Below are 101,362 nucleotides of genomic sequence, written 5' to 3' on the forward strand. Positions count from 1 at the left end.
GAGTTGAGTACGGTGCTTCACCAGCCCATTGTCTCCCAACTGCTCAACATTCACATGTCCTGCCTCACTTAACGATTCCTCCACAATTCCCCCATTTTTATTTTGCAGCAACTATAATCAATATAACTATAAGTAGAAAACGAAGTTCCTCTTTGACGAAGAAAAAACCATCCACCCATGTTCCCAAAAAGAGATTTAAACCAACCTTCAAACCAACTATCTTGTACTACAATTTTTTGCGTATGATCCCTTAACCATTTCAAACATAATCAACTCATCAACGAAAGGATCAGACGCAGAAGCGAGGAATAGGCAAAATGAACTTTGTCCGGTTTGATTTGATATTGGTTTGAGGATCGATTTTGACTTTTCTTCAATGGCTGGTTTAACACATCGACTAGGAACCCAGGTTGGCCCTGTAGGGGAAGAGATACACACATAACCTCGCCCCATATAAATCACATCAGCAGGCCCCAGCCATTGTCCCGTTTTCGTATCTCGGTACAGTACTCTCATAATACATTTATTATCATTTTCAGACTTAATGTAATGACGTGTCGTGGGTGGTTCCTCATCATCCCCATGCTATGAACCCCTAAACCCTGCTTAGCAGCGTCATTGTAATCACAGGTGTTATTTGTATTTTTGTACCGGTATGGCCTTTTCCAGGTTCCTGTAGCAGGAATCATCTGATACCCAAGGCTATGTTCACATTTGTAGCCACCTTTCAGGTTGATACATATTTGACTACAGATACCAGGGTTTTGACATTTATCAAAATCTCCACAGTTTCTCTTGTCTACAAACTCAAACCCAGCTGGACAGTCACATTCATTTATGTTGCATTCCTTCAGGGGCTCATCACCCCAGTCCTTGCAGACTCTCTGCTAGTTACACACTTTATTGATATCTGTGCATTCTCCACTTCTGCACTTGAATTTGCCAGGTCCAGAGCACTGAATAACATCGTTACAGTTTGCTTCATCAGTGCCATCCAGACAGTCTCTCACACCACTGCACTGCCTACTCCTATGAACACAGTTCCCATCTTCACATCTGAACTGGTCTGGCCTGCAAGTCTGAGAAGGGCAGTTAATTTCATCACTTCCATCCTTGCAATCAGGATCTCTGTCATAGTCTTTTTCACCTGAGCCGCACTGCACCTCACTCACATAACACTTCACCAGAGGTGCAGGCTGGCGGCCACACTGCTCCAAAGATACATCCAAGTGGTCGGAGCAGTCACCTTGACCATTGCAGACAAAGCTTTTGGAAATACATTGCCCACTACTGCATGTAAATTCTGCTGCACTACAAGTCACAATGCCGCAATTCTCTTCATCTTCTGCACTGTCACAGTCCTTTTCACCATCACATTTCCAGGACACTGGTGCCCGCCGCCCCACACCTGTGTCACTTATACTACTGCTATTACCCGTGCCGTCAGTGTCAGTGGCATCCTCCTGGTACCGTTTCTGTCTTTGCCGCCCCTTACTCTCCCCCTTTTCTTTTTGCCACTGACCATTCACCACAAATGGATGAGACACATGATTACTAGTTAGGAAAGAGCGTGTAACATCTGCTATACAGCTGCAGGCGATCTGCTGGTTTTGGTAATACTCTAGCTGCCTCTCTGCCAGGTCCATGCACTGCAGCAGGTTCTCAATGAAGTGCTGGAGCCTGGCTTTTCCCTGCAATTCTTTTTCTGTCTCCTCCTCGAACTTGCTGAGGCGCTGCTTTAAGGCCGTGATCATGTCCACTGCCATGTCCACCTGCCTGCTGAGCACCCGCTCCCTCCGCTGCACCTCCTGCTGCTTCTGCGAGAGCTGCACAAAGGCCTCCCGCACCTCCAGCAGCTCCGCGGTCTTCTGGGCCAGCTCCCCGGTCAGCCTGTCGAGCCGCTTCTCCTTCGTCTTGTCCACGGCCTCCACCATCCTGCTGAACTTCACCCTGACACGCGCGCCGCAGTCGAACCGTCCGCGCTCCCCACGGCGCGGGCGGCGGAACGGCAGCACCGGGCCGCCCACGGGCAGCGGCTCCGGCCACGGGAAGCCGCCCCGCTCCGCGCTGTCCTGCTGCATCCTCCGCCTCGGCGGGGCGGGCTTGGGAAACTTCGGGCACAGGGACCGGGACCGGCCCTGTGGCCGCCCGCGGCCGCGCTGCCCCGGCCGGTGCTGGGGCTGGGAGCGGAGCGGCCACGGGAGGCGTTTGCGACTCTTGCCGCTGTTCCGGCCGTTTCCCAGCATGTTGCGTCGACATGCCGCTTCCTTGTGATTGTTCGACTGACAATTTGAGCACCATACTGCCCCAGCTTTGCAGTGTCGTCTCACGTGTCCAAAAGCACCACAACGATAACATTGGCAGCGGTGTGGTAATTGGTTACTAGGGGGTGGTACTGGACCACCGGCGGTTTGCAAAGGAGCAAGAGCTGCAAGGACCTGACTCTGTGTAGACTGAACATGCTCTTTCACAGCCTGTGCCTGTTCTCGCATGCTGTCACCTAATTGCTTTACTGCCTCTACTAACATAGCCTGTGGGCCTACTGGTACCTGAGCCATTCTTTCCAACCCTTCCTCGATTGTCCAAGTTCCCGGTAGCGTAGCTAATATACTACGAGTTGAAGGGTTGCAGTTTTGAATTGCACACTGCTTTAGAATAGTGCCCTTTAGATAATCAGGTACCCCAGCCGCTTGTATTGCGTTTGCTACTCGATCAATAAACAACCCAAATGGTTCCTCCCTTCCTTGCTTGATGCCCATATAGGATGGTATCCCCCCTGGCTCTCTAATTTGGTCCAAGGCTCTTCGAGCCAATCTCATTGATTCTTTAGCTTTGTCTGGACCCAGCAACGCTTGTGTCTCTAATCTATAATATGGTCCGAGTCCCATCAATTCCTCCAACGTGACACCATACAACGGATCTCCAGGTGCCCTTATCACAGCTACTGCCTCTTGACAAACACTTTGCCAATGCGCATTAAAAAGAAGCTGTTGATGTTGTGTTAGGATCAGCTTCATTATACCACGTATGTCCCCGGGGAGCAATATATTAGTTCCCCAAATATAATCTAACATTTGCCGAGTAGGTTCCCCCTTTAAACCAGAATCATTTACGGTAGATCCCAATTGAGTTAATAGTTTCCAGTCTAAATTTGTCATATAGTATACTACCGGAAAAGCTTGTGTTAACTGTGCTGCCGTTTCATAATTCCCTTCACGCAGTGCCTCATTTGCTATTTGCCTCCATCGCTCCTTTCCAAGGCCAATAGGGCCTGGGTCAAAAGGCACGTTCAGGTCAACAGGGGGCGTAACAGCAAAGGCCTTCGATGGCTGCAGACCTTCTCTTCCCTGCGCCCCTGTTGTGAAGGGATTTATATTTGATAGAAATGAGTTAGCACTGGTCCTTTCACTTGCTCCTTTCTCACTTTCTATTGGAGCAGTTGGAGCTGTTGGTAGTGAGAGCTCCTCCTTTGCTACAGAGGACATTGTCACAGGCACCCCCGAAATTCCCGAGGCCCCCTGTGTAATAGTAAAAGTTCTAACGGAAGGTGGCAACGGGCAATCTGTTCCTTCCATATTTATTTGCTGTGGATTAACATTATTAACCCTTCTTGGTGGTCCTGACCACTCTGTTGCAGCAGCGGCAACTCTTTGTTCATCTTTATGTGTGGCTAATGCATTAGCCACTACTCTCCATGGCCTCATCAAATCTCCCAGTAAACTTAACATCATTCCTAACATCATCAAACAATTTATTTCCAAATTTACGCCACTCTGTTTGTTCAAAAAACTGTATCAGGACTTGTAAAACAACCCTTAGCTATCCCATATACTAATAACCTTGGCAATCTTTTTCTACAAGCTGTATCTAAAATGCTCCGCTTTTCTAAAAAGCATTTGAGCAAATAATACGCCGCTTATCTTTTCATACCTTTATATACGTCGGTTGCAGCCTTTGCAAAGACCTCGGCGGCGCTTTTCCGGCGGGACCCTAAATAGGCTCATCCCGGGTGCGGGGACTCCCTTTCACCTTCCGAGCTGCAGATCTCGGCGACGCACGACCGGCGGGATCCACTCCCGGGTGCGGGGGACTCCACGTCCTTTTCACCTTCCCGGCGCGGGTGCAGGGATTCTTGTCCTTTTCACCTCCTGGGCTGCGTTGCAGGACCGGCTTCTCCTTTATTCCGTCCAACCGTGGCCCTGGATCACTGCCAGCAGTGTCCAAATCCCGTTCAGACCTGTCCCTGCTCGGGCGCCAATTTGTTGCCGACGGAAGGAAGACCCAGCACATCAATATGAGTGAACAGTGAACTTCAACTTTAATGGATAGCTCAGTCGTCTTTTATCTAGTTTGAACATAATCAACTCATACATATTGCAGAAACTAAGCTCAGGACTGGCTGACACTTCCCGGGCTTTTCAGTCTGGTCCTCCTTCTTTTGGCTACCTGTCCCACCTTAGGGACTTTCCCGATGGCCCAAGGGCATCGTGTCCTTGAGCCTGATTGGCTCTCAGCCAGCTGCATACGTGCCAAGGCTCATGTGAGTTGAGTACGGTGCTTCACCAGCCCATTGTCTCCCAACTGCTCAACATTCACATGTCCTGCCTCACTTAACGATTCCTCCACATAACCCCTACCTGCTTCTTTAAGAAATAAATGTATTTGGTTGGATGTATATTAATTTTAGGCACAGAGACAGATTGAAGAGTTCTTACAAATGGGAGCAAGTCCCAGTTTATATAAATCAATTTACAAGTTGATTGAAAACCTCTCTATTTTCACACTGGGAGTGAGAATGACAAATGTGGTCTTTTTTTTTTTTTCATATAGCTGTATTGACTTAAATGATTACAGTCATGTAACCCTGATTACTGTAGAGAAATTAAACATTCTATGTTCACAATACCAAAAAGAACTAGTGTAGTGAGATCTTTACTAAAAGTTTTCCTAGAAATTACTGCACAGCCTTCTTAAAAATCAATATTTTTTTTTCTTATCAAGTGAGAAGATTATTTATGCATCATATCAGGGATTATCTCAAACACTTCAAAAGGCCAAAACAGGAAGGAAGGAAAGAGGAGGGAAATGTCTAGAAAATAAATCTGTTTGACTCCTGCTGAGTTTCTGGAGTGTCAACTATTTTTAGCTATGTTTTGTATTGTTTGTCTCATAGACTCCACTATGCCACATACCAAAAGGAAAATGTGCTTCCTGTCCCAGTAAGTTTCAGGCTGGTTTTAGATTTTAGATCAGTGGGAACACACAAGAAGAAGCCAAAGCAGAAAGGCTAACATTCTAGAGGAATATGTCACAAAGAAACATTTCTATCTCAGTTTTATTATAACATCAAAAATCAATCAATCAATCAGTCAATCAAAGATTAGAACTAACAATGTAGGTTGTTGGAGTTTTTAACTCATCTTTAGGATCAGAAGAGTTAATAAACCCAAGCAGGAATCATGTTTTCATGTTTCTGTACAACTTATTTCAGAGGGACTGAGCACTGAAGGAGCTTGCATTATAAAAGACTACTGCTTAGTTTGGTTCAAGTGTTATTGTCTACATTAATACCAATTAAATGGATATTATAATGACAAGGAAGAAAATTAAAGAAATGTAAAGCCCAAAGGCCTGTCCTTTAAATTGCCAGTCTGCTTGTGTTTGTCCCCTTACAGTGGTGCTGCATGGCATCCTATGGCAGCAGTTTTACTGCTACATTACAGGAGCTATTGCAGATTCTGTTGAATTGCTTATTACTTTTAGAAAGAGAGAGAGAGAGAGAGAGAGACGAATACAAAGATGATGGTGGATTAAGCTAAAAAATAATACTCAACAATGACATCCATAGGACATGGAAAGTTCCAGTCTGTTCTTGGTATTTAAATCCCCATCATCCAACAGATTTTCCTTCAGCATAAAGTCACGGGCCTCTCTTAGTTGCTTTTGTGCTATAATGTATTTGCAAACTTCTCAGATGAAGGACCAGAAGAAATTTCTTACCTGTACAGTGTCTCACCCATCAGCCATAGGGCTCTGATGGGTGAGACCTCTGATTTTTTCTAACCTTTTTTTCCCTCTTTTTAATGAATTGTGCAGCACTTCCTACACAATAACTGAGACAAAGATTGAGACAAAGAAATCCGTTTATCCAGTGCTGGATTTTTGCAGCCACATTGAAGAAATCTACTAAGTGTTTAATGTCATGAAACAGAAATTTGGTTTAAAGAAGGTTAATTTGGTTTGGAAGAGGAATGCCATTGGTCTGCAAAAAGAAGAAAAGGGAGTTGTCATGATCACCTTCTATTGATATGCTCATCTGCCCACTCTCTCTTGATTTTGTCACACTGTACTTACCAGCTTCAAGCTTCAGACATTTTCTCTCTCTCTGCATAAACTTGCAAGCTCCCTCCCCTCATGTTGTCTCCTGAGAGATGAGCCCTGCTAGACCAGACAAAAGCAGCGAGTGCTCATTCCCTGTGGTGAATGCCTGCTCTCCCCTGTTCTCTGGCATCCTGACACTTCTCCAGGAACTGCCCAAGCTGAAAGTGCTCCAACAAACATTCAGCTCATCAAGAGACATAGGTCAGCAGAAACACAAAATTTTTCTGGGCAACCTGGAAATTCATGCACTTTGTGCTTTGTTTCTCCACCTGTAAAACATGACTAATAATCCTTTTTTTCTACTTTTTTTTTTTAATCTGCTTTTCCTAATGTTTCAGTCATACTATAAGATGTAAATATTAGGAAACCTCTATACAGAAATAAAAAGTCCTCTTAGCTTTAGAGCATCTTGGTTTTGCCTGGCCCTGAAAAGAACCCTTCCTATAAGTAAGCCTCACCCTCTGTACCAAAGGTCTGTGTATTTATTTGTATACAAGTACAGTGTCGACCAGTGTAGCCACAGTCTTGGCTTAGGATCCTGCAAATCTGCTATAATACCACTGTGAGATGCTGTGTAACACTTTCTTCTATTGCCTTTCAAAACGTGTATTAACAGAGACATACCCAAAACTACACCCCTAGGAACAAAGAACACTGGCCATGCTCTCAGGTAAAAAGGCTGTATGACGGAGAGTCACGAGTGAAGAGCATAGCATTAACAAAAGCAGTCTAAAAGTAAATAAATAAATAAATAAATAAATAATGTCTCCAGACAGTGCAGTTAAACCACCTTTTCATTGCTCTTCTTGTTCTGGTGGATTTTTTGTTTGTTTGTTTGTTTGTTTGTTTTGTCTCAAGTTAAAAGGATGATCAACTCTGACATAGGATCAAAAATCATTTAGACAAATTTTTGGAGCAATATGTGAAAGAATTCATTGCTAAAGACAAAGACACTATGTCAAACTACAGAAGCCCCTGATTGGCTGGGAGAATGTTCTGAAATTTATCACAGGGTAATATCCTGTTAATATACTTTCCTTAGGTTTTTCTATGACATCATACTGAAATGAAAGGCTGCTATTGAGGTGAGATTAAGATATTCAAGTGCTTTTACAGAAGAATCAGTGTGTCTAGAGATCAATCTAAACAATCAATTAAACAATCTAGGGCAAAGACAGCTAGTACCATCTTTGGATCATCAGTTAAGCCTCAGTCAGGCATCTGAGCTATGCTGTGAAGGGGAGAAAGATGAGGGTCTTCACAGTTCTCTTAGCTGCTGTAATGCTGACCTTGACCTCACTGGGTGGTAACTGGGCACAGAAAGCTGGACCTAAGGTGTTTCTGGGGCAGGAGACCATCATGTAATGGCTACATCTTCTACTTTACATCTTTCCTGCCACCCCAGTACTCCAGGTGTTTATCCCCAGTACTCCTATGCTGTTTATTCCCTTAATAATGTGTTGTCCTCACAAACAGAACCATAGATCCATGGGAATGTGCTTGTCTGCATGTGTGCACACAGGTATACACCTGCACGTTTAAGGATGTCACATCTGAACACCATCAGGAGCCAGTGTGTGACTCTGATACCACTTCAGAAACCCACAGACCCTGTCACACCAAGGCGGCAACAAGCTGGGACCCCAATACAGCATGCTATGTGGGCATTTGTTTGTCATTCTCCCATGATAACTGCATGCTCACAGCCTCTCTGCATCTATTTATTTATTTATTTTATTGGCATTGCTCATGAAGGCTTTAAATCAACCTAAATGAAACATTTGAATAAAAACGCCTGAGAACTGTCAGCGTGCAATCCCACTCCATGTTCTTTTCTGAGCTTTGCATCCAGGCTTCACAGTACAGATGCTTGCAGTCTGGTGTGTTATAACTTGCTTTTATTTTCAAATAGTGCATTTGTCAACATTTCAGAGCCATCCAACCTCCATCAGGACACTATGACAGCTGATCACAGATTTTAAATAGCTGCCTGGTATTTGGGAATACAGCTTTTTAAGTATCCATGATTATCTCCATGATTCATTCAAAGTTGAAAGAAGGAAGGCAGTTACTCTCCTCTGATGCACTATGGTTATAAAGATGATCTATTTTTAAAAATATCTGACTAGTCAAATTGTAAAGAAAGGAAAAACTGCTAGTGTGCTAGTGAGTGACCACTGCATAATTATAAAGGAGTGTCCCTTACTGACATACATCCAGTGAGACACAAAGACGTCCTTCACCACCGTTCACTGTAAGCTGAGACTGAATTACCTCTAAAGCCTTCAAAAAACATCAGCAACAAAACAAACCCCAGCAAATCTCTTCTTCTTCTCCATTCTTCAGTACAGAACCAAGAAAGAAGTGGAGCTGTGCAGGCCTGCAGCAGCAAGACCTGATTCTAGCAGAGCCCACAGGACATGTCAGTAGTTTATCAGGGCACTCAGTGCAGAGCTGACCCTAGTGGCTAGGAGAGCCCAAGTAGTGTAGTGATGGTTGAGCATCTCTGGGCCTAAGCTAGAAGCAGAATTAGTTTAGGATCAGAGCAAAACTCACAACATTATATTGTTCCTATGACCGAGACATCTTTGTGTCTAGTGTTGCATTACCCTTTGTAGACACATCTTTCACTCAGAGACAGCTTAGAGCTCTCTTGAGCATGCACCATGGCAAAATATAGCCTTGCCTCAGTGGTGGCAGGCTAAAACACAAGATCAGAAATGAAATGCTGACTGTTATGTTTAACTTACTCCTTCATCTGCTCAATGTTCACCACCAAATATACGGTACAACTACTTGCTTTAGTACCACGGTATTTTTTTTTTTTTACTTCTGCAGTATTTTTATGCACTTAGACACGTTTTTTATAGAGTGGAAAAAATGCAGACTCTGAAATCCAACATTGTAGGAAGCTTTGAAAACTGAGGTAACATTCCAGAAGGAAATATAATGCTTCTTTGCATTGAGCTATTGGCAAATTGTATGCAATTGTATGCAAAAATTGTATGCAAAAAAATGCAATTATTTTTGAGAATTGACTACTAAAGAAACAGTCATTGGATGCTACTTGATATGAGTACAAATCAAGTCCGTTCTAAAAGTCAGCAGTTCAGGATGATTGATCTGATATTTTGACAGAGGTACAGTAACTAGTATCAAATGTGGTGGTAAGGGAAAGTCTTGTTTATATAACCTTCTTAAACAAACAACCCCCTTTACTCTTTATGCAAATGTTGGCCAATGACATGTCTCAATGTTTCATAACATTTCAGCTTCAAGTTTGTTATTTAGTAGAGTTTTCAATGCTTGTCAGAATGATCCATTATCATATTGCTGTATCAGGCTTTGGTGACCACCAAAAGAAAGGCTTTGGTGACGACCAACCAGGAAGAAAATGGTTTAAATTTTATTTACCCAGTCAGTGGTAGTTTGGAGATAAAAGCATTCTAGTCATCATATACATCCCTTCCCTTAATCTCCAGATTTCAAAATTCTGCCCTCATTTGCACACATTTGTACAACACATTTGTAGATTGTAAAAAAATACCTCTCACTGAACTTAAATGTCTTTGTAATATCTTTCCTCTGAAAGTGCCTATAATGCTAAGAAAAGCGTTTTATGCCACTGTGATCATAGATAATAAATGATAGCTGATTATAACTCAAGGCACTGCCAAAATTCTTCATTGAAGTCTCCTATTCTTGCAAACAATATTACCCTGTATAAAGAGAAACACCAGCACACCCTGCACTATTCTCTAATGTAATGGGACAACATTTATTTAAAATATTTGGCAAGATGCTTTAGGTATTATTTTTCTACTAGAGAAGGATCCTAGCTATTTGATTGACTGACTGAGAGACTGATTTGCTTTGTTTTGTGCCTCAAACATCCTGTTCTCTGCTAGCCTGGAGCTGTAAAGAATGACCTGGGTTTCTGAAGTTTTCAAATCTGACTTAAAAGAAATAAGAATTAACTTTTAAAGTTCTAGAATACCTCTCCTGTCCCAGTGATGAAGAAAAACAAACATGAAGAAGAAAGAATAGGACACTCAATAAATTCATACTGTATCACACATTCCCTCAGGTTTCTTAACAGAGCCCATGGAGTAGAACACAACTAGCACCATGAGTTTGATTTTTTATGAAAACAACTCATTTAAATAGTCTGTCTTAATTTCTGAAATACCTTCAAATATTTTGAGGATTAACATCCATTTTAAAGAAGCTTTAGATATGTTAGGATGCAGACAGGTCCAAGGAAACTCCTCCTATCTGGAAGTGAAAAGGTCTTTGAGTTCAGGCAGAGCATCAGGCTTTACTTGCTGAAAATCACTCCAGTTGTGCTCACCCACCACCTGCCCCACTTGTAAAGGAGGTCACCTGCAAGTCACCGCCACCAGAATGAAGCTTCTCTCATACTCTGGAAATCAAAGTGGCTATGCCTGGGCAAGGGGTCCCAGAGCCAAGCAGAAGCCTCTGTGGTGAGTTCTAAGAAGACTCCAGAGCTGGGGTAGCAGCATGATGGCCAGATCCTTCCCTCTTCACATGACCTAACACTAGGGGATGAGAGCAGAAGTACTACCATTATATGTCCCAGCCTAGGAAGCAAGCAATGGTCATTTAGAATGGCATATACAGTGAACAAAAGAAAAAAGATTTTTCTGTTCAGAAATCTGCAAAGATGGCTATTGTCATTTCTCACTTAAACAAGGAAAAATGACACCAATTCTCCATTATGCAGTTCTTCACATTGGCACAGCTCACTGCAAACACCCTTCATGACAGAGCTCCTTCCTGGCTTTCATTTCTTATTTGTCCTGTGCCACAACTGGCAGCAATGGGGTTGTCTGCCTGCATGCTCAGCAGCTGCTTTCATGCCAAGCAATTTGCGAACCTATCACCCTCAACCCATTCATAAGACTTTAAACTTCCACCTGCTGCCATTTTCTCTGTGAAAAGGGGCTACTGGCAATATTTTAGCAGCAATCACCAGCACTGAGTCATGGTGACTATAGATTTAAAATTCTACACTGTGCCATGATTGCGTCATACAGCATAAAACCCCTATCAAGGTTTTCTCTTTGGCAAGAATCTACCTATAAATAGTAGATCACAGAATTAATTTTTTTCTTGCTGTGCTCCCATCAATTTTGCATTTTGCCTGTGGAGTAGATGGCCATCACCACATGCTTGTTTGTAGACTGCCAAAGAGTACAGTCCCTGGGAAAGACAATCTGAATCTTCCTGAGACAACCAAAATATTAGCCCAGATCTCCCCATTTTTTATTAACATCTCTAATCTTGATACAAAATGTTGTGCAGTACGTAACACTTTCTTCATTAGTTGTGGTCTGGCAATGACTGTTTTGCTTTGCAGTGAACTCGATACCTTCAGTATCTGTTAGGCAGGTGTAATTTGCTCCTAGATTGACCTAGGTATAAGACAGATCCAGACACTGGACCAGACAGCTCCACTACCTGTGACTCCAGTGCCTTGAGGCACAAGCCACAGAGCCTTGGCCACCTCTGCATGTGCAAGGAGGGTGGTGTTGCCAAGCACATCAGTGTCACCTGGAGGCATCCAGGCATACTCTGACCAACCTGTCCCAGGTTCTGCAGCCCATGCAGTTTTCCTGGATGAACTGGCATTGCTCCTCATTAGCCAGGACTGATACACACATTAGCAGAGCTATTCAGCTACGTAGCTATTGGTATGACTGCTTACGGAGTCGTATAGATGTATTGTTACTGGATATTTCCTGTCCCCTCAGCAGGGAGGGCTGAGGAGCACAGCACATAGGTCTGAGCCACAACAGCTTGTGTGCTGGAATAAATTCAGGAACAAGTTCATATGGTCAAGTTCAGTGCAGTGGCCTTTATGAAGCAATGCTTTGAACTCTCTCCCAGTTTTCTCTCTGCAAAATGAGGACAGAGGTATTTTCTCCTTATTAGGGATGTTATGAGAGAAAACACTAAATGTTGTGAAGCTCACAGACGTGTTTAATGGAACTATGCAGCTACCTTAAATGCATTGCTAGAAATCATATAATGCGCTTGTGAGTTTTTTAGGAACTGCTGCTTTCTGATTGCTACATCTATATATTTACAAAGCTATAGAGGAGTTAAACCCTTTGCATTTTCCAATAGGCTAGATTTTTCCTGTCTACAGTCTGTCCCAAGGTGAAATATTTTTGAGGAAATTTCAGTAAGTTATTCCATTCACCCCTAACTTCTGTCAAGGTCAAAAACAGTTCTGTTTTGTTTTGTTTTGTTTTCCCTCCCTTTTACAAAATTAGAGGTGTAGTTTATCCATCACAACAATAAATCAGGAACATTTGAGAGGAAGAAACAGACTGCCTCCTACAAAACACACAAAGCAAAATAAAAATGCATATCCTGTCCTTCATAGCTACTTCTACTTTGCACGTGTGAAACATATTCTCCAAGTTAAGGGGTTAATTCCATATAAGCAATTATGTCAGTTACTACACACTAAATTAAAATGGTAAAATCAAGCTATGAAATGTTCTCACATAAGTCTAAATACTGGTGCGAAATACTCCTTCAGCAGTTTATCTGGTTGGATTAGCGGATAACAAATTGGTTAAAGTGTGGTTGCTCCCAGGTGACAGGTCTACTCTGTTGAGGTTGGGTGACTGCTTGTGTACATAGATGGGAGCCATCTCCAGAAACCAGTCACTGTACACAAACTGCAATCAGTTACCTGACACTATCCAGGTGAAACCCAAGACAACAGAAGGTATGAGTGATAAAGACAGAAAACTCCTCTCATGTCAAAGGCTTTGAGTATCAAGGTTCAAATAATGCAGTAGAAACTAGTTATGGCTTCACTAATACCTTGAAGCATATTTCTTGTGCAGTGCCATACAGTGCCCAAAAGAGATTCTATGACATTCAGTGGTGATGTATAGGTGAGAAGTAGCACAACATTTATGAACAAATTAAATTACTTAGATCATATTTGGCTCAAGCTTAAAATTGCTATGGTAAGCAAAGTAATAAAATGAACTCCAGCGGCTGTATTCCTGTTTGGGGAACAGAAGGTGCTTAGGTGCTTTTCTCCTTTGTACTTTCTGGTGGGAAGCAAGCCCTTTTCCCTGCCCCAGACTCCTGTGTCTGAGAGGTTCTGTGACATACTAAATTTTACAGCAAATCATTACAAAATGTGTCAGTAGAAAATGATCATCTGACAGTAAGATGAATAAGGATATTGTAGCTGCTTGCAGGGTATTGGACTGTACTACATGACATTCGCACAAAATCATGAAATAGTGTCTGGCATGAAAACTCATCATCTTGATTAAGGTCAGAAGCAGAAAACATGAAATAACACAAACAGCAGTGCAGAAAAACTAACCAAATGCTCTTCCACACCTAGGGTTGCTAGAAACAGGGTGCCATTGTTCTGGAGGAAGAATTCTTTTTTTGAAAATTTGTTAAAGGAAAGAAAGAAGAGGAAGAATAGAGAGAAAAAAAAATAGGAAAAAATAGGAAAAAAAATGCTTAAGTATCATTTATGGAATGTAGAAGATACTGGATCTTCCCCAGGTATGGATGGTGGAACTAGTTGTATTTAGTACCTTCATCAGTGACCCAGATAAGCAAGTGTGCATGTGAGAGAATGCATCAGGGAAAGTTACCTGAGCCATGCCAACATGTTTTTGGATTTTTAGCTGGATGATGGAGACAGGATACAGCCTTACAAATTCACAGGTGACGCAAAACTGAGAGGAGTGGCTGTTACACTCCAGGTTGTGTTGTCATTTGAAAAGGCCTTGACAGAATGGATACAGGGGTTGATAGGAACCTCATGAAGTACAACAAAGGGAAATGCCAAGTCCTGTACCTGGGAAGGAACAACCCCATACACCAGTACATGCTGGGGGACAGTCGGATGGAAAGCAGCTTTGCAGAGAAAGACCTGGGTGTCTTAATGGACACCAAAATGAACATGAGACAGCAGTGTGTCAATGGGGAAGGAACAGCCCCCTGGGCTGTAACAGGTATAGCATATCCAGCAGGTGAAGGGAGGTAACCCTTCCTCTCTGTTCAGCACTGATGAGACATATCAGGAGTGCTGTGTCCAGTTCTGGTCTCCCTGTTATAAAAGAGAGAGGGACATATTGAAGTAAGCCTAGCAAAGAGCAACTGAGATGATTAGGAGATTAGAACCAATCCTGACATGCAAGGAGAGGCAGTGAGAACTGAGATTTTTTTGTCTGGAGAAGAATCACTGTATAGAAATACTAAATGGGAGGCAAAGAAGATGGAGTCAGATGCTACTGAGTGGTTCTCAATGAATCAAGAGTCAATGGGAACAAACTGGGATACAGAAAAGTCCATGTTAATATAAGGAAAAACTTATCTGCCGTGAGGGTGGCCAAACACTGGAATGTTTCCCATAGAGATCATGGCATCTCCATCCTTGGAGGTATTCAAAATATATCCATCTGAACGCTAACCTGAGCACTTTTCTCTAGGGGATTCCATTTTGAACAGAGGGGCTGGGCCAGATAGTCTCCTAGGTCCCTTCCATCCTCAGCCATTCTGAGATTTTGTGATTTCTTCCTTCCATAGAGTCTCCTGGTATTTGGCCTAGTGATTTTCATGCTTAATATCTTGACTAGTAGCTTCCCATCATGGCAAACCAGATGAGAGCACCCAGCAGATTTTTAAAGGTATGGTTGAGACTATTTTTTGTAATTTTTTTCCCCATGTCCACAAACAAGAAGTAGAGAAAGGGACTCCCATTTGCACCAACTTCACCAGACACTAGAAAATCTAAATTTCCACAGTAGTTTCTGCTTATTGAAATCATAAAGTCTATGCCACTCTCACATCCTTGAAGTGCTGGTGAAATATCTAGCATAAGTGTAGCTGTGACAAGAGAGTTTTTATCAGATTACTTTGTGTCATTTAAGGGAATAGTAAACTATATTTTCAGAATATGCCACACCCATGCTAGTGTGCTTTGCTGACATACCAGAGTAGGAGATGACTTCTTGTACAGTAAAGGCTTTATTCCTTCTTGTGTGGTCATTATGTGTGAGATCTTAACAGCAGATGGTCTTCATTCCCAGGGGTGAATCTCAAACTTCATTTCACTAACAATCGCAAATTGCTGTATTTCAGAACAAACTTGAGGCTCAAGGAGACCTTGCAGCATAAATGGATGAAATGTTGCATTGCATAAATAAAACAGAAAGAACCACAGTAACATCTCTATCTCCAGACTGGATTCAGCAACTGATGACAGCTTATTATGTGTGAGAATACTTAGAGTTGTTCCATTCATCATTATTCATAAAGCAATATTTTTTACTTTCGAAATTTGAAAAGTTGTGACACTCTTTTGTTCCTGAGCCATGCATGGAAGGACAGATCAGATTCCTTCCTATTTGCAAAGAATAATAATTAGGTCTGCTGTCTCTCATCTTAGTCTAAATCTGTTAATCCTCTCCAAAGCCTATATCATTACTAAATCTGTGTGATACTGATCTTCTAGTTACTAATGTGAGCATACTGCTGGACCTTTGCAACGCTGATATTCTGAGGTCTGTTGGTTGGAACTGATATCAGTGAGTTTTAGAAGTGGGATTTAGCAGTAAATTAAGAACAACGAGGCTTTGGTGTCTTGTGCTACTTTAAGTACTTAGGTACTCCAAGCCATCAAGGTATCCTCCTCACAGGGCTAGCATATAAAAGTGAATTTGCAAAAGACTTGAAATATTTTTGGAACAGCAGTTAGAGACCAAGTGGGATGTACCACAGCATATAAAATGACACTTAGGCATCTATATTTAGGTAGCAAAAAACAGAGGCATGTGATTCTAACCTAGGATTAATTAAAATTGAACTTTGACTTCTTCGGTTTAAGTAACTAGGGTTTTGAACAACTTCCGTAAGATGAACTTTGTTCCTACCACTTTCGTTCATGTTATGAATATGTGTTTTTTCCACATTTTCTTCTCAACTTGTACTCATTACACATATCTGTTTTTAACTATCAGTGATACCCTGTTCCCAAATGATCAGGCAGTGTGCAAGATCATAGCCATAAGATCCACAGGCACACACTCCATGTGTGCCTTCAACAAGAATAGGAGGTGAATGTCCAAGTCCTCATATCAGCCACTATGCTTTGAAAAATGGACAGCAATGTTGTCTTGGCTCTGGGCTGTGCACAAGATCATCCCAGCTGCTCTCCATCATCATGGCCTTCCTTCTACTCGGTGATCACTCCACAAATGTGCAGGATCAGGTTGACCAGTGGCAGCTGGCATTGTACTTACAGACCAGAAGGGAGACTGCTACTAAGATTTAAAATACATGTTTTACAGCATGCCACTTTTATCAGCTTTGGCTGATATAACTATCCTCAGTGTTTTAGGGAACTAAAAATTAAACAGTGCCAAATATGCAAATTCAAATCACTCTATTCGATACACACATTTTGCTAGTATGATATTGTCTGACATTTATTTTCTCAGCTAACTCTGTATCTGATTCATTCCTCATCCCCCAGCCCAGCACTTCACAATTACCAGTTAGAGTAATAGGGCTTTGAAATTCCCCTAGAAAATTATTAATTTGGGCTTTGATTATCAATGTCTGCATAACTCATCAGAGGTCATTTGGAGAGACATGAGAACCAAGTGATCCCTTGTCTCCACAGTGATATGATCTGGCTGCGACATTGCAATGTTGCTCAGAAATTGACATTTATATCTAAAGAATAAAATTTGTGTTGAATTTGATCTTTCTTGAACCATTGCACTATGAAATGTTTATACAGAAGAATTAATTTACACTTATTTTTTATTTTTATTTTTATTTCTTATATATTTTTGATTTTCAATCTGCTAAAAACCCTGCTGTAAAAAATTCTTGGGCTCCTACATTTTTCACTACTCTGTGCCCTCAGTAATACCGTTAAGTGAAGTTTTTCATACCCTTGTCTAAACCAAAGGGCACATTTACTGAAGCATACTTATGAAGAATGTTTGAATAAAAAGCATCCTTCCCAGTAAGTCTGAAACCCACTTCAACCAGGCATGCTTTAGCAGGTTGGTATTTGACTGACGGATGGGAGAGGAATGTTGTGTGACATCCAAGGTCATGAAGCACCTTACAGGCAGCAATCAAAAGTGAGCACAATTAAATCCAAACTAACCATATGAGCAGGAGAGCAGCAGGCATTCAATATCAATCTCCATTTACTGGTAGAGTTTGGCTGTGAAAGAGTCCATTGTGTGTTTATGTGTGCATATGTGTCTCTGTGCAGATACACGTGATGGCTGGCCCTTCATGGCAGACCGAAGTCAAACAGTAAGTGAAAATGAGGACATTAAAAACAACCTGCTCTGCAATCAGTTTGGTTCTTTCTTATATTCATTTGGATTTATTTATTTATTTGTTTGCTTTTATTTTAAATCAATGAGATCAGTCAGGCCAAACAAGCAAGAAACCATTCAAAGCAATTATTCACAGTCCGGAACAAATCTGTAACCAAGCAGCAGAGAAAACACACCAATAAAAACTTGCAAAGATAAATAAGTGAAAAATGGGAAATAGTACATGTTGCTTAGTGTTGATATGAGTCAGATAGGGTCTGGTGTGTATACCACAGGCTATAAAGCACTTAATCACCTGTTCAAAGCTAGTGGCTGAAACCTTTTTTAACATATCCTGGTTACTCAGAAGCCTTTTTGTAGTATAGGTTGTTACAATTTTAAAGTCAGCACCACACCTGATGCCTTTCACTGTTGGAGAAGAGAAAAGGGCAATATCTATGACTCTCTGAAATGAGTAACACATTTCCAGCTGGCTTCAAGAGCCCTGGACATAGTCTATGTGACTGTGGAGTTTTCATTCTCTCCCTACCTGGGGTGATTGACCTAAATCACAACCAGTGTTTAAGATGTCAAGTCACTTCTCAGAACCCCACGGTTAACACAGAAAGACACAAAAGCCCTATTTCTCACTGCAGCTGAACTACAGTGCCTGCTTCCTCCCTCCTGACACTTCCTTATAAATTGGAACTCAGGGGATTCCCTCTCCCATTGCTTTTAAAAGGGCTGTTTCCAGGCTGTCCTCATTTTCCCTTCCTGGACGCACTGCTGCCTGTAATGATGGTATACTTTTGACCTGCAGTTGCCTTCTTTTTTTTTTTTTTTTTTTTTTTTTAAAGGATTTCCAGCTCATTTTCTTATATCATCTGGTTTCTGAGAAACTACTAAATCTTGATGATTTCTCTCATTTTTCTTCTTTGCTCCTCTGAGTATCTCAGAGTGCAGAGTACCATGGAGATGCACAAATCAGACAAAATGAGTACCACTGCTGGTGGACTCCTTTCCCCTGCTGAGAGGCTCCTGTATGCCATCAGGCATGTCCAGCTCCAGGCTGGCAATCACTAACTTGGCACTGCATTACACCATGTCCTCCCATGGGTATACCAGATGCTTTGAAAGCTTCACTGTCTGACACCTTGTCCGTCACATGGACCAAAGGCAGCAGAAGCTCAGATGAAGAAGACTTCAGGTTGATTTTTAAAAGTAAACAAATCTTCAGCGTGCTCTGAGAGTACAGAGGGTGCTTTAGGAGCTAGCTCTTGGCTAGCTGAGACTTTGAGAATCAAGTGCCACATGCTCAGGCATTTACATACATTAAAGCTACTTTAGTGACAACACATGATGGTTTACACAGCTGGAAGCTTATTCCAAGCTAATTAACATGCTTCTCCATCTCACAAGTACTGAAAAGCATAAGATAAAGATCACAATTTATAGAGCAGGAGGGAAGCTTTACCCAAATTAACAGAAGTTAGTGAAATATTTCTAAATGGCTCCACTGACTGCACAAACTGGACTACCCAAAAAGTTTTCAAGGCATTTTAGAGTTTTGAGAAGCTTCAAGGGAACAATATATCATGAAGGTGCAGTAAAGCAAGATGGGACCTGGCACAGCACTCAGACGTGACAAGGAATGATGCAAGAGAAGAAGATGTTATTATTTATGCTCAATAGAAATGGATACGGTATTAGTATCATTACTACAGGATCACTGAGCTCAGCGGCGTTCTCTTTGTCCCAAAGGACACACATGGGTTTCTTCTTTGAAGCCATCACGGCTATGTAATGAACTTTAGGGATGTAGAAACAACAGTAGACATGAATTAGGTGTCTCAACTCTATCAGAACATCTACTGTCCCGGCATACTTCATCATGTGACTGTTTCTGAATAAAGATCAGAAGTTACTTATAACTGTACAAAGTATTGCTATATCACCAACATCATGTATACCTATGTGTGTACTCACACATATTTTAAGCTTTCTGCTTTCCATTAGAAAACTAAATATATTTATGATCTACAAAAGTATTACTGAATGGGCTTCTTGTGCAGCCAAACTTGCATACACTTCTATCTTGGTTATTGAATTGGGGCTCAGAGATATTAAGGAAATAAATTTTTCCCTGACCAGATTTCATTTTCTTCTGTGAATTCCTACCAGGATTCCTGGTGAAACCAGTAGTCTCATACCAAATACATCAATTGAGTACATGTAAATATCTAGAGTAAGGTGTCCACAGGGGTCAATAGAGGATTTGGGGCCACCGTTGCCCTCCTGAAAGCTTGGTCAGGTGTTGACATGACTGTAGCAGCCTCCCTCCATCCAGCCTCGCACACGCAGTGAGGCTGCCAACACCATCCCTCCTCCCACAGCTTCCAACTGGGTGAAAGGGAAAGCTCCAGGCACAACCTACCTCTCTGCTGTGTTAGACTTATCACAGACACGGACCAGACCTGGCAACGAAGCATTAAACAAACGTATTAGGAACAGAAAGTCCGTGCTCAAAAGCCCCTAAATCCGGCTTCTCCAGCACAGAGTCACAGTCCCCCCTAGTGGCTATCTGACATCATGGAAACCCCACCAACACTAACAGGATCGAAGGTCTGGTTGGTTTACACAGGTCTATGCAACTCAGTGAAATCGACAGGCAAACACACACATACACATTGTACAGAAATAGGTTAGGATGTATGTGCACAATATATTTTCAGTTATGAATGTAAACATTTTAGGCCAGAAAGACAGGCTTTTTAGGACCAAACACACCATATTTAATGCCTTTAGATGTACATATGTGTTTATTCATATTTTGTAGTCTTGTTCACTTTGTGTTGGATTTTAAATTAGCACCTTGATAGATAGCTTTTCTCTTCTTATTTAGACACTTGCTGCTCATAAACAAAACATCATATTCCCGGACATTTTTCACTCCATGAAGGGAAGAGGAAAAGCATTCCAATAACAGGATGTAGATTTCTTTCAACGGAAAATACCAGGGAAACTCCCAGCTTCTCTCGGTAAATCCGAGCAGTTTTCTAGCCAAAAGCTAAAAATGACCTGATGAGCCAGTGGTACTTTTAGTAAGGAAAAGGGCACTCGGGCTTGCTGGACTTGGCCCACAGCAAGTATTTTAAGCATGTGTTTGTGCATTATGTGAAAGTGGTGCCAGGGAAAGTCATTGGCTTGGAATCCATGTCCTTAGCGGACACCGCTGGTCCCTAATACACAGTCACCAAAACATGCAGAGGACAATATGTGACAGTAGGTTTTCCGGCACTGCTCTCAGTGAGCAGTCTTAAAGTCAAAACCACATAGGTTTAAAGGAGTAAGGTAAGGACATGTAGATACTCGCTATCTGCATAGCTGAGTAAAGAAAAGAAACATCATGAAATTTCGCTGGGAAACTGAGAAGTCAAAAATAAGATTTGTGCCTGTGCCGTGACTTTGCATAAAAATAATGAGTTTAGAAGGTGGACTTCACCCATGAAGGAGAAAAATGTGTCGGTGTTTTCCATTTCTGTTTGCTTGCACTTAAACAGGTTTCACGCCTCGTTGTGTACAACCTAGGAGGTTGCTGCATTTCACATTATTTGTAAGTTCTATACTTTTCATATCACCAAATGAAATATGTTCTGCAGAATTCCTCTCTGTCTCTGTAATAGGATTCATTGCTCACATCTATTGCATTACACAACAGAAATAAAGCTCACAGCTACAACCCACATTCTGAGTATATCACACAAAAGAGGCACAATAGAGAAGACAGACAGAAATAGAAATCATGGGTAACGTCTTAGGATATTAAGTAGAAATGCTTCCATCTAGTCATGGAAAAGCGTCTTTTAGAAGAGCACAATTAGGGGTGATTTGAAATGTCAAAATGCACTCCTATAAAGGATTAGTCTGATTCAGACTTCTGTAAAAGCATCAGCATTGTCTTTCCTTACATGATTTCTTCTTATTTTTGGTAAGAACCATAAGAACCATAACTCATGTAGTGCTCTCAGGTCAAATGGGGGAGATGGGTGGGAAAAAGTGTGTTTTTTTTGTTTTGTTTTGTTTTCCAAAATGGTTGTAATATTTCAAAGAAAAGGTATCTTTCTGGACTGAATTGAACCCTAACATTTTATAGAAGCTAATTGTTTTCATAGTGGTTCGTTCGGTTTTTGGTTTTAATTATAGATCCTAACCAGTTAATTTCACGAAAAAGAGAGAGAGGCTTCCACAATCTCAAAAAGGAACAGGACATTTTGCCAGTTTGCTCCATTAAAAGTATCAAGTGTGGATGAAAGTGAAGGTCAGGAGTATGGTCATATACTGAACAGTATGTTTTTATTAGTCAATAATTCTCACACATTTTCCAAGACTCTCTCTCCCTTCAGGCTGACCTCAGTCTTTTCTTTTCCCCTCCCCTGTCCCTGCAAGCTTGCTCCTCCCCATGCCAGGCCTGCTTCCCATGCCCTGGACCGCTCATGCAGCCTGGGTCCCATCTCACTTGCATCCTGTCACTTCTCCCTACCCTAAGGTCTTGATCACAGGAGCTCAGAGTTCTCATTTCTCCTTCAAACTCCTCAGCCAGTGCAATGGCCTTGCCCCAGGCACCTCAGTTCCACTGCTGGGGATCATGTCCAGATGGCATTTGAATATCTGCAAGGAGGGAGATATCGCCAAGCTCCTTGCTAGCTCTGCCGTCTCTGTTCTCTGTCCAACTTTATCTTGTAGGTTCCTTTTCTCCAGTTTCTTTGCTTCCTTAACAATCTATCAGTCTTTACACCGTGCACTGCTTCCTTTCTCCCTTTACAGTCCCAATTTCCTTATCTAACAAGTCTCAGGCAATGTGGTCAAGATATTCAGTTATCATAGGGAACTTTATCCAAGCTTCTAAAGTCCAAAAAAAAAGTTATGGAAGGAATGCCAAAGGAAAGGCTCACAGAGATCCATCAGACCCCTTAGTTTGTTGCATTAAATTCTTAGGAGTGAGCTGGATATGTCTCAGAGGAGCATGCCGAAGAAACCCCCAGGAACAGGAATCCCTCTCTGTGCTGTCCCAGAGCAGAGTTGTGGAAGAATGAGTCATTTTGCAGATCAAAAGGTCTGGGAATGGTTCTTGTTTACAGGAGATGTGGATTCAAGATCTAAGCTGAAAACACACTGATTACACAGGAGATCAAAGTAAGAACATCAAATACATCTGACCCAGATGTAACATGGACACAAGGGCCTTTATGGTTTTGTCATGTTATGCCAAGCCATATTTCCATTTAAAAACAAACAGCACCTTATCTGAATAGGATGGAACATCACAGACAAATACAAGTTTCACCGTTTTGCTTTGTCAAAATAATATATGTAGTTTCGGGTTTTTATTTCTTTATCCAGGTGCTTGAATGCATAACATCTGTTGCTTTCATCCCTAATTCCCAAATGATCCACTGCCAAGCCATTAAGGATGGAAGTTTTACAGATGCCATGTGCTCCTAGTTCAAGCATATGTCATTTCACTATTTTTCCTGAACCACTTTGTCCCCCCTGGGAAACCTGAACAGCACAAAGAGACACCAAGCAAACATGCTTTGCATAGCTGCACTGGCTCCCAGCACTGGCAAGTCACCTTTGTGTCGCTGGAGGGCTGAAGGGAAACTGGCTCTGAGGAACCGAATCACAAAGACATCCCATCATCCAGCACAACAAGCTCCTACATCTTCACTCCAGGCCAGTGCTGCAACAATGAGGCAGGCTGGATAACTGTGGTTTTTCAAGCAGATATTAAAACCAGACTTTGTAACATTAATGCTTATTTAACCATGCATGCTGCAGAGTGAGTGTTGACAACATAAATGTCAATCACAGGAATGTCGTAATTGCAGCTAACAAGAAGTGCTAATGTGTAATATACTTAATGATATCTGAATTACTAACAGTGCTTTCTGATGATCAATTAGCTGCTATTGTGCAGCAAACCATTATATATAATGTGTATAGCATACAGCCATCTCAGAGGCAATTTCTCAAGAGTCTGAATGCCTCACCCCAAAAACTGATGCAATTTTGCTGTTTTGACAGCTAAGGAAAATTTTCTTCCCCCCCCCGCCCCCCTTTTTTTTTTATTTGTTTTACTTATTTCATTAATTTAAGTAAAATAACAGAAATAAAAGATAAAGGGCCTAAGCAATGAGTTCCCGATGTTTGGAGACATAGTGGTTTCAAATATTAGTGCAACAATCAGTTGCAGTTAGGAGCACACTAGTACAAAGAACACAAAGCAAAGGCTGTATGTGATTGGAAACAAGAACACCTGGCATTTCTGAGAACAAGTGTTTGGACTGTCCTTATAAAGGCAGTAGTGTTAGAGAGAGCTACCTATTCCATACCCTAAAAATGCTTTTATGGGGTTTTGAGCAATGCAGGGAGAGTGAAGTCCCAAAACATTTCCTCAGTACTGGCCAGCAACAGAAGAGACCACACAGAAGGAATGCATCATCTGCTGGCCACGGTTACAAATTACATAGTGAGCATACAGATGAAGTCAACAAGAACTGGCAGGGCACTCACAGGATAAAGCACCACTTAACATCAGTATTAGATTTGTATCTAAGCAGGAGACCATAAGAAATGGAAGCTATTGTTATGGTAGCTTTCACTACCTCCAGCTGGAGTGAGAATAAAATGTATTTTGTGCACTGCAGTGAGAACATCCAATGTTTTTCATCCTTAGATTCCAAACTAAACTCAACTCATTTAATATAAAGCCTGGAAAGAATCCTACATCTTACACAGCACAGACAATTTGAGGCCAAATTTCTAGTAGGTGAGGTTTATGGTCAAGTAAACTGAAACTATACAAAAGACACTGAATACAAACGCTTGGATTTAAAGTGGAAAAGAAGGGGACATGCCACTCCCCCGGTAAATAAGTTCTGTGCAGGTCTTTTAGCCATGATTCCTCTTCAGGACATTCACCGCTCTGTGCTTTATATGTTGTGGTACTCTTTTCTAGGGAGGAAGTGGAAACAGGTGGTTTCAGTTATTTTTGTGGCCTATGTTTTAAGATTTATAAATTGTTATATTCTGCAAGAATTTATTTATTTATTTATTAAGAACACCTGGCAGAGACTGGGTTATAAAAATATGGACAGCACTTTCCCACCATAGTTTAACTCTTCTAAAGTCTAAGAGAACTAAGAATCTATTTTTCTCCTTCCAGATTTCACCAAATTATTGTCTCACAGAGAGGGCCTCAGTGGCTGAGGCTGGCAGGGCCCTCTGGAGCCAGCTGCTCCAACCCCTGCCCACACAGGGCCACCCAGAGCAGGCTGCCCAGGACCACGTCCAGGCGGCTTCTGAAGGTCTACAAGGGGGACACCCCACAGCCTTCCTGGGCAGCTTGTGCCAAGGTTTAGTCACCCACATAGCACATAAGTGCTGCCTGGTGTTTAGATGATAGTTTTGCTTAGTTGTAAGTTGAGGGGAGGAATATATCCTAAGAAGAAAGTAATTTCCTGTTCTGATTGGGTGTAACCAGTGAGTGTCTAGTATTTCACAGATGGTTTACATTCCTTAACCTATTCCTAACCTTAACCTCTAAAACAGCTCCATAAACACAGAGATCTATCTCAGAATCACAGAACTGTAGGGGTTGGAAGGGACCTCGAAAGATCATCAGGTCCAACCCCCCCGCCAAAGCAGGTTCCTCAGAGCAGGCTGCCCAGGTAGGCGTCCAGACAGGCCTTGAATATCTCCAGAGAAGGAGACTCCACAACCTCCCTAGGCAGCCTGTTCCAATGCTCCATCACTCTCACTATGAAGAAGTTCTTTCGCATGTCAGTGGGGAACTTCCTGTGCTCTAACTTGCAGCCATTGCCCCTTGTCCTATCCCCACAAACTGCTGAGAAGAGGTTGGCTACATCCTTCTGTCCCCCACCCCTCAGATATTTATATACACTGAGGAGATCCCCTCTCAGTCTTCTTTTCTCCAGGTTGAACAGACCCAGGTCTCTCAGCCTTTCTTCATAGGGAAGATGCTCCAGGCTCCGTATCATCTTTGTGGCCCTCTGCTGGACTCTTTCCAGGAGATCCCTGTCTTGGTGCTGGGGAGCCCAGAACTGGACACAGTACTCCAGGTGAGGCCTGACCAGGGCAGAGGAGAGGGGGAGGGTCACCTCCCTTGACCTGCTGGCCACACTCCTTTTAATGCATGCCGGGATCCCGTTAGCTCTCTTGACCACAAGGGCATAGTGCTGGCTCATGGTCAACCTGTCGTCCACCAAGACCACCAGGTCCTTCTCCTCAGAGCTCCCCTCCAGCAGGTCATCCCCCAGCCTGTACTGATACATGTGGTTGTTCCTTCCCAGGTGCAGGACTCTACACTTGCTCTTATTAAACCTCATTTGATTTCTTCCTGCCCATCTTTCCAGCCTGTTCAGGTCTTGCCGAATGGCAGCACAGCCTTCTGGCGTGTCAGCCACTCCTCCCAGCTTTGTGTCATCGGTGTACTTGCTGAGGGCAGACACTATTCCCTCATCAAGGTCGTCATTGAAGATGTTGAACAAGACCGGACCCAGCACCGACCCCTGGGGAACACCGCTAGTCACAGGCCTCCAACCAAATGAAGGTGCTCATGCAGGTTGTGCATAGCAGCCCCTTATCGAGTTTGTCTGACATGTTTAGCATCAGGGGCCTTGTAATGAGAAGTCTATCTTGCCACAAATTAAGGAGGGGGCAGCCTTCCCACGCTGGGGAGCACATGGGAAATAGGGATGTACTTTTCTATTTGATAACCTTCAGCCCAATGTGAGACCAAAGTTGCTCCTGTAGGGGTTTACAAAGGTTACTTCAAAGTTAGCAGCCTAAGATCTGCTACTGAGAGCTATGTTTCTAATTAGGATACAGATCTGTCCTGCTGCTGTGTTGTTTTAAATCCATTCTGGCAACTTCTGTGCAAAGGGAATCCTTGGCTGGCCAGCTGGGCAAATCACCACACATTGTGCAACACAGGAGTGCACAAGAACCTGTCGCTGTGTGCACAAAACTTCCTGGCTACAACCTGTGAATCTGGAAGTTTTGTTCTACTCTTAGACATCTGGATGAGGATTTCTTAAACTTGACTGCTGCCTGCAGACAAAGCTGAGCAAGGGTCCCCATGCTTCCTCTCTGAAGCGAGTCCAGAGCCAGGGGGTCAATGCTGGACATGAACACAGATGCAGAGCCAACACATCTACATCAAGGAGCCCCTGAGGACCTCATGTTCAGCATCTCTTGACTTTTAAACAGCCCTGGCAGTATGGCTAGCTCCATACAGGCAATCTATGGCACAGTGCACCCTAGGTATTATAGAATAAACTATATATGATGTGCATAGTTAGGGGAAAAAAATAAATAAATAAGAGAAGTTTGACAGAGGAGCAAATAATTCCTAAGTAGCCCTAAAGCTGCCACTATTGGTCACCATGAATTTTATATTCACAAAGCTGGACACAGAAAATTTGTGTGTTATCACAAATACCAAACAATTTAATTACAACATACACGTCAGGTCCTAAATGCTACCTAAGGCATATGATGACTTACCACAAACTGTTCCATATAATTAAATTTTTAGTCAATTCTGGAGACATTGTGAAATTCATACAGAAAACAGATTTTCACAGGCAGTTGTTACCAACTGAAAGACACAATCAAATAGCAAATTATTTCATGAATGATAAAGGGTAATTAGGTTGAGAAATATATTTTATTGAATTTGTAAGCATACTCAAGCAGCGTAACAGTAGCCTTACATTGCAAATATACTCCTTGCATGAAAAGCCTCACCCTCAGAGAAACAGCTTGCTATTTAATAGTAACATATAGTAGCACTTAAGCTACTAAACAACTAATGGGATTTAGGATTAATTATCATTCCTCTCTCCCATGACACTTCTGCAGGCATAAATTGTTACTGATTTGAAAAAATACACTATAAAATACATTTATCTGTTGACATAGGGGTGTTTAATCTGCCAAAAGAAATATTTCCAATAAAAAAGGACATATCTTTCTGTTCTTTTCCTTGGTGAAACTGCAATGCAGATCTACCTTGAAAAATAATGCTGATGCTGAAGTCTTAGTGCTTTTGCATCCAAGCCTCGTTTGTACCTTTGGTGCGCAATAGCATGCATTCAAAGTGGCGCAGTACTCCACAGGCAGGCTGGATTTTCATCACTGTACACCCATTACAATGACATCTCTGCTAATTCAAACCAAATTAAGCCTCCCTGCAAGACAAAAGACTATAAATTTCTAAAAAAGGGAGGGACTGATTTTGTCTGCTGAGTACTACTTACTCCGTTTTCTCAGCTTCATTGGGATATAATAGTCAGGTTTCATATTAAGCCACAGACACATCCAAAATAAGCAATTAATCATCAAGATAACAGCATTTTATTCACTGATGGGTAATAGTCTTTGTGTTCAAAAATATTATCTATGTTTTACTTGGAGGACAATTTCATAAATATTTTTATTTGCAATTTTACTCCGCAGACTATCAGGCTGTTGGTTAAGGCATACAGACACGCTGCCAACTCTCCTCATTACTGCTTAACCCGTGTGGAGAAAGCCTGCAGTCATAACAAACAACTCACCATATCTCCGTGAGCACCTACTGTGGGCTGGCACCGTCCCAAGAGATCTCCAGCCACCCCAGCCCTGCCCTTCAGGAGAAGAATGTTTTTTTGAGGCGTTTGGCACCTGCAGGCCCCGAGATGCCGCTACCAGTATCATCCAAATTCCTGGCATTGGTCACATTTCATCCTTCTTATTTGCAAGAACTTCCCATGTGAAGGTTTGGTATGCAAAGCTACTGGGCTTTTTCTTATACATAGGCAAGGGAAACCTTCTGCTATTCAATAGTTGGTATCTATTCCTTTGTTTCTGGCATTTCTTTGGAGCTCAAGATTTTTCTTTGTGAGAAGATCAGACTAAATAAAGCACTCCCAATTATTTTGTAAAACTCCAAGTGGAGTATTCAGATAAAATTTATTTTTCTTCTCTCCTTTTTAAGTTTTTGTCCATTTTTGAAAGTTCATTCACTACAATACAGAGGAGTCTCCAGTGACAGAGGTATTCTCCTTGTGACAGACCTCTTTAAAATACTGGCAGAAAGATTGCTGCGTTTTCTCATTCATTTTCACTGCTCTACGGTCTCAGACATGGTCCTGTTCAAAGCTCTGGGCAAAACTCCCACTGATCACAGCTACGGTCAGACCTTACTTGCAGCTATATCTTAAAATGGTGGGGTTGGCTGCACAATTCAGGCTAGTTACATGCTGATTAGCCTCTTCCCTTCTGCAGTGTTGAATCCCCAGGAATCATCAAGGGTTTTACTGGGGAGGGAAAGCAGCTGATGCATCTCTTTAGATTCCAACAGAAGGGAGGTAAGCTGAGACAGAGAATGGAAAAAATGTAAGCAGCAAGCAGAGGACAGCTGTGGTCTGAGAGGAAGGAGGGAGGCTGAGATAAAAGCAAGGAGGGAGTGGGGAGGAATGCAGCAGGTGGGGAAGGGAGGGGTTAGCCAGAAAGAATGATCTCCAGCACTGCTTAATCACTATCACCAGTCATTTTGAAAATCAGTTTGGTGTCCAGAAGTATTCTTCAGCTTCTCTCCTGCATGCATGCAAGTTCAACTTTGCTAATCAGCTAAATGCTTGGGCATAACTTTGAAGTTGTAGAAGGTCATCCAAGTAAAATAACTTTAGCTGCATTTGCAGCTGGAAAATAATAAGAATTCCTTTTGTCCAGTTTCAATAATTTTCACTACAATAAAGACTCTGAAAATCACTTTCTACTTTAAACATGAATCGCTGTATCTAAGAATGTTTTTTTTTCCCCCCTCTGGTATGTCCAGACTCCTGCTAGCAGAAACAAGCATTCGACAAAACCATTCATCATTTGTCACCAGGACATCCATCACTTGCTGTAAAAGTATGAGAGGTTAAAGAAGTTTCATGAAGTTTAGTATTTCTTGACACATCTCCTCTTAAGGGAGAGTTGGTTTTACTAAGAAGAAACAACAATTTGTCCTGCTGCTAATGCCATCTTCTAACAAGCTTTGTTTTTATTAGAACTGCTACTTTTTTTTTTTTTTTTTCCTTGGGGGGGGGAGGGGATGGAGGGGGATTTCATAAGTTTTCATTTCCAGAAGAGAAGATATGCAGTCACCATGTTACATTTTGTCATTTTCTCTGTACAGCTATTTAATTATTGCTGTGGGAACGCAGCAAAGCGGAGATTCCCTGAACAAGACGCTGTGTAAATTCCAGTTATGAACACACGACCAAACCTTGTATAATCAAAAGCAACTTTTTCTCCATGCTTGTATTTTGCTTGAGTTCTTGCCAAAAATTGCAGCCGCCTGTCCTTAAAAAATCTCCATTAATCCTCAGTTTTGTTTGAACTGCTATGAGATACACCCCACAGTCCAAAATCTTGTAGTTATTTCATCATTTTAGACACTTCTCATTGGGGCATCTGAGTGCATTATCACACTTTGATGGTAATACGGACTTCACAAAACCGCCAGGAAGCACATACACTTTTTGATCCCTGTGTTCACCAGGGGTGTTCTGTTTGCACCAGATGCCACTGTGTTCATCTAAGGCCCAGGGTGCCACAGGCCTGTCAGGTTCTCCAGAGCAGCCCTGAGGATGCTCTCAGTAACGCTGGCTATGGGCCACCCTGCCAACTGAGTTTTGTTGTTGTGCCAGCTTAAGGCCAAAGCTTTCCATTTCTGAGTCTGGCTTCCAAAATTCAATGGAAGGTGCTGCATATTCCCTGTGTATTAAGAGAGATGATACATTAAGATCTTATCTCACACTAGGATAACACTCCCCAAGCTAGCCAGGCTACTGAGTCTATCATGTAGAGGCCTGCCCAACAAATAAAGTACACAGCAGTGAAGCAAAGGATCCCAAAATCACACAGGTAACTTACATCAAAACTGGACCTACATCTCAGAAATCTCCTCCCTGGCAGCACACTTCAAGACTGTCCTTTCCCACAGATTTGTCTGAGGGAACATCCACTATCAGAACATCCTGTGCTTTCAGGAAGGTGCCTCAAAGGTGTCCCTGGAAAAAATCGCAGCAATTGTTGCTGTTATCTTGCACGATGCAGCTAATTGATGCCTTGGTGTGCTACCATTACACCGTCTTAGTTCATAAGTCATGTGTCCTTGCTGTTGTCATACCAGCACAAGACAAAAAGCTTTGGAGATGTGCTACTCCTTTAGAAGACCGAAAGCAAAATGTTGCTGTGCCATTTAAATAATTTCCATGGCAAGGGTCTGCTCATTCCACTTACAATTAACTTCATTGTAAATTCAGGATTATTCTAGTTTTCATAAGATTCTATGCTGTATTCTACATGTCATCACATCTGCTTTTTCCATTTGTCTAAAAATAATAATACTGGAATGAAACTTATCAATAGTTTGGATGCTGTGGTAAAAATCTTATGTTTACTGTGTCTTTAGAGGACAATGGCATTAGATTTGCAAGTCTCAACATTGATAGATTCCCACAACTGCTTATTTTTATGAGTCTCCATTATCTCCTTAATCCTGCTACTAAGAATTGTAAGGTTTTTAAATGCTTTCCTGGGATCTTAAATACAACTGCCAAGCTTAGTTTGCAGAACTATGATTTTTTTTTTCTCTTTTTTTTTTGTATTTGTAAACAAAAGGACTCAAGATAAAAAACATAGCATTTCCATTCTTTCACTGGAAAACTCAGAGCGCTATGATCCCAGGATAAAATCCCCCTTCTACCCCAGAGAATAGTGAAACTTTGTCAAAGCACGAATATTTCCTGGAACCATTTTAAAGTTCAGAAATAAACAAATTTCCCATGGAAGTTTATTCAACTGCTATTCAAGGAACATTAACTCATATAGTCGCTCCTTTCCAGTACTGCGCTTCTAACTCATGTAAACATTGTGTTCTTACTTCATATTATGGGAAGCCCAAATATTATTACAATAAAGAATGCAAGCCAATAGGGAGCTTGTACTACAACTGGTGATGACTTCCCTGGTAAATATCATACTATTCTCAGACAGATAACTCTTCAGAAGAACTACATTTTCTTGTTTATAGAATACTATGAAAACTGGCAGGTTTTTAAATTGCTGTTAACAGACACATAAATTCACAGGATTTGGAACACATGCTCTGATATAGCTAAATTCAACAACCATGGATGTTTCTCATGGAAGTGTGAGATGTAGAACAAGGGTCAGCATCTTTTCAAGTGCAGTGTGCCAGACTACTTTTTCTTCCAAACAAGAAGCACTGGAAGAAACTCAGTGGGAGTTAGGAAATATGGCTTCTGAAAAGAATGATGCAGCCAATTGTTTCACCTCTACATGAATCTTGTACTTCCAAGCTCTGAACTCAGAAAGAAGTCAGAGGAGCCACCAAATATCTTATCAGGACTCAGTAGCTCCTGCCCCTTATTATTATTATGTTACCTGAGTAACACTCAGGTGAGCTCTCCCCATTCTTTGGCACTTATGCCATATGTTGCTGATCCTTGTTATAGACTGAAACAATTCAACCACCATGTAGATCTCTCTGTTTTCAATATTGTAATGTACTTGAACTCTTCAAGCCAATGACAAATCCTCTTAAACATATTAAATTTTAATTGCATTAGTCACACTGAAGACAGTGAGATTATTCATAACCTTATAATGATGCATGTTATTGTTCATACAGCATTGAGCACACATCCATGCTGATGTGCTTGATTCAGCAAATTGGTTAAACCTATGCTTAAATACCACAGGTTTTACGGGAAGAGGGCTATGTATAAGTTTGGCATTGAGTATTTTCTACTTAAACTTTACATGTTCCTTGATAAGGATGGATGTATATAGTTCTTTGGATTTACATTCTTCTGAATAGTACCTATACCAGGTGAGATATAAAGACTTATGCAGGTATAGGTATATGAAATACATATACAAGGATTTTATGCTTGAAGCAATGCATATCCCTCATGCCAACCTGAAATTACATTTGCAATTATAATATTTGGCATTTCTATACCATTCAAATGGTCTTCATCATAGCAAAAAGAAGAGTTAAAGCATTTAATTCTTTAAATTTAATTTAAATTTAAATCTGCAAATTTAAAGTGATAATGGTTGAAAAAATAAAATAGCTTTAAGGTGCAAAAGACTGACCTCACCTCCATCCTTCTTCAGAAACAAGAATGCTAACTGTCTGGTCTATACATATTCCACTACCTAATTCCCTCCTTGCTTTTTTTTTTTTCTTCCTAAAAATCCAATCATAAAAAGAAATACTAGGGGTAGTACACCAGACTATGACCTTTACAAAGCCATACTTTTACTGCCCGAGTATGTTTCCACAAAGTTTTTGGAAGAAAGAGGTAGAATTTAATTGGCTGTAGCGTCAAGAATCTACAAAACAGTACTATTCTGCTCCTAATAAGTAATCAGGTTTCATTAAAGCACATCTGGTTCAGGGGGTGCCAGGTTGCAAATTGATCATAAAAGTGGTCCCATTACTCCTAGTGCTCTGATGAATCTGGGAGCTCCAGATGTGGCGGCAAAAAAATCCTGAAGAGGTTCCAGGTGTTTCTGGCTACCTCATTGCTCTGTTTCTAATCTGCGGAAAATATTCAGCTGTAGGCAATAGGAACAACTGGTGATATAACTGACTGGCAGAAGAAAAGACTGAAAAGCAGTAAGGGAGCAAGTTATGCTCTTATCTGAATAAACTGTATTTGTACAGGTGAGTAACGGCATGAATCTATGTTTTATAGATAAAGATCATGAGCCTTTAAAAATGAAGACTGTACTTATTATGCAGTTTATATTATATTGTCAGGTGTAGTGAACTGTGCATTTGTGCCTTGTACCTTGACTATCACATCACACAAGAAATATATGGGACTATTTTTTTTTTATTTAAGAAAAGATAAAACTCTGTTCTTATTTACTGAGTAGGTTATAAATCCATAAACTAATTTACAGCTTTATTTGTAGTAGTTTTATGTATAAATCTGTATGCACATTTCTGCACTTGATAAGGAAGGGCTCCTTGCAACAAGTCAGGCTGGGGACTGCAGGCTGGGAAGCAGCTCTGTGGAAAAAGCCCTAGGGGTCCTGGTGGGCAGCAAAACAATCACAAGCCAGCAGTGTCTTGGCAGCAGAGACGGCCACCAGCCAAGCCTCCTGGGCTGTACCAACAGGAGCAGAGCCAGCAGATCAAGTGCAAGGATTCACAACAGCGCACACGAGCACAGTAAGAGACACCCAGCATAAGATGGAATAAGACAGGCTGAGACTGAATGTAGAGGAAAAACACTTTGATCATGAAAACAGTTGTCAAAAGAGATTGCACAGCCTACAGCCTTAGACTTTCAAAAGCAGATGAGGCATCTCTTGATGGTCACACCTCATGGCTGCCCCCACTTCAGCAGACAGTTGAACAAGAGACATCCTGAAGACTCCTCCAAGCTGAAGTTTCCTGTTTTTAAAATCATGTTTTAATATGACTGAGAATATATTGTTTGTGCTCATGGAAATAACATAGTGTAGAAAACTTACTAAGTATATGAACTATTCATCAGTTTTACTTAAATGCAATCGTGCCTATATATTGTCATTGAAGAGAAGACATTTCTGTTTTCTCCCCTTGGTACTGCAAATCATTTTGACATACTGGCCTCCTGAAGCAGCATAACATTGTGGAAGCTTAAGAGTACCCTCTACTGGCTTAACATGAAAATTGTAAAAATCTGTAGCATGATCTAATGAAATAGCATTGTAAAGATATACTTCTTTCCTGGTGCAGCACAGCTGTGCATCTCTGCATGGGGCAAACAGCTGTGCAGTAACATTTATCATCTACAAAGGGAATGCCTAAAGCAACATTGAACTGTGCCTGCTGTATAGTTCTCTTTCCCAAGCAACAGGAATTCCGGAGCTGTCATCCCATTAGGATGCCTGTCTTGTCAAATAGCCTGTCAAACGCCATCTGTGTGAAGAGCTTGAACATAAAGTAAGACTTATTCTGGGGACACTGTTTGTTTTGAACATGAACAGTGTGTAATGAATTGATAGGAGAAAAATGTCCTGAAAGACAGAACAGCTTGTGTCCTAATGACTCATCTTTCTCCCTTAGAATCACAGAATGGTTGGAAGGGACCTTAAAGATCGTCTAGTTCCAACTCCCTCGCCATAGGCATGCACATCTCCCACCAGACCACATTGCTCAAAGTCTCATTCAACCTGGCCATGAATACTTCCAGGGACGAGGAATCAACCACAACTTCTCTGGGCAACCTGGTCCAGTGTCTCACTGCCCTCTGAGTAAAGAATTTCTTCCTAATATCTAATCTAAATCTACACTCTTTTAGTTTAAAGCCATTATCCCTTGTCCTATCAATACACTCTTTGACAAAGACTCTGTGCCCAGCTTTACAGTAGACCCCCTTTAGGTACTGGAGGCCCTTGTGAGCTAACAGGAAATTCTTCTACCTCCTGCAGCCCGCACTGCAATTGAACTTCTTGTTGCATCTTTGACATCAGATAGGAAGAATTTCTGCTAATCTCACTAGAGAAAAAATAGAAAACTACATATATCATAATGTTTAATTATAACAGATAACAAAATATAATTATGAAGTACTGCAATCGGAAGGTGCTTATTAATCTACAATATGGCTCAATTTGTGCATATATCTATATATACCTACGTATGAAAATATTTATTTAAACACATACATGTAAGCAGTTAGATTTAGACTCAAAATAAAACTGAAAATGGAGTTGAGACATAATTCTGTGTTTCTTAAACAATTACTAAGAAGCTGCTGCTTCAGTCCAGACTCCTGGACTGCAGAATTAGAGTTCCATGATACTGCCATTGATGGTGGATACCTCAACATTCCATTTTGGAGGCTGTTACACCTGGTAACTTCTGACTTGCCCTCTTCTGTATTCTCAGTGATGTGAGATCTGTTTACGACAGCTGAGCAGCCAAAGCTAAACTCACTATCATATGATAATGAAATAATAATATTAAAATATGATATGAAGACACTAGGGGATGCACTTGCACAGCAAGAATTCTGAATGAATTTTCCAAGAGCAAGTTGAAGTGAGCCTCTGAGCCAAAACTGTACATTTCATCGCTGCTAAGGCTTATGGTTAGCCCTTTCATTTAGGAAATGTTTTTATATGAAAATTCCAGCTGTTATGATTTTCTAAATGGTAATTTCTAGCTTTCTTTTCTTAAGTGCTTGAAAATGTGATAATGTGACATTGCCCAGCCCAGGAACAAGGAAGGAAGGAAGGAAGGAAGGGCTTCACATTATTTACATTAGATGTCAAAGATGAGCCTCAGTTCTCTGAAACACTTGCTCTTCCACTTATGCAAGGCAAATATCTTACAGAGGCAAATATCTTACTATCTCCTCTGTAAGATTACTACCTTAAACAAATGAGGCAGGGATCACAGCTGCATGCAGACTGTTCTTATTTTGCTGCTCATTAAAAAACTACTATCAAATACATACTTGACAATATGTTCTGATAGATCAAATTATAGGGAATGATGGAAAAGACATTGCCTCAGCAATTCTGGAATTAAATATTGCATTTCCAAGTGTTACAAAAAAGAAAAATCCCACTTGGCTCTATCTTAGGGATGAACAAGATGACCCACAAGATCTCTTCTGTTAGAAGACCAAACTGTTTATTCACACATCCTTTCTTTGGGCAGCCTTGTTTTCTTACTATAGAAGAATACATATAGGTCTTGTTATTTTTTGGTTTTAAGGTGTGTGTTCCTCCTCCTCACAATCATTAACTTTAATTTTTATTATTATTCTTATTTTTTACCTTAGAAATACTGAAGAAAAACAATGCAAATAATTTTGGAACTGGAAATAACTTCTTCTGTGCATAAACAGCAGGCAAGAGTAACAAGACCCATATTGGATTCCTAGAAGATACTGAAAAATCAATGTGAAGCAATTTAATGTTCCTTTTCTTCTTTACTCAAGCAAGATAAATAGTCTTAGTTCGGGTATGATCTCTCAAAACCCAAGAATTGAGTTTAAAATTATTGTATAGAAACTTTACCAAAATGGAAAGACTATACTGAACCAGCATCACTGATTTGCAGAACATAAAGCATCACCACCAAATGGTTTCTTAAATATGTTTAGTAATAACTAGAAATAGCAGTCCCAAGATGCATTTAAAGACAAATGTCCCAACACTAACAAACTTAGCTTGAGCATTTGTCTTACAGCTACTATGATCCATTCCTGCCCTAGATGTTCTGCCCTGTGAGTACAGATGAATTGAGCAGTAGAAGAATGTTTCTCCTAGATGCACAACTTCTAGCTACTATTCAAGAAATTTCTGCACTAGTGGATGTAGCAGTGGATGTAGATCCCACAAATGAAACGCTATGATGCAATATGAGGGAATCAATCGCAATTCTATTTAACAAAATCAGACCAAAAATGTGACCCTCAGTCCCAGAGAGACTATAGTCTACCTACTGAGCAAAGATAAACTGGAAGGGTCATATACAATAAAAGAGCACCATTAAGAAGAAAGATATTTGTAATTCAAACAGACCAAGTTCTGTAAATAGCACTTTGCAGCAAGGCAAATAGCCAGATCGTAATACTCAACTTTAGGAAATTAGACATTGGCCTTCTCCAGGATCTGCTTGGAAGGGATAGCTGAGGCAGACAGTCCTAGACAGATAGGTCCAGGATTTTCACCAATTGCCTTCTCCAATTCTGATGGATAGGAAATCAAGTAAAGCAGGAGAAAGCCTACATGAACAAATACAGAGCTCCTGACTAAACTCAAAACATAAATACGAGATGTGGAAACAGAGTTGGGTGACCCAGAAGGAACACAGAGGCATTGTCTTAGCATGAGGGGATGTGGTCAAGAAAGCCAAAGCCCACTTGGGAGTAGAACCTGGAAGGGGACTTGAAGAGCAACAAGGGCTGCTACAGGCATGTCTACAGTAAGTGGAAGATGACAGAAAATAGCCTACTGCTGAACAGGGCAGGAGACTGGATGGCAAAGGACACAGAAAAGGCCAAGGTATTCAATGCTTTCTTTGATTTGGTCTTTACTAATAAGATTTGCTTTCAGGATTCCCAGGTCCACGTCAACATCTAGTATAACAAAGATCTGTCTGAAGGAGGATCAGATTAGGAAATGTTTAAACAAACTGGTGAGACACTAGTCCACAGGCTCTGATGGGATACACCCATGAGCTGTGTAGGCTAGGCAATGTTATTGCAAAGCCATTCTTGGACATCTTTGAAAAGTTAAAATGATTGAGAAAGATTCCAAAGGACCTGCAGAAGGCAAATGTCACTTCTGTTTTGAGAAGAAGGATCTAAGAAACCATAGGACAACCAACCACCCTCACCTCAGTCCCTAAGAAAGTGATGGTAAGAAAATAATGGAAAAAATATTCCAGGAAGCCTCTTCCAGATATACAAGCAACACAAAGTTGTTTGAGCTCAGGTCAACACAGGTTTACAGCACACTTGAGAAAGCTGACAGCCTTCTACAATAAAATGACAAGCTTGATATATGTGGGCAGAACACACTTGACTTTAGTAAGGCCTTTGACACTGTCTCTCGTAACATCTTCATTGATAATGTCATCAAGTATAGGTAGACAGTGATGTGGACTGAAAACTGGCCAAGCTGTCTGGCTCAAGCAGTTGTGATCAAAGGCATGACACATAGCTACAGGCCCACAATGGTGGTATTCCCTAGGGGTCAATCCTGAGGGCAATATTGTTTAATATCTTCATTAATGACATGGAAGATAGGACAGGATGCACTTTCAGCAAAATTACATGATACAAAAACAGGAGCAGTAGCTGATAGACCAGGTGGTTGTGCTGCCATTCAGAGGGACATTCAGAAAGCTGAAGAAATGGGCCAACGGAAACCTCCTGCAGTTCAACAAAAGGAAACGTCAAATCCTGGAGACAAATAACCCAGGACAGGCTGTGAGACAAGAGAACAGTTTTGCCAAGAATCTGGGGATCCTGGAAGACATTAAGCTGACCAGGAGACAGCAATGTTCCCTTGAGGCACGGAACCAAAAGCCTCTTGGGCTGCATTAGAGGTATTGCCAGCTGACTGAGGGAGGTGATCCTTCCTACCTACTCAGCACTGGTGAGGCACATCAGGAGGGCTGTACTCCCCAGGAGAAGAGACATGCAAGTCTAGCTGTGGTCCACAAAGATGAGTAGGGGATTGGAGTACCTATTACACAAGAAACTAAGAGATACAATTGTTCAGCCTGGAGAAGGCTTAGGGTAGATTTTAGCAGTGTGCATAAAAAACAGGGTAAAGAAGGTAGAGCCAGGTCCTTCTCAATGGTACCCAGTAACAGAACAAAAACCAACGTGTACAAACAGGATGAAATGGACTTTCTTGTATTTTTAAGAAAAATCTTTTCACTGTGAGGGCAGTTAAAAAATTGGCATAGATTGCCTAGACATGTTGTAAAGTCTCCATCTTTAGTCTTATTCAACACCCACATAAACAAAGCCCTGATAAGCCTGCTTTAGCTGACCCTGTTTTGAGCAGGGCTGTTGGACTAGATAGCATCTAAAAGCACATTCTACCCTCAACCAGTCCGTGATTTTCTCATCTCAGAAATCCTTTTGGCTTCTATTCTTGGCAGTGGCAAAGTTCAATTCTGTTGAGTGGCAGACTGAGTTCTGGCTGCAGCAAGGGTAAGTGCAGAAGAAAAATCAAGACAATATAGACTAGGGAAAAAAAATCTAATACAACTAATACAACTTCAAAGCTACTTTCAAGAAAGAAAGAAAATTTAGTATGCTGGTTTACACTAGGAAAGACTACTACTGTAGCACTTACTAAAATCTTATAGAAATCATAGAAAAAAGAGTATCTTTGCAGACACGTTTGAGATCTATCCACTGATCATACTTGGATTAACAGAGCTGAAGCCAGAAAGCTAGTCGTGGTGTGAAGTAGCTGAAAGAGATGGGTAGAATTTCATTTTGATCCAAAGAAGGGAAAAAAAAAAAAAAAAAAGAGACAGGCAGCTGCTCTGAATAACTCTAGAAGCTTTACTTCAGAACACATACAGTGTAATCTCAGAAAACAACCCATGAGAGACTGATGGAAGAAGGAAAGAAACAGCAAGGGTGTTAACAAGCCAGCTGGGACCATTACAGAGCACTGTCATTCATGTTATTGCTACACCTGATCCAGGACTGCTTGGGGTTTTTAAATCTTTCCTTTGACACCTTCTTTTCAACTAGTCACTTGTTAATACGGCACAAGATTAGGTGTACACATCTTTAAAGCTTGCATTAAAAGAATGGTCTGAATGTAACTTCAAGGGAAGGGTGCACCGTGTTTCTCAGGGCTAATTGTCTTATATGTATATGCTGAGCACTTAATAACCAGTGTGAGTTGGAAGTTTTCACAAATTTTGGTGCTTTTTCAACTTGCAGATGTCAGTTGAAAGGTTGGAAGGACAACTGCCTGAAAAGAACCTCTTCCCAGGTCATTATATGTTATATAATCAATCCTTGTCAACAATATATTGTACAAACCCAGTACTATTTCTCCATTTATCCTACATATTTTACAGCGACCTGTATCCTGATCTCATCTATAACCTATGGGCTTTGGCATAAGAGAGAAATAAGAGAAATAAGATAGTGATTTGAATCCTGTCAGATCTCTGCCTTACTGAATGAACTAACTAAATTATCAGATTATTCAGCAAAAGAGGCTTCTTTTATTGTATTTATGAATGGATGATACATTTTGCAGAGAACTCAGTGGCTACAATAGTTATGGTAGGAACACACATCAAAGAAAAAATTTAGTAGTGAGATTATGTTCTAATACTCAGATGAAAACATTACTGTACACGCTTAGATGCCTAAGTTTAGGTACTGCAAAAGTACCATGGTATATATGGTGCACAGGTACGATGACTTTCTTGGCCTTGTTTAGAGTTTTAATTGAAGTAGACTGGTTTGTAGGGTTTTTGTTTTTGTTCCTAGAAAACACCCCTATTTGAGTACAAACTAGACCTTCTGTGATGTTCAACTATAACCTGACAGAGGTCTTTTCCTGTACTGACAAGATGATACTGAGTGGTTTATCTCCCACTGCAAAAAAGGGCTTACTCTTTGGCCAAGAAACCCCAGAGAACTAGCAAGACAAACTAACAAAAGGGATATAATTTTTAGTTTGATAGTCCACAGCATTAACTTTTTAAGATAATAGACAAGAATCTGAAGTTCAAGGTTCACCAATAACTTTAGCCTGCAGTATTTACAATAAAGGTACCTAACCAACACCTAAGGGACATCATGTCTGTTGGATATCTCAGATCACTTCAACGTGTTCATATAGTTTGATATGAAGTTCATTTGAGACCTGTAATTCCAACCAACTGTAAGAACAAAGCCTTGTACTATATAAACAGATCTTCCTGCAAAAGGAAGAAAGTAAGCTGTTGCTCTTACATTTTAACCCTTTGGTGATAAAAACATATAACATTCATACCTTAGAATGGCTTGGTTAACACAAAGCCCTTGACCTTAATTGCCAATGCCTTCCCACCCAATTCAATGCTCAGTTTGATGAGGATTGTCCTATTTTTAGGAGACATTTCTTCTCAGGAAGAGTTGTCAGGCATTAGAATGGGTTTCCTAGGGAGGTGGTGGGGTCACTGTCCCTGGGGGTGTTCAAGGAAAGGTTGGACTTGATGCTTAGGGACATGGTTTAGTGGGTGATACTGGTAGTAAGGTGATGGTTGGACCAGGTGATCTTGAAGGTCTCTTCCAACCTCAATGATTCTGTGATTCTATTCCCATTCTAGGCAGGTCAGAGAGCCAAAAAGGAATGAATTCAGTCAGAACAATTTTTAGTTCTTGACCTTTAAAACAGAGCACAGTTACAGTCACAGCCTGAAGTAGTAAAATGAGGATACAGAACAAAAGAGGACCAACTCTATAATGTTAGCAGTCAGAGGGCTTGAGGCAGTAGCATACTTATTGTTAAATATGTATCAAATACATACCTCAGTAAAGTTCCCTTACAGAAAGCTCTAAATACTTAAATTCACTTTTACAGATCCTAAACAGTTCAAGTTTATCCACAATAATTTAAGAAAGCAACAGGAGCTAATCATCTGGAGTAGGGGTAGAGGGAGTGACAGGATTATGCAGAAAGATAATAGCGACTTGTAATATGCAGGTACAGTGTTATGCTTCCTAGGGCAAAAGTGATAGTTTTACTGTGGTAATGGAGAGCTGAAAGCATGCTCCAGAACCCAAACAACAATTTGAATATATCATATATTATCATTATATTCTCATTATTTAAAGTTTGATGCATTTTGTGGTTCATCATAGGAAGAGTTTCTCTTCTCTATCACCAGAGAAAAAAAAAATCTTGAAGTTTTTTCATCCCATAGGCGAGCTTAACTAGGATCAAGTCAGCTCAGATTTTTTTGTCCTAAAAAATAGAAAAAAAAAAAAGGAAAGCAATGCTTCCACATTGAGGTGTGCTGTAGTAAAGCACCTTGTCAGATACCCCCTAAAATGCCAAGTCAGCTTGAAGGGAAATTAGAACAAATTCCTCTTCATGAGGGAGCACGAAACATAAATGAAAGTTTATAATGGAGAATAAATTCTATTGAGTAGCACTTTACAGTAGTTCCTAGATAGCATTGACATTTCATTTCACTGTTAACAAGGAGCATTTATACCATCATCTATAACACCTGGGAGTTAAGTGTCAATGACTGAGCAGCAGAGACAAGCTATACTCCTTTATGATCCTTAATGTTTGATATTATTACCATGATTGGCTATGCCAACACTAAAAAAAAAAAAAAAAAAAAATTGAAGTCTCCAAGTTGTATTTCTTGTGTTCCCAGAACTGTCTACTTTTTACTCTCTATTTTAGCACTTATTAAATAAAACATCTACACAACAACTCTAAAGATATGCAGTATACAGGTCTACCTCTGATATCTAGAGTAGGTAAAGCACTAAACTAAAAGATTTATTTCTCACTGTCAAACTAAGAAACATCTAGCTGAAGGAAAATAACTTGTCTTACAGAAAACTGTCACATTTTAATACCATTGGGTATTTAAACTACATCTCACAAAATCAGCTTAGACAGGTTTTAACGTAAGAATCCAACAGAATCCTCGTTTGTGCAAGTATCTATTGCACATATAAATCCTACATGCACTGCTCACAAACTGAACTGTGATGAAGACATTTTGAATACAGAAGTCTTCAGAAGTATACAGAAAGTGTTTGGATTTCCTTGCTCAACAAGTCTGTCCTTTCTATTTCCACTTACCTCAGGGTACTGTTGATGGCTTCCAGACTATAGCTTCTTCATAGTTGAGCCTAAACTATGTTCTTTTCACCTATATTCTATACTACTTTGTTATGCTCCCTGTATCCATCACCTTAATGTATGTCAGACTTCCCTTACTTCCGTAAGAGCTTTAAACACTGCAGCAGGATGGTCCTTGCCTTATTTACAGTGACGGTTCTGCAGAATATACCCATTTTAACACTTACACTTGCCTTTAAGCTTAGGAACAAATGTAGGAAGTGGTGTCTATGCTAAGCTTATTTGCTTTACCTCCAAAACAGCACAAGAAACAACAAAATTGATTGTAGTATGCTTGCTTTGAAAAAAGACAAGAAACTATTACATGCAGCAGTAGATTCTAATGAAAAATAAGTATTCATCAATTCCAGAGGCCACTCATAACAGCGTTGAGTGACTGAGCGCGGCTATTAACTTACTTGTATTTAGTGTGTAAACTAGTTTATACAGCGATGGGAAATATCTGGAAGAAAGATTTGTCTGCCAGCCTCTGGAAATAAGTTTAACATAAATCTTCCTTTAGAAAAAAGTGATATTTCCCCCCCCACAACTGCAGCACAACTTAAGAAGTGCTCAGTGCTGAACTGAAATACAGTGCTTATAGGTGTCTGGAATTTTTTTTCCCCACTGTCCAAATGAAAAATAGACGTGACAACACAGCAAGGTATTAACATCTTAAAAATTTTAAGGCACATTCCAACAAAATAAACTTTTATTGAATGCAGTGTTAGGCATTCTGTTTTGTTTAAGGGAACAGTTTCTCCTTCCCCCCCCAAAGATATTCCCTTTGACAATTTCTAAAAGCTGTATTTCAGTTACAGAAATATTTCTCATGTCAAGGAACACCAAGCTTCAGTTTAGATTTTTTCTTGAATTATGAAGTGCAACTAAGTCCTTCCTAAAAAGGATGATAATTACCAGTAGGCACTAGAATGAGAGATCTTCAGTTTGTTTACAGTTGTTGGGTACAATGTTATGTTAATTCAAATTTTATACTTACCCATCTAGACCGTTGTTCTTAAAGAACTATAAAAAAGTGGTATTTAAGAATAAAGAAATGCAGCTTAAAGAGCAGTTTATCACCATTTAAAAAAATCTTAATGGCAACCTGCATGTTTAATACCATTCCCACAGTAAGTCAGCTAGCAGAGACTTAGTCCAATAATTTAAAACTTGAGATAGGAATGTCTTTTGGTTCTGGATGCACATCATAAGTCCTCATGTCCAGTATGTGAAGGCTCAGTTGTTTCAGTCTCGACTTCCCCTCCTGTGAAATTAAGCATCATTACTATTAGAATGCAAAACTGAATGTGTCAAAGATTATATGATATAATTAACAATACATTAGGAATTTTTAATAGACAAACCCAAATCAACATATTTTGCAAGACCACACAGAGAATGAAAGTATAGACGGAGCTACTTGCGTCCGTGTCAGGGTCCAAGCTTACGAAATTTATATCAGAAAAAAAAATAAAATTCAAATAAACTGGTTTGATACTGGTAGTTGGAGATAAAAGCAGTACGGCTATTTCTATTCCAAGTTTTTGTTTTCAGCTATTCACAATGAATTTTCTCTTTTCCGTATCACCTGTCAGAAGACACTCAGACTATTTGAACACAAAAAGCAAGTATTATTCAGAATTACTTTCTATATTGCAAACTGCTTGCTTCAGATGTTAAAAGAGCCTTTAAAAAGCAGAACAATCTAAGAAAAAAGTTAGGTCAATTTGTAAATTGTTAATTTTGCTTTTATTCTCATGAAGTGTCAGACTACACTGAAACTGCAGTTATGTAGTTTTCCTGTGCAGTTATGCAGGAGACCTGTTACCGTGTGCTTTTTTTTTTTTTTTTTTTTTAAATAGACTAATAACACCACGTATTGAAAGTAAAGGTCTGAATTGAATAACCTTAATGAGCAGTACTACATAGACCATCACAACTTAGTAATGCAAGATGAAAAAGTAGACCACAGGGCTTCAGGGAAAAAAAACAACACTAAGAAGTAGAAAGAAAGTACAAGTTACAATAATGAGTCTCATATATCCTCCTACACTATTTTTTGAAAAATAACCTTGTTTTTTTGAAAAATAACCTTGTTTTCACTTTGGAATTGTACAGTTTAAGTCAAGCCAAACAGTTCTCTACTACTGAAAGATGTATCATCTTCTCATTCACCAGTTCTGGCACTTGTGTTATCACAAAATAAACAAAATCTGGCTCACTCAGCCAACAAGAAAGAATTCTGCTTAGTTTTCTGAAATTTCAACAAGTTGAAGCAGCTTGAATGCAATTGGATAAACCCCTAAATCATGAGAATAAAGAAAAAGTGGGAAGGAAGATGACCTCCTTTTTATGACAGCAGTAGTCTGCTAGTTCACTTTAATTATGTAGTGAAACCAAACATCTTATACAACCTTAAGAAAAAAAAAAAAAATCAACACAACAACATTTAAAACACAAATACTCATCTTTGAACAAGAAAAGATGCATGCCAGAATACATGGCCAACCACAAAAACTTTGGAAAGACTAATTTTAGGAAGATGAGAAATTATACAGATTAATTCACAAGTGACTAGACCCTTAGGCAGAAATACACCTCCAAGTTGAAGATTTTATGTGTGTGTGTACATATATATAATTTTAAAACATCATTAAAAAGCTACTTACCTGGTTTTACAGTTTGAACACATGTTCCATCCTTATCTTCAAACCCTTCTGAACATACACACTTGTAACTACCTGAAGTATTAACACAGTCTTCATTCTCTTTAATGCATACCTTTTCAGGAAGGTTACATTCATCTATATCTAGAGACAGGAAAAGAAAGAGTCCACTGCTATTATTTTGTTATATAACTTACTTATGCTCAGTCAAACGAGATTCTATCTCAGCCACTTCCAATGCAGGAATTAATTGCTTAGTAAAAGCACTGAAGAGCAGAATGCTGCTGCAACAGATTTGACTTCTGTTAAAATAAACTGCTACAGTTCTTCATCTTTCAGATTGTGTATCAAACTTGCTTAGATAGAAGGCTATTTTTTTGTTTTGCAGGTCCAATGTGCGGAAATTAATTAAGCTACGTCATTTGTCTTAACCTAGTGAAGATTTCCCATGGTCGTTTTCTGTTGATGCCACTAAGGTAAAACAAAAGGGAAGAGAGCCTGTAAATACTACATCATCACAGTTAAGAGCTATTTAAGATTGTATACCTTCTCCTCTCCCACACAGAGAAACTCTGATTTCACTCTTTTACTGTTGTTTTATGTGTTAAAATTCACTACAAATTTGTATCATTAGAATTTGGAGATTAATGGATCAACAGAAAGACTCCGTACTGCATACCTTCCTTTTTGCTGCAAAATGAATATAGATGCACACTTTTAATGAAACGATAGGTAACCGACAAGGCTTGCATATTTGGTTCACGAATCAACTATAAAATACTCTGATTCTTTTGTTGGAGTGTTTCACCGTTAAGCTTTGTCATGCATATTAACATAATAAAATAAGTAAAATATTATGAAGTCTTTACTGCTAATGCCACAACAACAGGGATTATTTTGATAGGCTTTAAAACTCAACCAGACTAAAGTGAAAGCACTTTAAGAGCTGCTCAGCATGGCTATCTTGAGTGAGCTAACTGGCACTCTGCCATATATAGTTAAATCCACCAACCTGTACACTTTTCATCTTCCTTCATGTATCCAGATGCGCAGGTCTTACATTTGTCAGAACCTTCCCCTGTGCAACCTACACAGCTAGCATGACATGCTAAAGAAAATATTTTAAACATAAGAATAAGAATACCTCAGGTTTAAAATACCACCCCTTAAAGTCAGCCAGCTTACACCCACAAGAAATAGCCAGAAATCTCTCACCTTCCTCATATTATCATATGTCTAAAGCCTCATCCTTCCCCAGCCCAGTCAGGATCAGAACACATTGTACTAAATGCCTTCTCTAGTGTTATCTCTAGCATTAGATTAGGATTCTAGATGATACAGAATACAAGCAGATTAAAAAGAAACCTTTGCATGAGAAAGATCCTTCTGTGTTCAAACAATACTGCTCATCTTTGCAAGGAGAAGAAGCACACTCATCTAAATCTGAAAAATAAAAAGTGACAAGTTACCTAAAATAGTAGTCATGGTTAAATAGACAGATTAATATTTGAATGCTACACTTAGATAAGAACTGGCCCACAAAAACTGTAAACAAACTGCCTTGAGAGTAACCATTACAATGAGTTTATGCTCAGATATGCCATGTTGCTAATACACGTAACATGGTAACTTATTTACTGTTTTGTTCAGCATAAGGTTATATTAACAAACTAAAACTGTGATCCACAGAAGCTGTTCTATGATGATAACAGACATATCAGAAGAGATCGAGTTAAATAAAGTTTCCAGAATACCTGCCATTCTTGTAATTTCCAAGTCAGTGTTATGCTATTTGCATAAAAAGCATAAATACATGCAAAACAGACAGACAGAGTACTCTTCTGGGATATTGTTGATTTTCTATTCTATATTACCAAACCATGGAACTTTCTAAAGTATAATACAAACAAAAAATCCATTCAAATGCACACACAGAAACTACATAGTTTTCTACAAAAAGCATACTGAAAAAAGCCAAGTTATGGTTAGGACCAGCCAAGTTGAAGAACGGTTTTACCTAGGAAGTTAAAATACTCTAGTCCTGTGAATTCAAGGAAAGGGCACAACAGTATTCATACTAAAATATTTGGACAAAGAAAAGCTATTTCAGTCATCGTTGTTGCTGTTATCACTCCTACCAGCTCCTCAAGTAACTTGCACTTGATCAGTTGCAATGACTATTTGGAAAAAACAGCTGTACAGAAGACAATACTAGACTATCTAAAAACCCTCTTACTATGTTTTACAGTTGTCTAAGCAGGTGTCGCAGTAGCTGTAATTTAAATCTTCATTCTCATCAACACTTTTCTCAAGAAGCCACATTCGCATAAGTTTTAAGATATTGTTTCCAGACACTATGTTAAGGGTCTTTTGCTGGTTTGATTTGACCAGTTAGATACGGGATATTGCATCTACTGATCCCTGTTACAGAATTTAAGTAGAATATGTTACTCTCAGATTAGTCCAGTTCTGCACTGGGAGCGTACTCATTATTAGCATTTTTCCTTAAGTGTCCGTATGTATCTCCTCATAAACCAATTGAAATGTGAAGATAGGAATAGATGAGTGCGGAAGAAATACTGCTTTCCTACAGTGTGAAAGAAGTCTGGAAAAGAGAAACTGCAGACTGCAGAAATCTCAGCAGATTTCTTTCATAAAACACTTCCATAAAATATTATAAAACTTGACGTAATCTAATCTTATTATCCAATGTTGCTGCAAAACCTGTTTGAAGTGTACTAAATATTACTCACCCACACAAGCTGCTTCTTCATTTTTGATCCAGCCTTCTTTACAGTCTTGGCAGTCCTTATTACTTGAACCAGTACAAGTTTTACAAGCAGCATGACAGGCTGAAATGAGAGAAAGCTACACTGTGAGCTATGCTGACAGATTCCAAGACAAGTTAATGCTCACAAATTCTCAAAGAAAATCTTATTTAGGATTCACTAGAAACCATCACCTTTTAGTATTTTGAGCCTTGCATTCACAGGATTAAATCTTGACTATACAGAGACATCATTTACAAAAACGCAGTTCTGTCCTAACAAAAGTACAGGAAGCCAAACCTGGCAATTAACAGACTTCTGCACCACTTAAAACTGAGTGCTGGGAAATTCTACTGCCTAAAAGTGGCAGGTCCAGTTTCTGAAATATTTGAGAAGAGAGCAAGAAGGTAAACTGCTCAGCCTCTCAGGGCTGGGACAACAGCTTAAGCACTATAGGATTCAATACTCCTTCCTACCAAATGTGTGAAGTGATACCAGTCTTCAGAAAACAAGGAAACATACTAGAAATCTAGCTGACTGAATGCTTGTTATGTTGCAATATAAAACAAATCATATGGAAGAATTACTACACTTCCAGGTTAAAAAAAAAAAAAAAAAGATAATATCAGAAAAAAAATCATTAAATCCCACAGTCAGGATTTAGTTGCTACAGAATCTTATTCAAAATGTACAAACAGATGAAAAATCTGGACAACTGAAAAAAGATGAAATTTATTCCTAGAGCCTGATGGACTTTGTTTCTTAATTGAAATTAGATATATTTAACTGGAATCTGTAATACACCTTTAAGTAGAACCTGTGTAATTTACAGTACAGCTCTGCTGTTCCCACACCTACTTATTCCAGTTAATTTATCTGAAACATGAGGTAAAACTAGCTTTAAAATAGTCCACTATATGGAAATCTAGAACTGAAGTGACCGTATGGGACCTTATAAAACAAACAAAAAAAAAAAAGCACAAAGCTTGCTCGCCCTTCTCATCTCCCTCACAATATACATGAATTCTGCTTCTTAATTTAAAGAAAGGAAGTGGAAGGAATGGGGGAAAAAATCAAGGGCAGTCTGGGAAGGTGACTTACCAAATTCTTAGAATTCCACCAAAATGACTGGCATGTCCTTTATGGACAAAGCTGAGCAATCAGATTATTTTCCTGTAACTACTTTCTGTTATTAATTTGTCTGTTAGAATTGTTTCTACTTTTGTTTACAAAAACTAAAATTAGAAGACAAAGATCTTTGCATATATCTAAGATTTTATTACCTGTACAAACAGAATGTGTGTCATTTCTCAAGGTACTATAGTAACCACTAGTACAGTCCAAACAAAATTCTCCTGTATACTCCTTGTTGCAGCTACAGGAGCCATCTCCACCACGGGTTCCATCCCCATCACAGTGGCCATTTCCATGACAGGGTCTTTCTGATCCACCACGACAAGCTTGAAAGGATGAAAAACACTTTTTAAAAAATTAGATGTTACAAGAAATAACTTCCTATTCTCAGCCACAACCACCCTAAGTGCCTCCTTCTGCATAGACAGTACGATGTAAAAGTATATACCCTTAACAGTAACCAATTTTCAAAATCTTTTTCTCTTGAGAGCAACCAGAAGGCATGGAACACGAAATGCTAATATATCCAAGTATAAGGACACTCAAAACAATCTCCAGGGAAGTTTAGTTATAAAATTTGTTATGGCTAACGACCGTAACTTCTAGTTTTATCTATTTTTGCTGGCTAAAGTTGGTGTCTTTATTACAGATATCTAAGGATGGTCGCACTGCTGTCGAAAGAATCTACTAGCAAACAGTAACTTAGGATTGTTGGATTGATGTCAGGAAATAACACTTCATTTTCAGTAACTGTCAGTGTAAGAGGACAAAACTGACCTGCAACAAGTGCAAGGGTTTACAGATTTATAAATTATACAAACCTCAGTGGCCAAAACTCCTTTTTTTTTTTTTTTTTTAAAGTGATTACTTTTGCATCATAGACCTTACTTTTAATACAACTGTCCCCCACCTATTTCTCCCACTCTCTTTTTAACTCATTCTCAGTTGTGAATTTCTTCCTTTAATCCCCAAGAGCGTTTTGTCTGATTTAGTCTTGAAACCACTCAAGGACTGTTGCCTGTATACCTTCTGAAAAGTCACCTAAACAACTGACTTCACCACAGAGAAACTTGAAGCAGAGGTCAAGAGTAGATGTAAACGTTAATCAGATGGATTCTGCACGAGTACCATACAGCTTTATACATTACTTCATGCCTTAAATACCTTTCTTCAGGCAGGAAGCTCACAAGGCAGCTAAGCACCATGCAGCAGGCAGGTACATACTACACAGCAGCTACTCTCTCAAGCAAAATATCATACTTCATATCCTTGTTATGAAAGACTGAGACAAACAAACGGTTGAAGAAGAACACATCTGTGACTATATTTTTTAAAAGAAAAATTACCAAGGCAATCTGGTCCATAAGTTCCAGCTGGGCAACAAACTTCTATTGTTTCTATGCAAAACCACTTAAACAAATCAGGATACTTCTTCTTTCTGTGTATGAAAGACATTCATTTACAAATTAAAAGAATTACATTTTTTAAAAGTCAACTAACAAAAATGAACCTGCACACTGTCATCCAAAAAATCTGTTGTATATGACATGAGATTAGAAACCTATGTTTTCTCTTCTGAAATTATGACTACCTTATTTCAGGAACCAACTACTACGAGTCCTCCTAGTAACTGGAAGACTTTTTAATGTAAGTTTTTTGTTTGTTTGTTTGTTTTTTAATTTACTATTTGTTACTAGACTCTACCTAAATTTTATATTTATGAAAAAGTGAAATATGACCAACAAAATGACTTCAATGTCACCTTGACCCCCCTCCTTTTTTTTTTTTTTAAGCACCTTACTTTAAGGGAAAATTCGTATATAGTTTAAACAGTCATATTTATATATTCCTCTTAAAGATAACAGTTGTGTGCTTACCTCAACTACATGGAAGAGAACACAGGACAGATATTAACATTTGTTCAACTTATAGCCAACCTGACTTCATGGTAAGGTGCACATTAAAATTCGTCTTCCTATTTTTACATTTTTTAGCACGAATCAAGTAATATTTCAGAAAGATTTTTTATATTAAGATATTATAGTTATGTGATACTCTAGCACTAGAGTATACACCTGATTAATAATAAAATCACTAAGTATTATTTTGCAAGCAAGCACAAGGACTGCTGCAGTTTCAAATGACAAACAAAAGATCTCGGTATCACACAGACACTAAATTCCAGAAACTTAACAAAGGAAAGCCATAAGGAAGGTTTAGAAATTATGAAGTCTGAAAGAAGTTATGTCTTCAGCAACTCCTGTGGCATGTACACCTTCTCCTTCTAAACTATTAGAGCTGATTGTATTCACTCCAAGGCCCAGACCCTGAAAAGTAAACCTACTGAGACCTTGTTAAAAAAGATTTAAGGTATCCATAGCCAAAGAAACTGTCTTTGGAAACTCACAATCTGAATGACATTTTTAGATTAAAGGACAGAAGGCAAAATTGATCAACTGCACTCAACAGATCTCTTAAATAAGGAAGCTTTCCAAAAAACAATGTTTTTTTGTTGTTGTTGTTGTTTTTTTTGTTTAGATTTTAGGAAGTCTACTTGGTCAAATTCTCTATTTAAGATCAGTTTCTTTCAGTCCCGCAAATTTTAGAGCATTCTCTGAAGCGGTCTTGTTTGATCTGGCTTGCTTAACTCCCCTTTCCTTAGTTTGACTGTTAAATGTATACTCAGTACTGCACAGCAAGGTAGAAGTATGAAGCAATAAAGCAAACATTAAAAAAAATGGATTATCAAAAATCCTTATCCAGTGATGAAGTAATTCATGATAGTTCACCCTATTGAATTACACCTGACTGGAGGTTGTCCACCTCTGCAGGGGACACAGAAAAAGTAGATGAGCTACTCTCTACATGAATTTCCAGCTCCTTCATCCACATTGTATGATCCTCAACACAAACCACTCAGTATCACTACCTGATAGTCACGTATTCCAATACCAAAAGCATTCCTATACCATGAAAACAATACAGGGACTGGAAAAATCTTGGTCTAGTACCTTATCAACTCAAGGTAATAAAAAGAACACCCACTTAATGATTTTGTTATCTCTGAATAAGAGAATGAGTATTACTCACTTTGAGTAAACAAAATATCCTATCAAGCTTTCTTTTTCATCCAAAATGTGTATAGATGTTCTCTTAACTTTCTGCTGTTGTATAGCTGAACACTACTTTCATTCAGAAGTGGCTGCAATTAGCAGCACTGAATTAAATTTGGAATGCACAGCTCCGAGTTGCCTCGTGATGACTCTTGGAACCTCCACAGCTACCTGTACTCTGCAATTGACAGGAGAATAAAGTGGACTTATAATTATACACTTTCCATCTCTGTGCTACAACGAATATATTCCTATTGACCAGGCACCAAATATACCGTTAATATTTCATCCTCTTTGATGTTTATCAGCACAGAGATCTACACAGAAAAATTGATACTTACAGTTTGAACCACCATTTCTCTATATGTTCCTCATGCTCCTCTACCATGTTGTTACATTCAAAGTTACTGCTGTCACAGAGATTCTCTATGATCTCTACAAGACGAATTTCACTACAAGCAGAGAAGAAAAGTCATGATTTTAATTTTAAAATATTACTTGGCACCACACAAAACATGTTACAGAAGCTAGACTTCAGCCTAAGATACTTTATTGGTTTAGAGTGTGTTCTGAACTAGTTCCAAGACAAAGCAAATATAGTAAAGTTCATTAGTTCTTTATTCTGGTAACTAAGAAGATTAGGACAACCACAAGAAAAGCTTCAGCTTACTTGCACTTATGCTTGCAAACTGTACGTTGGTAAGAGTTTTCTAACAAGCTCAACAGTAAAATTTAGGTATTGCTAATATACGATAAAAGCCCATGTAGCTGGACAGTAACTGAGGTTCAGAAATCCCACCCTTGTTTTTCAGTATTCCAATTAAGAATAAAAACTGAATTTGAGATACTGCTCAGTCATCAAACATACATGAAAAGGAGTACAGTAATCTTAGCCTGAACAGTTTCCTATTCAGTGCTAAAATACTGAATACGGAGCTGTTACTGCTTTAATTCTAAACCAAGTACTGCAGTACACTAAGATATGTACATCCCTTTTAAGACAAACAATTAACTATGGACCATTATTTAAAACTGTCACTTTAGGACTCCACTGGGTAAATAAAAAATACCATGACCAACAATGGTATTCACTTTTATTGTTTTCAGAAGCAATACAAATCAAAGTGTTAACAAGGGATGTCAATCTTCATTTTAAACTGCAGATACAATGTAATCTGCTACATTTTAGTCAAAATGAATTCAGAATTTGGACATATGAAACATTAGCTGCTACATTCAATATTCAGGTACCAGATGAACACCAGTTCTGCAAAGTTACATGCAGCAGACATGAAACGCTACTGAAGCTGAAGCGCTGAGACAGTTTACCTGGACTCATACTTCGACAACGTCTTCTCTTCCCAGGCAGTATTTCCACCACCAAAGTTCTTCTTTGCAGTATCTGCTAATCCCTGGTAAGCGAAAAGCACCAAAAGAATTTAAGTAATATAGTTTGTTTCTAACAAAAGTGAACAGCAGCATTAAACACTTCTATGTCATTGCAGAAACTTCAGTAAAACTCTGAAGCTGATGATCAAATTGTTCAATAAAAAAAAAACAAACATCTTGCGCTATAACACATAGACATGACTATGGGAGAGTCTTAACTTCTTAGGAACTTTATTAAAAAGTCAAATGGGCCCTCTGCTTCATTCCATTTTGATAGTATTTAGCCCAAACTTTGCTATGTTGTAACTTTAATATGTAGAAAGGCAACAATAATTCGGTGTGACCTGCACACCTTCCTGAGTTACAGCCAGTACTCCTCTAAATATGCCTTGTAAAAAAAAAAAAAACAACAAAAAAAACAGAAGTTCAAGCATACAACAGCGAATACAAGCACAAAAAGTATTAAGTATCTGTCCCAAGCTACAGAGGTCCCTTGCTGCCTCTGCCACAATGCAAGACTGTTGCAGGTGACAACATGCAGAGAATTGTTGAACCATTAGAGTTGGAAAAGGCCTCCAAGACCATCTGGTCTAACCATCCCCCAAGCACCACTACTGCCCACTAAACCATGTAACTAAGCACCATGTCTAACCTTTTCTTAAACACCCCCAGGGACGGTGACTCCAACACCTCCCTGGGCAACCCGTCCCAGTGCCTGACTGCTCTTTCTGAGCAGAAATGGTTCCTCATTGCCAGCCTGAACCTCCCCTGGAGCAACTTGAGGCCATTCCCTCTGGCCCTGTCACTATGTCCCTGTGAGAAGAGGCCGACCCCCAGCTCCCCACACCTTCCCTTCAGGTACCTGTTGAGAGCAATGAGGTCTGCCCTGAGCCTCCTTTTCTCCAGACCAAACACCCCCAGCTCCCTCAGCCGCTCCTCACAGGACCTGTGCCCCAGGCCCCTCACCAGCTCCGCAGCCCTTCTGTGGCCACACTCCAGGGCCTCGATGTCCTTCTGGCAGCGAGGGGCCCAACTTTTAGGGCACGGTGCCCTCCACCAACACCCTACCCCACACCCCACACAACGAGCCCCTCCCTCCCCATTAAAACACCAAAACCACCCCGCGGCTGGAACCCCACCTCGGCACCACCCCCACCCCGCACCTGGTTGAACCTGTCCACGATGCCCCGGCAGGTGGAGCACGCCAGGCGGCGCCGCTCACCGGCGGCAGGGAGCGGCGGCAGCAGCACCACCAGGGCCAGCAGCAGCAGCAGCAGGGCCGGGCGCGGCGCGGGGCCGGACCCCATGGCGGGGCCGGGGGGAGCCCGCAGCCGCCTCAGCGCCTCAGCGAGCGCCAAGCGCCTCAGCCCGGCCCGCCCGGCGCGGCTTGGCCCCGCCCCGGCCACCGTAGCAACCGGGGAGGCAGCGGCCCGCGAGCCCCATTCGGATTTCCGCGTCAGCCGCCCGCACGCTCGGCCCGCCGGCGCCCATTGGTGGAGGCAGCGGAGAGGAGGGACGTGGTCCAACCGGCGCCCGCCACGCTGCGGGCCAATCGGAGCCCCCCGCGTGCGCTGGGAGCCGGGGGTGGCGGGGTGGCGCCCAGCGGCTGAGCGCCGCGTCGCCATGGTGGGTGAGGGCAGCCGCGCTCCCCGCGCCGGCTTCAGAGCTGGCCGCCATTTCTCCTTGGCGGCTGCTTCAGAATAGAGGGGATGCGTGTGGGGCTGGGGGGGGGGGGCGGCGGAACGTGCTGTGCCCTCACCTAACATGGCCGCCGGGGGGGCGGGTCACGTGGGCGCGGCGTCCCTCATCCCCGTTCCGGCGGCGCCCGCTGTGAGGCGGCGGCAGCGAGTGAGGGACGGGGCCGGGACATGGGGGGGCGGACGGGGGAGGGGAGGCAGCGGCCGGCCCCGCCCCGGGCTCAGAGCGGGCTCCTGCAAGCGGGTCCCTGAGGTGGGCCGGGGTGGGGGGGCGGCCCCCGAGGCGTTCCCCGGCTGTGCGGGGCGCGGCGGGGGGGGGGGGAGGTGAAGGCGCGGAGAGAGGCCTGGGGGCTTGGGGCTGCGGTCTCAGCTTCGCGATTAGCGCTGGGGGCGCACGGACCGGCTGCAGGCGTCCGCTGTGTGGCTGCTGAGCAAGGCAGAGGGCCTCCAGCACAGAAGGAAGGTGTTAATTGCTAATTAGCGCTGTCACGTGTGGCACGCAGCGCCCTTCATTAAGGGTTTGCTCTGTTCACAGCTCAGTAGCCGCGACGTCGCTGCACCTCGGTCACTGACGGCTGAAGGAAGGAGGAGAGAGCCGGGCGGCTGCAGGTGGCCCGGCCCCGCGCGCTGCTCCCCCCCGGCTGACACAGAGGTAGGCTGGTGCCCGCCGCCGCCGCTAGAGGGGGGCCGCAGGCTGTGTGGATGGCCTCGGTGGTCACCCAGCGGCCGGGCGGGTGGGGGGCGGGGGGGTGGGTTGGTTTTTGCTGGTTGGTTTTGGAATCTGTAGCATTCTGGGTCATCTCCTCAGTCCCAAGAGTTAACATCTTCTGCATAACTGCGTAGTGCCTTCGTGGCTGGTACTGTCACAGTCTTCGTTTCTTGGCTGAAATTTCTCATCTCCGTTGCTTTTTCTTCCTAAGTCCCCAGACTTGTGAGGATACGTATATAAAATAGCAACGGTCATCTTCCTTTTTATAAAAGAAGAAAAAGCGATCCCAGCAACTACAAGGCTTAAATCTGACTTCTTTTGGAGGTCAGCTTTAAAGCAAAGTTGAAACAGCTATGAAAGCATGGCAATAACATAAAAATTATTGATAATACTGTGTACATTCTACACAAGCTAGATCAAGCCAAAAGGGGAGGACCTCATGTTGGGATGCTCTTGGTGGTTCTGCCTGGATGCTCCCAGACAGAGCATGTGAGGGGGTGAGTCTCTGCAGATAGGTTCAGCATTCGGGTTGGCTGCCAAGCTCTTAACATAATTATCCCAAAGCGTGTCCAAAACACATAAGTGAGCCAAATATAATAGATTGTTCATGAGAAGATTAAAAAGTCCATTCTTGGAACTAATGACGCTTCCACAGAAAAAGTATTGAAAAAGTCTGCTTGGGGAAAAAATGTTCTAGGCTTTTCTAATGAGGAAAAAAAATGTTGACACTCAATTCCAGGAAGGGGTGAATTCCTCGCATTGAAAATCTCTGCCTTACAAGATTCAGTCTTGAGGCAGACCTTTGGGAGGCGAGGGGGGGGAGGGGGAAGATATAAGTACTGCTGTGTTGTGTAGCTCTGATTAAGATTCTTCGAAAGTTGTCAGAAAGTTAATGATGTGAAAATATTTGTATTTGCTTACTATATTCCTCTATCGGTCATTATTTAAAATTCTTTATTAAGTGAAATTATGTTTTTGTGCTTTTAAAAATAAAAGCTGTAAATCGCATGCATTTTGTGTTTATGTAGCAAATTTATTCTAAACATCAAATTCGGCGTCTAGTTGTCTGATAAATTCCACTTGAATCTTAAGCTTTGCCAACATCAGTTTGACAGAGCTGGTTATCTTGAGACTTGACATGATCACTAAATTTGTTAGACTTTATCTCAGAAACCTAGGTGTTGTCTTCATGCTCTTTTTTTTTAATCTTCTAGTGTGTTTCCCTTTAGGGAATTTTAGTATGTATAATGCATACAGTTATCTTGAAAATCTATGAGTATGCTGGCAAGCTTGCTTACTTCAGGCGTATGCTAGGACTGGAGTCAACAAGATTCGGGGGGAGTATTGTGATAAACTGTGTTTGGGATATGCAGCTTCACTGCAATTTAGAAGGGGTTATGTGCTGATCAGTTAAAGATAGCAGTAGCAGTCTATACTAGTAACTTTTTTCTTAGGCAGATGATGTAATTAAGAATGAAAACATAAAGCTGTTTGACACCTAGGACCCAAAAATCCTTGTAAAAGAACCCAAAATATCTGAAATGTTGAGCTGAGAATTGTCATTGAGGAAAACCCAACCTGCTGCTGTGCTACATCTGCTTCATGTGAAAGTCAAGTTGTTCAAATGCCTGTTTTGCTGTATAGCCTGAGCTAGACTGATCCTTCAGTGTCCGTTTTTCTCTTGGGTGGATTTGGCCAGAAATGTGAGATGTCTCTGTACCTAATGGAAGAATTCAACAAGAGAGCTTTCCAGAGGCAAGAATGTGCACGAGATGCACTGCACAGAGGCTTAATTCCTACCAAGCACTTCTCTAAGTGCTGCTGGTGGTAGTCCAATATTTCTTTTACTGCTGCTGTGGAAAAATGATTCTGCCTTAGCATAACTTAATTTTATCCATCCCTGTATTTTTTTTCCTGTTGTTTATGTTTTAAAATACTAGGCACAGGATAAAAAGATGTTCTACTTCCTGGGATGTTGTGTTTACTTAGGCTCCTAATACCGCAAATCAATCCAAAAAATATAAGACTTACCACAGAACTCTGTCTTTGTGCCTGGGATTAGAGCTTCATAGCAGTAGGAATTACAAGAAGTAGAAAATTATTACATGATAAATGTAGGAATGCGTGTGTGTATATATAGTATAATATGTAGATACATACAATTTACAGGGATTACATAAATTTCAGGATTAACTGGTGTTAGCTGTGGAAAAAAGGAATGTTTAGGTTGCTTTATCTGTTTATTTTTACTAATGAGCAGGATGTATCAATTGGATGTACCAAAGGTAACTCTAGGAGGCAGTTGCTAAGTAATCTTAATAAATTTGCCAGCTATCTTACATCTGTTTGGTCTACCAAAACACAGAAGTAAACATCTCTCACCAAAATCCCAATTGTACTTTAAAGATGTTAGGTTAAAAGTTTATTCTTGTTCTGTTCACAAAACAAAATCTTGTCTCTTAGTAAACTGTAAACTCAGAAAAGCGGGAAGCTTAAATTAATAGAAAGTAGACTACTATGTTTTTGCTCGAAATGGACATGCAACAGAACTTTTTCTTCTTTTTACTGTTCTGTAAACTGAAACTAGTAAAGATGAGCTGCATAATCATTAAAATACCTGTGCTTCATGTGCCCTGGATGTTGCCTAAAATACACCACAGATAATACCATAAGTATGGGTCACCATAGAGTCATGAAACAAAGCACAGGGGACAGATGGCCTTTATTTCCAAGTAGGAGTGTAAAGGTCTGGGTTCGGATGATGCTGACCCAGTCATGGTGTGGGTGCCAAGGGGGATTCATCCTTTTCTTGCCGATTCTAGACCTAGCCACTGGCAAGCTAGCAAACTCAAAAGTTCAAAGTACTCTGTTCCGAACAATTAATCATTCTCAAGCCTCTTCTCCCACGATCTTCAGAGTCCCAGACAAGAGAGATAGTATGTTCTAAAGATCGTGTGTAATTCCAGTGTGAGATTAAAGTGAGAGTAAATTACAAAGCTGTCTCTCCCACAAAACACAGACATAATTGAGATGGTGCTCTTGGCAGTGGTGGCAGTATGGGGCACAAAGGGAAATGTCTCCTTAAATAGGGTCTGTGTTGTCTGATGTCTTGTAGATTGAAAATTAAGTCTTTGCACTTGCAGAAGACAGCACAAATCCTGAAACGCAGCCTGAATATGTCTTTACTATGTTATTCATTGAATGCATACGGAAATTGTGATACGTGATTCAAATGATTCTTTGTTTAGACTTGTACAGTACTGTAGTACTTTTTCTTCCTGTATGAACCAAGCTTATCAATCTCGTTTGTTAGTTTGCTTGCTTCATGATGTTTTATTAATGTATGGTCTTTTAATCTTTAACAATAATAGAATATATGCAAGTTTCAGTCCCAGGATGGCTCAGAAGAGGAGCTCGAGTGGGAGGTCATTCCCACTGCTGCTGATGATGATTGTTGTGGCCTTTGTTCATTTAACTGTCTGTCCATTCACAAAAGTGGAGGAAAGCTTTAATCTACAGGCCATCCACGATGTTGTGTACCACCAGCTGGACTTGGATAAGGTGAGTTGAAAAAAGTGTTCTTTTGTGGATGCTGTTAAAGCCTGCAACATCCTTCTGTATGAATAGGATAAATGCAACATGAATATGATTTATCCTGATTTTCCTTTCTTTCTGGTTTGGCTATCTTACTTATGTTTTCCCTTTTGCAGTATGACCATCATGAATTTCCTGGAGTTGTCCCAAGAACGTTCCTTGGACCAATTTTTATCGCTGCTCTTTCCAGCCCTGCTATATACGTACTCTCTCTGTTTAAAATGTCCAAGTTTTACTCCCAGCTGATAGGTATGAGAACTTCAGTCCAGTAGTAAACATACATATATTCAAACTTGTTTTAATGTTTAACGTTGTTGTAACAGTCAGTGTTTGGATCAGTGATTAAAACTCTTTTTTGTAATGAGGGATTTTGCAAACTATAGTTACTTAGAGCCAAATTTCACCTCTGTTTTTTGGACTAATTAGCAGCACAGAGAAAGTTTTTTGCTAACAGATGTCTAACAGTGTAGAAGAAGCAAATGTCTTCAGAGAATACATTCTCATGTATACTTGCATGAAGACTTCAGAAAGTATTGTTTGACTTGGGCATAGAAGCATTGACCTCTGTGGAAAAGTATCAGGCAAGTTAAAAGTGGGTTAAACTAAATAAATTAATGTGGGTAGGTGTTTTTCTTCTTCTTTAGAGTGGCTTATATTGTGAGATCTTTTGTATTATTCTTAATAACTTCCTATTAATTACATGTTTGTCCATGAGAGATCAATCTGATATCACTCACATTTTCCCACTTTTTTTCTTCTAATAGTCCGAGGAAGCTTGGGGCTCAGTGTGATTTACACATTATGGAAGTTGCAAAAAGAAGTTAGAAAGCAGTTTGGAGCAACTACATCAACCGTCTTTTGTCTCATAACTGTTACTCAGTTTCATTTGATGTTTTACTGTACACGAACCCTTCCTAATGTGTTTGCACTTCCTTTTGGTAAGTATTTGCATAGAAATAATTTTAAAATATAAAAAAAAAAAAATCTTGTGTGGATAGTTAAAATATAGAAAAAAGTATGGTTAGACCAAATTTATATATATATATATACTTGGTTACGTGGTGTGATAATGAGGTGAGTAAACTTAAGCAAGTGTGGCTTTTTTCTTTTTTACTGTGCATGCTTACAATGACTGTTGAATCTAGTTGTATTGAATCTGAATATACATGGAGTTTGTCAGACAGTCTTGAGTACACATCTCTGCATAAAACAGAGGCATTGAAAAGGCAGTAGGTACACCTGCAGTTTAAAAAAAAAAAAGAAAAAAAAAAAAAAAAAAAAACAGAAAATCTGTGAACTTGATCTACACAGGAAACAGCTTTCTCATGAGACTCTGTAACAGACTCCCACAGCAAACTCTCCACCTTCCTCTTCTGGAGTTAAATGTAGCAGTTTGTACACTTAAAGAGACAGGAAAAAAAAAATCAAGATCAAAACCCTACCCTTACACATACAAGTTTTTTCCCAGAGATGACAAGAGGAAAAAATAACCGCATATGACAGATATTAGCTTAGTCACTTAATGCTTCAGTGGAAGCTGTTCAGCTAATAAAATCATGAGGTTGGTATAAGAACCTGTGTAGAGCTGAACTGAAAACAGTACAAAGAATGATTGAATTGTCAAATAAACATTGTATAGTAGCAAACTTTCCAGATCATTTTTGTAGATATTAGAAAATACAAGTTCATTTATGTGTCTGTACTGTTACTGTTTCACAAGTAATCAACTGGTATTGTTCTCTTGTATTTTGCTTAGGGTTCATGACTGCTTTACAGTGTAGTCAGTGTTATCGTGTGATTTGAACTGTAAAAATGAAGAGGTAACTTCATCTGTGGAGATAGGGTGCATCTCTGGCTAACCATGCAAATGGATTTAGAGTTCCTTCTTCCTCAGTGATCGTCGGTAGTCTCGTTTTCATATTTGAAGTGGGTTCCAGTTCTCATTAATAGAGGTTATGCTTATCCAAGAGAAGAATCATAGAATAGCCGAGTTGGAAGGGACCCACAAGGATCATTGTGTCCAACTCCTGGGTCCCCTAAAGGACCACCCAAAAAAAAACAGACCATGTGTCTGAGAGCATTGTCCAAATGATTCTTGAACTTCAGCAGGCTCGGTGCCATGACCACTTCCCTGGGGAGAGAAACCTAACTCTTCAGCAGATATTGAGCAATAATAATTATGAGCCTTAGTTTGAAAGGCTTTTAGTACTCCCTTAAGTTTGAAGGAGATGGGGATCAAAAGCTATTAAATGTACTGTTTAGAAAGAGTTGCCAGCTGTTCTTTCACTGGTTATGCTTTTCATAATTACTTAATCATCAGCTATAGTATGTTGCTTGTTTTTTCTAAATCATATTTCTTTTATTAGTTTCTCTGATGAGGGAGAATGTCTGGACCAGAAATAATAGGAAGACCAAGGTGGCAAGGGGTGGGAAGTTTGAGTAACAAGGTGCCTGTATTAATAAAAGCATTACCTTGTAGGAAACAAATGATTCATACAGTTTTGTTTTATTTTTACAGTGTTGCTGGCATTGACATATTGGATACAGCAGAAGCAGAGGCAATTTGTTTGGTTCTCAGCTTTGGCAATTATAATCTTCAGATCAGAGCTCGCCATATTCTTAGGCCTCATGCTTCTGGTAACATTATTAACTAAAAGAGTCTCCGTTTTAAAGGTGCTTTCCCATGCTGTTCCTGCTGGAATTTTTTGTTTGGGTAAGTATTTGCCTAAGGGGCAAAAAAAAAAAAAAAAAGCCACATGCTAAATTTAGCGGAATTCTGGAGATTTGCCTGTCTTCTCTGGTGACCTGGCCCTTGTGGCTTTGTTTTTTTGTGTGTGATCCCATTTGCTAGTAACACCGCAAACATAATTATTTCTTAGAATGTTTGTGAGTTAGGAACTAATTGTGCACAGAGCTGCAGAAAGATTCTGTGACCTCTGCCTTTAGATGCTTACAGTATCTAAAGTCCTGGCTTGGATGTGCATGTTTAGTTCAGTATAATTAGTACCTGTCTTCAGTCACAGGTGCATCATCAACTGTAGTATGTATTGCTGTGATGACAAATGAAACCTGGATAAAATAGAAGTGTGACAGACATAGATGCTGAGCAAAAGGGTTGTGGGGAGTGTCACAGTTCAGCTTTGTGGGTGCTTGAGGTTTCAGAAAATTCTCTTTTGTTTTGCTGTTTCTTTATTTCATTAATTTGAACAGCTTGTGTGATTATCTGCAATAGTTTGAGAAATTTTCACAGAAAGCTTGTGCACATAAGTAAGCTTTTCTGCCAGCCTACCTAATAAAAATGCTGTCATCAGATGGCTGATGATGAACTCTGGTAGTGTGCTGTGCTTTGCACAGTGTGGACAGTAGAAACAATGAATGATCATTGCATGTGCGTTTGGAGGTACATCATAGTGTAAGAAGCCCAATGGGAATTTTGACTAGTACTCCCAATCTCACCTTGGCAAAGCTTGCAAATACCAGAGCAATTCTCACAGAGCTGAGTGGAGGAGATGGGACTGATGGATTTGCTGCTCTTTGTCTGCCTTTAATCCCTTATCATTCTTCCCTCCCACCTAATAAATAGTAACAGAATTCTTAACTTATCAGCTTTACAATAAAAATCCACTTAGTATCATTTAAGTTAAAACATATTTCTTACCATTCATTATACTTAATGCTCTAACATTCTTTTTAAAACAAACTTTAATTAAACCATTGTATTTCACACTTGGGGTGGGAGTGGGGGAAAGTCTCAAATCAGATTCCTATCTGACATGCTTCTATTAAGACTTGCATTAAGAAGTGCCTCCCTCTCCTGCATTTCCATTACAAGACTGACAGATTCAACCTACTCTGTGGCTTTGGGTGAGGCTTACAGTACATGTTCCAGTTTGTGTTATTCTTGTCAGTCAGTGTGCGCTGTGGATGTGCTTGTTTGGTTTTCTGTTTTTTAATTCACTCAGATTTGTATTTAATTCTTTCAGGGCTAACAGTGGCTGTGGATTCTCTGTTCTGGAGACAACTTGTGTGGCCTGAAGGGAAAGTGCTCTGGTATAATACAGTTTTAAACAAAAGTTCCAACTGGGGAGTATCCTTTGAAACATTGGGGGGAAAAAAGATCTTTAACACTGTCAGTTAAAGCAAAAGCCTATTCCTGAGACTCAGTTTTGGTGTTGACGAAATACTTAATGAAAAGTTGAATTTATTTGAAGTGTATGAGGCAATGTCCATTTCTTAGACCTTTCCTTAAATTTAAACTTCATTCTGTTTACTTTTTCTTTTTGCTTCTTCATGTTCTACTGGTATAAATCCAGGTTTCTTCCCTGTAATTTTTCTGTATTTCCTTATTATTAGTGTTGTTTGATATATCTTCACTGGACAATAGGCAAGTAACTAGGCAACTACTTCTATTTCTTAAAGAGTAAGGGAGTAAACCATATCCCAAGTGATTTGTGTTATACAAAAAAGGGTATTTGTAAGATGCAGAAAAAATCTACTGCATATTTGCAAAATTTATGTATGCTACTGTAAAAAATAGGTACTTTACTTGCTAGTGAGAGCATCCTTAACTCTCCTTTTTCACCTTGAAGACCTCCCCCTTCTTGTGGTATTTCTATTCAGCCCTGCCTCGTGCGTTGGGATGCAGCATTATATTTGTACCTTTAGGTGCAGCAGAAAAGAGAACTCGGATATTACTTTTGCCAGCACTGGGCTTTATATTCTTGTATTCATTTCTCCCACACAAAGAGTTGCGTTTTATCATGTATACTTTCCCGGTCTTCAACATAGTGGCTGCTAAAGTATGCTCACGAATGTAAGTTTGAAATTACTTTTTTTCTTTGTGAAAATGTTTAAAAAAAAAAAAAAAAAAAAAAAAAAGAAGTAAAATTGTTACTACTACTTTTATGCACATCTTTCTATCTTGGAGTGTGGGTTATCTTAAGATGTAGAGATGCTCTAGAAAAGAGGTCTGCATCATTGTACCCATGCTACTAGTGAGGGAAACTAAGAAAGAAAACCGATAGGATTTGGAAGGATAATTTGGCAAGTCCATGGCAGAGTCAAGAGCAGAGTTCTGATTTTTCTATCATGCTATTGCAATTCAGTTTATTTTATTCACCAGAGAAAAAGACGTTCCAGGGTACTAGTATGCTGTTAACTTAACTTTCCTCAGAAGGTAGTTTAATATATAAGTGGAGCTTATGAAATATGGAGTTTGTATTAAATAGTTAAACTTGGGTATACTGAGTATACAAATTTAAGTTGAACTCTGAACTTATTTGGAGGAGAATACATTCATAGCTAGAACTTAAAAACAGAAATACTTAGTTTTACTGATAAGCTTTCAATAGCTTTATTAATGAGAACATTGAAATGTGTTTGTCGCTAGAAGCTAGTCTTGTAGCAATTAACAATAAATGCATTCCTTATACACAATTGTAATAAATTTTGTACTGATCTTTATTACCTAGCAGTGGGGTTTTCATAAAAGTTTTATCACAATAATAAATAACCATTATGAAACAAAAGTAAGAGTCTTTTCTTTTTCTTTTTCTTTTTTTTTTTTTTCCCCCCCTCTCAACAGCCTGAATAACTATCGGAAGTCCTGGCTGTATAAACTTGGATCTTTTTTTGTTATAATGCATCTTGTAGTTAATGCTGCCTATTCAGGGACATCGTTATATGTTTCACATTTCAATTATCCCGGAGGAGTAGCAATCCAGAAGCTTCATGAGTTGGTACCTTCAACAGCAGGTATGTAAAGCCGTTCTGAGGTATGTTCACCTAATTTCAAATGTAACTTTAGTGATAGTGTATCTTAATATGTATTGGACATTGCTTCTTTGTACTATTTTTGTGCATATTTTCTGTTCCTATTCTGTTTATTTAATAAAGTGTTCTTACAATAATTTTAAAATGTTTTTTTGTTTATGTAGAGGTCTCTGTTCATATTGATGTGGCTGCAGCACAAACAGGAGTCTCTCGGTTTCTAGAAATCAATTCAGATTGGAGGTATGTTATGAACATGGTATTTTGAACTGAAGATTAGCATCTGCTTTTTTCCTTTTTTCTTTTATTTTTTTAATATACACAGGGCAAGCATCACAAATTAGTTTTTTGGTACAGCATATTTATTCAGCCAGGTCAAGAACAATGTGAATCTTTGGAGATTTTTAAAGAATTTGGAAATATGCAGTGCTGCCACTTGAGGAGTTGATCACTGAAATGTTTTTGAATTGTATTGGTTATTTTTTGCCTGAATATCATAGAATCTTTAAAGATATCAGAACAGTGTAAAAAACAAACAAACAAAAAAAAGTACGGTACTAAACCCCCAAATATCTTTAATACAGCTATGTTTGGTATTTCACTAGATTTTATAAAAAACAGAAGCAGAAGAACAAATTGTTCTTGGTAGAACAGTATATATAATTGCGGGAAAATCTCATTTTATTTGTTTTTAAATGATGTGTTGCAATGTGAGGCTTATCTATGTGTTAATATTAAAAGTCTATTTTAATGTGGAACATCCTTCAAATGGATGGTACTGAAGTTGCTGTCATGTGGATTATTGGTCGTGTTCGTTAGCTCTGAGGGAGAGCAGTTGAGTGCTTTGTTACCATGAGCAGCAGTGATGTACAAGCCATACTAAGAATCAGAATCATTATTAAATGAATAGTAGGATATTTTTGTGGAATGGCATTGTTTGCTTTTCAGGATATATACCAAAAAGGACATCTTTCTGGTCTTAGGCCTACCTCGTCAGCTGAAATCAGTTTCTAATTTAAAATGTAAACGAGAAGCCTCACTTTATACTTGCACAAAACAAAAGCAGTACAAACAGATTTTGGTTTACGGTTAAGATGTATTCAGAACATGGAGTTTTCTTCCCAGCCGAGGTGTTCAGAATAAAATGAAGAAATACAGTTAATTTATTGGCATGTTTTGAGATAAAAAGTATCTTAAAGGAAAATTGTGCTTCTGGGACAACTAGGAATAATCTAGCTTGCTATGCCTTACTTTATTGTTATGCTTTCTTGTAATGTTGTGATGGTACTGACAGCTAAAAGCTGAATTTGTCATATTTACAAATCCAGTGTTTTTCTTTTTTTTTTTTTTTTTACATGTTCAATCTAGAGAAGGTTTTAATACGTGAACAGTCAGGAAGAGACAAATTATTAGAGTACAAGTGATGGAGCATGTATGATAGTTAAAATGTTACATTCTGGTTTTGAATATATTTAAACATGTACTACTCTTAAATGTGACTATAAATGCAACTTTGCTTCTAAAACAATGCTTAATTTCAATGGGCTTTTTCAGATGGTGAGGGTTTTTGTTTGTTTGGATGTCTTGTTTTTGTCTTTTTTCCTTCACTTTTTGCTTGCAAGGCTGTAGTGCAGTGGAATTGAAAAGCAAATGAATAATATCCCCGTCACTGATGGATGGTTCATAGCTTTGCAGCTATAGGGTACTTTGTCTGTATCAGTTTTATCTTTTCCCCATCATAAAAAGGCCTCAAGGGAGGGCTGATTCATCGTAAAGTTTCACAAAAAAGGGTCAGGCAAAACCTTCAACAGAGCATCATACACAGGACTACCATGTTGTCTGACAGCACAATAGTGCAGGGGTTAGTGACACCAGCTGTCCATTTTCTCTTTATCTAAGGATGTGACAGTCTTTCAGATAGGTGAAATCTAACCTACCGTCTTCATAGACAGATTTATGGATGGAGTGGCTATGAAGACTGATGATTCATCAGGATAACTACAGTCCACAAATAGAAGTGTCTTAAAAGTTAAAAGCTTTCAGTGGTGTGCTTAGATTAGATCTATATGCCTCAAGAAAAATTCAAGGGATCCATTATTTTTCTTCAAAGGGTGACTGAAAGAGGCTTGGTGTAGATTCTTACACAGAACAGGTGTTACAATCTTGTCTTCAATTAGTGCAGTCTCTTTGAACCAGGAATAAATATGCTATGTAAGCTTAAAGTATTTTAAAAATAATAAAATTCAGAAATGCGTGCAGCGTGATGAAAGGCCTTTTATTTGCTGATGAAAAAAATGCAAAATTAGTACTTGGTTAAGCTGCTATGAAGTATTTCATTCTTTCTGCCAGCTTGAACACACGTACTATCCTAACTGGCATTACAACCTTTTTAGAAATAGCAGATTAAATTAGTGTGCAAGATTTTTAGAAGAAAGCACCTACTCAGTGTGCAAGGTCTACTTCTGCATTTCATTAATAATCCACACAAATCCTCCAGTTCGCTAGAGTGCTTGTTGCTTTAAATACTTTAAATGTTAGTGACTTTGCTATCTCAGGGAATGCTGTAAAATTATAGTGAGGTTATTGTTACCAGTTTTTCATAGAGAATTCAGGCAAGTGGGAAGCCAACTCAAAAAAAAAAAAAAAAAAAAAAAAGGCTACACATGGCTGAAGATGCAACCAGGATTTATTCCTAGGTGCATCTAAGAGTGGTTAGGGTTCGGATTGCACCACTTTATTACTGGTGTCCACTGCAGTAACAAAAGCCACAGACTTGAAGAAGCTACTTGTGAAATGGGTGGGAGGAGTCAGGCACCTAAGAACAGGAGCTACAAAAGCTGGTGGAGAGCAGTTTGCAGCAAAGGGCAACAGGAAGGGTGAACTACGCCACTCTTCACTTGGCTTACAGAATATGAACACTCTGTATATAGTTAGTTAGATACCCGAGACTGTCATGTCATAAACTAAAGGTAAGTAACCTGCAACTTAACCTCTACCATCTGTACTGTTTCCCATTGTTAGCATAGAATATCTTTTTTGGAATATAGACCAAAGATTTGAACCCAGGTCTCGCACTTTCAGAAATACAGGAAACAATGGTCTATGGAGTGTTGTGGGCTTGATTTAACTTACTCTTTCCCCTTTTGAAGATGTTGGATTGAGGACTCCATTAGGACTGAAGTGTCCAGTATGAGCATCCTAGCCTTTGGGCTATAAATTCTACCTGCCTCTCCTATCTTCAGTGAATGAATAAATAACTGTTGCGAAATAGCGCAGTGTCTTCATGGGACAGTAAGCTCAAGATGTAGAAAATTAGGTTCATACATCTCTGTGAGAAAGACACTTCAGCTCAGTTCTGAGCTTAGATCAGACAGAGTGACTGAACTTATACCTGAATTACTCACATCCCCGCCAAATGCTTAAGTCACTTGGTTTCTCATCACTTAAAGTCTCTCTACAGCTAGACTGAATACCCTTTCAATAAATGTCTCAGTGGACATGTTAGTTTGGAAACTCAGTAGTTGGCTTTTATAAAATACATATATATGTGTGTGTATATATTTAATAACATCTATGTTAAGGTACTCAAACAGGTTTATAAAAGCTGACCCAAAGTGACCTGACTAACACTTAGTAGATCAGGAAATAGAGAAAAAATAACAATGCTGGGTTAACACTATAATTGCCAGGCTGTTCTTCCTGCAGTGTATAGGGAAGCCTCTTCCTTGCTCTTTTCTGGGGCTCCTACTTTAATGTTTCTATACCAGAAGAAAGGTTTCTGCTGAAGTGTTTCATAACTCTTTTTGAAAATAAAAAAAAAAGTCTCATTCAAACATGAGTTCTTGTAGAACAAAACTTAGAAATAAGTCCAGAGTTTTCTGCAGTCTTAGGTTTTGCTGCTTTTTCCACAAAACTCAGAGTACTAGATGAGAAATTTTCGAGGAGTCCTGAAGTAGACCACAGTACCAGCAGAAAGACTTTCCTGGATCAACGGGTTCCCTAAACTCTTCAAAAATAGCATTTTCTTTCCCAGTACTAATTGATTTTAAAAAGGGATGTGACTGAGAATGTTGCAGTTGTATGAATGTAAACAAGCCTTCTGTATTCCTTACAGGTATGACAAAAGAGAAGATATTAAACCAGGAGACCGACTGATGTTTTCTTACACACACATACTGATGGAAACGAACCCTCTTCAAATATCACATTACAAGACAACCCACAGGCCACTGGCAAATATACCTGGCATCAGTAAAATTGGGCTGAACCTTACTGCACTACCTCCTTTTACTTTAAACTTAAAGCCAAAATTAGTACTGTTGGAAAAACTTCCTTTATCATCCTGACTGTGAATTTTAAGTCTTTTGATGTAACTTTGCTGATGACTGAATAATGTATGACAACAGAAAATTGTCATTCCAGCACTGCAATTCAGCTTCTGTGAGAAGGTACAGAAAATCTTTGTACTTACCGATATTTAGCTCCGTCCTCTTTCTTACATTAATAGTACAATGCATTCCTAGTCCATATATACTCAAATACCAAGTTAGATATTATTAGGTGTGTTTAAGAGAAGCTACCTCCAAGTTTAGTGCTATTAATTAAAACTTGTCTACTTGGTTTGGGTAGCTGTCTGTTTCATAATGCAGCACAAGTATGTCCTAATTGTCCTATATAAGATACATTATGGAACAGGATTGTGCTATGGCAATAATTTGATATGTAATCTACGTGTGCACAGATGCATTACTTGATTTATCTGCTGGACTGTAACCCCCTTAGTTGTCAGATTGCCTGTGTGAAACTTGAATGATGTTATCAGCATAGGAAAGCCATATTCATTGTAGCTTCATCACAATACCTAATTGTGCCCTGTGGGCTACCAAACTAATTAAAGGGAAAGGTTCACCTAAAAAGCAGTTGGACCTCTTGGCAAGCACTGTCTTGTAACAGACTTGAGCATTGGTTATATTTATTCCAATAGTTCATGAATAAGCAGTACAACTTGGATTTCACAGGAAACTTCTTTTTTAAATAGTATTTTCCCTCTACTGCAGTATCTTAATTTGCAGTACAAAAGTTTACCTATGAAAATATGTAATCAAGTACACTTGAAGATGATAGGTGTTGTTTTGTTTCTTTATTAAATAGTCCTTTTGGAATTAAAATGCTGTAACATAGCATGTTCTGTAATCTCTTCTTTATTAGATGTCTTTGTTAGGGACGTCTGCCTAGACTGCAGAATGGAAGAAGTTAAGGGGTAAACTAAGGAAGAAAACTTAACATTTCAGTTAGAACCAGTTGTAACATGACAGGGACTGCACTAGTGTAAAAAATCACTATTTGTGAAATAAGAATGGGCAGAAAGCTGTTTGTTGCTGACTGAGAACTCAAGAGTAAAAAATTATTATTGAGTAACTTTTTTTTCCCATTCTTTGTGCATATTTCATTCAGGAACTACATTTACCTGCATTATGTTTCAGTTTTTAGGATCATGTTTTCTTTTTATCCTCTAGATTATGTATCAAGGAACTGATCTGGTGGGGTGGAGCCTGCTCTACTGTGGGTGGCTGTTGTGCAGGCTTCCTCACACCAAGATCTGGCAAAGGCGACCTGCAGAACTTGTCAGTCCAGTCCCTGGCTCCTCTTGAAATTGCAATCATTGAAGTATTATCTATTTGACTTGTCTTTGGAAGAAAACTCAGCTTCCTTCAGAGCCAATTTGGACATCAACTAATTCACATGATACAGAAGGAAGTAAATGTGCAAATAGCTGAGAACTTGGAACACTATGAAGGAAAACTTTTGAGTAAGGATGTAAGTCCTTATATGTAAAGCCTAATCATTTACTTTATATAACTCCCCCACAGTGTAAGCTGTAACTTGAGAACCTGAAGTGAAATTTATCGTGCCCAAGGTGTAGACAAATATCTGGCAGTGGTAGCAGTGTGTACTACTGCTCGCAGCCTTGGTGCTGCTGAAGGTAGAAGCTATGAGCTCAATTTGGCCTGTTTAGTGTGTGTGTATATATATAACTTATATGTTGGGGGGAGAGAAAAGAAAATAAAAGTGCATACGTAAAAGGCAGAAAAGAGATTCTGAAGTGCAGTTTTGGGCAGTCTCTAAGTTTCTCCTGTTACATCTTGAGCTATATATGTGGTTCTTGGAAAGCGCTTAGTTCTTCGATCTGAAACCTGGCTGGGATTGTAGATCATGACCCATGCAGCACTGTAGCACCAGGGGCTGCGTAGCTGACGTGACAGTCAGTAAGTATAGCCCCCTACAACATAGGCTGGGAGTGTTACTGTAACCCACACTCTGAATAAGACAGGGGCACCTGTTAAACTGCAGCAAAGATCACTGCAGTTTTTCCCCAAAGGCCACTTTCAGTAAAAAAAAAAAAAAAAAAAAAAAAGTCATTGAAAGAGAAAATAAAACCATCTCACCTTTCTTTCAAATAATACTCTCATCTGGTATGTCTTGTGTTGCCTTTCTTTAAAGCAAGTACCTTCCACAAGTGAGTTTTTCTCTTTTAATATAGATCAATGTCAGGATATTTTCATGGAAGAAAGCATGTGTTTAAGCCCCCTCAGATGTAAGAGGACATTAAGGAAATCTCCCACTCCCTTTACAAACTTGGGTAAACACCCAGTTTGCTTTTAGGAGCTAGGGTTAGAAGAAGCCATGAGTTACTACAGGTGTGGTACAGGAAAGAGACATGGTCTGAAAACTTACTAGGAAGTTACAAAGGGACTTCAACATAATAAATTTGTCATTAACATCATAAAACTCCTTTTGTCTTGACTGATTACAAACAGCCTTGGCTTAGGCTATAGCTTTTCATAATGGAATGAAGCAAGCATATTCAAGTAATTGAAGGTTGAAATAAACAAAACAAAAAAAATGGTATGGTCCACCTGTAAGTTATGTTGTGACTATGACAGTCTAACACAGAATGGAGTTGTAAATAAAATGCATTGAATGTGTATAATGCTGCTATAGAACAAAATTTTAGCACATCTTATGAAATTCCCTGAAGGTCATTGAAGGTTGTGTAACATCACATTTGAAGCTTGACTTAATTTCTTACAAGCAACATCTGTTCCTGTAAATAGTAAGGCTAACAAAAGATTTGGGCACAAATGTCAAAATGTTGTGTCACCAGGAGTAGCCCAGAGATGGTGGATAACCACTGTTCTGTAGCATAAGGCTTAGGAGAGCTTGTGTAAAACTAAATAAAGCAGTTGCATGTTGCATGCAAAAAGTTGCAGGACTTACTGGTAGAAGATATTTGGATGACGAAAGTAAAAGCAAGTTCAAAATAGGATTAAACAGCTCACTCTTCCATTACAAACTAAAAAAGATTAAGGAATAATTTCCAGTTCACAGATTCTCTTAAAGCATTCAGAACTATATTTTTATCCATACTGCATTTACCTTATACCTGTCCTCTGTATGTGCTGTGGGTCTCAAGAGAATGTGGGGGTGAGGAGGGCTGGAGAATGGTTGTCCTGGATCAGACATAAAATATATTTCTCTGTTAACGAGAGAAATATTTCTCTGAGAACGGTTGGAACCTTACTCAAGTTCTTTCCTTTACCATCCGTGTCATTCAAGCCCTCAGAATACATCAGTGCAACATAGGCACATAACATGTTTGGAAGCAGTTTGATTGTGTTCCTTTTTCTACTCCATCCATGGTCCTGTCACACATCCTCTTGGTGAAACAGATTACACATTGGGGTGAACAAGATGGAGAATGTGCTATAGTTAACTGCTCTAGGACTATACCACTATTCCTAAGCACTTCTTTCTGTAATGCTAAGGAGACTGAAAGCTGATTGATAATAAAATTCATGGACTCCTTTACTGTATCTCAATTTCAATGTGAGTGAGCATGTGTTTCCCTTGCATCTAAGCACTTTTCCAGATACAAGAGAAGCTACACAAAAGACTAGTGCTGCCTTCCTCACTTTATTATGTTCATTCTTAAATTCACCCCCCTGGAGAAGTTTCCTTGTAATTTAGTATTCAAAGAGTCTTTCTTTTACCGATGACTTCACTTTCTATTTGCAGGAAAAGAACAAAACCACAGACTGAGTTTATCATCAATGTCAGCAAGACTGTTTAGCCACAGCTTTCTCAGTTAGCTGGTTACATAATTAGTCTCAGCTATGTCTTAAAATGAAAGTTGTCACTATCTGCTTAACATACAACACAGAAGATTACAATGGCGTTTGCAAAAGTTGCTGGTTTGGTGACAAAGAATACCTCACAACAAAGATTTTCTTTAAATCAAATATGATTCTTATGCTTAAGTAAATGACACATTTTATATGCAACTTAAATCAACTCTTTAGATTACCATGAGCAAATACAGCTACTTCTGGTTGTCTGTTTCAGACCTTAGTTTAAGACAGCAAGGACAGTCAGTGTTTTTTTTTTCTTCTGAAATTCCGTATCTTACTGTCATGGACAGTCTTTCAGAAATTCTGCTTTATTTCAGCTGCAAGTGCTTTTTGTTCCATAGCAAGGCTTGATTTCTGTCCATTTACGTCAAGTGTAAGGTAGAAATGCTTTCTGAAATGGAATCCCTCTTTTCCTTTAAAACTGCCAATTTAAATCCAAAGACTAAAACAAGGTATTGGTTCACACAGAGGAAAAAAATAAAAAAAAGTGCAGGGGGTTGGGGTAAGGACTGTTTAGGCATAGATAGTCTTTGGAATCCAAGCTGATACTTAAGTTGGGCACATCACTGTGGTTGCCATTTCTGGTTGGTATGTGCATTTTATGAAACAAAGCAGTTTGGGGTCAGTTTTGCCAGGAAGGTAAAGAATTGCTCTTCCTTGTTGCTAAGAATAAAGCAAAGGATGAATGTACTTGTCTTGTGGGAGGACTATAATATTTGGTTTTAAGAAAAAATGTAAATCTGTAATTAGAAAGTGATATTCACTAATTACAGGTTTATTTTTCCTGGGTTTGGAAATACCTAAATGCAGTTACTGTCAGCTCTGTATAGTTAGGAAAATAAATACTATTTTAAGGGACAGATGTTTCAACAACTGTACACATCTGCTTTGAGCTTGTCATTTCTATCTTCGTTTTATTAATCACATCCTTATGCCACAATTAAACTGTTCTAGATTGAGATTTCTATCCTTTGTAAATTGAGAAGGTATTCTTGGATGGTGGGGAGAAGCCATGAACATTCCTAGTAGATGGTCACCAGCCAAATTCTGCAGTCGGGCAGGTTGACTTCATTTTTACTTGGGTAGGAAAAGAGGCCAAATGGGAATGGCAGTATGGGAGGAGCATTATTCACAGGTTACTTTTGCAGAATATATATATATATATATGTGTATATATATATATATATATATATATATATATCAATAAATACATTATACACCTTTGCAAGACTTGAGTTTTTTTAAAAGACCATTACACATATCTACTTCTTCCCCTTCCTATATTCAGTACTGCAAAATATTTCTTGCTGCAGTATGCGTAGTGGTTACACCTGCCTACTCTTAGAAGACACAGAAGCTATTGGATCCTTACAATGACATCTCTAGTACCATCTGCTCCAAATTTATTTCTGAAGTTGCTAATGTACTAAAATTAACTGTTTAAATAAAGTTTGTATCACCGTTGGGGATCCACCAAGACATTACATGTTAGGGAACTATGCTGCTGCAGGGACTGGTCCAGCAAAAAACTCAACTTGAAAGCTCCCATTTAACAGAGCTTGCACTTCCTTATAGTCTGGGAGAATATGATGTAAAAATAAGAGTTTTCAAATAAAGTAATTTCATCACATATATTAAGTTGCAATATGTGAAAGCTTGACATCAGGAGGGGGTTCTTCACAGAGAGGGTGGTTGCACACTGGAACACGCTCCCCAGGGAAGTGGTCACTGCATCGAGCCTGTTTGAATTTAAGAAGAGATTGGACTGTGCACTTAGTCACATGGTCTGAACTTTTGGGTAGACCTGTGCGGTGTCAAGAGTTGGACTTGATGATCCTTAAGGGTCCCTTCCAACTCAGGATATTCTATATTCTATGATTCTATAAAGCTTAGCATTCACTAAGATTAAAAATAATCTTTATAAAGTAAAAATCAATACAAAACCCATGCATACTACAACTTACCTCAATACTTCAATGAAAGCTTTCAGCTTTTGAAGTCATTCATTTCTCAAAGTCAGTGCTTGAACTGGAAATGGAAATAGCTTGTATAGAAGAATCAAGACTTACATCCAAAAAATAGCAGCTTTGTGCTTCCAGTCTCTCCTGTTTTTATTTAAGAGATTCCATGTCTGATTTATTTTTTTTTACACCCGTGTACTGTCTCTTAAAAAGCTCTAATATAAGCTTAATATTCATTCATAACCAAGCTGATACTGCAACAGTACATTTTTAAGAGCTAATACCCTTCAAAAAAGTAAATTGCACTTGCAAATGAAGTAGGCGGCTTCTTAAAATGTAGTTTTATGAAGTAGTTTTGCTTCTTAAAATAGTCACTAGTTTTCATGCTCTCAGGAAAATTTTTGACAACACCCATGACTATACAATTAAGTATCCCTAAGAAGGGGAAGATACAAATTGAGTGCTATCTATTTCAGAATGCCATCATTACAGCTTTCCACACAAGAGTAGCAGGAGCTACAGTACAGTCTGCTTTAAAGCATGGGAGCCACAATCCTCGTTTCCAGAGAACTGGGATTTTCAAGTAAGCTCCTGCTGGTATGGCGTGGCTCTACAATGCTTTAAGCCTAAGGCTATATTCATAGTCATATGCAAGTCTTGAGTGAAAATTATCCCTTCTTTAAAAACAAGAAAAGTTCCTTCACCCTCCACCTACCTCTCTCCTGGTTTGGAGAGATTAAACATCTTACAAAGGTCAAGGCTGTATTCATGGTTAAAATGTAGAGGGAAAAAATTTGAGATAATAATTAACCAGTAGCCATTTAAATGTGTTTCTCAATAAACTGCTTCAAACTCACCTAGTTCAAACTATACATGAACTAGAACAAGTTGTTTTATTACTGCAGAAGAAACGTGTACCTGTTCTCATGTAACCCTACAATAACAGAGAAATGCTGGCTATTCATAGTATTACAAATTACTGCATTTTGTCTTCAGTATTTTAAAAGGTATTAGTTCTTCCTAAGTGCACTATATAATTTACTGAAATAGTTCAGGTCTAAGGTAACTGACTGAGTAACAATTAAAATACTTGAAAGGACAGAATGCTTAGAGGAAGATCTTGGAAACCCAAAAGTCACCTGGGAAAGAGTTCAATAAATCTGTTGATTACCTTGAGTGAAATTAAGAGAACTTGAATCTATGTGTTTATGTCCAAAGAGATACATGGAAAACCAGTCTTTTCACATAGCATGTTCTGATTACATATGTATGATTACAATTAAATTATTGAATGGTTGTCTTTAATCCATCTAAAAAAAAAAAAAAAAAAAAGGCAGTGTTGACTACCACTAGAAAATTGCAAATAAAATGTTTAATTTCAGAAACTGAGTTCACCATTTATAAATACACTAAAACATAGTAAATGCAAAATTAGATTAGGCATAGGTACAGTATTTTAACAAAGCTACAACATTTCTAAAAGGTCATAGACAAATGATGACTTGTTTCCCAAAAGGTATTTAATGAAAACTGAAATGAGGAGATTAATCTTTCTAGAGTTAAAAAAAACATTGGAGAACATTCCTTTCAAATTAAAATGCTGGCTATTCTTTTTCCCACCTTATTTGAAGTTTTGAGGGCTCTATGTCCCATTTGCCCGATGGCCTGTGACAGTTAAGAACCAACCCTACTACATAAAATTCTAAGCAGTGCACCATATCCATAAGGCTATTACTGAAAATCAGAAGATCAGTTATTTCTGTACTAGGAGCTTTAAGATGGGCTGTTTGTCCTGGTTTCAGTTAGCACAGAATTAATTTTCTTCCTAGTAGCTGGTGGAATGCTGTGTTTTGGCTTAGGATGAGAAGAGTGCTGATAACACCCCGATGCTTTAATTGTTGCAGAGCAGTGCTTATACTAAGCCAAGGACATCTTAGCCTTTTGCTCTGTCCTGCCAACGGGCAGGCTGGGGGTGCAGTAAGAGCTGGGAGGGGACAGACCCAGGACAGGTGACCCAAACTAGCCAAAGGGGTATTCCATACCATCTGACGTCATGCTAAACAATATATAGGGGTGGCTAGCTGGGGGGAGGGGGCCGGACTGCTCGGGGTTAGGCTGGGCATCGGTCAGCGAGTGGTGAGCAATTGCATTGTGCATCACTTGTTTGTACATACTATTATTACTTTCCTATTATCACCATTGTATTATTATTGTTATTATTATTTTATTATTATTTTGTTATTATTATTTTCCTGTCTTATTAAACTGTCTTTATCTCAACTCACGGGCTTCACTTTCCATTTCTCTCCCCCGTCCCAGAGAGGGAGGGGGGAGGGTGAGCGAACGGCTGCGTGGTGTTTAGCTGCCGGCCGGGTTAAACCACGACAGTCCTTTTTGGCGCCCAACGTGGGGCGCGAAAGGTTGAGATAACGGCAGATCTGACCAGAGTGTGTTAAACTAAAATTGGTGTAAGGATTAGACCTGCTTAATAGTCACTTGTCATAATGCTGATTGCTTTAATCTCAACTCTGCTGCGCCTGTTTTCCAAATTGAGTATTATAGTACATTATTTTCCGTATTTGCTCTCTGTCGTGTTGTTTATCCTCTCCGGGCCCTGGTTTCAGATCATTATGGTACTGTGTGTTGTAGCAATGGCTTATGAGACGATGAAATATGTGGTCATGACTCTAACTTGTTATTTGTATTCAGTAACATCGTCGACTCTGTACTTTGGAAACTGTATCTTGGAAACTATTAGCAATTATACCTATTGTTTTTTTTCATTAGGGAGTCAATCTGTGGAGGGGAAAGGGGAGGATATTTTTCCTTACTTGCTTACTCTCCCTTTCTCCTTCACCCCCCCTGTATCCTCCTGGGTCACTCTGCCTTCCTCCTTCACCCCTGAACAATGGCAAAATCCTCAAAAATTGGCAGAATGCTTGAAAAAAAGGTGTCATGATTCTGGCAGTTCCAAAGTAACACAAATCATTGTAACGTGCTGGGGCCTGGCTCATGCCTATCGAGCTGCCATTGATACTGCTATCAACTTAGTGACAGACCCTGCGGCCACTCCAAGCCCTGTGACAGATCCAACGGCAGTGACAGACCCTGCGGCCACTCCAAGCCCTGTGACAGATCCAACGGCCACTGTGACCCCTACGGTGGATTCTGCTCCAGCTCCAGCCCCAGCTCCTGCAGCCACTCCAGATCCGGTTCCTGCAGCCGCTCCAGCTCCTGCAGCCGCTCCAGTCCCAGCTCCTGCAGCCGCTCCAGTCCCAGCTCCTGCAGCCGCTCCAGTCCCAGCTCCTGCAGCCGCTCCAGTCCCAGCTCCTGCAGCCGCTCCAGTTCCAGCTCCTGCAGCCGCTCCAGCTCCAGTTCCTGCAGCCGCTCCAGTCCCAGCTCCTGCAGCCGCTCCAGTCCCAGCTCCTGCAGCCGCTCCAGTCCCAGCTCCTGCAGCCGCTCCAGTCCCAGCTCCTGCAGCCGCTCCAGCTCCAGCTCCTGCAGCCGCTCCAGCTCCAGCTCCTGCAGCCGCTCCAGCTCCAGCTCCTGCAGCCGCTCCAGCCCCAGCTCCTGCAGCCGCTCCAGCTCCAGCTCCTGCAGCCGCTCCAGCCCCAGCTCCTGCAGCCGCTCCAGCTCCAGCTCCTGCAGCCGCTCCAGCTCCAGCTCCTGCAGCCGCTCCAGCCCCAGCTCCTGCAGCCGCTCCAGCCCCAGCTCCTGCAGCCGCTCCAGCTCCAGCTCCTGCAGCCGCTCCAGCCCCAGCTCCTGCAGCCGCTCCAGCTCCAGCTCCTGCAGCCGCTCCAGTCCCAGCTCCTGCAGCCGCTCCAGCTCCAGCTCCTACTGCTGCTCCAGTCCCAGCTCCTGCAACTGCTCCAGCTCCAGCTCCAGCTCCTGCAGCCGCTCCAGCTCCTGTGGCCGTGTCAGAGAAACGAGCTGTAGCAGTGCAAGTTGACCCTGCAGAGGGTATTCCAACCCCTGTAGCAGACTCTGTAACAAAGTCAGAGAAACGAGCAGTAGCAGTGCAAGCTGCCCCTGTAGAGAAGGTGAAAAAATGGTATAGAGATTCAGGTCGTTTAGAACGCAGAGAGTCTTCTGCCAACCCAGGTAAGGCTTCTGCCAAAACTAGGTATAGAGATGACGAAGATGACGACGACGCTGGGCCATCAAGGATTCAGGAGGAGGAAGATGAGGATGTCGAAAAATCAACAGTAACTACCCGAAGCCTAAACGAGCGCGAGCTACGAGATGTGCGAAAAGATTTTGGTCGCTGTATAGGTGAGCAGCTTGTCACCTGGCTGCTCCGGTGCTGGGACTCTGGAGCCAATTGTGTGGAATTAGACGGCAGGGAAGCCAAGCGGCTGGGATCCCTTGCTCGAGACGCCGGCATTGACAAAGCAATTGCAGATGGAGCACAATCCACCAGCCTCTGGAGGCGTCTCCTCTCAGCTGTGAGGGAAAGGTATCCCTTCAAGGAAGAACTTTTATGTCTACCAGGCAAGTGGACCACTATGGAGAAGGGAATCCAGTACCTGAGGGAATTAGCCGTACGGGAAGTGATTTATGAGGATCCAGACCAGAGACAAACATCCAAAGATCCAGATGAAGTCAAGTGTACACGACCCATGTGGCGGAAGTTTGTACGGAGTGCACCATCATCATATGCCAGCTCATTGGCAATAATGGCCTGGAAAGAGGATGAAGAACCCACAGTGGATGAAGCGGCTAAACAACTCCGGCAGTACGAAGAAAGTCTCTCCTCTTCCTTACAGGCCTGCGTCTCAGCTGTGGAGAAACTTTCTGAAAAGGTTCACCAACTTGAAGAGAATCTATTGTCCTCCCCACCTGAACCAACCAGTGTCCACCGACCAAAAGAGAACACCTGGGAGAAAACACTTTCTGAAAAGTTTCACCAACTTGAAGAGAGATTATTCTCCTCCGCACCTGTACAAAGCAGTGTCTCAGCTGTCAGGGGTAGGCGTTCACCCACACAAGGAAGACGATATGGTGGGTACTCACCCCGTGCCACCCTGTGGTTTTACTTACGAGACCATGGAGAGGACATGAGAAAATGGGATGGAAAATCTACCGCGACCCTAGAGGCACGGGTACGTGAGTTGCAAAAGAAAACAATCAGGAAAAAGGGATTCTCCGAAAAGTTTGCTGCTCCAACTTCCAGCAGACAGTCCTTCAAACACAGAAACGAAGAAGATTCTGACCAGGATTAGGGGGGCCCTGCCTCCAGCCAGGGGGAGGAAAGGGACAATCGAGTTTATTGGACTGTGTGGATTCGATGGCCTGGCACATCACGCGCACAGAAGTATAAGGCTTTAGTAGACACCGGTGCACAATGTACTATAATGCCATCGAGCTATAAAGGACCAGAGCCCATCTATATTTGTGGAGTGACAGGAGGATCTCAGCAGTTGACTGTATTGGAGGCTGAGGTGAGTCTGACTGGGAATGAGTGGGAAAAGCACCGCATTGTGACTGGCCCGGATGCTCCATGTATCCTTGGCATAGACTATCTTAGAAGAGGATATTGCAAGGACCCAAAAGGGTTCCGGTGGGCTTTTGGTATAGCTGCCTTAGAGACAGAGGGCATTAAACAATTATCTACCTTGCCTGGTCTCTCAGAGGACCCCTCTGTTGTGGGGTTGCTGAGGGTCGAAGAACAGCAAGTGCCAATCGCTACCACAACTGTGCACCGGCGGCAATATCGCACTAACCGAGACTCCCTGATCCCCATCCATAAGCTAATTCGTCAATTGGAGAGCCAAGGAGTGATCAGCAAGACCCATTCACCTTTCAATAGTCCCATATGGCCAGTGAGAAAGTCTAATGGCGAGTGGAGACTAACAGTGGACTATCGCGGCCTGAACGAAGTCACGCCACCACTGAGTGCTGCAGTGCCGGACATGCTGGAACTTCAGTATGAACTTGAATCGAAGGCAGCCAAGTGGTACGCCACAATTGATATCGCTAATGCATTTTTCTCCATCCCTCTAGCAGCAGAGTGCAGGCCACAATTTGCCTTCACTTGGAGGGGAGTCCAATATACTTGGAATCGGCTGCCCCAGGGGTGGAAACACAGCCCTACCATTTGCCATGGGCTGATCCAGTCTGCGCTAGAGCAGGGGGAAGCTCCTGAACACCTGCAGTACATCGATGACATTATTGTGTGGGGTGACACAGCAGAGGAAGTTTTCGAGAAAGGGAAGAAAATAGTCCAAATCCTTCTGAAAGCCGGTTTTGCCATAAAACAAAATAAAGTCAAAGGACCTGCACGAGAGATCCAGTTTTTAGGAATAAAATGGCAAGATGGACGTCGTCAAATCCCAATGGATGTGATCAACAAAATAACAGCTATGTCTCCACCAACTAACAAAAAAGAAACACAGACTTTCCTAGGTGTTGTGGGGTTTTGGAGAATGCACATCCCAAATTACAGTCTGATTGTAAACCCACTCTACCAAGTAACCCGTAAGAAGAATGAGTTTGAGTGGGGCCCTGAACAACGACAAGCCTTTGAACAAATCAAGCAGGAAATAGTCCATGCAGTAGCCCTTGGGCCAGTTCGAACAGGACCAGATGTAAAGAATGTGCTCTACACTGCAGCCGGGGAGAACGGCCCCACCTGGAGCCTCTGGCAGAAAGAACCTGGGGAAACTCGAGGTCGGCCCCTGGGGTTTTGGAGTCGGGGATACAGAGGATCTGAGGCCCGCTATACTCCAACTGAAAAGGAGATATTGGCAGCATATGAAGGAGTTCGATCTGCTTCGGAGGTGGTCGGTACTGAAGCGCAGCTCCTCCTAGCACCCCGATTGCCGGTACTAGGCTGGATGTTCAAGGGAAGGGTCCCCTCTACGCATCATGCAACTGATGCTACATGGAGCAAGTGGGTTGCACTGATTACTCAGCGGGCTCGAATAGGAAACCCCAGTCGCCCAGGAATATTGGAAGTGATCATGGACTGGCCAGAAGGCAAATACTTTGGGATATCATCAGAGGAGGAGGTGGGTCGTGCTGAAGAAGCCCCACTGTACAACCAGTTGCCAGAGAATGAAAAGAAATATGCCCTGTTCACTGATGGGTCCTGTCGTATTGTGGGGAAGCATCGGAGATGGAAGGCTGCTGTATGGAGTCCTACGCGACGAGTTGCAGAAGCTGCTGAGGGAGAAGGTGAATCGAGTCAGTTTGCAGAAGTGAAAGCCATTCAGCTGGCTTTAGACATTGCTGAACGAGAAAAATGGCCAGTTCTCTATCTCTACACCGATTCATGGATGGTAGCAAATGCCCTGTGGGGATGGTTACAGCAATGGAAGCAAAACAACTGGCAGCGTAGGGGCAAACCCATCTGGGCTGCTGCATTGTGGCAAGATATTGCTGCTCGGGTAGAGAACCTGGCTGTGAAAGTACGCCACGTAGATGCTCATGTGCCCAAGAATCGGGCTACTGAAGAACATCAAAACAACCAGCAGGTGGATCAGGCTGCTAAGATTGAAGTAGCTCAGGTGGACTTGGATTGGCAGCATAAAGGTGAATTATTTATAGCCCGATGGGCCCATGACACCTCAGGCCATCAAGGTAGAGACGCAACATACAGATGGGCTCGTGATCGAGGGGTGGACCTGACCATGGACGCTATAGCACAGGTTATTCACGACTGTGAAACATGTGCTGCAATCAAGCAAGCCAAACGGTCAAAGCCTCTTTGGTATGGAGGACGATGGCTGAAATATAAATATGGAGAGGCCTGGCAGATTGATTACATCACACTCCCTCAAACTCGCAATGGCAAGCGCCACGTACTTACAATGGTGGAAGCAACCACCGGATGGCTGGAAACATATCCTGTGCCTCATGCCACCGCCCGGAACACCATCCTGGGCCTTGAAAAGCAAGTCCTATGGCGACATGGCACCCCAGAAAGAATAGAATCAGACAATGGGACTCACTTCCGAAACAACCTTATAGACACTTGGGCCAAAGAACATGGTATTGAATGGGTGTATCACATCCCCTATCATGCACCAGCCTCCGGGAAAGTTGAACGATACAATGGCCTGTTAAAGACTACCTTGAAAGCAATGGGCGCTGGGACGTTCAAAAACTGGGATACGCATTTGGCAAAGGCCACCTGGTTAGTCAATACTAGGGGATCTACCAACCGAGCTGGACCTGCCCAATCAAACCTGTTACGTACTGTAGATGGGGATAAAGTTCCTGTAGTGCATGTAAAAAATATGCTGGGTAAAACAGTCTGGGCTACTCCTGCCTCAGGAAAAGGCAAACCTCTTCGTGGAATTGTTTTCGCTCAGGGACCTGGATACACTTGGTGGGTGATGCAAAAGAACGGAGAGGTCCGGTGTGTACCTCAAGGAGATTTAATACTGGGTGAGAATAGCCCATGAACTGAATTGTACCATGTTAAATAGTATATTATACTGTATGTTATCACTACCATGATTACTATAGGTGACTAATTAGAATGTATGGAAAAGAGTGTAACCTGAGCATGACATAAATGGTATGGAATAAGGGGTGGATAGATGTCCTGGTTTCAGTTAGCACAGAATTAATTTTCTTCCTAGTAGCTGGTGGAATGCTGTGTTTTGGCTTAGGATGAGAAGAGTGCTGATAACACCCCGATGCTTTAATTGTTGCAGAGCAGTGCTTATACTAAGCCAAGGACATCTTAGCCTTTTGCTCTGTCCTGCCAACGGGCAGGCTGGGGGTGCAGTAAGAGCTGGGAGGGGACAGACCCAGGACAGGTGACCCAAACTAGCCAAAGGGGTATTCCATACCATCTGACGTCATGCTAAACAATATATAGGGGTGGCTAGCTGGGGGGAGGGGGCCGGACTGCTCGGGGTTAGGCTGGGCATCGGTCAGCGAGTGGTGAGCAATTGCATTGTGCATCACTTGTTTGTACATACTATTATTACTTTCCTATTATCACCATTGTATTATTATTGTTATTATTATTTTATTATTATTTTGTTATTATTATTTTCCTGTCTTATTAAACTGTCTTTATCTCAACTCACGGGCTTCACTTTCCATTTCTCTCCCCCGTCCCAGAGAGGGAGGGGGGAGGGTGAGCGAACGGCTGCGTGGTGTTTAGCTGCCGGCCGGGTTAAACCACGACAGTCCTTTTTGGCGCCCAACGTGGGGCGCGAAAGGTTGAGATAACGGCAGATCTGACCAGAGTGTGTTAAACTAAAATTGGTGTAAGGATTAGACCTGCTTAATAGTCACTTGTCATAATGCTGATTGCTTTAATCTCAACTCTGCTGCGCCTGTTTTCCAAATTGAGTATTATAGTACATTATTTTCCGTATTTGCTCTCTGTCGTGTTGTTTATCCTCTCCGGGCCCTGGTTTCAGATCATTATGGTACTGTGTGTTGTAGCAATGGCTTATGAGACGATGAAATATGTGGTCATGACTCTAACTTGTTATTTGTATTCAGTAACATCGTCGACTCTGTACTTTGGAAACTGTATCTTGGAAACTATTAGCAATTATACCTATTGTTTTTTTTCATTAGGGAGTCAATCTGTGGAGGGGAAAGGGGAGGATATTTTTCCTTACTTGCTTACTCTCCCTTTCTCCTTCACCCCCCCTGTATCCTCCTGGGTCACTCTGCCTTCCTCCTTCACCCCTGAACAATGGCAAAATCCTCAAAAATTGGCAGAATGCTTGAAAAAAAGGTGTCATGATTCTGGCAGTTCCAAAGTAACACAAATCATTGTAACGTGCTGGGGCCTGGCTCATGCCTATCGAGCTGCCATTGATACTGCTATCAACTTAGTGACAGACCCTGCGGCCACTCCAAGCCCTGTGACAGATCCAACGGCCACTGTGACCCCTACGGTGGATTCTGCTCCAGCTCCAGCCCCAGCTCCTGCAGCCACTCCAGATCCGGTTCCTGCAGCCGCTCCAGCTCCTGCAGCCGCTCCAGTCCCAGCTCCTGCAGCCGCTCCAGTCCCAGCTCCTGCAGCCGCTCCAGTCCCAGCTCCTGCAGCCGCTCCAGTCCCAGCTCCTGCAGCCGCTCCAGTTCCAGCTCCTGCAGCCGCTCCAGCTCCAGTTCCTGCAGCCGCTCCAGTCCCAGCTCCTGCAGCCGCTCCAGTCCCAGCTCCTGCAGCCGCTCCAGTCCCAGCTCCTGCAGCCGCTCCAGTCCCAGCTCCTGCAGCCGCTCCAGCTCCAGCTCCTGCAGCCGCTCCAGCTCCAGCTCCTGCAGCCGCTCCAGCTCCAGCTCCTGCAGCCGCTCCAGCCCCAGCTCCTGCAGCCGCTCCAGCTCCAGCTCCTGCAGCCGCTCCAGCCCCAGCTCCTGCAGCCGCTCCAGCTCCAGCTCCTGCAGCCGCTCCAGCTCCAGCTCCTGCAGCCGCTCCAGCCCCAGCTCCTGCAGCCGCTCCAGCCCCAGCTCCTGCAGCCGCTCCAGCTCCAGCTCCTGCAGCCGCTCCAGCCCCAGCTCCTGCAGCCGCTCCAGCTCCAGCTCCTGCAGCCGCTCCAGTCCCAGCTCCTGCAGCCGCTCCAGCTCCAGCTCCTACTGCTGCTCCAGTCCCAGCTCCTGCAACTGCTCCAGCTCCAGCTCCAGCTCCTGCAGCCGCTCCAGCTCCTGTGGCCGTGTCAGAGAAACGAGCTGTAGCAGTGCAAGTTGACCCTGCAGAGGGTATTCCAACCCCTGTAGCAGACTCTGTAACAAAGTCAGAGAAACGAGCAGTAGCAGTGCAAGCTGCCCCTGTAGAGAAGGTGAAAAAATGGTATAGAGATTCAGGTCGTTTAGAACGCAGAGAGTCTTCTGCCAACCCAGGTAAGGCTTCTGCCAAAACTAGGTATAGAGATGACGAAGATGACGACGACGCTGGGCCATCAAGGATTCAGGAGGAGGAAGATGAGGATGTCGAAAAATCAACAGTAACTACCCGAAGCCTAAACGAGCGCGAGCTACGAGATGTGCGAAAAGATTTTGGTCGCTGTATAGGTGAGCAGCTTGTCACCTGGCTGCTCCGGTGCTGGGACTCTGGAGCCAATTGTGTGGAATTAGACGGCAGGGAAGCCAAGCGGCTGGGATCCCTTGCTCGAGACGCCGGCATTGACAAAGCAATTGCAGATGGAGCACAATCCACCAGCCTCTGGAGGCGTCTCCTCTCAGCTGTGAGGGAAAGGTATCCCTTCAAGGAAGAACTTTTATGTCTACCAGGCAAGTGGACCACTATGGAGAAGGGAATCCAGTACCTGAGGGAATTAGCCGTACGGGAAGTGATTTATGAGGATCCAGACCAGAGACAAACATCCAAAGATCCAGATGAAGTCAAGTGTACACGACCCATGTGGCGGAAGTTTGTACGGAGTGCACCATCATCATATGCCAGCTCATTGGCAATAATGGCCTGGAAAGAGGATGAAGAACCCACAGTGGATGAAGCGGCTAAACAACTCCGGCAGTACGAAGAAAGTCTCTCCTCTTCCTTACAGGCCTGCGTCTCAGCTGTGGAGAAACTTTCTGAAAAGGTTCACCAACTTGAAGAGAATCTATTGTCCTCCCCACCTGAACCAACCAGTGTCCACCGACCAAAAGAGAACACCTGGGAGAAAACACTTTCTGAAAAGTTTCACCAACTTGAAGAGAGATTATTCTCCTCCGCACCTGTACAAAGCAGTGTCTCAGCTGTCAGGGGTAGGCGTTCACCCACACAAGGAAGACGATATGGTGGGTACTCACCCCGTGCCACCCTGTGGTTTTACTTACGAGACCATGGAGAGGACATGAGAAAATGGGATGGAAAATCTACCGCGACCCTAGAGGCACGGGTACGTGAGTTGCAAAAGAAAACAATCAGGAAAAAGGGATTCTCCGAAAAGTTTGCTGCTCCAACTTCCAGCAGACAGTCCTTCAAACACAGAAACGAAGAAGATTCTGACCAGGATTAGGGGGGCCCTGCCTCCAGCCAGGGGGAGGAAAGGGACAATCGAGTTTATTGGACTGTGTGGATTCGATGGCCTGGCACATCACGCGCACAGAAGTATAAGGCTTTAGTAGACACCGGTGCACAATGTACTATAATGCCATCGAGCTATAAAGGACCAGAGCCCATCTATATTTGTGGAGTGACAGGAGGATCTCAGCAGTTGACTGTATTGGAGGCTGAGGTGAGTCTGACTGGGAATGAGTGGGAAAAGCACCGCATTGTGACTGGCCCGGATGCTCCATGTATCCTTGGCATAGACTATCTTAGAAGAGGATATTGCAAGGACCCAAAAGGGTTCCGGTGGGCTTTTGGTATAGCTGCCTTAGAGACAGAGGGCATTAAACAATTATCTACCTTGCCTGGTCTCTCAGAGGACCCCTCTGTTGTGGGGTTGCTGAGGGTCGAAGAACAGCAAGTGCCAATCGCTACCACAACTGTGCACCGGCGGCAATATCGCACTAACCGAGACTCCCTGATCCCCATCCATAAGCTAATTCGTCAATTGGAGAGCCAAGGAGTGATCAGCAAGACCCATTCACCTTTCAATAGTCCCATATGGCCAGTGAGAAAGTCTAATGGCGAGTGGAGACTAACAGTGGACTATCGCGGCCTGAACGAAGTCACGCCACCACTGAGTGCTGCAGTGCCGGACATGCTGGAACTTCAGTATGAACTTGAATCGAAGGCAGCCAAGTGGTACGCCACAATTGATATCGCTAATGCATTTTTCTCCATCCCTCTAGCAGCAGAGTGCAGGCCACAATTTGCCTTCACTTGGAGGGGAGTCCAATATACTTGGAATCGGCTGCCCCAGGGGTGGAAACACAGCCCTACCATTTGCCATGGGCTGATCCAGTCTGCGCTAGAGCAGGGGGAAGCTCCTGAACACCTGCAGTACATCGATGACATTATTGTGTGGGGTGACACAGCAGAGGAAGTTTTCGAGAAAGGGAAGAAAATAGTCCAAATCCTTCTGAAAGCCGGTTTTGCCATAAAACAAAATAAAGTCAAAGGACCTGCACGAGAGATCCAGTTTTTAGGAATAAAATGGCAAGATGGACGTCGTCAAATCCCAATGGATGTGATCAACAAAATAACAGCTATGTCTCCACCAACTAACAAAAAAGAAACACAGACTTTCCTAGGTGTTGTGGGGTTTTGGAGAATGCACATCCCAAATTACAGTCTGATTGTAAACCCACTCTACCAAGTAACCCGTAAGAAGAATGAGTTTGAGTGGGGCCCTGAACAACGACAAGCCTTTGAACAAATCAAGCAGGAAATAGTCCATGCAGTAGCCCTTGGGCCAGTTCGAACAGGACCAGATGTAAAGAATGTGCTCTACACTGCAGCCGGGGAGAACGGCCCCACCTGGAGCCTCTGGCAGAAAGAACCTGGGGAAACTCGAGGTCGGCCCCTGGGGTTTTGGAGTCGGGGATACAGAGGATCTGAGGCCCGCTATACTCCAACTGAAAAGGAGATATTGGCAGCATATGAAGGAGTTCGATCTGCTTCGGAGGTGGTCGGTACTGAAGCGCAGCTCCTCCTAGCACCCCGATTGCCGGTACTAGGCTGGATGTTCAAGGGAAGGGTCCCCTCTACGCATCATGCAACTGATGCTACATGGAGCAAGTGGGTTGCACTGATTACTCAGCGGGCTCGAATAGGAAACCCCAGTCGCCCAGGAATATTGGAAGTGATCATGGACTGGCCAGAAGGCAAATACTTTGGGATATCATCAGAGGAGGAGGTGGGTCGTGCTGAAGAAGCCCCACTGTACAACCAGTTGCCAGAGAATGAAAAGAAATATGCCCTGTTCACTGATGGGTCCTGTCGTATTGTGGGGAAGCATCGGAGATGGAAGGCTGCTGTATGGAGTCCTACGCGACGAGTTGCAGAAGCTGCTGAGGGAGAAGGTGAATCGAGTCAGTTTGCAGAAGTGAAAGCCATTCAGCTGGCTTTAGACATTGCTGAACGAGAAAAATGGCCAGTTCTCTATCTCTACACCGATTCATGGATGGTAGCAAATGCCCTGTGGGGATGGTTACAGCAATGGAAGCAAAACAACTGGCAGCGTAGGGGCAAACCCATCTGGGCTGCTGCATTGTGGCAAGATATTGCTGCTCGGGTAGAGAACCTGGCTGTGAAAGTACGCCACGTAGATGCTCATGTGCCCAAGAATCGGGCTACTGAAGAACATCAAAACAACCAGCAGGTGGATCAGGCTGCTAAGATTGAAGTAGCTCAGGTGGACTTGGATTGGCAGCATAAAGGTGAATTATTTATAGCCCGATGGGCCCATGACACCTCAGGCCATCAAGGTAGAGACGCAACATACAGATGGGCTCGTGATCGAGGGGTGGACCTGACCATGGACGCTATAGCACAGGTTATTCACGACTGTGAAACATGTGCTGCAATCAAGCAAGCCAAACGGTCAAAGCCTCTTTGGTATGGAGGACGATGGCTGAAATATAAATATGGAGAGGCCTGGCAGATTGATTACATCACACTCCCTCAAACTCGCAATGGCAAGCGCCACGTACTTACAATGGTGGAAGCAACCACCGGATGGCTGGAAACATATCCTGTGCCTCATGCCACCGCCCGGAACACCATCCTGGGCCTTGAAAAGCAAGTCCTATGGCGACATGGCACCCCAGAAAGAATAGAATCAGACAATGGGACTCACTTCCGAAACAACCTTATAGACACTTGGGCCAAAGAACATGGTATTGAATGGGTGTATCACATCCCCTATCATGCACCAGCCTCCGGGAAAGTTGAACGATACAATGGCCTGTTAAAGACTACCTTGAAAGCAATGGGCGCTGGGACGTTCAAAAACTGGGATACGCATTTGGCAAAGGCCACCTGGTTAGTCAATACTAGGGGATCTACCAACCGAGCTGGACCTGCCCAATCAAACCTGTTACGTACTGTAGATGGGGATAAAGTTCCTGTAGTGCATGTAAAAAATATGCTGGGTAAAACAGTCTGGGCTACTCCTGCCTCAGGAAAAGGCAAACCTCTTCGTGGAATTGTTTTCGCTCAGGGACCTGGATACACTTGGTGGGTGATGCAAAAGAACGGAGAGGTCCGGTGTGTACCTCAAGGAGATTTAATACTGGGTGAGAATAGCCCATGAACTGAATTGTACCATGTTAAATAGTATATTATACTGTATGTTATCACTACCATGATTACTATAGGTGACTAATTAGAATGTATGGAAAAGAGTGTAACCTGAGCATGACATAAATGGTATGGAATAAGGGGTGGATAGATGTCCTGGTTTCAGTTAGCACAGAATTAATTTTCTTCCTAGTAGCTGGTGGAATGCTGTGTTTTGGCTTAGGATGAGAAGAGTGCTGATAACACCCCGATGCTTTAATTGTTGCAGAGCAGTGCTTATACTAAGCCAAGGACATCTTAGCCTTTTGCTCTGTCCTGCCAACGGGCAGGCTGGGGGTGCAGTAAGAGCTGGGAGGGGACAGACCCAGGACAGGTGACCCAAACTAGCCAAAGGGGTATTCCATACCATCTGACGTCATGCTAAACAATATATAGGGGTGGCTAGCTGGGGGGAGGGGGCCGGACTGCTCGGGGTTAGGCTGGGCATCGGTCAGCGAGTGGTGAGCAATTGCATTGTGCATCACTTGTTTGTACATACTATTATTACTTTCCTATTATCACCATTGTATTATTATTGTTATTATTATTTTATTATTATTTTGTTATTATTATTTTCCTGTCTTATTAAACTGTCTTTATCTCAACTCACGGGCTTCACTTTCCATTTCTCTCCCCCGTCCCAGAGAGGGAGGGGGGAGGGTGAGCGAACGGCTGCGTGGTGTTTAGCTGCCGGCCGGGTTAAACCACGACAGTCCTTTTTGGCGCCCAACGTGGGGCGCGAAAGGTTGAGATAACGGCAGATCTGACCAGAGTGTGTTAAACTAAAATTGGTGTAAGGATTAGACCTGCTTAATAGTCACTTGTCATAATGCTGATTGCTTTAATCTCAACTCTGCTGCGCCTGTTTTCCAAATTGAGTATTATAGTACATTATTTTCCGTATTTGCTCTCTGTCGTGTTGTTTATCCTCTCCGGGCCCTGGTTTCAGATCATTATGGTACTGTGTGTTGTAGCAATGGCTTATGAGACGATGAAATATGTGGTCATGACTCTAACTTGTTATTTGTATTCAGTAACATCGTCGACTCTGTACTTTGGAAACTGTATCTTGGAAACTATTAGCAATTATACCTATTGTTTTTTTTCATTAGGGAGTCAATCTGTGGAGGGGAAAGGGGAGGATATTTTTCCTTACTTGCTTACTCTCCCTTTCTCCTTCACCCCCCCTGTATCCTCCTGGGTCACTCTGCCTTCCTCCTTCACCCCTGAACAATGGCAAAATCCTCAAAAATTGGCAGAATGCTTGAAAAAAAGGTGTCATGATTCTGGCAGTTCCAAAGTAACACAAATCATTGTAACGTGCTGGGGCCTGGCTCATGCCTATCGAGCTGCCATTGATACTGCTATCAACTTAGTGACAGACCCTGCGGCCACTCCAAGCCCTGTGACAGATCCAACGGCCACTGTGACCCCTACGGTGGATTCTGCTCCAGCTCCAGCCCCAGCTCCTGCAGCCACTCCAGATCCGGTTCCTGCAGCCGCTCCAGCTCCTGCAGCCGCTCCAGTCCCAGCTCCTGCAGCCGCTCCAGTCCCAGCTCCTGCAGCCGCTCCAGTCCCAGCTCCTGCAGCCGCTCCAGTCCCAGCTCCTGCAGCCGCTCCAGTTCCAGCTCCTGCAGCCGCTCCAGCTCCAGTTCCTGCAGCCGCTCCAGTCCCAGCTCCTGCAGCCGCTCCAGTCCCAGCTCCTGCAGCCGCTCCAGTCCCAGCTCCTGCAGCCGCTCCAGTCCCAGCTCCTGCAGCCGCTCCAGCTCCAGCTCCTGCAGCCGCTCCAGCTCCAGCTCCTGCAGCCGCTCCAGCTCCAGCTCCTGCAGCCGCTCCAGCCCCAGCTCCTGCAGCCGCTCCAGCTCCAGCTCCTGCAGCCGCTCCAGCCCCAGCTCCTGCAGCCGCTCCAGCTCCAGCTCCTGCAGCCGCTCCAGCTCCAGCTCCTGCAGCCGCTCCAGCCCCAGCTCCTGCAGCCGCTCCAGCCCCAGCTCCTGCAGCCGCTCCAGCTCCAGCTCCTGCAGCCGCTCCAGCCCCAGCTCCTGCAGCCGCTCCAGCTCCAGCTCCTGCAGCCGCTCCAGTCCCAGCTCCTGCAGCCGCTCCAGCTCCAGCTCCTACTGCTGCTCCAGTCCCAGCTCCTGCAACTGCTCCAGCTCCAGCTCCAGCTCCTGCAGCCGCTCCAGCTCCTGTGGCCGTGTCAGAGAAACGAGCTGTAGCAGTGCAAGTTGACCCTGCAGAGGGTATTCCAACCCCTGTAGCAGACTCTGTAACAAAGTCAGAGAAACGAGCAGTAGCAGTGCAAGCTGCCCCTGTAGAGAAGGTGAAAAAATGGTATAGAGATTCAGGTCGTTTAGAACGCAGAGAGTCTTCTGCCAACCCAGGTAAGGCTTCTGCCAAAACTAGGTATAGAGATGACGAAGATGACGACGACGCTGGGCAATCAAGGATTCAGGAGGAGGAGTCAGTCAAGAGCAGAGTTCTGATTTTTCTATCATGCTATTGCAATTCAGTTTATTTTATTCACCAGAGAAAAAGACGTTCCAGGGTACTAGTATGCTGTTAACTTAACTTTCCTCAGAAGGTAGTTTAATATATAAGTGGAGCTTATGAAATATGGAGTTTGTATTAAATAGTTAAACTTGGGTATACTGAGTATACAAATTTAAGTTGAACTCTGAACTTATTTGGAGGAGAATACATTCATAGCTAGAACTTAAAAACAGAAATACTTAGTTTTACTGATAAGCTTTCAATAGCTTTATTAATGAGAACATTGAAATGTGTTTGTCGCTAGAAGCTAGTCTTGTAGCAATTAACAATAAATGCATTCCTTATACACAATTGTAATAAATTTTGTACTGATCTTTATTACCTAGCAGTGGGGTTTTCATAAAAGTTTTATCACAATAATAAATAACCATTATGAAACAAAAGTAAGAGTCTTTTCTTTTTCTTTTTCTTTTTTTTTTTTTTCCCCCCCTCTCAACAGCCTGAATAACTATCGGAAGTCCTGGCTGTATAAACTTGGATCTTTTTTTGTTATAATGCATCTTGTAGTTAATGCTGCCTATTCAGGGACATCGTTATATGTTTCACATTTCAATTATCCCGGAGGAGTAGCAATCCAGAAGCTTCATGAGTTGGTACCTTCAACAGCAGGTATGTAAAGCCGTTCTGAGGTATGTTCACCTAATTTCAAATGTAACTTTAGTGATAGTGTATCTTAATATGTATTGGACATTGCTTCTTTGTACTATTTTTGTGCATATTTTCTGTTCCTATTCTGTTTATTTAATAAAGTGTTCTTACAATAATTTTAAAATGTTTTTTTGTTTATGTAGAGGTCTCTGTTCATATTGATGTGGCTGCAGCACAAACAGGAGTCTCTCGGTTTCTAGAAATCAATTCAGATTGGAGGTATGTTATGAACATGGTATTTTGAACTGAAGATTAGCATCTGCTTTTTTCCTTTTTTCTTTTATTTTTTTAATATACACAGGGCAAGCATCACAAATTAGTTTTTTGGTACAGCATATTTATTCAGCCAGGTCAAGAACAATGTGAATCTTTGGAGATTTTTAAAGAATTTGGAAATATGCAGTGCTGCCACTTGAGGAGTTGATCACTGAAATGTTTTTGAATTGTATTGGTTATTTTTTGCCTGAATATCATAGAATCTTTAAAGATATCAGAACAGTGTAAAAAACAAACAAACAAAAAAAAGTACGGTACTAAACCCCCAAATATCTTTAATACAGCTATGTTTGGTATTTCACTAGATTTTATAAAAAACAGAAGCAGAAGAACAAATTGTTCTTGGTAGAACAGTATATATAATTGCGGGAAAATCTCATTTTATTTGTTTTTAAATGATGTGTTGCAATGTGAGGCTTATCTATGTGTTAATATTAAAAGTCTATTTTAATGTGGAACATCCTTCAAATGGATGGTACTGAAGTTGCTGTCATGTGGATTATTGGTCGTGTTCGTTAGCTCTGAGGGAGAGCAGTTGAGTGCTTTGTTACCATGAGCAGCAGTGATGTACAAGCCATACTAAGAATCAGAATCATTATTAAATGAATAGTAGGATATTTTTGTGGAATGGCATTGTTTGCTTTTCAGGATATATACCAAAAAGGACATCTTTCTGGTCTTAGGCCTACCTCGTCAGCTGAAATCAGTTTCTAATTTAAAATGTAAACGAGAAGCCTCACTTTATACTTGCACAAAACAAAAGCAGTACAAACAGATTTTGGTTTACGGTTAAGATGTATTCAGAACATGGAGTTTTCTTCCCAGCCGAGGTGTTCAGAATAAAATGAAGAAATACAGTTAATTTATTGGCATGTTTTGAGATAAAAAGTATCTTAAAGGAAAATTGTGCTTCTGGGACAACTAGGAATAATCTAGCTTGCTATGCCTTACTTTATTGTTATGCTTTCTTGTAATGTTGTGATGGTACTGACAGCTAAAAGCTGAATTTGTCATATTTACAAATCCAGTGTTTTTCTTTTTTTTTTTTTTTTTTACATGTTCAATCTAGAGAAGGTTTTAATACGTGAACAGTCAGGAAGAGACAAATTATTAGAGTACAAGTGATGGAGCATGTATGATAGTTAAAATGTTACATTCTGGTTTTGAATATATTTAAACATGTACTACTCTTAAATGTGACTATAAATGCAACTTTGCTTCTAAAACAATGCTTAATTTCAATGGGCTTTTTCAGATGGTGAGGGTTTTTGTTTGTTTGGATGTCTTGTTTTTGTCTTTTTTCCTTCACTTTTTGCTTGCAAGGCTGTAGTGCAGTGGAATTGAAAAGCAAATGAATAATATCCCCGTCACTGATGGATGGTTCATAGCTTTGCAGCTATAGGGTACTTTGTCTGTATCAGTTTTATCTTTTCCCCATCATAAAAAGGCCTCAAGGGAGGGCTGATTCATCGTAAAGTTTCACAAAAAAGGGTCAGGCAAAACCTTCAACAGAGCATCATACACAGGACTACCATGTTGTCTGACAGCACAATAGTGCAGGGGTTAGTGACACCAGCTGTCCATTTTCTCTTTATCTAAGGATGTGACAGTCTTTCAGATAGGTGAAATCTAACCTACCGTCTTCATAGACAGATTTATGGATGGAGTGGCTATGAAGACTGATGATTCATCAGGATAACTACAGTCCACAAATAGAAGTGTCTTAAAAGTTAAAAGCTTTCAGTGGTGTGCTTAGATTAGATCTATATGCCTCAAGAAAAATTCAAGGGATCCATTATTTTTCTTCAAAGGGTGACTGAAAGAGGCTTGGTGTAGATTCTTACACAGAACAGGTGTTACAATCTTGTCTTCAATTAGTGCAGTCTCTTTGAACCAGGAATAAATATGCTATGTAAGCTTAAAGTATTTTAAAAATAATAAAATTCAGAAATGCGTGCAGCGTGATGAAAGGCCTTTTATTTGCTGATGAAAAAAATGCAAAATTAGTACTTGGTTAAGCTGCTATGAAGTATTTCATTCTTTCTGCCAGCTTGAACACACGTACTATCCTAACTGGCATTACAACCTTTTTAGAAATAGCAGATTAAATTAGTGTGCAAGATTTTTAGAAGAAAGCACCTACTCAGTGTGCAAGGTCTACTTCTGCATTTCATTAATAATCCACACAAATCCTCCAGTTCGCTAGAGTGCTTGTTGCTTTAAATACTTTAAATGTTAGTGACTTTGCTATCTCAGGGAATGCTGTAAAATTATAGTGAGGTTATTGTTACCAGTTTTTCATAGAGAATTCAGGCAAGTGGGAAGCCAACTCAAAAAAAAAAAAAAAAAAAAAAAAGGCTACACATGGCTGAAGATGCAACCAGGATTTATTCCTAGGTGCATCTAAGAGTGGTTAGGGTTCGGATTGCACCACTTTATTACTGGTGTCCACTGCAGTAACAAAAGCCACAGACTTGAAGAAGCTACTTGTGAAATGGGTGGGAGGAGTCAGGCACCTAAGAACAGGAGCTACAAAAGCTGGTGGAGAGCAGTTTGCAGCAAAGGGCAACAGGAAGGGTGAACTACGCCACTCTTCACTTGGCTTACAGAATATGAACACTCTGTATATAGTTAGTTAGATACCCGAGACTGTCATGTCATAAACTAAAGGTAAGTAACCTGCAACTTAACCTCTACCATCTGTACTGTTTCCCATTGTTAGCATAGAATATCTTTTTTGGAATATAGACCAAAGATTTGAACCCAGGTCTCGCACTTTCAGAAATACAGGAAACAATGGTCTATGGAGTGTTGTGGGCTTGATTTAACTTACTCTTTCCCCTTTTGAAGATGTTGGATTGAGGACTCCATTAGGACTGAAGTGTCCAGTATGAGCATCCTAGCCTTTGGGCTATAAATTCTACCTGCCTCTCCTATCTTCAGTGAATGAATAAATAACTGTTGCGAAATAGCGCAGTGTCTTCATGGGACAGTAAGCTCAAGATGTAGAAAATTAGGTTCATACATCTCTGTGAGAAAGACACTTCAGCTCAGTTCTGAGCTTAGATCAGACAGAGTGACTGAACTTATACCTGAATTACTCACATCCCCGCCAAATGCTTAAGTCACTTGGTTTCTCATCACTTAAAGTCTCTCTACAGCTAGACTGAATACCCTTTCAATAAATGTCTCAGTGGACATGTTAGTTTGGAAACTCAGTAGTTGGCTTTTATAAAATACATATATATGTGTGTGTATATATTTAATAACATCTATGTTAAGGTACTCAAACAGGTTTATAAAAGCTGACCCAAAGTGACCTGACTAACACTTAGTAGATCAGGAAATAGAGAAAAAATAACAATGCTGGGTTAACACTATAATTGCCAGGCTGTTCTTCCTGCAGTGTATAGGGAAGCCTCTTCCTTGCTCTTTTCTGGGGCTCCTACTTTAATGTTTCTATACCAGAAGAAAGGTTTCTGCTGAAGTGTTTCATAACTCTTTTTGAAAATAAAAAAAAAAGTCTCATTCAAACATGAGTTCTTGTAGAACAAAACTTAGAAATAAGTCCAGAGTTTTCTGCAGTCTTAGGTTTTGCTGCTTTTTCCACAAAACTCAGAGTACTAGATGAGAAATTTTCGAGGAGTCCTGAAGTAGACCACAGTACCAGCAGAAAGACTTTCCTGGATCAACGGGTTCCCTAAACTCTTCAAAAATAGCATTTTCTTTCCCAGTACTAATTGATTTTAAAAAGGGATGTGACTGAGAATGTTGCAGTTGTATGAATGTAAACAAGCCTTCTGTATTCCTTACAGGTATGACAAAAGAGAAGATATTAAACCAGGAGACCGACTGATGTTTTCTTACACACACATACTGATGGAAACGAACCCTCTTCAAATATCACATTACAAGACAACCCACAGGCCACTGGCAAATATACCTGGCATCAGTAAAATTGGGCTGAACCTTACTGCACTACCTCCTTTTACTTTAAACTTAAAGCCAAAATTAGTACTGTTGGAAAAACTTCCTTTATCATCCTGACTGTGAATTTTAAGTCTTTTGATGTAACTTTGCTGATGACTGAATAATGTATGACAACAGAAAATTGTCATTCCAGCACTGCAATTCAGCTTCTGTGAGAAGGTACAGAAAATCTTTGTACTTACCGATATTTAGCTCCGTCCTCTTTCTTACATTAATAGTACAATGCATTCCTAGTCCATATATACTCAAATACCAAGTTAGATATTATTAGGTGTGTTTAAGAGAAGCTACCTCCAAGTTTAGTGCTATTAATTAAAACTTGTCTACTTGGTTTGGGTAGCTGTCTGTTTCATAATGCAGCACAAGTATGTCCTAATTGTCCTATATAAGATACATTATGGAACAGGATTGTGCTATGGCAATAATTTGATATGTAATCTACGTGTGCACAGATGCATTACTTGATTTATCTGCTGGACTGTAACCCCCTTAGTTGTCAGATTGCCTGTGTGAAACTTGAATGATGTTATCAGCATAGGAAAGCCATATTCATTGTAGCTTCATCACAATACCTAATTGTGCCCTGTGGGCTACCAAACTAATTAAAGGGAAAGGTTCACCTAAAAAGCAGTTGGACCTCTTGGCAAGCACTGTCTTGTAACAGACTTGAGCATTGGTTATATTTATTCCAATAGTTCATGAATAAGCAGTACAACTTGGATTTCACAGGAAACTTCTTTTTTAAATAGTATTTTCCCTCTACTGCAGTATCTTAATTTGCAGTACAAAAGTTTACCTATGAAAATATGTAATCAAGTACACTTGAAGATGATAGGTGTTGTTTTGTTTCTTTATTAAATAGTCCTTTTGGAATTAAAATGCTGTAACATAGCATGTTCTGTAATCTCTTCTTTATTAGATGTCTTTGTTAGGGACGTCTGCCTAGACTGCAGAATGGAAGAAGTTAAGGGGTAAACTAAGGAAGAAAACTTAACATTTCAGTTAGAACCAGTTGTAACATGACAGGGACTGCACTAGTGTAAAAAATCACTATTTGTGAAATAAGAATGGGCAGAAAGCTGTTTGTTGCTGACTGAGAACTCAAGAGTAAAAAATTATTATTGAGTAACTTTTTTTTCCCATTCTTTGTGCATATTTCATTCAGGAACTACATTTACCTGCATTATGTTTCAGTTTTTAGGATCATGTTTTCTTTTTATCCTCTAGATTATGTATCAAGGAACTGATCTGGTGGGGTGGAGCCTGCTCTACTGTGGGTGGCTGTTGTGCAGGCTTCCTCACACCAAGATCTGGCAAAGGCGACCTGCAGAACTTGTCAGTCCAGTCCCTGGCTCCTCTTGAAATTGCAATCATTGAAGTATTATCTATTTGACTTGTCTTTGGAAGAAAACTCAGCTTCCTTCAGAGCCAATTTGGACATCAACTAATTCACATGATACAGAAGGAAGTAAATGTGCAAATAGCTGAGAACTTGGAACACTATGAAGGAAAACTTTTGAGTAAGGATGTAAGTCCTTATATGTAAAGCCTAATCATTTACTTTATATAACTCCCCCACAGTGTAAGCTGTAACTTGAGAACCTGAAGTGAAATTTATCGTGCCCAAGGTGTAGACAAATATCTGGCAGTGGTAGCAGTGTGTACTACTGCTCGCAGCCTTGGTGCTGCTGAAGGTAGAAGCTATGAGCTCAATTTGGCCTGTTTAGTGTGTGTGTATATATATAACTTATATGTTGGGGGGAGAGAAAAGAAAATAAAAGTGCATACGTAAAAGGCAGAAAAGAGATTCTGAAGTGCAGTTTTGGGCAGTCTCTAAGTTTCTCCTGTTACATCTTGAGCTATATATGTGGTTCTTGGAAAGCGCTTAGTTCTTCGATCTGAAACCTGGCTGGGATTGTAGATCATGACCCATGCAGCACTGTAGCACCAGGGGCTGCGTAGCTGACGTGACAGTCAGTAAGTATAGCCCCCTACAACATAGGCTGGGAGTGTTACTGTAACCCACACTCTGAATAAGACAGGGGCACCTGTTAAACTGCAGCAAAGATCACTGCAGTTTTTCCCCAAAGGCCACTTTCAGTAAAAAAAAAAAAAAAAAAAAAAAAGTCATTGAAAGAGAAAATAAAACCATCTCACCTTTCTTTCAAATAATACTCTCATCTGGTATGTCTTGTGTTGCCTTTCTTTAAAGCAAGTACCTTCCACAAGTGAGTTTTTCTCTTTTAATATAGATCAATGTCAGGATATTTTCATGGAAGAAAGCATGTGTTTAAGCCCCCTCAGATGTAAGAGGACATTAAGGAAATCTCCCACTCCCTTTACAAACTTGGGTAAACACCCAGTTTGCTTTTAGGAGCTAGGGTTAGAAGAAGCCATGAGTTACTACAGGTGTGGTACAGGAAAGAGACATGGTCTGAAAACTTACTAGGAAGTTACAAAGGGACTTCAACATAATAAATTTGTCATTAACATCATAAAACTCCTTTTGTCTTGACTGATTAC

General features: G+C 41.2%; 3 protein-coding genes across 9 annotated transcripts; 2 read left to right on the forward strand and 1 right to left on the reverse strand.

Annotated features, from left to right (window-relative positions):
• Positions 1-43,935: 43,935 nt before the first annotated feature.
• On the reverse strand, positions 43,936-55,791 carry CRELD2 (cysteine rich with EGF like domains 2). Of its 2 annotated transcripts, XM_068669677.1 has the most exons (10): positions 55,478-55,788; positions 54,255-54,337; positions 53,267-53,377; positions 51,159-51,250; positions 49,962-50,138; positions 48,664-48,762; positions 47,276-47,353; positions 46,923-47,018; positions 45,914-46,054; positions 43,936-44,508 (listed from the first exon to the last, which is right to left on the reverse strand). In XM_068669677.1, the coding sequence occupies exons 1-10, from the start codon at positions 55,619-55,621 to the stop codon at positions 44,450-44,452; spliced, it is 1,080 nt and encodes a 359-aa protein (XP_068525778.1). In that variant the 5' UTR covers positions 55,622-55,788; the 3' UTR covers positions 43,936-44,449. The 2 variants fall into 2 exon arrangements, with proteins under 2 accessions (XP_068525778.1, XP_068525779.1); XM_068669678.1 differs by lacking the exons at positions 43,936-44,508; positions 45,914-46,054 and adding an exon at positions 46,089-46,381 and having other exon boundaries at positions 55,478-55,791.
• Positions 55,792-55,793: 2 nt separating this feature from the next.
• ALG12 (ALG12 alpha-1,6-mannosyltransferase) lies at positions 55,794-72,498 on the forward strand. 5 transcript variants are annotated; one of them, XR_011092059.1, is made up of 12 exons: positions 56,018-56,162; positions 56,547-56,663; positions 60,092-60,281; positions 60,431-60,563; positions 61,079-61,252; positions 62,833-63,027; positions 64,298-64,401; positions 64,904-65,127; positions 65,899-66,068; positions 66,251-66,326; positions 70,198-70,531; positions 71,600-72,498. XR_011092059.1 is itself a non-coding variant. In XM_068669682.1 (11 exons), the coding sequence occupies exons 3-11, from the start codon at positions 60,117-60,119 to the stop codon at positions 70,427-70,429; spliced, it is 1,473 nt and encodes a 490-aa protein (XP_068525783.1). In that variant the 5' UTR covers positions 55,794-55,940; positions 56,547-56,663; positions 60,092-60,116; the 3' UTR covers positions 70,430-72,498. The 5 variants fall into 5 exon arrangements, 4 of the variants coding, with proteins under 4 accessions (XP_068525783.1, XP_068525781.1, XP_068525784.1 ...); XM_068669682.1 differs by lacking the exon at positions 56,018-56,162 and adding an exon at positions 55,794-55,940 and having other exon boundaries at positions 70,198-72,498; XM_068669680.1 differs by having other exon boundaries at positions 70,198-72,498.
• A 21,842-nt stretch (positions 72,499-94,340) lies between these two features.
• On the forward strand, positions 94,341-100,965 carry LOC137849754 (dol-P-Man:Man(7)GlcNAc(2)-PP-Dol alpha-1,6-mannosyltransferase-like). Of its 2 annotated transcripts, XR_011092060.1 has the most exons (4): positions 94,341-94,534; positions 94,717-94,792; positions 98,665-98,998; positions 100,067-100,965. XR_011092060.1 is itself a non-coding variant. In XM_068669685.1 (3 exons), exons 1-3 carry the CDS (start codon positions 94,420-94,422, stop codon positions 98,894-98,896), a joined length of 423 nt encoding a protein of 140 aa, XP_068525786.1. In that variant the 5' UTR covers positions 94,341-94,419; the 3' UTR covers positions 98,897-100,965. The 2 variants fall into 2 exon arrangements, 1 of the variants encoding a protein (XP_068525786.1); XM_068669685.1 differs by having other exon boundaries at positions 98,665-100,965.
• Positions 100,966-101,362: the final 397 nt, after the last annotated feature.

This window comes from Anas acuta, chromosome 1 (assembly GCF_963932015.1).
Source record: "Anas acuta chromosome 1, bAnaAcu1.1, whole genome shotgun sequence".
NCBI classification, from domain to species: domain Eukaryota; kingdom Metazoa; phylum Chordata; class Aves; order Anseriformes; family Anatidae; genus Anas; species Anas acuta.

Coding starts and splice junctions, on each gene's coding strand:
- CRELD2 (XM_068669677.1), bottom strand. CDS start 55,621: ATGGGGTCCGGCCCCGCGCCGCGCCCGGCCCTGCTGCTGCTGCTGCTG. Junction 53,378..54,254: donor TTGTCGAAGTATGAGTCCAG/GTAAACTGTCTC, acceptor CTCTGCTTGTAG/TGAAATTCGTCTTGTAGAGA. Junction 47,354..48,663: donor TGAAGAAGCAGCTTGTGTGG/GTGAGTAATATT, acceptor TTTATTTTTCAG/ATTTAGATGAGTGTGCTTCT.
- ALG12 (XM_068669682.1), top strand. CDS start 60,117: ATGGCTCAGAAGAGGAGCTCGAGTGGGAGGTCATTCCCACTGCTGCTG. Junction 63,028..64,297: donor TGCTGGAATTTTTTGTTTGG/GTAAGTATTTGC, acceptor TAATTCTTTCAG/GGCTAACAGTGGCTGTGGAT. Junction 65,128..65,898: donor GCTAAAGTATGCTCACGAAT/GTAAGTTTGAAA, acceptor CCCTCTCAACAG/CCTGAATAACTATCGGAAGT.
- LOC137849754 (XM_068669685.1), top strand. CDS start 94,420: ATGCATCTTGTAGTTAATGCTGCCTATTCAGGGACATCGTTATATGTT. Junction 94,535..94,716: donor GTTGGTACCTTCAACAGCAG/GTATGTAAAGCC, acceptor TTGTTTATGTAG/AGGTCTCTGTTCATATTGAT. Junction 94,793..98,664: donor GAAATCAATTCAGATTGGAG/GTATGTTATGAA, acceptor TATTCCTTACAG/GTATGACAAAAGAGAAGATA.